The sequence below is a fragment of the Melospiza melodia genome, chromosome 1, assembly GCF_035770615.1.
Source record: "Melospiza melodia melodia isolate bMelMel2 chromosome 1, bMelMel2.pri, whole genome shotgun sequence".
NCBI lineage: Eukaryota > Metazoa > Chordata > Aves > Passeriformes > Passerellidae > Melospiza > Melospiza melodia.
In genome coordinates, this window is record NC_086194.1 from 122512324 (window position 1) to 122654482 (window position 142159).

Genomic DNA, 142159 nt, shown 5'->3' on the forward strand with positions numbered 1-142159 from the left:
GGATGAGGTCCCTTCTGGGAAGATAGTTACCTTTTTCACAATAGTTGACACAGCACAAATTGTTTTAGGATTGAAGGAGATAAGTTGAAACTACTGAGGGACTGGAGCATGACTGTAATTACACAAAGCAGAGAAATCCACATGTAAACAAACATTCAGGCTGTCAAGTCTCCCTTTCTAAAAATTTGGAATAAACTCATTTTGCATCTTGTATATGACTCAAATGTTTACAGAGCTCATGTTGTATACTAAGGATTTGAAGCAAAGCCTAAAGAAAACAGCTACACAATACACAATTCATTTTAAAGATGCATCTGGCACTTACTTTTATGAGAACATATGGTGAATATTTAGAGAACAAATCTATGCAATTCAATTTCACCTCCAATATGCATATTTTCAGTGAGTGGCTTAAGGCCAAACAGGATAATACCCCTTGTGGGATCCCCTGCACCACTCCCAGTTGATGCAAGACAATGATTTTAATGGGGGCTGCCAGTCATTTGTGGATTCTGTAATTTGAATGCTTTCCCAGACATTAACCCACATCGGTCTAAGCACTCTCCCATCTCTGGCACACAGGGAAAAGCTCCTATGATAGCTAGATGCATTATTTTTGATTTGATGGTAATTTATGGGTTTGATATTCTCAGCTCATGGAGCCTCTGTGGCATCTTAACATTAAAAAAATCCCTTATTTTATAGTGGGACACAGATAATGTATTGACTCTTAGCTAGTATTAACAAAAATTGAAGCATTTTTGGTTTTAACAGTAGTTCCCCTGTAATTCTGTGTAATTCTCTTGATTTGAAACCATACTGCTGTAACAGGATCAGGATGAGTGAGTGCCCATGAAAACTCTTAACTTGGAAAAGCTGGTTGCAAACCCAGGATTGCTATTTACCCCTATTTAAGAGGTTTAGAACCAATACTGCTCTTCAAAGCATTTTCTCAATTTTCCTTGATGGCAAGAATAGTTTGAATTATTTTGTTTTCCAGTGGAAGTTAAAATTCGTTACTCTGCTTAGTATAAAAGGGGGCAAATCATGTCCAAGAGAGAAAGCCTTCCATCCCCAAGGCAGCAAATATTTATTGTTCTAATGGCCCAACCATAGAAAAACTGTTGTTGTTTCAGTGTATTATCATGTATCCTTACCATTATCTTCATTTTTATTGCTATCTGTAGTCTAACATGACTGACATAGTGCTAGGCTGTTGCGCATTGAACAGTGTAGGGAACAGGAAGCCTTAAAAGTCAGAAAAGTTGATTCAGAAAAGTTGACTCTTAAACATATCTCAGCAAAATCCAAGATTTTAAGTATGGTGAAAATCAAGGGAAGAATTGTACTTAGGGGTACATTTTGAAATGGAGTGGAAGAAAAGAGACCCTTGGGCAATCTCTGCTTTCTATCTGTGAGGGGGCTCCTGCAGACATGGATGGCAGTGCTCTGGTCTCTGTGCCTTCATTTTCCTATTCAGAGGGAGCACAGAAATGGCATTATCAAATTATCTGGGCTGGACTTTCTGCCTGAGTCACTTTAGTGACTCTGAGTGCAACTAGCAGAGTAATTTCTGCAAAGAGTTTCATCCATGGGTTATTTTACACAGATGTGAATGTCTTCAGAAGTTGCCAGGAGGATCAAGCCTTGCCAATATATTTTCTGGCCAAAGTTTTAAAATCGGTAAAAATGTCTGGCAAGAGGCAGGGTCTTGGTCTCGGTCTGAAACATTTGTGCTTTGGTAAAGAATGAAATAAAGCAACAACTGAAACTTTGGCTGGAAATAAGAAACTGCTTAGAATGAGAGTCCTTGATCTTCTGTCAGAATGTGAGAGATGAACACACCTGTGGATGGACAGAGGCGGGTCCCTGGAAGGAAGAACAGGTGCTGATGAAGGTATTGCTAAGTTCTCACCTTCCTCAGCTGTCTGCACAGCCTGTGAAGTAGCAGAAGTACTTCTTCATCTCCGTAATCCTTGTGCTGTTCATCTTTATCAAGCAATGCCAGTTAAGCTACAGGCTTCAGGTGCAGCCACACATAGGATGGCTCAGTTTGGTTTTTATTACCTGGACACTTAGCACAGCTTAAGTAGTCTTTCTTCTTTTCAAATGTAATGTAAAATGGAGTATGACACCCCTGATGAGTAGTTTGGATGCCAGTCTCAAAGGCACCATGAAATGCCATCCTTCAGGCCCGAGTAGCTTTGTGTCCTGCCCTTGCACTGCTGCTCAGCAGGAGCAGGGAGTGGGTTCTGTTTCTGGGCTCTGGCACAGGGATTGATTTGCTGTGAGAGCCACACAGCTGTAAACGCTGCCAGCTGGGGGCCCAGTGGGAGCCAATTTCTTTATACTCTGCATGCTGCCAGGGCCTGATCCCATATCCTCTTCCTTGCTAAATCCCTTGTGTGCTTTGTGTACATGCAGAATGGAGAATCGGGGCCCAAGACCATGGAAGAAAGGGAAGCTGAGCTCTGTGAAGAAATTACAGATTTACCAATACTTCTAGAGCCTAAGCAGAGTAACTGGCCAGAGTTACTGAATCACACAAAGAGAGGAAGATGCAATCTATAATATTCCATATCTGCCTTCATTTCTATCTGTAATTTGAATGCTTAAGACTTAAATGAAGAATTATGAAGAAATATGAGGGTGACATTTGAGAGGAGTGGAGAAATTATTATTAATTTTACTCATTATTAATAAACAGAGCAAAATTATGTATAATGATGAAGAATGTTCTAAACCCATGATCTTTCTGCCCTCCTCAAATATTAAGGCAAAAAATAGGCTTCTCTTCTTGATACTAAAGGAGAATAAGGTTGGAATATCATAGGTGAACTGCTCAGCCATAAACATACCAGGATAATTTAGAACACTTTGTCTTTTAAAATTGTGCCCTGATCTTATTGAGAATGTATGGAGGAATTGTTTGATGCTTTGACACTGCTAACAGCAAACCTTTCTCATTTCCGAGAACAGCACTGGATTTCCAGGAACAGTTTTGCCACATTTCCCTCTAGAGGAAGCCAGTGCCCACAGAATCGATGCTGGAGTGCTTTCACTGTGCTCAGCAGACAACAGGCACTACATGAATCCTCCTTTTCCATGCCAGGCCCTGATGTGCTGAGTGAGGACAGAGCTGGGAAGGACAGCTCTGCAGGTACTGAGGACTCTTTCAGCAGCTCAGTCAAAGCCTGTCCCAGCTACTTTGCTATGCTGGTTCTCACCATAAAGAGTATAAGCGAAGCTTCTGGGCACAGACAAAAACCTGGTGCTATCCACAGAACTAAAAGGAACATTAAACAAAACTGACCTTTTTGTTTTGTTCCTTCTTTTTGCTTTAAACTCAGGTCCCACTCTCAGTGCAGGAAGCATAAAGAAATGGTTCAAGTTGATTCCAGATTTCACTTTCCCAACCTGCAGCACCCTACTTGCTGTACAAACAGCTCCACACAATGTCCTGCTCCTTGCCAAATTGGCCTTTAGATGTGCTGAGTGGTGGCAGGAGGCCAGCACCACCTTTGAGACTGATGTCACTGCCAGTCTGTGACATGCCTGCAAGCAACACATTTTGTAAGGATCCATGCTCCTCAGTCACCACTGATACCCGTTCTCATTTGGGTTTAAATCCCTCTGTATGGCAGAATGCCACCTGCAACTCCCAGGAAATCCTCAAAGATGTTGGCTGAACTGAAAGGTGTTTTCCATCATTGTAGTCAAGGCATGTGCATATTTCACACTCTGGGTGCTAGGAAAACAGTTAAAATGTGGGATTTATGGTGCTGCTGTTTTGTGCTGTCCTTTTTGGCAAAAATGGGAAACATCTCCCTTGTGTGCCAGGCATGCAGCACAGCTGCCTGGTGGGAGGCAGGTTCTCTCCTCTGCCTCTGGGGAGCTCAAGAGAGGCAGCAGTGAAAGCCCATGGCCAGGATCCTTGCAGCCAGGGCTGCTCTCCTCATGGAGAAAGCCCAGCAGCACCCAGAGCTGGTCTCTGGACAGTTTTGCCTTGAACAGGATGGTGCAGCCCAGGGGAATCCCAGTCCAGGTCAACAGCAGCTGGAGGTCATGTCTGTGGCTGTAACACTCTGTCTGCTCTCACTGGTGAAGCTTTAGACATTATAAGATGAGGCTCACTAACTTCCTTAAGGAATTTACCAACTAAATTATTTGGCAATGCTAAGACACCAGCTCCATAACACCAGAGGATGCTCTCCTCCTGCAGGCTCACCTTCTCTAGCCTGATGGCCCCTTCTTACTTCTTGGAAAAACTCACAGGATTTGGAAACCTTTATTAAACCTTGCCATTGATCCACTGGAAAGGCAGCCTGGTGTACTCAATGCCGCCTAGGAAGGAACAGGAACTGGGTGTTTTCCAAACCCTACTGCACCTCCTTAAATAAATAATTTAACATCTAAATGCCTCAGTTTCTCAGCTGGAAGAACAACAACCATCACAGGAGAGCAAACAAACTTCCATATGTTCCCAAGAAGCAAATGGCTGTGTAAGCAGTGCCTGAGCTCATATAGAATCTGAGCAGGGAAACCAGTATCAAAATTCAGGCAGGTACATGCAAAGCAGGCTGACAGTCAGACACAGTCCTGCTGAGTTCTTCACCTTGGCCCCTGGAATTTGGATGAACAGCTGTAGTTTCTTACATCTGCCGTCACTTATTTTCTCTGTGATGCTGCCTGACCCCTCCTGCTCAGACTTGCTGAGCTCTCTGGATTAGCACCATTTCCACTGCTGGATTTTCCATCCAAGTTAAAAAAATACAAATTCTTCTTCACAGAGAGCACACACATCTAGAAAAAATGGGCAAGAGCATTCCTGTCTTCAGTCATGGGACACAGACAGCTAAAGGGCACCCAGCCTGCATTATGACAATAACTAGAAGCTGATAATTTCTTGCACAGCATGGCTACTGCATTAATGTATTTCCTGAATGGCTATGGATATTCCCTATTCAAAGAGGCCAGGTTCCAAAAAGCTCCCTGTAAATATGTTTCTCTCACTGCCAAAAACAGAGAGACAAAGAAATTCCTTTCTCCTGCCTCTGCTTGCTTAAATTTAATTAGTATCAAAATTTCTTCCTGTACTAAGGAAATGGCTTCTTCTTCTCCAGGTCACTCCAGCACAACAGACACTGCTATAAAAACAAATTCCCAGCTAAATGCTGTAATATAGAGAAAACTCCTCAAAGCTGGTAACTGGTATATGATAATTGGCCAAACTCTTTGGGTCCACATTATCAGATACTGTATGTACCAGCTACAGCTAAAACTCATGTAATACTCCAGATTTTCTGCAACCACTCAGTCACACTGGTCACCAGGAGTGTCTGGTTGTTTTTGCTGCTAAAAACAATGAACACCTTCCTGACACAGCTGTGGTGTGTCCAGGAGAAAGGTGAGATGTGGCTGGGCAGCCCCTTCAGGGGACCCTCCTAAGCCTCAGCCTCCCCATTCTTGCAGAGCGAACCCCAGAACTCCCTGCCCAAGGTGTGAGCCACGTTTGCTTTCATCTTCCCCTCTCTGAGAAGCTCACAGGGACGTGTGTGTGCTTGTGTAATTGCCTATTTTTCGGTGTGCATGCATAAGGAAAGCAGTCTCCAGCGCACACGGGTCCCTCCGGAGGGAGATGACGAGCAAGCACGTTATGAGACAGATGTATGTCATGCTGCTTATTAAACCACAGCATGGTAGTGCTCAAATACTGAAGTGGTAAGAGTGGCAGGACTGAGTGGAAGAGGGAAAATTATTTTCAGGTGTCTGTTTCTAATAACAACATTTTCAGAGGGGGTGAGCACACAAAACCTCTTTGATTTTGTTTGGGACATAATGTTCCATTCCCATTGCTCATTTGGAAAACGCTGGGACAATTGAGGGCAGCTCTGCCTCAAGTGGTCCCTTCCCATGCAATGCAGTTCTTCCAATCAGGTGCCCCTTGAACTTTTCAAAACCTCCCAGTGAACACTAGTGCCTTCTTAACATTGTTTTCATCTTGCTGCGAAAGCTGGTTTGAGAAAACCAGCCAATAGTCTAAACTCCAGTGAACATGGTTTAATCTGAGATTTATGCCCTTTCCCTCTGCTTTCTAATCCATGAAGCATAGGAACATTTAATTGCTGTTACATATGGCTTTTGAATATACAGCTGAGGGCATAGGTGTTCCAGGGAAGGTTTTGCAAAACATCTGCTCTGTGAAAGCAGTGCCTGCCTGTTCTGAGGAGCCATTGTGCCATAGCCCTACAGAATTTGTCAGATGTTTTACATTTTTACAGTCTGATGGCACGCTATAAACCATGTATTTGGTGGGGGAGGATTTGCATGCTGTTTGATGTATGTGCCAGCTCGTGGCCTGCTGCTCCCTAAAGCAAAGGCTTGTTTGCATAAAACATGCATCTAAAGGAGGTTTGCTTACGTGGGAGCACAGTCAGATGCCTGCTGGAAAAAGGGAACTCACTGTGATGGAGGTTGAAAGCCTATGTATGTATGTTTTGATTGTGTCTGTATGCTCCATCTGATCAGACAGATACAGGAAAGAACCCAAAATTTATCAAAGTAAATGATTTAGAAAGAAAAGAGAAAACAACAATACCAGCCGTGGCTTATGTGCTATTTCCCAGACATTTCTTCAGTGACCATCTTGCCTAGTCCCTCATTAGCACAGAAAAAATTGCTAGACTTTAATCACAAAGACTTCCTAATTTTCACTGTCCATTTAACTTATCTTTAAAGCTCTGTATTGTATTTCTCTTCTTAATCTCAGCTGAGCTTTTGCCCACAAATGCTGTTTAAAAACAGGAGAGCAAATACTATGTGGTGACTGTTTCCAAAGACCAGGTTTGCAGCAGTCTGTGGTCAAAAGTTGTGTGATGCTGATATGGGATAAAAGACAATTCTAGGAGGGCTGGGAAAGTCCATTTGGTCTGAAGAACATCTCCTCCACTCTATTGTGGAAAAGGCCACTTCATAGACCTTGCAATTGCCTGTTATTAGGGCTCTGGTGTTACCCCTGTATATACACACCTGCATTGCTAGATTCCAAAAGATAAGAGACTTTCTGTTTTACAGATAGACAGAGAAATTGATGTTTCTTTTCCCATCTTCCTTTAGGAGACTGTTTTCAATATATATATTGTTTAATCCTCTGTGACTACATCACTATTGGTCTTTAGCTGATGTACTTTTATAAAGATTTAATGCCCAATGTGCTGCCTCATGTGTTTTACTTTTGCATAGTAGCTGTGGAGGTGCTGCCTCTAGGCAGCTGGCAATGAACCTTCTGCATGTAATACATAATTTTCTGTTTAAATGATTGTTTCTAGGCTGTAATTACTGTGTCTGTGCTGCAATATGCACCAAGCCTAATCAGTTCATCTGTCAGCATTGTCTGCTACCCTGACAAGAGACTAAAACCATTGCAGGCCTGACCTAATAGATGCCAAGCTTTAAACATGTCCTACTGCTTCTTCAGATTGACTGTTTCTGCTACAAGATCAATGGAGGCTTCGGAGAAAATGTGTGGATTTTTAAACTAGATTTTACTGAGTGACCCGACTCCCAGGGAAAGAAGCATTTCCACGTATCCAAAGCTTTCTAGAATGTAGGTCACAATCAATTTAGTTAACTTGCTAGGTGGCTCAAATGATAATTTAATTTCAGTGTAGGGTGGTGTGTTTTCTTTTTGCCATTCAGGTCAGAAGTGGCCTCAGGTAACAGTGGTCTAGTTCCTCACTCCATTCTCCATCCTGACTCCATTGCAGTTTCAGAGTTGCCTCTGCCTAACCTGAAGAACCAGCAGCAGAAGAATATTCTGTGCTTGTGCAGGGATGATTTCTGGGTAACTAACTCCTCTCAGGGAAACCAGAAACCCTGGTAGTGGGACAGCTAAATAAACCAGTTCTTGTTCTGGGAGCCGGCAGGGGCTATGTGAGACAGGGTCCATAGCAAGTGGAGGTTCTCCCAGTTCTTCATGGAGGATTGATGTTGATCAGAGGAGCTGCTGGTCACCTAAACCAGGCCTGCTCACCGAGAGCTCAGGCAGACTCTTCTGAGTGGGAAAATTCCAAGTGCTAAATTATTTAGCTCTGTGCTAGGAAGATGCACTAATTATTTGCTGAGTAAAAGTAACCCACATACCTGAGGAGGTGTTATCCCATAGTGCTGCAGTTTCTGAATAATTTTGCTTCTGTTCCTGATGTGAAAAATGTTGCATAATTCAGGGAACAGTGTCCCACCATGTCTCCTGCACTGAGTGTCACTGTGTTTGTTCCTCAGGACTCACAGTGTGGCAAGTCAGTCTGTCCTGCTGAAGATCCTGGGTCTTTTTGAGAAAAGCACAGCACAGTGCAGCTCATCAGCTGCAGTTTCCCTGTCACCCAAATGTGGACTGCTGCTGAGAGATGCTGTCAGTGTCATAGACAGGCAAGGTTTGTCCCTTTGTGTGTCCTCCCATGAAAGTGACACCACTCAAGGTTTGCTACAGCCAAGGCACAGGTCTGGGGCTGCTCTCCAGGAAATCAGAATGAGACTCACTGTTTATCAAACACAGTCCAGGGTGTTGGTTTCCAGGGGCTCTGTCTTTCCCAACTTCTTATTGTTGTTTCCTTCCAACTATTTAATGGTCCTATTACTCACAAAAAATTCTTTTGTTTGAGTACACATCAGAACCTACTTGTAATACGTCTAGTATGCCTGTGCAACATATTTAACTTACATTTTTATGTGTACATTATGAAGCAGAGGTGTTGTCAGAAGCATCACAGACTAAGAGGAACACAGATAATTTGTGAAGCCAGGGCTTTGTTTTTTGTTTGAAATGTGATTTCCATGACAAACCACAGTGACATTGTAGTAAGAAAACTCCCTCTCAAAAGTCTTTGGTTTTGTCATGGAAATAGCTGTGACAAAATCATGGCCTTTATTGTTCTTCCTCTCATTCATATATGCAAAGTGGATTTTTTTTCAGTCCTGACAATGCAGAGTGCAGAAAATGCAGTGAGGAACAACACAATACATGTCTTCTCCCAGACAACATCAGGAATTGAGGCTGTACTTTAAAGACAAACACGCTGAAGCTGTAGTCAAAGATTTGTGACAAAAGTTCTCCAAATGTCTTAAGTTGCTTAAGTCTCTTCCCTGAGCAGAAAATCAATGAGATTTATGTTCTAAATTGCTAAGCACTTAACATTGCAATTCTTAATAGCTAAAATGCATTGACTGCTCATCTCCTATTTCAAAGGGGTAATTTTTTTCAACCCCAGAATGATGCCCTATTCCATTATGGCAGGGCTTGATATTTCTGAGCCAGGTGGGTTCCAACCAGCTCAGTGAGAAAGAGGCACCTGCTGAGCACAACCTGTGGGATGAGCCTATCCATTTGCACTCAGCTCTCTCCTCTGCAGGCTAATCCAGATGGATCACAGTGGGAGAGAGGAGCAGCAGGAGGATTAGGAGAGTACCTGAGTCCATGACATTTTTGTGTGTAACAGTATTCTAAAGTCTTATTGTAGAAATTATAAAATATAATTATAGTATATAAAAAAACAACTCAAACCCCAAACAAACAACCTAGGGATTTTAAAGGACAAACCAAAAATTGCTATTTGCTATTGCTGAGGTTTAACAGGATTCACATTTCATGGCCTAACGGCACTCTTCCCTTTTAGTGCAGTATCTGCTTACATAGCTCAGCCAGGCTTGTTGCCATCTAGAGAATCATATAAAACTCAATATCCAAACCACCTTCTTTCTTCTCCTCATTGAGATATCCATCTGCTTGCAGCTGCCAAGTACACTGATTTTTTCTTTTTCTATGACCTTCTCTCCTCAGATCTCAGTCTACCACCCTGGGCTCCCCTGTCCTGTCCCCAGGAAGGGCACATTCTGCCACCCACCTCTTCACCACCTGCAGCTCCAACCTGCAAGTGATGATTGTCAAATTGGGGACTTGGCTGCCAAACCAGGGACTTCTGAGGAGCTGCTTTGGGCCTGTGCAGCCCCAGCCCCAGCTTTGCCTCCAAACACTTGCTCAGGATGGAGCATCACCTTTCCTTAGGCCAGCTTCAGGATGAGAGTTTGCACTGCCTTTGCTGAGCAGCCCATTGATCCCTCCCTCAACAGTGAAATCCTGCCCAAATCACCAAATGCTCTCAGGATTTCTCATGTATTTTTTCAGAGGATGACAACACTGGCGTCCAGAAAGTGTTGGTATGCCAAAAAAAGAAGACTGAATAATGAGAGAAGTCCTAAATCTGCTCTGATAGGGAATAAAAAGTGGTTTTCAGTGACAGGTTCTAGACTTCTATTCTAGAGACATCTATAGCAAGGCAGTAACCTCTCTCACCCAAACCTGAGGCACAATGTCTCATACTCCCACATGATGGATAAGGGGATGATAACAGGGAAGGGAAGCAGACTTTGCTCAAAGCTATTATACCTCTCTGTGAAGCAGACTGGGCTATGTGGAGTCTGAAGACATTAGCTGTCATTTTGTATGAAAATTATATGTATTCATCAGCTTAATAATACTCCAGCAGGTTACAATGATTTACATATAACGAAGTAAAAACTGGGGAACAGGGAGTGAGTGAGAAATGGGATACCTCCAAAGAGACCATGGAAGGGCTTGGTGGTTCAGATACTCAGGAAAGGAGTAGGAATAGCCACAGCCCTACCTGATACCGGAGAAATCAGACCTCAATTGAGAAAATACATCCCTTGGGGTACTGTATGGTCATGGAGATTGGCTCTGTGCAGAGGAGGATGTGAAGGGAAAAGGGTAATGGGGAAGGATGGTCCAAGCCTGGTCATTTTCCAGGCACCGAGGCACCACACAGGTGTGGTGTTGCCAGGTTGTACTGCTTTGGGTCAGCAAGTTAAGAGGCCATACACCATTGCCACTGGTATATATCCATGTGTCCCTGGGGTGCAAAGTGGAGCACAGCACGGGCAGGTGACTGTGGAGAGGCAGGAAGTAAAGTGGGAGAAGGGGGGACTTCTCCTCCTCATGGTACCCCCATGGACACATCAGTGTTGTGACATGAGGGATATGCCATCACCCTGGGGTGCCACAGCCACCTCAAAAGCTGTCTGGGCTGGGAGGGATGCCACAGGTCACAGTCCTGCTCCTGATGCCCTCTGTATTTCAGGAGCAGGCGATATCCCAAAGCCATTGTCTCTGGCACCACAAACCCCTGGGTGAAATCCAGCTATTTCAGCCTTACCAAACAAAGCTGTGACACATGTATTCACATCCCCTTACACTAACTTGTGTGCTAATCTGTGAGGCTTCTCCTGCCCTGATTATTCATGAGGCAATAATTCAGATACTCCATAGACACTGAGCTGCAGACTTTCTAAAAAGGCTTTTCATTTTCTCTCAGAAGATTGTAAAAGGACTTCAGATGGATTAGACACTTGTCATTTGATTTATGATTTATGTAAGTAATGATGGAGCATGATGGAATAATGTGAAGGTGGGTAGGAATGTCTCAAACCCCCCAGCAGCTATATTGGAAGAGAAAAACCCTGTTGTTTCCAGAGCCAGTAGAAACATGGGATATTTCTCGATGTCACTGTATTCACTAATTAGACTAGAAAGGAGATTATGTTTAATTAATGTCATTCTTTTTAAGATTACCCACAGAATCTCTATTTGTGCTTAACCTTCTCCTTCTTGCTATTGCTTGCTCTCTGGCTTTTGTTTCAGTGATTCCTGCTGTTTCAGAAGCACTTTACCTGTCAAGCCACAGGCAGCTGCTTATCCTCGCAGATCTTCAGGATGGCCAGCAGCTAATTCTGCAAACTGGGGTATCCTTGACTTGAAAGGCAAATACCATCTTCTGGCATCAAAGTAACAGATTAGTGCCCTGAATTTTCTGGTGCATCATTAACAAAAAAATTACAGCTGTCACAAGAAACAGAACACAATTTTTACTTGCCAGATGTCAACATTGCTCGTTCATTTGCAACTTCCAATTGCTTCATGAAGGAGAAATAGCTTTTAAGGAAGCAGCAACCTTCCCCTTATTCCTGCAAAGCTACTTTGAAAACAAACAAGGAGTTTTCAGTTGTGGCTTAGTCTTCTCCAAAATAACTGTGACTCTTGTGGTTCACCCTCAAAACACTTCTTGCCTGTGCTCCTCCTTCCCCTCCCAAACCCAAATTAGCGCAACAATTCAGCAATGTGTTGCAGGAGGAAGATTTTCAGCAAACATGGTGGCCACCACGGACAATTTTAGACATTCAGACTTGGTGATTGTACTAAACTCATGAAAAAGCCTAGCAGTGAGGTTTTTGAGACAGCTGGGAAGGCAGCTATCACTAAGATGACTTTTGCTGCTCTGCATTGGCCCTGGACACCCCTTGCTCTGACTGTGGCACCAGAGAGCCATCAGACAGCAGTACTGTCCATTTACTGCCCAGTTTTGTAATGATGACCCACAGCTGGACATTTTGACCTCGGGTCAATAGCCACAGCCCTACCTGATATGGGAGAAATCAGACCTAAAATGGCTGTGATCTGGGAGACAGGGAGTTTGTTCTTATCCAACAGTTGAATTAAACTTCCTAGAAAGCTGGCTGTGACACAGCAGGACAGGATGTGAAGGGCTTGTTTCTTGACAGAGCTAACCAGGAAGGCTTCTAGGGAGCCCAGATGGTGCTCTTCAGCAAATGAGCCTCAGAAAACCTCAGCTAAGGAAACAGAATGGGAACAAGCCAGTTCAGCAACGGGATAACTAGTCAGAGCAGTTCTGAGGCTCCAGAGAAAGCATGTGGCCAAACAGATGGTCTTAGGCAAAGTGGCTTGAGAGGTTTCCACCTCTCAGAAGTGTGAATTCTTGGCTGCATTTACTTCTCATTGTTAGCCTTCAGTTTTACAAAAGCCCTGTTTATTGGTCTCCGTGCGTAATGCAGATGGTACATAAGCTTAGATTAATACTGGACGTGTCATATTTCTGGTGTTCCATTTAGCTGGCTGGTTTTCACTCCCATGAGTGAGAAAACAACAAGCCACAGGGCCACAGAGAAACTGGGAAGATGGGTCCTACAATCCCTGTGAGTAGATGTCTTATGGAGTTCAGGGATGGAATTTAGAAACCTTCCCACGGTCTGATCCAGTGCTCACAGGAGTCCGTGGAGCACAGCATAGTATTTGGGTTTGCTGTGATTTATTTCATATTAGGAAGCTTTTTTCTCTCCTTATGAATAAAGGAGGAGCTCAGGGGCTTTTATGTCCCCCTGTTAAATGAACCTGGGAAGTACCATCATAAAAAAAACATTATGAAGCACTCGAGCAGCTTGTAAATATTGAGGGTTTTATTCCACTTCACATGGTCTCAAACAGACTCTTAAACAAGACCAGTTACAATTTAGTATGCCCAGAGATTTCCATGGTTTTTCCAAAATGAAGGAAGTTCTCAGTAAACGCTGTACATAGCCAGTTGAACTGCTAACAATAATTTAAAAACTCTTTTTTGTATAGTCAATGCAAGAATACCAACGATAAAAGTACAGTACAGGTAAATTCACAACAATATTACAGTGGAACAGATTGACTCACATTTATGTGATGGTACAGTAGCAGTATGTACATGCACTAAAGTGCGAGGACCCAGAGGCATGCAAGTCAAGTATTGTAGGTGTATTTTACAGCTAACTCTGTAAGACTTTCTGAGGCATTCTTTTCTCTTTTTTTTCACACATTTACTTGTGTTTACCTGTATTCCCCTCCATCTCAATTAATTACAAGTCTAGTGAACGAGCTTAATGGCTTTCTTCACTACTTAAAAGGTATCGCTTCAGACAGTTGAAGCATCTTTAAGAACCTTACCTTTAAAAACCGATAACACTGACATTAAAATAGAATAAAATTAACTTAAGACCCTAGTTTTACATGAAATTAAAAAAAAAACCAACCCAAAATACCCAAAACCAAAACTGAAAACGTAACAGTGCAAATATAACCAAAAGGCAGTCAGTATTTGGAGAGAGCGCGAGCACGTATTCAAATTCCCTTAAAACTTAATTTACATTTTATTTTAAATCTTACTTTATATCATTTTAACCCTTTTTTTTTGTTGTTTTTGTTAATATACTGTATGTAGAAAAGATGGAGACAAAAATAGTTTTCTCGGCTATGAAAAAAATTAAGTTATTACAGGCACATTAACTGTTTCATTCTAGAAACACCTCTGTTTTCCCCAGGTTGCACATTCAGCAGCTGTGTCTGAGAACATTCTTTGACCTCTCTCTCCAAGCAGACCTCCCTCCTGTCGTGGCAGGGATGGCTGGCGGGCGGCCTGGCGGAGGCGAGGGGTGTCTTGCCCTGCTCCCGTGTGTGGTCAGGCCGGCTCGCCTCCCTGGCCGGGGGTCTCTGCCAGCAGCTCCTCGCTTCCGCGCTCCTCTGAGGACGCCGGGTCTCCGGTGGACTGCGACTGTGAGGCAGTGGGGGAATGTGAGGCCCATCGTGACGGTGGGCGCCGCTTCGCTGGTCTCTCTGGCCGGGAGAAGCAGGGTTGGAGGGACGGGGCTAGTGCAGAACAAGGCAGTTCCTTGGCAGCCAAGAGAGCAAAACAGCGGTTAGTGACTCGCGTTAGAGACCGCCGGTGTGCGCGAAGAATTGCGAAACAAACCCGCCAAACTAAAGCTAAGCGTGTGCCGTGGCGCGGGACAAAAGCAAGCAGCGAACACCAGGCTGCGTGAGGGCTCCAGGTGTGTCCGTGATTTGTGGAACAGGTAAGGAGACAATGAAAGGAAGAGGGTGAGTTGGAGTAGCTGAAACACTTTCAATTGCTATTTGTCCTTGTGCTAGAAAGAGAAGAGCTGAAAAGTACATTTGCATAATAATTCAGGAAACTCTGCTGTTCAACACTTTAAGTGCTGACCTGGCATAAAAAGCCTAGGTCTGGCATTTGCAAGGCAGGTGAAAAATCAACCACTATCTCCTTTTTTTCGCCTTCAGAATTCAGACTTGACATGCAGGAGACTTCTTAGCACAGAATAATGACTACAGGGGTAGTTATGATCTCCAGCTGGGTTAAATATGAGGCTTACCTACAGATTTCATTTTCTGGAACACCACTGCTAACTGCCAGCTGCTGAAGCCTGAGTTACAGGATTCAGAGTTACTCTTTGTTAAAGGCAACATTCACAGAAACAGAAGAAACTGGAAATTTTATTCCTTCACTGAGTTTCTGCTGTTCTGGCTTGGTTAGCTTGCCTTTGCAATTAGAAACAATCTGCAGCTGTGATTTTTCACCCTGCCACTAAGATGGTAATGCTTTTAATATTCACTTTGCTCAAAGTACAGGTGCACTTCCTGCCTTGCTCTGAATGTTCCCTACATCAAGATAAGTGACTGTGGAAGCAAATCTGTCTCACAGGGCCAAAGCCAAACTTCTGAATTTCACTGCATACCTTGAAACTTAAAAAGCAAATCAGAGAAGTTTGCCAACATCTAGCAATGTGTACACCAAGCAGCAGTCACTGGAATGTACAGAGGAGTTCAGTAAAAAGCAAAGTCAGAATGTAAACTGATGATAAATGAAGAGAGAGACCAGAAATGATACAATGCAAAGGAAAAGCTGTGGCACAGTAAGATGCAGGGATACCAGGGCAGCAGGGAGGCCAGGATTCAGCACACTGTTTCGCATGGAGAAGGAGAATAGTCACTAAAGGTGGAGAATATTGGAGTAGGTAACATGATGTGATTGACAGTGAATAAACATGTGATACAACATTGAACTTCTCAATTGCAGTGGAAGACCAAACATGAATGTCATAGGACAGAAAGACCAGTTTTGAAGACATAGAGCTGAGGTATGAGAAATGGAGCTGGTGACACATGTTTTGGAGAGAGTGCGTTGTTGGACTTGGGAAAGCCTCAGTGAAGGGTCAACCCAGGTGTTTTGGGCAGCATGCAGCCAGTGGGGTGATCTACAGCCACACACCAGTGCTTGAGAAAGAGCTATGGCCAGCTGCCCTCAGCACTCACAGAGCACCTCAGCCTGCAGCCCCTCTTCTCTGCATCCTCATCCCCCATCCCATCTCTGTGCCATTAACTTCACAACCCTTGCTAAAACAGCAGTAAGGCTGAAACAGAAATGGGTGCTAACAAAAAGATTGACTGTGTGTCCTTACTTCACCTTATCCCATTGTGCCTGGGGCAGCATATGGTCTGTGAAAGCTGCCACTAGACTCAGATTTGTTAAGAGAAATCCATCTGTGCAAAAACAGTCATGGGCAGCACAACACAGTGAATTGAGGCTATGAGATTTGTGGGTTTTGTCTTAGCCTCTTTCAAAAAGCAGGCTTAAAATGATATCTTTATAGTGCTGCTTGCTCCTGGCTGCTTTATCCTAGTTTTGGAGCAGTAAATCAGAGTTAGCACAGTGATAACAAAATTTATTTCCACTCCTGCCTCCCTGTTCAAAAGCCTCTCTCCAGCACGCCCGCAGATGTTGGTCAGCTTTTACCAAACATCAAGGTTAAGCTCATCTTATCTGTGATGTACACATGCCCAGCAGCACACAAGGCTGTGCTGGTGATGGATGTTGCTCCAGGGCCAAAAGTGAGTGGCAGCATAATCTTATAAAGTGCTGGCTGCTGAGTCAGTCGTCCCCACCTGCAGTGTGGAAATGCAGCCATGACAAGGAAACTCTGCAGAATGGTTTGTGAAAACCCCTCCTCCCTTACTACATGTAGCTGTCATAGCTAAAGATGGTTTCAAAAAAATAAATAACCTGTGGGTAATTTAGTTTGGTAGTTGCTCAGGGGTGTAGGTGGATAGGCAGCATTTCTTAGCCTGAGAAAATGAAAAGATGAAAATGGGAAAGATGATTTCAGCTTCAGTTTCTAGCTATTTCCTAAAACAGGCTGTCAGCCAGCATGGCTATGTCTATATTAATAAATAAGGAAAACAGTTTTCTCTTCTGTCTGAGGCAGAGTGGATGGTCGCAGCTTATGTCTGCACAGAGTCTTCCCTCTACTGTGGCAATTGCAGACACTGGGCAGGACTTCTTAATGAGCCAAAGTGACTTTAGCCTTTAGCCCCAGGCTGGTGCCGAAGCCCCTTCCCAGCCCTCTCCACCTACTGCTGTAGCCAGAACTGGAGGGAAGGCATTCTGTGGCAGCCAGAAGCCCTGTGCAGTGCTGTGCATTTGTCAAGAAAAAAAAAAACAACTTTGAAGTTTGTCACAAATCTGAATCCCTCCCCAGCGCTTTTGCATACCTTTGTGTTGGTCTTAAATGTTGCCAATTTTTAAAAGCTTAGCAAAAAAACCCCAACAGCACAAATTTTAAGTGTGACATCTTCACAGCCTTTGCTGCTGCAGGACAGGACACAGCAGATATGCTCCTGTCCTGAACTCTTCCTGACTGTCCCATACAAAGAGCCCCACAGGGATGTCAGGTGTGTGCTGATACCCCTGGAGTTGTGCTGAACCCCACAGGTGTGTGCTGATACCTCTGGAGCTGTGGCCATTTATTTCCCTCTGTTGACCCCCGTGTTCAAGAATGACCGCTTTCGGAAAGCTCTGGAAACAAGGTAGAAAGGACTTACAGCAGTGAGGCAGGCAGGGTTAGAGTCCCCAGGGGGTAGTTAATAAGACAGTTTGGTTCTGGACAGAACAGACAGAAAAGAAAAAGAAAGCAAGTAGGTTGGAAAGAACTGTTTTAATTGATTATTTTTTTTAAAGTGAAGGTTTCATGTCAGCAAGGAAGAAGTCTCCCGATGTTACTACTCATTCAGATCATGTTACCAGTGTTATCACAGGGAAACTAATAATCAAAAATAAAAGCCAAGCCACTAGAAGAAAAAGACTTAGAAAGAAAGGAAGCAAACAAACCAACCTTTTATAATCCTAGCACAGTTTCAGAAGTGGACATATCAATAAACAAACCAAACATTTCTACTGAGCAAAGAAAGATATCTGTTTTTCTTTGCCAACCTTGATTTGGGCTAGGGAAAAACCATATTACTATGAGAGGAATAAAGCTGTATTTTTTTTCCCTTAATTTGATTTTAAGAGAGAGTTTCTGCTTAGGAAATCTTTAAGAAGCAAGAAAATGGCTGTTATTGTTTGTTGCTTACACTTCTATTTCTCAGGTTTCATGGCAGCTCTTTGCCTCACCTTTCTCCGTTGTTTCTCTTCAGCAGTGATGCTGGATGGGAAATCCAAGCTTAACCAAAAGCCCTTTAATTCTGCCAACACCTCCCCTGATTTTCAGCATTCTCCCTCCCATGCTGAGTGGTTCAGTGGCAAGCCTGTGGCAACTGCTTTGCTCTGGCAACCAGAGGATGCAGCACCTGCTCTCTCATCTCTGGGTCTGTGTGGAAGCTCCTTTCACAGTGTTCTCTCCAGAAGTGAGTCTGATTCCCAGTCCAGGACTGTTGTGTAACCTCCACAATCTATACCCTTGCTAGTTATAAAAGCAAAAATGTTCCTAAAGAGCTTATGTTGTTAGTTACGTAATGCTAATCTGCATTTTTAAGAGTAAAATGGATAAATCCTATGATACACATGTAAGTTAGGGGTTTATTCAATTAACAGAATAAGACACTAGTAGGCCACACTATGTGGATTATGAATTTGCCTGTAAGCAGCTCTGGGTAAGTCAGAAAACACAAAGTTATTGCTGCTCTGTATGCATATACACTCACATGCACATGCATTTGTATATAAATAGATAAATATATGAACTAGATTTCATATTTGCAGCAGGAATATAGAAGAATATAGAAGAAAATTATGTAACTAAATAACTCAGAAGCTCAAATTGAGAAAAAGTCACCAACAGGTGCTGCATGCAAGTTTAAAAATCATTTATATGCCATGGCTGCAGAATCTAGAAGGCGTGTGGTAGTAAGAAGGGCACTTGACTTGGCCAGAAGCCAACAGGTCAGAGGGAAGCAGAGCAGGGATCTACTGGAGGGTGGAAGCATTGTGTCAGTGCTGCCCCAAGCACAAACCTGCTCCTTCAAGATCATAACTCCCTGAACAGCTGTGTCTGGCTTTGTACAAAATGTGCTAAGAGAATTTGTACAAAGTGTAATTTGTGTGGTCAGGGTAATCCACAAATAACCCAAGGCACCTGCAGAGTCTAAACTTATTTGTGGGTGCTTCTTTTCAGCAGCAAACCCACGCTTCCCTTGAGTACATCTTCCAGAGCACCACCTCAGCTAGGAAAAGCTAAGCTCATTGTGTGAATGCCCACCAGTTTCCTTTTCAATCCACATTCCTGAGAAATGCCAGGACCAGCCAAAGAACAAAACCTGTGCCTCTAGACTAGAGTCATAACAGTCACATAGGAGTTGCAAGGAAAAACAAGTCTTAGCTCTAGGGCTCATAGCTCAAAAAATTAGGCAAAAGATACTGAGAATTCACAAAAAGGAGCAGTTTTCTGCCAGTTTGATAGTCAATGAGTTTTTGCTAAATAGCATTGACCCTAATCACTCTGTGCATCAAACTCAGGTACTATTGCTAGTTTGTGTTTTGCCAACAGCAATTTGTGATCATCTGGGATGACATCTATCTACCTATATTTGAAATCTACTGAGGCAGTTAAAAGATACAGGAGGAAATCAAGAGTTTCCAGGGTTACCTTGAAGGCAAAGCTGAATTGAACTTGTCAGAGTAAAAATATACTTCCTAATACAGACCAGTAGTGTATTCCCAGTATTTCAAACTAAGGACAAAATACAGAGTTAGCTGGAAAAAGTCAAATAAATGAGGCTGCTTCCCACCTTTATTCGCTCTGAGGTTTGTGCACAAAGACCACTTTCACTCACTAGTATTTATAATGTGCATGTGGTTTCTTTTCCTTTTTTAATTGAAAAAGTTCCCTGCTTTTATCTGTTTAAACTGCACATAGGGAATAAACCTAATCCAAACTTAGGTTTGGATTGTCTGTTAGGAAAAAAAGATTACATCCTCTGAGCAATACCTAAAAAAATAGGAACTGACTGTACATTGAGAACCACCCACTAGTGCAAGGAAAACTGCAGAGCAAAGGTTTCAGCACTCAGGCTCTCAGAAATCCTTCATACCAAATGTTGAGTTAGAAAGTGGGGTTTGAACCTTCGTTTTTAAGGTATCTGAGGCAGGGGGAGTAGGAGTCTGCCCAGAGAAGGCAAAGTGCATGTATGGGGCGTGCAGGGGTGTATGGGGTGTGCAGGGGTCAAGCAGCTGCTTCCCTGGAGCCAGGGGCTCACCACAAGACTAGGATGCTAAAGGGGCAGCACAGGGCAGAGAGGATGAGGAGCCTCTGCCCTGGGGACTGTCACCAGCCAGCAGCACACAGCCCTTTTCATGGCTGTACCAAGAAAGGCAATATATGCATGTAAGAGCTGGGCATAATTCAGCTTTTCTGGGCTTCTTAAGAGTAAGAGTCTCAAGTGCTCTCAGAGGTTCACCAGAAACAGGAGGTTTAAATACTGGTAACTGAAAGCTTTCATCCATCATGATACTTTCTTTTTTTGTTGATTGCTGTTGCACCTGAGACTGACCCCCAACATGTGGGCACACTTGCTGAGACAGATGATGACTTGACAAAATATCAGCAAGGAGTTCTTAAACACTAAATAGGTATGTGTCTAGATTAGTTGATTACATGTGTATTTTTTGCTTTTTGTTATTTTTGTGAGGCAGCAGCAGTCAGTACCAAACATCATGCCATTCAATCACATTCACAGACCTGAGCCAAACTTAATCAGATACATTCAGAAAAGATATGCTGAAGGCCCTGAAGTTTTGCTCCAGGGTACTGTAGAGACTATTTTTCACACAAACTTGTTAAGGCCCATTCTTGTGTAGGAGAAAGAATCTACCTTTCCATCCAGCATAAAAAATTTATTCAAACCTAGTGTTCCTAGAGTATCTGTATGTAACATGTGGTGTATTTTGTGACAGAAAACCCTTATCCCAGCCATTTATGGAAGAACAATTTTTTATCCCATAAAGGATAAAACTCTTCTGATGCTTTCAAGCCAAATAAGCTGCCAGGATAGAAATTCAATTCTTTCATGCATTCTTCAGTGACTAATCCAAAGTTTCATGACTGGAAATTGCTGGTGGTACCAAGACAGGACTAGGATATTCACTGTAAATGCTCAGTAGGACTGCAAGAGAACTCATAATACATTTGCTCAAAGAAGAGTGCACTTAGCTATAGGAGGAAAAACAAGCAAATTCATTACCTCTATGGACCCTGGATCTACTTTGACAATTTCTCCTGTGCTGTTGTCATTGCTAAGATTTGGTGGGCTGTGTGAACGTAGCCTTCTCTCTTCCTTTAAGGCATGCTCCAAAAGTTTCTTATTCAAGATCCTGGCAGCATTTTCTGCAAGTGTGTACCCTGGAGGAGCAGATAAGTCCTGCCTAATACTTGTCACCTCAGATCCTTCTTCCTTTTGTGTCTCTGTGCCCAGACGGAGAGGACTGGGTGATCTGCCACGGGCATTTGTACACGGCTCCTGCAACGTGCCCAGTTCTGGCCTGGGTTCGGCTGACCTGGACCGGCTGCCAGATCTGGGGCATTTTTGGAAGGTCTCATGAAAGATGGGGCTATGGTCGATGATGTTGAACAAACTGGACAGGCCATCGTTGATAGTGGTGTGCACAGGACTCTCCCGCGTGGTGGTCGATCGAGCCCAGGCGGACTCACTGAATCCTTTCTGAGGTGTGCCAGGCAAAGTCCGGTTATTTGGCTGGTCGGATTTGGGAAGGGCTTTCCTTTGCAGCTTCGGAGAGCCGTATTTGGGGGAGCAGCATGTGCGTTCAAACTTAGCCTGGACCTTCTCAATGACGGGGGTCACCTGCCTGTTCCTCAGGCTCCTGGATGGTGAGGAGACAGGCGTGGACCCCCCCTTTGGTGTCAGACACTTGTGTGGACTGCTGGTGATACTGCGCAGGGTTTCCGTCTGCAGGCCGACGCTGATGGTCTGGGTGGTCTGTGTCCCTGTGGTCCTCATGCCGTTGGTTTGGCACGCCGTGTCCTTGAACTGCGGCTCCGTGGAGTTGGAGCGTATCGCGTTCCGGACAGAGAAAGCGACCTCCTTCATGTCATCGCTCATGTTCTTGGACATCTCCAAGCTGTGCAGGGGTGAGGCAAAGCCCACAGTAGTGCAAATAGGACGTTCAATGGGATGAAGACCGTTCTCCAGAAAATCTTTGTGGTGTTTGGCCAGGTCACAAGACCACCTTCCAAACATGTCCGAGGAAGCACCTTTAGTCTCAGTGACGTTCCCCATAGCTTTGGTCACAGAAAAGAGGAAGTCTGGCTCAGCCTGGTTTTTCCCTTCACTGCCAGCTATCACTGAGTTATCGAACCTACGGACAACGGGCGGGCTGTGGAATACCCGCACTCCCATTTTGTCAGTAACACTGAGACTCCTTGCTGGCTGCTTCTGGCAGTGCTCTGGGCTGGTCATGGTGTTGGTGGTCATAGTGACACTGGTGGTGAGGTACCATGAGGATGCCTGGAATGGATCTGAAGCAGGATCCTTCCCGGCTTTTCCAATTTCTGTCCTTTCTGCCCAACCCTCTGCAGGCTTCTCAGTTGCCCCACCATGGCTCCTAGTGTCATTGTAATCCCAGTTTTTGTTGAACTCCTCAATGTATTTCAGATCATCAGGAGACAAGGGAGGTGTTATATCATCTTTGCTGCCAGATGAAGGCAAATTTTTTTCTGGTAGAAATGGAGAAATGTCCATCAGGCGCTGAAATTCGGACATGGAAGAAACGGACATTGCCCTAGAGAGAGGAACACAAAAGAGTCACTCATGCACCAGGAAATTGTTGCAAAGTAACTTCTTTTCAGCAGCAAACTCTGGAAATCCAACATTCACCATCTGCTTACATATAAAACCACTTCAATCATTGAATCATGGACTGTCCTGAGTTGAAGGGACCCACAAGGATCATCAAGTCTAACTTTTGGTCCTGCACAGGATACCCCAGAAATGACACCATGTGCCTGAGAGAATTATCCAAACACTTCCTGAACTCTGGCAGGCTTGATACCATGACCACTTCCCTGGGGAGCCTGTGCTCAAGTACCCTCTGCATGAAAAACCTTTTCCTAGTTTTCCTTCCTTTAGCTCCTTCTTTCATTTAAGTCGCCTTTTATTATCTCTGACATAGCTGTGAACACAAACATCTGTGATGTGCCATTAAAAGTACCAAATGGTTTAGTAGAGGTTCTTAATTTGCTGCTTTCTCATGGATTACTGCTAGGCAAATATCTGTAATGTGGAGCAGTAGGATGCATCTCAGAACTATACTGTTCACAGGAAATGAGTGTTTGTCACAATACAAGGCACCCTTTTCAAAGCCAGTGTAGAGTATTTCTGACCTGCTGGGAAATCATCAACTCTACCCCCACTCCTGAGACTGCCCAGGCTGCACAGTTGGTGTGCAGTGATGTGAGACATCCAGCAGAAATGCTGCTACATGCTGAAGTTTAACCAAGGGAATATCTCTAAGTGATAATGCTGAATTCTTGGCTCTCGCGCATTTCACTAATTTGTACAAATCACAGGCATTCAGATGAGTTATCCTACTGCTTTATTTTAAGAAAAAAAAAAATCAAATTTTTTGAATGGCACTAAATAAAAATGCAAATGAGTGTACTTATCAGAGTTGGTTCAATGAGGTAACTCAAACTGGATGAGAACTCAGCAAGCAGTGGTTTTCATGGATCAGTGATCCAAAGGATACAGCCAAGTCACACTGTGAGTCACACTCTGAATCAAGAGCTCCTGCTGCAGTTTGGGTGTGTCTCTGTTAGGGATTCAGGTAAGTATGGTTTCTGAATGGATCTCATGGACTGATGCTCTGGTTTGCATCAGGAGGGCAATCTCAGAGAGCACAGGCTTCATTCCTTTGGGATGAAAATGAGCTGGAAGATGCTCTCCAGAAGCACAAGCAATGCATTCTAGAGTTAGGCCGGTATTCAACCCATGGGATAAGACTAGAACCAGTCTAAAGCAAAATATTCCTGACATGCAGCAGCATATCGTGTCCTCAGCACCCAGTGTTTTCCTTTACTTTTTTTCCCTTACAGAAAAAGTTTTAGTTTCCTTTCCTTATGGATGTCTGTAGTGTGTACTGCACTGCTTGCTAAGGCAGGCATAGATTTCACTGTAAGCTGCAGCTTCACACACTTTCATAGAGTTTGGTCTTTGTGCATGACAGCTGAATGTGGCCCAAGTTAATCAGAGTAGAACTGAAGCATATTGAGACAAATTAATCCCTGGGTGAATCCATTAATCTGGCTTGCAGGCTGTTTAGGAGGTGGCATGGCTATGTCCTGGGCCTGTGGCTTGGGTGCAGAGAGTCCTAGCTCCAGCAGCTGAGTATTTGCTGGGCTTTCCACTGCAAGTTTTACTCACCTTTGAAGATTTCCTTTGTGTGTTTCTTCCTCCTGAACGAAAACAGAAACAAGCAGGAAAAGTTATTTCTAAAGGTGTTGGCGGCATTAGCTTATGGGTATTTCGTCATTCGCTTCCCATTAGTTGCACCAGGTATGTTTGTCTCTAAAAACTGTCTGATTTTCTCTCTGATATAGATTCTTAAAGTGCCAGTGGGAATATTCTTCACTTTGTACATAGGCAGGAGAGTGGGCAATGCCATCAGGACAACACACTGCACAGGTAAAGCCTGTATGCCAAATCTACAACAGCTTTTAACTTTTATATTTCCATGCATTCACAATTAGATGTGGGCCAAAAAAGGTGCTTTTTTCCACAATATATTGCTTCAGACTATATATTTTTGAGTGACTTTTTTCTGTAGAGGCAATCTACTTTATACTAGAGGCTAGCTGTGCTGAAATAAAAGATAAATGGAGTCATTATACATTTTCTAGGAACCAACAAGTGGCACCAGCTGAAATTCCTTAAGCTTGATATATTAAATGTGTGGGAAGACTTGCTTGTTTCCTAGATGGAATACCTACAGCTTGCTAATAGTATTAATATGTTTTTATGGCAGTTATTTCCCTGTGACAATTCCCATAATGAGTTAGGGTTTTAAATAGCTACTTCTGAAGCATTTGCTACAGTTATTCTGTTTACTTATATTTCTAGTAAACTACAGGGAATTCAAAATATGATCAGATGGGAAAAAAGCATTGGTACTGTACATATTTTATTTGACCTCATGAAATCAAGAACATTACCAAAAGTCCATTTCAAATTGGGACTGTTTAAAAACAGCACTGCTTAGCTCAGCAAATACCTTTCTGGTATTTATCCTGGGTCAGGGAAAAAAAAATAGTAGTGAACTGATCCTCCTTGCATTCTCTGTGGTATAATTCTGGAATAATGTCGGTGGCTTCAGTGGAGTTACTGCAGAGTAAATCTGACCTAACTGAATGCTTAATCAGGGTGAAGGCTGGATTGATTTCTACTGCAGTCAGTACCAAAAAGAAAATACAGTGGAAGGTAGAGTCAGCAAGCTGCAGTTGCCTCTGTGCATCCTCAGTTAAGCTACTCATTAAACTCCAATCAGTCTCGCTTCAGCAAACCCTCTGAGGGAAAATTACTTTGCCCAGGTTTCCCCAAATCAAGCTTTGAAAGAAAGCTATGCAAATATCACCAAGAACAAATTTTGCTGTCCACCCTTTTGTTAATGGTGGTAATATCTGAAAAACAGAAAAGGGAAGAGATATTTTCTCTGAATATCAGACTGAATTTGAAGGAATGGGAACAACAATCAAAATTAGGCACAAAACTTCGTTCCCTGATAGTGTTACCAACATTCTTCGCTGAGCACTTGGACATGTAGGGAAAAAAAGTCTAAGAAATAATAAATATGGGATCCCACACTGCCAGCAATACACTTATGGCACTGAGGGAAGAAAATTTAACTGGAACACAGCTACCTACAGCTATGTAACAAGGACAGTCACATTTCTTGCCTCTGTAAATCTTTTTTCTCTTATTCCTTTCAAAGAACTTGATTTCTCAATCTTTCAGTTTTGTACCAGCATTTGGGGACTGGGACGCTTGGTTTCACTCAGAAACAATAGAAACAAACTGTGAAGACCTGGAACTGATGAAAATAAGCCTGCCATGGTGGAGGACACAGACTTCATTTGCCATTTCCTGCTGTCATCTTTTAGCACTGTGTTTTATATCTTTATAGCTTTATGGTCTGACTTCAGGGTAGGTACTTTGCTGATAAATAACTTCATCTTTTTAACGTCTCACTTACTCATGCTGATCTGCTCAGAAGGCAAATATGGCAGAACAATCAGAAGTGCCTCTCTACAGCACTTACTGCTTTACTAACAAAGTAAAGCCCACGTTTCTTCATAAATATGTATCTACTTATAATTGGAAATGACTTAAGACCTTCTAAGCCAATATGTTGTGTCAAATATTGTTCTCATACATAACATAAATGGCCACAAGATGAATTAATCTTTGGGACCTCCAGGCTGGCTCCCAGTTGTCAGGTGACTGACACTGGTCTAATCAGCTTATAAGAAGGAATGAAAACCTGTCCACACCAAATTTACTACTGGGTAACTGTAAGCAGTGCCTGTGACACAATATCTCACTTCCAACAGCAGGGAAGCTGTACTGATTCTGACAGAAGAGATACCATGACAGCACGATAAAATGCAGAAGAGCTCATACTTCTGTTAGTCCAGTCAGGAATTTCTCCCTCTCCAGCTGCCGAGAGCGATGCTCCTCAGGCTCGTCGGGCGAGTCGAGGGACAGTGACTCCAGGAAGAGGTTTTCCGTGCCGCTGCACCGGTCGCTCTCCTTCAGCTTGGACAGCGAGCGCTCGTCGAACTGGATGGTGTCGGAGTCCGAGTAGGAGCGGGAGCCCATGGGACGGGGCACGCGGAGGTTCCCCTGCGGCGCAAACGGCCGCCGGCTGCTCTCGCTGGCGTCGCACGCCAAACCAGCTCCTCTCCGTGGGCTCGCTTCCTTCTGCAGCTGGGGACAAGGCACACCAAGAGGAGCAGCAGTTACTTCTGCAGTGCATGGCGTTTGGCAGGGCTCATCCTTCCCCGGGAGCAAGGCACCCATGCCCTGCGGATTACAGCCCTGCCCCAGGGGTGCGCCTCCAGGGGATGCTGGCCTTGCTCTGCTGGTCCTCCACAAAGGGAGACTTCTCCAGAACGTTGAGGCCATTACTCATGGGATTTTGGGTAACTAAATGTATATATCTACAGTTTTGCTTATTTACATGTATATGTATACATATATACACACTGAATTTATACATATATACAAAATAATGCATCTGTCTGTAATCTGGTTTTTAAAGAAACAAATCAACACAGACTGTTATTTAAAAGCAATTTTCATATCAGTACAAGTAGACGCTGATGGAAGGGTGAGCGAATTGCCTTCTCATCAAAACAAAGACATTTTTCTAAAACAAAGACATTTTTCTTCTGCTCAGCAACACAAAGATTGCTCTTTTATGTATACCACTTGTTTCCAGAGGTGGAAAATTACGCTTAAAAAAACGCAAAAGCTTTGTTTTATATATGGCCTAGCCTGAATGCATGGTTGAAAAGTTGAGTATTTGTACAGAACAACATTGTCAAAGGGATGAATTAAGCATGCAGAACATGTTCCAGGAAAATGTGTATTTATAGAAGGGGCATCAAAGCCACTAACTCTACACTTTTCAAAAAGTGAACCATTAGTGAAATTGCCAATATTAAAATTAGATTATGTGATCGACTTCTCTTTTAATTGTAAATACAACAGGATGGATGAAGTAAGTGATAATTTCAAACATGATAAATGACTGCAAGAATCTGATAAGAACTCTGATGTTTTGCTCGAGCAGCATGTTTGGATTAGTGACAATAAACTGAAAATGCAAGTCATTCACTAGGGCCCTGGAAACTGAGATCCTACAAAACATATTCATCTTAACTGCTCTAGTTTGGAAAAATAAACAGACATTATATTGCTCAATTTAGACCAAACCATTTTAGGTCTCAAATGATTAAATTTACACTTGAGCTGAAAACAGTGAGATTTTTTCTTGATTCAGGTCTACAAAAAGGGAAATGCATCTTCAGTGTTTTGCTCATGATATACAGAACCTGAAACCATTTTATTAAAAGGAGGTGTTCTATAAAGGCAGGGGTTGGAAGGCATATATCAAGAGATCCTGGGGGCCATTCCTGAGCATATGAGCAAGATTCAAAGGAAGGAGAAATGGTAATTACATGCTTTCTTTATAGATAGCTCCAATTACAAGCCCTTCAGAGTTTTAGGGATCCTATAAGGACAATGTTCTGGAAACCTTTATGAGAGAACAGTACTGATACTGCCTTACTCTGTGAACCTCAGAGAGCTGACAGGAGAATTAAAGTGACAAATATTGTCCTAACTTTTTTAATAACAGCTTATAATTTTGAGTCCCCATGTGTTTATACCTTTAAATATGCAACTTTTCATACAGGTGATCTTGTGGGTTGACATACTTGTCAATGTGCTCTGTGCACAATTAGTTCTAGGAGTACAGGGGAGGGAGAGTCTCTAAGGGAAAGTGAAGTGACAGAGTACTTAAAAAGAAAAAACAACAACTGTGAGCTCTGAAGAAAGTAGGTCATCACGTTTTTTCTATGTGAGCACAATTCCCATAACCATCCAGAGTAAAGTACTTTATATATTTTATACATTGGTGCGACTTCCCTCTTATCATACATGTATTATTCAGGAGCTGTGTGAAAGCAGACTGGCATAAAGCATTAGAATGAAATGTGGCACACACGCTTCTGCTATCTCTTAGACTTTGTTTCAAACATACACAGTGTGTAGTCTCCCCATCCTCAGTGTACTGCCATACATGGAATACACACACCAAAACCCTGGGGAGTAGGACTTCAGAGATACACTAATTGTTTCCATATAAAGCAGGGCACGACTGCAAGCTGAGAGGATATTCAACTAAAAGCCTGCAAATATTTGGAAGCTTCCTGTCACACAGGGAAATGTTTGATTATAAGCAAAGATGGAGTTATGAAGTTTTGTAGGCAGGTGGCCAAGACTTCAAATGCTATTTCTGGTCATTTAGTCCTCTGAAGTTAGCTTGATAAAATATTTTTTTTATTTCCCCTATTCATTGCCAATTCTGTGTACAACTCTGTTGGCACAGTAAATATAGAGTTAAAGCCCAGAGGTTTCAGAAACATAACAAAAGGAATCAGTTCCAGTACTAGCTAAGAGCTGTTTTGTAGCCTCTCCCAGAATGACACTGAGAGGTAATGTCAGGTTTTAAGAGAATTAAAAGCTAGGTAACATCAACAGGGATTTCTCTGTGGCTTTCTTCAGTGTGTCCCATTCCCAGGGAATGGAAAAAGCAGTCTTTAACCAAATTAAGTCCCTCAAGCTATTGAGGATATACTTAAAACCCCACTATTTATAAGGACAGGAAAAGAAACTTCCAGATAGGTACCAGTGATTCTTCAAAGAAAAGTTTCTGTCTATGTCCTTAGTATATTGGAAAATTTTCTGAGGGCTATTTAATTCCCATTGTGCATGAAGATTCTATAAGTGGTAGTTAGAAACCAGCCCAGTCAAGATATGGAGAACTAACTAAGCACCTTCTGCCACTGAACCTTGCAAGCCAGGAGCTTTGCATGTAGAGCTTTGCTATAAGGCTCACAGGCTTTGATGGTTTTATCTTAGGAGATGCGCTACTGTGTCGCATTATAATGGCTAGCTCAAAAAGCTGCATGAAGTATACACAAAACCCCTCAGATATATAGGAGATTAAAAAATTGAGAATATTGTTTGCTGATATTTTGAAATTTAGAAGCTAAAAAATCACCCTTCTTGGTCTATAAAACCTTCATGTTTGGCATTGCCCACGCAGACCTACACTTTTAGCATTGATTTTAGAAATATCCACATGAGCATGGGATTTTCCTAAGAGCTTCTCTGTGGGTTTAACAGCCAAAGCTCAAATTGAGGTTTAGTGTTGTACTCATATTGTTTCCAGCCTAGTCTCTTTTTTTTTTTAACTTCTTGTTGCAGCTCTGACATGGGAACATGAGACACAGACAATGAATCCTTTGCAAAAGCTGGTCATGAAGTTATACTGGGCTTTCACTGATTTAAACCTGTGAGGCCACTCTGTGCTTTTCTCAAGTATAATGCTCTCTAAAGGGCATGCACAGGGCTCGTGTGGTTCCATTTTTGCTGTCCTAAGGACAGAAAGCATTCAGTTAGTTGAGGACCCACAATTCACTTGTTTCTCTTGATTTTCCTGGAATGCATGACTCAGATCTGAACAATGTTCAGTCAGAAGCGGTATTTTAACTCCCCCACATAAAACTTCATTTTTTGTGTGGCTTTCAGGCTGATAATAAATTCATTAGGTATTATTTGTCTCTAATACTAAGCAGATGAAAATACAGATAGGCATGAAAACAAAGGGGTAGGTATGCATTCCCAGATTTGCAAGTGATAACAGAGGTTTGCACAAAATTCATATGACCAATATTCTTCTGAATATTTAGTACTGGTAACTGTGTTTGTTATCAGTCAGGGCTCTTCATGTTAACCCCTGTGTTCCTTTGCCACAGAAAAAGCATTCAGTTGAGACTGAATAGTTGCAGCAGCTGCATCTTTGGTGGCTAATCCATAGATGAACAGTCTTTTTCAGCAAGAAGCTGTGTACCAAACCCTGAGTAACTCTGTGGGTTGAGTGTTCCAGCACAGAGATGCACTAAAGCTTTCAAACAGAATGTGTCCATGCTTGTCCAGGGTAATTGAAATGGGGAAATGACCTCTAACCTAGAGCTGATTTCTCATAAGTGGTCTTTTACAGGGATTATGAGCATTTCCCTTTTACTCCCTTGTGTATATAAATTGTTTCATAACATGAGAAACATCGATGTAGCCAAGGAAGAAAAATCATTCCTGCGCTGCTTCTTAACGCTGTCCCTTGAGCTTGGCCTGAGTGTAGTAATGGTACAATGGCCTCATTCTTTCAGGCAGGCACTGCTGACCCGAGATGAGTCCTTACCTGGCGGCTCCTTACCTGCTCTATCCGCCTGAGCAGCTCCTTCTTCTGGCGGTCCCATTCCCGCCGGTCTCTGTCGAGCCTGTCCAGGAGCTCCACCTTTTCCCGGTTCCAGTTCTTCTCACTGTGCTGGATCTGCCAGCGGAGGTCCATCACCACATTGTGACTGTCAGCCAGCAGCTTCTTGTGCTCCTCTCTTTCCCTTTTAAAAGCTCCCTTTGCATCTGAACCTGTTTCTCCAGAGGTGTTCTCACTCTTCCCTTCCAGCTGGCAATAAAGTCAAATGTTACTAGGATGTTAAACTTTCTGCAATAAAAACCTGTGCCTGACAATAGATTAAAGACCTAACTTTACAAAGGTAATGGCAGAATAATAGCAATTATTACATCTTAGGACCTCAATAAATGATCAAATATGTTCAGAATGAAAAAAGTTCTAAAATCAAGACAGTGAAAACTACAGGGAATAACTTCTCAAGCTCTACCAGTTCATGCTCCTAAGGCACCAGTTATGATCTTTCTGATGGAAATATAGGTACCAGTAATGAAGGAAATATGGAGATAAACTCCAACCTCATCATTGTCTCTGAGGCAATTTCCAGGACAATGTCCCCAGCTAATGCTCTGCCTTTGTGCTCTTGCTCAGTGCACCTGAAACCAAAGGAGAGTGAATTCATCCGAGAGTGAATTCATCCCCTGAAGAGGTCTATCCCACAACAACCCTCAGCAGTGGTGCTCTTGTATGACTCTCCTGCCTTCCAGCAAGAGAAGGTGTTAGCAGCAGCAGCAGTAGGTGCACCAAGATCATGCCCCCATCTCTGAGCTTCTGGACCCTGAACTGATTTCAAGGGCAATTGTCTGATGCCACCTTCCCTCCCTTCTTCAATTTCATGATCGGGGTTAGTTTAAACAGATCAGAAGAGCTGGCCCAAGGTAACAGATTCATAGGAAAATATAAGCTTCATGAGGTGTCGGGAAGTCTCTAGTTGAACCCTCTCCTTGCAGCAAAGTACACTCTGAGGTCAGAATGGGTTGTACAGGACTTTGTTCAGATGGATCCTGAAAACCTCCAAGTGCAGAGATTGTACAACCTCTCTGGTCAAGCTGGGCCCATGCTGCACTGTTGTCAGAGGGAAAAAGTGCTCAATTGTTTTGCGTAAGTTCAAGTGAGTGAGGAATTTATCCTTGGAATCTGACCTGTTGATGGCTCAGTAGATGTGTGTGTGACTCAGAATGGGATACATCTCCATCCCCTAGCTCTGCAGGTGAAATGGAGTGAAAAGCAGCAAAAACTCATTTCCACCTCTGGAGTTAACATTGTCCTCGAAAATGAGAGGCAGCAAGTCTGCTGGGAAGCATATTACTCTAGCAGGAGAGAAGGACAACACCTTCACCTTGACCTACGTGGAAAACAAACCCAAACTTTCTGAGCAAAAAAATTTCAGACTGGATTCAGGAGTGATGCTTACTAGTTCCTGGAACAGGCTCCCCAAACAATTGACTGAGAGATTAGTGCTTGAGTTACTTAAATTGTACTGAGCTGCAGGGAACATCCTGTTACACCCACTTGCAGCAACAGGGAAATCTTAAAAACACTGGCATCTTCTACCACTAATTTCCAGGGTCCAGTTGTTTTCTTTCAAATGACTAAACAACCAAACAAAAAAAATCAATTTTGAAAGAGCAGCATCCTATTTTAACAAAGTTGACATGACATCATCTTTCTCACACTTTGTACCATATGATATGATATGATATGATATGATATGATATGATATGATATGATATGATATGATATGATAGATATTATATATTTCTATTCCCCTCAGGCATCCTGAAGCTGGACCCTTGGTCATAGTCCTAGTGAGGGACTCCCATATCCTTAATGGGTCCCCTGTCCTCGATGCAAATTCTCAAAGCATATTTAGGGTTTGGCCCCTAACACTAACTCTCTAACAAGTAACACCCATTGCCCAGTAATTAGCAAGTGTTGTATATTATTTCCAGCATAGCAGTGGAGGTAGCAAAGAGCCTGGTAAAAGCCCCAGAAGGAAAGGTGGAAACCCCTGAGTAGGAGTGACAGCCCCACCCTGGGGTCAAACACCAACCAAAGTGGCAGCCTGGAGGCTTATTGCCCATGCAAAGGCAAAGTAGGAAAACTTGGCAGTCCTGTGGTCAGAATTTCTCCAAGTTTCATTCTTTGTTGCCATCTCGAGCTTAAGGTAAATCTGTCACCAAGATATTTCAGAAGGAGCCAAAACAGGAACTGATTTTGTTTCATTTTTCAAGTGATATATTGTTCAGTTATGCTGGTGCACTGAGAAGCAGTTGAACTAGGAATTTGAATCTTCTGGGAGAAGATTCTGCTAAAAATGAAAGCTGCCTCCTTCATTCTGGGAAAGCAGCCCACAGTACCTGGGCAGGAAAAGCAGTGCTCACATCTCAGCTCTGTGTGTCACAGTGAGGCTCTAAAATTTAGTAAATCCTTCTAAATGTACCACCCTTCCAACAGTGAATATTTTTATTATATTTTACTTCTGCAGAGAAGCTCTACGATTTTTCTCAAGATCTCAATGTACTAATTCTCCCACCCCTTCCCTCTTCAATGTGTAAAATAAGAGCTTTTATGTCATCTGCTTTGGAAATAAATTCTTGTGGGTTTTTTGTTGATTTGTTTTTATGCTGCTTCAGAGTACATCTGTGTACTGTCATATACGACACAGAAGCACCTGGCACCATGTTTTATACAAATATTTCTAACATATCCCATGGCAGGTAATGAGAGCTTTCTCTTCCATCACTAACCAGTAGCTTTGAATGGCTGGTTTAATATCAATATATTGATCTATCACTTCAGTGTTGTTGAATCACTCTTTTCTCTGCTATAAATCAAATACTGCAGCTGTTAACACACCAAGGCACAGTGATGAACTAATTGTGAGCATGCCAAGCACAAGACATTTTTCTCTTCAATAAATACAGACACCCACATCTCTCATTGCCACAGCTGATACATCACCACCCAGCTCTGCTGAGAAAATACAGCAAGAGGTTTGGTTCCTTTGTTCTCACCCACATCACGCAGTGCCCACTGCATGGGCCCTTGTACTGGGACAACTGGAAATCCAAGAGGCAACTCAAGTGGCAAAGTTTTGATCAGCCTTCAGGTGAGGGCTGGGCACCAGGATAAAATGCATGACTAAAGTCTCTTTTCAGTCTGTCGTAAATTGTCGCCATGATATTTTCTGAAAAATCCCTTTGCCCAGATTTCTCTCCTGAGAAGCTGAGAAGCCTCAGAGGAAAAGAAAAACAATAATTATCTGCTGCTGTGGAATGCAACAGGTGCATCTTTGATTGGTCCATGTTGGTTGTTTTTAATTAATGGCCAGTCACAGTCCAGATGTCTCAGACTCTCTGGTCAGTCACAAGATTTTATTATCATTCTATTCCTTTCCTTGCTAGCCTTCGGATGACATCCTTTCTTCTATTCTTTTAGTATAGTTTTAATATATCATTTTCGTTTAATATAATATGTCACAGACATTTTTATGAAAAGTCCTTTCTTTAAGATTTTTCTTCTTGAGAAGCTGAGAGGCCTCAGGAACAAAATGTAAACATTGATTATCTGCTGCTGTGGAATGCAACAGGTGGACCTTTGATTGGCCCATGTTGGTTGTTTTCTAATTAATGGCCAATCACAGCCCAGCTAGCTTGGACAGAGAGTCCAAGACACAAACCTTTGTTATCATTCCTTTCTATTCTATTCTTAGTTAGCCTTCTGATGAAATCTTTTCTTCTATTCTTTTAGTATATTTTTAATATAATATATATCATAAAATAATAAATCAAGCCTTCTGAAACAGAGTCAAATCCTCGTCTCTTCCCTCAACCTAAGACCCCTGTGAACAAGGTCACAATAATATATATAATAAAATAATAAATCAGCCTTCTGAAACATGGATTCCAGATTCTCATCTCTTCCCTCCTCCTGGGACACCTGGGAACACCACCAGATTCAGTGAGGCCTGAGTGAGGAACATTGCCAGAGTAAATTTCCTGTTTCATTAAGCACCTCAGCTGTCCTTTCCAGGTGTTGGACTCAGGGCACGTTACCTGTTGGAGGCGGCACTTGAGCTCAGTGGTTTCCACCTCCCAGGCTGCCTTGTGCAGGGCGTACTGCTGCTGGAGCCCCTGGCGCTCCCGCTCCTCGTCCCGCAGCTCCGAGCGGAACTCATCCAGCAAACCCTTCAGAGCGTTCAGCAGCTTCCGGTTTTCACTCGCCTGCCACAACAAAGCAGACAAAATGCTGTCATTGCATGCTGGCTTTAATCCCCAGCTTCATTTTTTTTAGGATGAAAAATGACTGTGCGTCCACTGCATGGGAGAGAAAGTGCCTAACTTTTGCATGAGAAAACTAAGAATAGCAATGTCTTCTCTGTCAACAGAGAAGTTGCTCAGGAAGTGGTTGAGTCACCATCCCTGGAGGTATTTAAAAGATGTGTGGATGTGACATTTTGGGACGTGGTTTAGTGGTGGAATTGGCAGCATTATGTTTACAGTTGGACTTGGTGATCTTTTCCAACCTAAATGATTCTGTGATTCTCTTCTTGTTAGGCCTAGTGCTGATGCTTCCTGAAAGCCAAAGGTACTTAAGTTACTCTGAAAAAGGCACTAAGCATCTTTCTGGACTGAGGACACCATTAATAACTTTTTTTTTAATACTGTAAACCAAAGCTGGAGTATCATTCCTGAGGTTTGTTGGATAGTTACATGTCCGTCTCACACATACAGTTGTTGCTCTGTATCAAATGCCAAATATTTGTATACTGCATAAAAAGAAAGGGGATAACTTTTCAATGTTTTTGTATTATCAGATAAAGTTGATTAGAGAAATACAGTGAGGCTTTGAGCTGAGTATCTCAGCTAAGGTGTTTAGTAGTCTGTACTTTATATTCCTGCTCCACACCAGGCAGCTGCACCCAGGTCAGCTTTGCAGCAGCACCTTCTGGGTACCACAGGCTTGAAGGCCAGGGAGGCCACTTTCCCTCTTGCAGAGAGGATCAAAGAGCAAAGCCCCATTCATGTCCTGTTGAGAGTGTCATGGCCATGCTGAAAATATTGTCAGAGCTCTTGTGGTAGCCAGAAGCCAAGAGTGGAGCTAAGCTGAAAGTCTAGCCCAGAGCTGACATCACATATTCTTACTCAAATCTTATTTTTTTTCCTTAATTTTGGCATTTACCTTCTGCACATTCTCTGATCACTTGCAAAATCTGCCATTTTTATGTTAAATATCAAAACACATTTTCTAAATATTCATTCTGGATTAGTAAAAGAAAATGTTCCCCACAATTCTTTTTTTGCAGTCATTGAATCAGAAAACAGAAATATATGATTCATTTGTCCAAAATTTAAATCAAATATTCCCAATAAGTGTCTCAGACACCAGGGAGTAACCAGAGATTATATCTGACAAGTTATCCTGACTAGAAAATACTTTTATGAAAATTATACTTGACTAGCAGACACAGCAAGGGGCAGAAAAATGGGAAAGCTTACTCAAAAAATTCAGCATTTAATTACCTGGTTCTGAGGAATGTGTTAACTCCATTGGGAAGGCCTAACTCAAATTAGTTGTCTCCATCCTTGCATGATAGTCTAATCATTTTTTTTTTTAAATTTGTTTTTAAAGTGAAGGCTTCCTGCATTCCCTCTTATTTGGTATTTCATGAAGTAACTACATGGAGGCTTCTTTGAAGACAAGTCAAGTAAACAGAAGTATGCAAAAATCTAAATAATTGTCATGTGCTTTTTTCAATGGCAATACTTACCAAATTTTATGCATACAACTAAGCTGACTTCATATGCTCATCAGATTTTTAGCATCACTGAACCCACCTCATCCATTTTTGTATTCACTAATTATACATGCCAAGGTGCCTTTTTTCTTTAAAAAACAAACAAACGTGGTCTACTTTTTCCAAGCCATTTGATGCATCAGCAAAAGTATGCTAGATGTAGGGAAATGACTGCAGGTGCTCACTGACTGACCTATCTGGGCTAATGAAAAGTGATGCTGTACAAGATGGGGTTTTGCAAGAAACATACCCACAGAATCAGAATTAATTCCATTAACATTTAATGCCAATTAGCAGTTTCCTGCTATCCAGTAGCTGTCTCCATCATGCATATAAGATCACCTACTATTCAATATGCAATGAGATTTTATGTTTCCGCTATGCATTTTTATTCTACTACCTAATTAAGGCTAAATTCTCCAAACATTTCAAGCCCCTTGTGTAATAATCAGAATAAGAACTCCTTTGAAGTTTTGCCCTTAATGCCACAACAGGAGCTGCTGGGTATTGGAGGCATCAAAATCTGGTCTCATCCTCTTTGGAAACCCTGACTCCAAATGTCTGGGAAGTGCTTTCATTCAAGAGCCATGTTATGTGTTTTCTGGTGTGCTGTACAAACCTTTCTCTGGCAAAGCAGTCAAAAGGCTCCACAAGAGAAGTGAGGCAGAAGAAAAGCAAAACCAAATGACACCAAAGCAAGTTACAGCTCTCATTCCTGTGCATGCATCTGATAATTTTATATCCTATAAAATTTGGTTTGCAAAGAAAGAAGATATGGACTAGCTCATAAAGGAGACAAAAGAGCCTCATTGCAGGTTTGTAGCCTATTGTGTTGAGGGCATTTCTTACTTCTAGGGGCATTACATCAATGTCACTGTGATGAGATAAGTACCTCAGGTGCCCCCTGGCTTGCTGGGATTTTAATTACCTTGCCAATATAAATCCAGTTTTGGTTACATACTTTGTACTCCTGCAGAGAAGTCTCTTCTGCATGACTCTGTATTTATAGTCTGAAGCTGGAGAAGTCTGTGAAATTATTTTTTTCTCTTTTGCCAAACTGGAGTGATTTTGGAGAGCAGAGAAAGTATTTTTGAACAAAGTGCGCTCTGAAATACAATGTTTACATCTAGCCATGCTTTAGATTTTGTTGGCAAAACAGCTTATTCATAAGACTAAGTCCTGTAAACACTCAACAAGTATTATTATAGTCTTCCCCTTCCTTTCAGGCATGTTGCACAGCAGAAATCTGGCATGGCTGTGATTCTCTGAACAGTCTTCCATGCGAGGAGATGGCTCTTTAGCTCCTCAGCTGATTCTAAAATTTAAAGCTTAGAGGAATCTTACTGATTCACAGCTGATCTAAGACAAGATAATTACAAAGACTAAAACAAGATAATTAAAAAGGCTTTACAGAAGTTTAAAGACTTGTATCCATAGCTCTGGATTTATAGAAAAAACAGCTGACAACAAACAAAACTTTTATGCAGCAAACTCCAGTTAAATTCCAGAACACTGGAGCATTTACTAAGTTGAGTCAACCACAGAAACAGGAGCATCCAGCTCTAGAAAAGTTTTGGACAAGAGCAGTTTGGTTGTGCTTTCAATTACAATTCATTTTTCTCTGAGAATTTCCCTTGAGAATTTCACTGAAGACTTCAGCCACAGGCTGGTATTGTATTACAACCAGTTTAGTAGAGCAGTCAATTAAAAACACAAGGTCAGGAGCCTAAACAGCAAACCAGAACCGTGTATTTTTTCTGTCTAATCGCAGATCTAGGCAAAAGATAAGCTGACTCTTGGTGCAACCCATTTCAGTATATTCAGGGCTTAATGACTGTTCCTTTGGCTTTTCTCTCAGCTAAGCTTTGAAAACAAACATTGTATGAAAAAAAAGAGATTTCTTGGGGATTTTCTTGACACTTGTCCCAGCAACACTACTGTATTGTTTTTTAATGCTTTTTCCACTGGACCACAGATAAACTCTCTACTCCTTATTCCCTTATCTTACACCATCTAACAGGCATAGCAGCCTTCATACTCAACTGAAACAAAGCTCTTCCTTTATCCACAGGTTGTTCTCCTCTGCTGTCCAACTTGCTTGATTATCTCTTAAATACAAACAAACTTCCAGCCTAGCTCTTAACCTTGCCTGGCACTTCCTGCTGTGTCCCCCAGCTACCAGCCAAGGGACAATGTCATACAGGAAAAGATGAACTGACCCCTCTCAGATCTACTCTGCCTCTTAGCAGCTTACCTTTTTCCTTCCCTTTCCACTCCGCCTTGCCTATATCTCTCCACAGTGTCCAAATAAAAATCCCAGACAAGCCAGACTTTTTTCAACCAGCTGAGTATCTCAAATCATAGCAATATAAAATTAAAAGTTACATGTTGAGATTATGTCCTTTGGGTTTATATTTTTTCTCAAAACAATTCCACTTTCCAGACAGGGTAAAAAAGTCAGCAGCAAGAGTGCAGTCTGAAAACACAAGCCATTAAATATTAACATTAAATGTTAAAAATAAATATGGGTAACCTCAGGTTACTGTAAGCCCTTTCTTTTTTCTGACCTAGTTATCTCAGCCACTCCTAGACTAGCTAAAAGTTTCATTCCTGATGTGAAGTAAGTGCTGATGCATTTCATCTTGGAGCTTGTCAGGCAGATCCAGCAGCTTTGGGTTCTTCTGGAAAGGTGCAAACCTTGGAGACTTTCAGCTGCACCAATCATTCCAAATTCCCTGTATAAACAGTGTTTTTTCCGGTTATGGACTTAAGGAACCTGCAGAAAACCCCTCAAAACTCAGTGTGCTTTTCAGCACAGCCGTACTTGTGGGAAGATGCCGTAGTGTGTGCAAGCAGAGCAAATTATAGTGCTTAAAATGAGAAATATTTACAAACTTATTCATTCTTGCAGTGTTGAAATAACACTTTTTTCTGGATGGGAAGCAAGGAATCTCTTCTATTCTGACAAGTTCGTTTGGATATCAAGCCCTATTTATCATCATGGGGAGTACCAAGATGTGGTCAGTTCCTATAGATCTATTCTTCAAGCAAGATTAGCTGGAACTGCTGTGATGTATATAAAAATGAATTATAATCAATTTACTGCCCATTTCTGCCACCTTAACTGAGATTAATGTCTAAGCAATGATTATTTCAAAGAGTACATAATTCATTTGAATGTTCTTGGTTATTTTAAGAGTTCTATATGGAAAGTTAGTACATGATGGAGTTTGTAAAGAAACAACATTTTGGTATATATTTATTTTACTAATTCCAGAATAAAGCAGTCCAGCAGATGGAATGCAATCAGATGATGTGTTCCTGAGCATCTCTTGCATGGCCTTCTACAGTCTTTAACCAGCAAAGAGCTTGCTGAGAGGAAGACAGTGGTGGGTCTGGGTGACCAGCAAGGTAGAAAATGCCAAACCAATCAAATGAATACTAACTTGGTAGCACTCTTCACAGAAAAGAATAGTTAGAGAATATCCTTTTTACAGGATAGAGACTTTCTGTTGCCTGCTGTGACACATAGGCAGTTAGAAAACAGGTTGTCCATAGTCATGAGGGTCTGGGGAATTCAAGGTGAAGAGCTCAGAGGCAAAGAGACACAATCCCCAGGCCTGCAGTGGCTCCAGCTGAGTATTGTGATCATAGGGAGCACATGTTTGCCTCAGAGCTGTCACTGAGGAGCAGGCTCCCAAGTCAAAGGCTTGGATAAAGAAGGGATATCAGAAGACTGAAGATTCTTTTTTTACCCCCGAATTTGTTTTTCACATAGAATTCTTGCTCCATTCTATTTATGATTGCAAATAAATCCATGTAATGGGATGGTCTCATATGAATGGTTTTCATTTAAAAAATATAATCAATCTGTCTTCTTTTTCTATTTGTATTGGTACAAATAGATTAGAATAGTTAGTATATTAAATGTACAAAGGAAAAAGCTAGGATATATGGCAGTGCTCTGACACACAGTCAGGGTACAGGAGATGCCAGGGAAAAGTTAATATGATTTGATTTCAGGCTTTTAAAAACAAGCCCAGTGACAGGAAGGAACTCTTACACTGTTTTCCCATCATCTATAAGGGAAACATTAAATACATGTGCTAGTTTCTTAAATTATTTAAAGGAAACAAAATCACATGTTCTTGCTAAAAGCTTGACAGTAGAGTACAATAGATGTGCTCAGACAAGAGGAGCCTGTAAATTCTGCAAACCATCACATACTGATAGATGTTTCTGGGCAAGCAGCCACAAGAGGAAATAGGATTTTTCACTGATAGCATCTGTCAACAGAAGAACAGTAATCACGTGGCTCGTGATTAAATTTAAATATAAACATAATGGATGAAATCTACTGTAATTGCTGTGTAGCTAGAAGTATTTACACAAGTATGATTCTAGGTGATTTAATACAGCAGCACAGAGCTCTCTTGAAAAATCCACAGTTTCCATTCCCAGGGCAAGATATACAAATGGTGTAGTACCTGCTTCTGCTGCTGCAGTAACTCTGCAGTCTGCAGCTGTGGTCCATGATCAGTGCTCTCCATGGTGGGATGCTGGGAGAAATCTGCCAGAGCAAACACAACATCCTCTTCCTCCTCCTCTCGCTCTGCATCATTTGCCTTCTGCTCAGGCTGAATGCTGAAGTCTGGGAGGGGCTCAGGGTGCTCGATCTAGAATGCAAGAACACAGGAATGCAGGAACACAGGAATGCAGGAACGCAGGAACACGATTTTCCCATTTACCTCTGGGACCAGAAATCCACTGAAGGACTAAGGGAAGGGACTGCATCTCTGTGGTGGCATGTATTGACCTCAGCTCAGGCCACAGCGCCGATCTTTGGGTGATACATCACCTACTGAGTATGTGAACACACCACTATGCAGGCCTGCAACACCAGGGGTTGATGCAGCTGGGATGGGTCTAATGTCACATGATGGATATAATCCATCACACACTAATCAAGAACTATACAAGACACTGGTGCATTGTGTGATGAAGTAATGGAGATTAGGAAGTATCCAAATCTATCACTTCATTTTCTGTAAAGTGTGAGCAAAACACGACTCCAATAATGACTAAAGCTGGGCTGGTAATAAATTAACCAGTCAAAATATCCAAACAGTCAATAAATGAAAGCTTTTAGGTATTAGAAGATGAGCTAATTTACACAGAAGCAAATTAACACAGCTGAAGTAAAGTAGAAGCAAATTATTTTTAAATAGATACTCATCTCTTGTTTCTGACTCATATTACCACAGCAGATGAATCTAAAGATGTTCATCAACCATTTATCTAAGAATACAAAACATTGGAGTATTCAGCTTAGGCACACTCCAACCAGACCTGAAAGATTACTTGTACTGCCAAATGCAGCAAACCTTGAAAAACACTACATATAAAAGGACCAGAAATATTGAGAAAAATTACTTTGTTCCTTACCAAATGGCTTCAGAATTGCATGAACCTGCAAAACAAATCTATTGTTCTCAAGAATTTAGTGAAAAATGTCAGAATTGGAAAACATTTTATTTTTTTTCCTTTAGCTAAGAAGCAAATGGTAATCCTGGGTGTGCAACTCAACACTTCCTTCACAGTGCGTGTTGGCTGGCAACTACACCCCTGCTGAGATGTGTCAGCTTGGGGATTCCAGGTTGTTATGTACTTCTGAAATTCCTGATCTTGATTTAGCCTCTACTTAGAAATGCACCACGATGACGACCGATGTACTGCTGCTGACGGCGACAGACGTGTGTGTGGAGAAGGGGAACAAATAAGGATGATTCACTGTAAGTTCCCACATGAAGCTGTATAATTCTACTGCCAACACAGAAACAGAGCTTCCCTCCATCTGTGTTGCTGAAGGCTTTGTAAAGAACACACTGTGCACAGGATGAGAAAAACAACAGCACTCAATCCATCTAAACAGATTTGACTCCCTCACCTTGCTAATGTGCTTTTTTTCTTTCAAAAAATTACTCAGGAGTCATATCTTTGAGACCTAATTAATTTTTCATTTACTCTGTGAGAGTATTTTAGGACCAGCTGTTTGTACTAGTTAAGGGTTTTGCTTTAAAGATGGGTGATCTGTAACATATCATGCAGAGTATAGCTCAGCGCAAGCCAACACCAGCTTCATGTTTAATTTGAATCCCCTTCCAACATATGTGCAATTTGAAGCTGCTGGTGCCCCATCACATTTCAAGTCTACACTTGAAGAAGGGAGGTCCCAGTTCTCATCTGGATTATTAAGGTGGGACAGTTACCTCTAATGTGTCCTCCCCTTCCTCCTCCATTCGCTTGCCTTGCCGCCAGTGTTTCAGCAGCCACTTCAGTTTGACGTACAGGAGAAAGGTGTCCTGCTTGAAATGCCTGAGTTCCTGCTGCAGCAGATTCTTCTCCTGACTCCAGGTCTTCTCCTCCAGTTTGTTCTGCAAAGTCAAGCTCTGCACTTCTAAGTCTTTTCTCCGCAGGGTCTGCAGATGCTCCTCCTCCAGCTTTAATGGAATAACAGGCAACATGTCAACAGAGTGGTGTCCTGGGGCAGTCTCCAGGAGCTGTTCTTCACTGGGTGAAACAAACTGAAATCTCTAATTTTCACCAGTAGTGAGCAGCTATTGAGTTTGGCTCAATAAGTTCTTCAGCAGTTATGACTGCTGAGGAAATTAGAGGATAGCAGATGATAAGCTTTTCTTAGATAACCATATGAAAGTAACCTGCTGTGGAAGTGGATATTTACTTCAAAGATGCACAAGAGCTCTGAAGCTGGTTAAACATTTTACACCACTCACATTTTCCTCCCTCTCTTGATTGTATCTCTGCAGTAGGTTCCCAGCAGAGGCACCAGCCCACACTGCTGCACCTATCACACCTATTAAATGCATTTGCAGCCATTTGTACAAGGTGGGACCACAGCTGCCCTTCAGAAAACCCAGAATATTGGCCTTGCAACTTCCCCCCACAGGCACAGATTCAATCTGTCCACAGTTGCTAAGTCTCCCTCTGCCTCTGGAAGGGCAACACACTTCTGAAGAAAACAGCTCCAGTACCTCAGATACCACTACTGGTCCCTCACTTCTTGCAGTTCATACTTGAAGGCATCTGAATGATACCACAGTAAACAGTCTCTCATTCTGGCATGACTTTATCTGGGACACAAGCAGGAACTGAAGACACAGGAACAGACTGCAACCCAGCATTTGACATGTCTCAGCCTTAGTGTACTAAAATCACCGAGAAAAGCTCATTTTTTAGAGGACATGTATAACTACACCTGTTTCAATGCAAGGCCACCTGAAACATCATTCTTTAAATGTGACCTTCCCTCAATATATTAAAAAATCAAACCATGGCGTGACCTGCACCCAACAGAACTTGTACAAGTTAGTTGCACAATATCTCATATTGTGCATAGATGAGAAAGTGTTTCACTTCAACCAAGCTGTGGCTTCTTCATAGATGAAGAAAATGCAGATGCAAAATGAGTACAGAGTCACTGTTTACAGATGCCAGTTTCTGTTTTTCATTCTGCAGAACAACAGCCCCTCCTTTTCCCAACCAGCTCCATAGATAAAATCTATAAAAGCCACAGTACACTTATGACCACAACAATCCAAACCACTGGAACACGCCCTGCAACAAACAATGCTCACATAAGAATAAAGAATATTTCAGGGATTAGGACTCCCTAGCAATAAATATCGCTGAGAAATACATGTTTTATTTTCATGGCAACTTCGAGATGCTTCTGAAATAGGCTACCAGTCCATATGAGATAGTTTCCCAAGGACTTGCCTGCCTTCTGAATGATGTGCTCCAGCATAATGCAAATTTTTAGTGTCTATGCTACTATGCCTTAAAAAGTTCCTGATTAAATTGAAATTATTTACAGTAGTGGCTAGCTTAAATGTGTACCTTAAAATGAAGTTCAAAGGCAGTCTTTAACAAAATTAGCCATAATGGCCCAAAAAAACTTACACACTACTCCTAATAACACTCATGGAGATTATACACTGCTAGCACACATCAATTTGATGCCATTAAACATTCCTAAAAACGAAAAAGTAAAAGAAGAGCTGATTTTAAATTTATTTTTTTTTACAGAAAGAAAGATGTACATTTGGTGTTGATGACCATTCTTTCACCAAATAAAGTTATGGTTAAATAGAGCAAAAAAATCTGAGTAATTTCCACCAGAAATCCTGGAAAGTGATAAAAAAAGGAACATTATCAACAGAACAGGCATAATCTGGAAAAAAAAAAATGAAGAATCCAGAAGATGCTTTTATTCTTCTATTTCTGCTGGCCGTCAACATGAACAGCTAACTTTGATTTTGGTGCGTTTTTCATCATTTTGACAAGCTGTTATATTTCAAACCCCTGTGGTCATGAATTCTTGCAGAAGACCCTAGTGGAGGTAGATTCATAGAGTGCTATGCTTTTTCAATGGATAGCAATTGCAAAAGAAAAGAACTTTAAGAGACAGTCATAGCTTCCAAAAAGCTTTCACAGCTGAGGCAACTAGGAAGGAAATCAACTGACTGGTTGCCTTTAAAAACTCCAGTGGAAAGCTCCTGTGGAGATCAACTGGAAATTAAAGCTAGTTATGGAAAAAAGAGAGATACCACTTGGGCATAAAGAGATTAGTTGGCACACGGAAAAAATTCTTTACACTATGCAACAATTATGCTGAATTTAGTCCATGAAGTAAATTTAAGAAGAAAACTTGAGTTAAGAGCCAAACAGCCTGCAGAAATTAGCAGCAGATTTTTTTTGCCCTAGGAGCTAGAGATCAGAAAACGATTGACTAATCTGTTCCAGCCTTCAAAAGAGCAGGGAGAGCTCATGTAAAAAAATATGATTTATTCACCAGCTATTAATAAGAAGATTGGAAGCACTGAGTACTGAGAAATACAAGAATGAATGCCCTGATTTGTTTCTCAGCTATGTGCACATAGCATCTCCTCTGACTTCAGAAAAGTGCTGGATTTTACCTCAGCCAGGAGGAGTCAGGATAAGGTACGGAGCCAAACTGAGCTCCAGGGATCCAACACATGCTTGCCCAGCTCACAGAGAGCTGAAGGGTGACAGAACTCTCCATGCAGTATTCCACGTCTCTACCATGATTTCCTCTGCAGAGGGGAGGACAAAAATTCTCTCCACCAAGCAGAGAAGCCAGATTCACAGTGGCAAAATGGGCTTGAGTTTAGATTTCCCCAGATTCCAGATTCTTCATTTACTCAGAGGAGGTCACACAGGCACAGCCATGTTCCCACAGTCCTGACAAACAAGGCTCACGTCACACATCAGGGTCATGCGTCTCTCCCGGCAGGTGGGATGGTATTTACCTGGATGATCCTTTCTGAAAACTTTTCTTGCTCCTCTCGATGAAGTCTTGTCTCCTGCTCAAGCTGAGCCTGAAGCTCCTGTATCGATACATTCTGTACAGGTAAAACATGGGAATCCCTGAGCTGATCAGCAGGACAAAGGGAAAGGTTTAGCAGATAATGTGTCTCAGGGGTGTAAAATAAAAATGGAAAAGAAAAGAGCCATGGGACAGACATCTGCACAACTCAAGATTATCAATAGTTAAAACCAAAGCACAGTGTGCAAATAAATAACAATGTCCTAAATCTGTGTGGGAATTTCCTGTGTGGCTTCTTCTGGAAACTAAAGCTGGAATGCTGATGTTACATATTGGATATTCTCTTCAGGCCTCTGCTCTGGATTTGGACTTGATTGCTGAAACTCCTGTTTGCAGGATTATGTATTTGGTGGTGCATTTTTTCATCATAATCAAAGCTGTAAAATTGTAACACCTCTGCACAAGATTAATCTAATGCTTGCATGTTGAACCTAACTATTTATTCATTTGCAAAAGTTTTGATAGGGCAGTAAATGCGATAGCATTTATTAAACCAAGTATACATAAGATCCCTTTCTTCAGATACAAGACAGTTCTTTGCACAAGTCAAATTCACTCTGTGATTTCTACTCAAAATAATTACAACAAAAATGTCACAGTGATAAGCTGTGTGAGCTTGAGATCTGACCAAAATAATTAGGTATCCCTCCTTTCAGGTCCAATACTGTTTTAATCTTAATCTCTTCAATTTTATGTTCTCATTAAGTTTGGCATCCATCAGCTTTACTCATGAAAGTTACTTAACTCAAAAATAAAGACCCAAGAAGGCAGAGTCAGATCTCATTATTTATACTACAGTAATTAATCTTGTGGCACTTATATTTCTGATCAGAACTTTCTGTGCCCTTCACTTTGTGTCTCTCACATTGGTGCCAAAGCTGATTTATCTGTACAAAAGTGATGCTCGGATGGATGCCATCCTCTCCACGTGTGTGACCACAGAAAGCACCACAACACCAAACTCCCACTTCCCAGAGCAAAATTGTACTTCATGACAGGGTTGCTTCAGGCTTCAAAGTGCAATCCCAAGTTCACAGCTGACCCATGTCCTGCGTGCTCCAGCCTCAGCAGCTGCAAGGACACAACAAAGGTCGTGGGACTGCTCTCCTGGGCTGCACTGCCATTTCCCCAGCCCCTGCATCCATCTCCTCGCCACTCCTCCCACCTCCCACAGCAAAGCCAGCAGCTGCTGCTGTTCAGGCCACACTGCCCTTGTCGGAAGATTTTGGTTATTCAAAATGTAGTTCTCCTTGGAACAGACCCTCCTCACCCCTCAGCTAGGGAAAAATTAGATAAGGCAAATGGAAGTATCCCAAACACTACCTGCAGGACCACACTCTGCTGGAAACCAAAGCGGACCTACACAGACTTTCTGGGCCCTATCAGTTCCTTCTTTACTTGAGTCATTTATTGACTTGTGCATGTCTGTTTTGTACCTGAGGAAAAGACACTTCCATCCCTCTGAAAGGTACACATAAAGTGACTAAGAGAACATTATCTGCCTTATCAATTTCATCTGTCTCTGTAATGTATCTGCAGACATTTTGTAGTGCATAAGGTCAAAATCTGGATTTGAAAAGAACTGCTTGTGATGGGATTTGTCAGTTTTGCACAATCATTTGTAAATTCTTTATTTAATTTTCTCATGCAATAAAGGAAAAATTACTTTCATCAGGAATTTCTGCATTATTTTATTCTGATCAGGCTTCCTTAGGAATATGCCAAACAAAAACCAATGCATCAGTTCATTCATGTATAATTAAAAAAATAAATTTGTTCCTTCCCTTTATGAATTCAAAATTATCAACCCAAGCAATTTTTTTACAAAGATGTAGCCCATGAAAAGCCAAATTTCAGGAAACTTCAGTGCTAGGATTATGTGGGAACTGTTGGAATTACTGAAAAGAAGTGAAATATATCATGAAGGCAGATGCAGTATTAAATGCATGCTAAGGCAAAATCCCATCATGACTGCTTTGTCTCTTTAAGGACAACATATTTTTGTAAGTCCTAAAGTAAATTTGAGTTGGAAAGCAGCTAGTGCATGAATGAAGAGCTGCACACCTTTTCCCTTCCAATGCAACCTGAGAACTCTTCACAGTCTATAATAATTTATAATATAATTTCTACCAGAGGCATTGGGATAGCTTCACTGCTGAAATCATGGAAGGTAAGGCTGTTTAAGTGCCTAATAGATTGCTGCTAAAACAATCTATTAGGATCATGAAAGAATAATACTTATAAATGTAAAATGGAATATTTGTGCTTGCAGTTCAGGTACCTGATACTGCTCTGATGGATGTCTGGATGCTCATATGTGGAAATCAGTCCCCTACCATACAACCAGCAGGCTGTAGTCTGTGGCACAACTGTGGTTTTGTTTTGTTTTAAAGGAACATTACTACAAAATGGACACAGCAGTTGATAACCTGTTATTCCATTCTTTGCTTCCTTGGCTCTCATGAGGGAGTGTGCTACACGAGGAACAGGAGACACCCCGAACACGACGGCCACTGCACAGTGTGCTGACACCACAGAACAGACACGCACTCACTACAACAAGACATACAAACACAGTACCACGGGAACTACGAGCTAGTGCTACTCTTCCACAGCACCACGGAAACAGCTGCACTTCATCCATAGCCCAACACCAACTCACAGCTTCCCGTGTATCCCAGTTATTGCATTACCAGACACACCGCCACTCCTGTCCCCTCAGACAGCACTGCCAAATCCTTCTGCTCAGTCCTTTTATCTCACCTGTTATCACTCCAGAACAAGCTAATCCATGCTGATACCTTTACCTCAAGAGGATGCACAGAGAAAAGTCATCCTGGAGACTTCACCACTGCTTCCCCACTGCACAGACCCCTTTCCCCCCTCTCAGAGTGTTGACAGCTTTTTAGGTTACTTTGCAGCTCACACAATCCCACATATCTGCCATGACTTGCTTTTACAAGATTGCCATCCAAGACAAGGTATGGCTGGCTTTTATTTGTCTGCTTTCTCCATTTTACCATAGCTAATTGCAACCTCAATTCGCCTGCAAACTTAATCAATTTATATGCAACAACCGTGAACATGAAATTTCATGGAATCTTTCTCTTAAGCTTTTTTTTCCCCCCCCAGAAATGATCAAACAAAATAAGGCCTGAGGAGGCAGGGTAGAATGATGCTCTCCAGCATTTGCGCGCAATTTGAAGCAAGTTAGAAGATGAATATTTTATGCTGCTCCTCTAAAGCTACATTATAATGCTTTGATATTTGGACCTTATGTTTGAACACAGTTTAGAAATTGCTACTTTTTCACAGATTGAGAGCTGGCTATTGCATTTGTCAGAAAGGAATTTCCAGTGCCTTTTGTAATACTTTTTACATGCAATTCACATCTAACTGAATTGACAGAGGCTGCTTCTGAAAATGCACTGTTCTTCTCACCCCTTAAAAATAGACAACATATATTTCATTTGCTAGTGTAGAATAGGCAGCTGTGTGGTTGTTTGTCTGTGCTTACATGAAAAGCCTCTGAGTTTGGGAAAACACAGAACACTTCACTCCAAGTCTTTAAAAATCCATCTCATTGTATGGATAGTACACAAAGTCTCACCAAGTTCGGTTAGGACTCAAATATCCAGATTTACATCATAAAGGGTCTTTTAAGCCATTACACTGTCAACCTCTAAGAATCTTACATAGTAAGAAAGAATACAATACATCAAAGTAAATTATTCTTGCATCCCCTGATCTTGGTGGGAAGGAATAATCACAGCATCAGTTTATCTTTCTTCTTCCCACAGCTTTGCATGGGAGGAATAGTGAATATAAGACATGCAATTTTCTGTGTGGTTCTTGGTTCTGGTTGCTGGTTTGTTTTACCAGAAGAAAAAAAGTCACAATATGTAAACCGTTCACTGTTTCCTTTCTGCAAAAACAAAACCTTTAACCAGAGAAATGCAAGTGCAAATTTTCAGCACATGGCTGGGAGCTGCTGCAAAAACCATCCAGCTGAAAAACACTCACATGGAGTTATGAAAATTGCACAGAAACAGCACCAGTTAAAGAACTGTCAAAATATAGATCAAGATTCTCCTCATACGTCCAAAATGGATCCATACAGAAGTTTTAATTCAAAGCAGGTGGTAAATTGACTTACCTACGTTGCACATCACTGTATCTGGTTGGCCCACACTTAACCCAGTAATTAACTTAGACTTATACATTCCTTATTGGCATGAGAAATAAGGAGAATGGATAAACATATTAAAAGTGGCTTATATGCTATTCCTATTTTATTACTAGACCTTGTGGGAAACATGTTGTTTAAGACATGCTCTCACCTTCTCCAGCCTATCTGCGTTTATCTTAAATCTCTGGTGACAATTCACTCCTTTTAAATGAATTCCCTTCAGTGGTTCTTTTTCCATAACCTATGAGTGTCAGAGATTTTATGGCATTTTTCTACACAGAACTAAATGTGTAAGTCTTTAAAAGCCATGTATGAAAACAATCAAAATTTGAAATGCAAACTGCTTTTGCCTTTGATATACAATTGTTCAGGAAAAGGCAGGACTGAGATCCTCTGAAGGAAGAGAAATAGGAGATATAGCTCCAATTTAGAGCATCAGATATCAAATGTACCAAGCCATATCTGGTCATTTGAAAGAGTGAAATTTTTCTTCGTCTGAATGTCTTCTTGCTTCTGAATAAACAGGAAGCAATTGCTTGAGAAAACTGCCTTTCCTTTACAAATATTCCATTGGCAGAAATCACCAGGTGAAAAATTATTTACCATTTTTCCCATTGGTTTCCATTTGTTGCCATAAGATGTTTGCTCCATGTTACCTGTTTTAGTTTTCCTGTTTTAGTCAGGGCAATTCTTACTAGTTCACCTGCTTTTTCCTTGGATAGTAAAGAATGATTTCCCCATCCCACCACAACAGAGCTCTGCTAAAATCATGAATAATGGATTGAAAATCCACCCCAATGGGCTCCAGCCTCTCACAACAGCAGCTGAAAGGCTTGTTTCAGCAAGAAAACAAAGCCCTGCTCTTAAGGCAATTTCAAGATATAATTTCCCTTGGACTGGGACTCTAACCCACCTCTTTAACATGCAAATACATTCTAATAACCCTGTTGCACTAACAACTCAAGTGCAAAGCCCAAACAACGGCACATGTTTACAGTTAGGCCACAGGGTAGTTTCAAGCACAAGTCTGTCTGCATTTATTTTATTTAATAAAACAATTAAGCTCCCATGGTGCTCATTTTTAAAACTAGAAGGAATAGCTAAATGGAAGCTGTGTGGCATTGCTTGTAAAATTTTAATTTAAAATTCAGCTTGGAAAAAATAAATTTAGACAAATGAGCTTGCTTAAATAAAAAGAAAACATTTTCCTCAGTGAAATGAAAGGCCAGTGCATATATTTTCACTTCTTAAGTCGAAGCAGATAAAGACTCATGTATAGCCATACCCACTGTGGGCATTTGAGTCTCCGTTTGAAAATTCTGTGGTAATACAAAGACACCTTTGATATTTGAACAGTATTCTTTCCTGCTCATTCATCTGGAACAAAAAGTACAGTTTTTGATAGTGCAGTGTATGAAATTTTAAAAAACCAATTTAAAATTAATTAAAATATTTAAAGAGAATAATAAAATTAAATTGAATAATGAAATAATGAAATGATACCTTCCAAAATTATTTTGAGAAATCTTCTTCTTCACTTGACTACTAGAGATTTTAAGATTTCAAGATTTCAGTGGGTTGCCTTCCCACTGAAAAGTTTGAGCATAAAGCAGTGTAATATTCTTTTTGCTTAAGTGATCATGGCATGCGCTAAACTGGTTATTCTCTACCTTTAATTATAATTACTGGTTTGCTCCTTGCCAGGCTATGGTGTGAAAAATTTCCCTTCTCTGTTCAAGTACAGTTTTCTGTACATATTTTATACCTCATCCCATCCTGGGAGAGGGAAAAAAAAAGGTATTCTGCTAAAATTAGCCAAATCCCTAATCCTAGCAGAGGGCATACATATACAGGCCTTAATATAATAACAACACTGATCTAAGATAAGGGGCAACCAATAAATATGACAGAATTTAAACAGAAATATTATAATATTGAAATATTGCTGAAGTAATTTTCTAACCCTATCTACCATAACTGTTGAGCAATATCAATTTCTGATTGCGAAGGGATCCATGCTGAACAACAAGATTTCTCTACCTCATTGGCCCCTTTCACAGCTGAAGAAGAATTACTTTACCCTTCAGTGAGAGGCTTATGGTGTTCTATATTTATCAGATATCCTTCCTGTGGTCTACTATCACTGTTGCAGGTGAAAATTGGAAGCGACGCTGCTGAACAAATTTACTGTTCAAATCCTGCCAAAGATCTGTGCTGTCAGGATATTTTAAACCAAACCAAACAAAACCAGCAAAGAATTAACTGTGTTAAGATGAAGGGCCACTTTCCCTTTCATATTCACATCATCATGCTGCTTGGCTACCAGCTGCCCTGAAGTTTTTGTCTTCCTACCCCTGCCTTCTATGCCTTGAAATTGCTCACTCACTAACTCAGCTGTCCTAGCCAGCAGTTCCCTTTCTCCAGACTGAGTTAGGGTTTCAGATCTATTGACTCTTCTTCATGTGATTTTAGAATTAAAAGCATTTTAAAACTCATCCCTCACTAGAAGCTACTCTAACCATCACAGTTTAAGAACTGGCTTCCCAGTGGCCAGCAGAAAATTTTCTCCCTGCTCCAAGACCACCTTTATGGAGACAGATTCAGAGTTGTTTTCTTCATGACCAGTGGCATTGTCCAGACAATCTGTGTTCATGAGAAAGCAGCTAAGGAGATGTTTACTGAGGCAGATATGGCCTCTGCATGAATGAAAATTAAAATAAAAACTGATTGATGCTTTTGACAAATGGAAAAGTACTCAACAACCCAAAAAATGGAGACCTATGCTTTAAATAAGCTTTTTTTGGAAGCTGCATAGTATTGTATTCCTGCATGGTGTTGAGAATCACCATGCACAGCAGCATCTACTGACAGGCAAAATGCAAAGCATTCTCTATTTGTAGACTTTCCAGATTTAAAATATCCAACAAGGTAAAACCTAGAAGCATGATCAAATATCAGGGATTGCAACCTCTTCTGGAGACCTTTCATTTCTCTACTCACTTGTAAAGGGTCCCTGAGCTCTACTTTCTCCCTTGGCAAAGCTACTTGGAGCAGGGTGATGGCTTGAAAGTTGGGACAAATTTGCTTCTCTGAAACTGTGCAGGGCAAATGAGATAAATTACAAATTTCACAACAGGGCAACAGGGGTGCCGTGTTTGGTCTAATTTACTCCCCCAACCCCTGGCTTCTGTTACTCATCTCCTGGCTAAGGCAGCAGGAGGCAGTGAGTAATTTGGGCTGCTTTGCTGACCTCTAGACTGAAACAGCCCTTGTCTCCTGGCCTGTAGAGTTTAATGTCTCCATCAGCTCTGCGGTGTGGGTCGGTGGTGGCTCGCTGGTGGCGAATCTCTTGCTCCTCTCCACGATCTTGTTTGAGCTGCCACTCCATCTGATCCCTCAGTTTGGACTGTTAGATGCATGGGCGGTTTATAACAAAAAAACAAAAGGACAGGAGGGAATAAAGAAAACAAAAATGGGTAAGGTAGACGACTGAAAAACTACAAGACAAAGAAAAGCGTGAACAGAAAAAACAACTTAAATACAGTGGCATAAGAAAGTGAAGAGAACAAAACCAAAATGAGGATGAGCAAAATGATGGGCTGAAACATCTGAAAAGCAAAAAAGAGAAAGAGAGGAAAAAAGAATGCAAACACTGGTTATGAGGCGCATGCAATGAGGATGCATGAGTCAAACCAACAGCAAGCATACAAGTCATGAAGGATATGGGACACAAGGCTCTTCCTTCCTTACTTGTGCGGTGCAGAAAAGCCATATCCAGTGTGGCAGTTGTGGCAGTTTAGACATGCGCCCATGGGCAACGCTTTAGGCAAGGCAGTCCTTCGCTGGCTACAGAGCTTCTCACTCGCTGCTCGCTTAGGGGAGTGAGCTGTAAGCAGGCTTTTCAAAACACATCACTTAGAAAACTGCATTTGGTTGGGTTCTTTTGGCAAGGCTTTTGAGAACATGCCTGACCCTTTTACAAGAGAGCATAATAAAGACCTCCTCACATTTCTTAGCAAGGCTTCTAATTTACATTTACCAGATTTTTTTTTTTAAATTAATCTCCTTTTTTTCATGGGGAAACACTGATGTTACAGACAAAAACAAGACAGATCTCTTTAACACCAATGGATTAGCCTTTTTGCCACGAGGAACCGCCTCTGAATCAAAGGAGTTGTGCAAATAAATAAAAGAAAAAAAACTATAAAGTGTTTGTTTAACATTACACACTTAATACACTGCGGGTCTGAAATCATAACAAAGCAGCTGTGAGGAAAATTAGCTCTAGGGTAGCAATTGCCAGAAAGAAAGAGAAACGATAAAGAGAATGAAGGCAAGTAAGAGGCTGACCTACCTGGAAGTCAGTGATTAGTTCCTTCCCCAGGTTACCAATGGGAGAGTCTCGGGACATGGAGGTCATTGTGGATAGGAAACTGGAAGACTCTGTGAGGTGGGGAAGAGGGGATAGGTCCTCCATCTGCTCCTTAAGGCCCTCTCCAATGTGATCAACCTTTTCCAGGAAGGTCTGAAGCTCCTTCCGGAAAGCTTTCATCCTGGAGTTGACAGTGTCCAGAAGCTCTGGTTCATGCTTATCTTCTCCCCTTTCCTCACCACTTCTGAAATCCTGTTCTGTGGATGGGCTGCTGGTTACGTGCACCTTTGCATCATAAATCAAGCTGTCCGTATCGGTGATAAGGCGCTCCACAGTCCTCTCAAGTCTCTCGGCCTCACGTTTGATGTTAATTAATGACTCGGTGTCCTCTTTCACTCTCATGAGCTCGGTGGAGCACAGGTCACTGACTTCTGATGGCTTCCCACTCCCGAAACCCGACGTCTTCTCATACACTTCTTCGGAGTCACTCTCGCCCCCAATGGGCCCCTCTCTCTTTGGCTGTGGTGGACGACCATCTTCGCTGTCACTCTCTTTTTTCCCAGCATCGCTGTCGGCGTCGCTGTCCCTGGGGCTGGAAGTGCGCAGGCCCAGGTGAGAGGCCAGATCGTAACGCTGGACGTTGGACATCAGGACCCTGTTCTCATACTGGAGCTTCATCACTTTCCCGCTCAGCTCATTGATTTGTGACCTGGCCGACTTCAGCTCCTCTTGCAAGGTCCCACCACCCTTGGATGCTGCATCATCCAACCAGCCTGGCTCTTGGCCCGGCTCAAACTTGAATTTGTTCAGCTCATTCGTTAGCTGCTTGTTGTGATCCTCAATTTCAGAGATTGACCTCCTCAGCAGCTCTGCTTCCTCTTCCACAAACTGCAGGTGCCTGCGTAGCTCTGTGGCTGACTCCACAGAGTCTCCGTAGGGCGAGGTAGGAATGCTTGAAATGTGGTCCCTGCTGAGACACTCTTTTTCGTATTGGCACCTCATATCCTCCATCTCAGCTTTAATCCCCCTGTTCTCCACCTCCAGTTCCACTATTTTTCTGCCCAGTATGTTGGCTTCCTCCTCCACCAGCTTCAAACGAAGCTTCAGCTCAGCCTCCCTGGTGCTGGGTGGGCCCCCTGCTTCCCCAGTAGGCAGCGGACTGTCCACATCTCCATAGATGGACTTGTACTTCTGGAGCTCCTGCTCCAGTTCGTCCTTCTCCCTGCCCAGTTTGGCCATCTTCTTACGCATCAGCGCTGCCTCCTCTTTGGCAAACTGGAGCTGGCACTTCAAATCAGCACTGTCCTCCTGCCAAGAAAAAGCACCCCCCCAAAACCAAGATTATATTACAATAGAAGAACAACCAGCAGCTTATTTTCCAAAATCTCCACTTCTCCACCCTCTGAGCTGTATCTGTTAGGTATGCAAACAATTCACAGACACAGCTGCACAAACCACACAGTTGACACATTTCATGGCTTGGTCTTGGTTAAATTGGCGAAGCAGCTTGACCAGAGTTAAAGAGGGAAAAAAAAAGTGTGCCTGTGCAAGTGTTCAGTGATGCAAGAGTGCCAACACAATGTTTTTTCTCAAATGCTGAGTAAATTTTGTGGAAAATAATGACTCAAACGAAAAGGTTCCATGATTTCCTGGCACTTTTTGTTCCATTCACTTTTTGTTCCATTTACCTTTAATGACACGCTTGTTCCCCTTAACCACCATGAAACAAAGACTACTCAGATGAATTTGCTCCTCATAATCTCAAAATTTGTGCTCCTTCAGCTAGAAAGCACAACAAAGGTGTGCTAAACTGTATGGTTGCCTTGAAAAGTGAAGACTTTAGTTACTGTGATCTCATAATGCTGTGAAATAGACGAAGTTCCTAACTTGCTTTCCAAATAGGAAGCACACTGTTGTGTCTACTGCTGTTATTATTAGGACCGAGCAGATTGTGATCTCTGTTTCTGGGATGAACAACTGTTCACAAGGGAGATGGGTGAAAACATGTGAAAAAGGGAAGAAAAATTCATTAAATCGTGTTTACACCCAAATCCATCCCATGTGAAAACCTGCATTTTTCAGGAAGTACCAGGGTATTGAATGGCTGTTTGGGGTTTTTTGTGCATGTCGGGTACTGCATCTCATTTCAAATGAAAACTCCAGCGTGTATTGTGCTGAAATAAGAGACAAGGTTAAGTAAATTCTAAGCCAATGAACAATTTCTTTGCATGAATCACTCTTATGAATTGTCATGGAGATACAGGCACTTGGCCTCAAAAGAGACACATTTATCAGCATTAGCAGTATAATGGAAGGCAGGCTTTGAAAGATGATCTCCTGAGACAGCAGATTTTATCGTTGTTGGTAGGCCATGTGGACATATGTGCAATTATATATGGAAACTTCATTTCAGTCTCCGCAGCACTGTTATCTTTCGCAAGCACCATTTTGTTTTAATTCCTAATAATAGAAACCAAATTCAGAGGAAAACACGACTGACTTTAATTGTTCACCCAGATCAGGCTATGAAAAAAAAATTACAAAACTAATTACAGCTCAGTAATCTGAGGAAATTATTTAATTTCTATAGCACTGATCCTAGCACACTAGTCTTCTATGTTACCTAGATTAATTTTGCCACATTCTATATACACAAATAGAATTATGACTTAATTTCAGCTAATAACTAAACAGACACAAAAGTGTTTGGTTGTATACTTCTGAACCCAGTTAGCTTTCTGATTGATGCTGCCTGCTGCAGGTTGCCACTTTAAAATGCTAAAGAGAAAAAGATGTTAAATTACATGTTAAAAACATGATAGAGGTAAAAATTAGTCAAACTTTCTGTTAATATGTGTTTTTATTTGACAACCAAGAGCCAAACACAACTGCAATCAGCTCATGGGTTGATTAAAATTTTGGTCATCATGTCTCTGGCATCAGAAATATAAATTTTAAATTAATTCAAGCAAGGTACTTATGATTGATTAGAAGCAGAGCCTTTAGAAGATAGACTTTCTATCCTCTCTATTGTCACCTTGCATACACATTTCTCTTTTTCATACATATATTTATAAATTGCTTTTCTCTTTAAAACTCAAAAGTGCAAATTAAGAATCAAATTAAAACCTGGCAAAATCCTATGCAGCCTCTAGGCAGTCACTCTGAATTTTGGTTGCTTTGGCTGGATAAGATTGTATGATGAAATAATCAACTTTGTCCAGGGCTGTGCAACACATTACCTCTGTTTTTCCTATCACGATGAATCAGTTCATCCCCAGAGCTCAAGGTTTTGCTTTTAGAGAAATACAAAGATCACAAGGAAAGGTACAGCCAGACTAGTGCTGCACATCAGAACTCACAGGTGGGGTGATTGCTCCTGGTTATTTATTTATTTCTCTGTTAATAGCTGGTCTGACATGTTCTTTATTCTGTCTTTGTAATCCTGCATCCTTTACTCACTCCTTGTCTGCCTTTGGCTGCAGGAGCCCAGCTGTCTGTGGCAGTAGCTGGTGCCTTGCACCTCCCTGGCTGGAGCGATGCCTGGCTGAAGGGGCATTGCCTGCCCCGTTCTCTGCTCTGCCTGGAGCACCAGGGCCCTGCTGCCACCCTGGGCTCAGGGGGACCTCCAGCCAGACACCCACTGCCCTCCAGACAGTACAAATAACAGCACTTGGGACAACACACTCAGAGCTTTGAGGCTTTTGAAGAAAAGGGAAAGGCTGCGATGTGTTCAGGGTCAGGGCCCCAATGTTTTTGCTCAGCATCATTGCACGACTCAGTGCATCTGTGGAGTTAGTGCGTTATTATTGCAGGACAAAACCACTTTTAACTCCTTCAATGGCATCACTTTATTGCCAGGTTTTGTCTTAGCTATTTAATTTTTTTTAAAGGATCAAATTTTCAAGTTTTGTTTTTTCGCAAGAGCTGAAACAAGCAAGATTTTTTCATTAAACAAACACAAGCCTCATACAAAACAACAGAGCTGATGGATGGTAATCTTGCCTGCTAAATATGGATCCCATCTGGAAAGGTGAGAAAGCTCTAGATCTTCCTCACTTCCCTGCCAGGGAACATCCCATTCCCCTGACAGCATTTTTTCCAAAGGAAAAGAATGGTCAGGAGAGATTTATCAGCCAGATCTAAGCATGCCAGAAGGGTAGGACTCCAACCTTCATGCATCTGTCCCTCTGAAACTTTGTGTACAGAAATATCACTGATTTCTTGATCAGTTGAAACCAAGTAGAAACAGTGAGAGAGTGAGACACCCACACAGGCAAAGCAGAATTTTGACATATAAGGCAAACTAAAGAAAGGCCAAGTCACTGAAACTAAGAATAGCTCATTATTAGTTAAATTGTAAATGAAAAGACAGGAGAGTGGAAAAAAGAAAAAAGATAGAGAATAGCCTTTCCATGGCTTTGGAGGAACAAGAGGCTCAAATCCCAGGGGCTGAATATGGGCGATGGCCTCCTAACTGTATTAAACATCCAGTATGTGCATGCTTTCCTAAAATGTGTACAGAAGGCAAATCATAAAGAAAGAAAAGAAGGAGCAGCAGTGCAAAGATGTGACAGTCACGGTGCTCTGTCATGGACGTTGAGAGATCATTAAGGATAAATGGGAGTTAATGATTACCGATGGTGATAATTTGCATGCAATTGCACTGCAGCTCTGCATGGCACTTCAGAAGGATGTTAATGGGTAAAAAAAGGAGAAGAAAAAAGCCCAGATCCTTCCCCACAGAGTCTGCTGTCTAATTTAGACAAATGTAGAATGTGGAGATAAAGAAATGAAATGCATAAGAAATAAATTAACTTAATTATGCAATGTAAATGCATCATGTGTGAGAGATGTGATGAGAATGAAGAGCTGATCAAAAATTCCCCAATACAATATTTCTTTTCTGGCAAGAAGACACAAAGCTAGATAGAGGCCAACACCATCTCCTCTACCACCACCACCAGCGCAAGGGAACTGCCAGGCAGAAGACTGGTAAGCAATTTTGGGGTTGCAGGTCTGATGACAAGGCAGTACAACCAGCACCCAAGCATCCGGCTGAGTGCCAGCACTCCTACCTTGCGCTGGAGAACCACTTTTCTTTGTGGTTTGCCTGGTGCCTGGTATTTTCCAAGAAGCTCCGTTTTGCAATTCTGCTGAATAAAAACTTTTTTCTTCAATACTGCTAGAGGTGGGAGAGTGCTACTATAAATTCTGCTTTTACACAGCTTCAAGACAATCAACTCCATGGGTATTATTTACTTGGTGTGCTCTGTGGTGGGTGTGAAGTTCCAGCTAATTTTCATGACTTGCAGTAAGTAAAGCTTGCAGTAAGTAAAAACAACAGTCTTGCCACATGCTGTATGTATCTGTACACATGTGGATGCACAGAATCTAAGTTTGAGACCTTCTCAGTCACAAAATATATAATGGGTGTTCATTCTAGGTATTTAAGGTATCTGTCCCTGAAGAGCAGCATTTTGAACCTCCTGGGCTGTGTCTGTATCAACCCAGGACCTGGCACCTGCTTGACCAGGTCAGGCATGTGCTGTGATGTGCCTTGATCTCAACCAGCAAATACCTCTGAATGGATGCCTGGGTTTGGAGACATTGGAGATATTGGTAATATCCTAGAGTTGGGAGAAAGCCAGGACATGTACATATAGGCTGGGCTATGTTAGCATATAAGGTTATTTTCGGTCTTTTTTACCCTAACGAGTTGGTGAAGAAAACTGAATGGCCACCTTGCAGAGTGCTGATGCAAAGGTTTTCATTTCCAGCCCCAAGCCCTTTGCTTGCAGGAGTTATGGTGTGTGTGTAGAGGGTAAAAGTTTTTCTCCCCATGTGGCTTCTGGGATCACTTCTCTTTGTTGAGAGAGGTGCTGAGCTCACACTTAGTTACTCAGTTCATTTTGTGAAGTTAATTTTGTTAATTTTGTGAAATCTTTTTAAGGCTTTCCAAAGCAAACTGTAGCTGCTCTGGATTTGGGCAGAGGAAGCCAACATGAGAATCCATTCTCTTTGCACAGTTCTGTATTTCCAGGAATGAGGAAAGGAAGGACAGTGCTGCTCACAAACCCCTATGGACAAAATTGTGCCTTCCTGTGGCTTCATCTGTAATTTGCATCTGTGTGGGCATGTGCATATATTTCATCTCTGTATTTTACATACTTGCAGAAAAACAAACTCTGACCTGACTGACAACCTAAATAACTCTCCATAGCAAGAACCTCATTTTAAGGTATGATTAAGCCATGCTTGTGTCATCTTGGCCGGGACACCCAGTCTGCTGTGGCCTGGGAAAGCAGGCTGAAGTGCCCTGGCCACTGGCCAGTCCCCCAGTATGCCCACTCAGCTGCCTGCCCTACCCCCTCAAGTTCAACATCTTGTAGTGATTTATGATGGTTTCAATTACCAATCAATGGACTTTAGGACTAGACAGCCCCTAGGACTCGGCTGTGTATGCTGAGCCTGCCGAGGGGCAGCAGGGGAAGTGCATCCCTTCTCTAATGAAGGCACAATGTCTCTCCTGGCTCCTTTCCCAGCAAGGTGAAATACTATCCCCATCTCCCTGGCTATAAACAGTAACTGTGCTGGGAAAGGCTTTAACTCCTACAGTCAGCACAAAAAGCAGAGGAAACCAGGCAGACTGCTTTCCTGAGAAGGACTGACCAACGAGATTTAAAATAAAACCCATGTCCAAAGAGAGACTGAGTGGGAAATTGTGTTCTCTGAGGTACCTCAGCTTTGGGGAGCACAAGTTCCTGCAACATCAGGGAGATCAAAGGAGATTTGAGAGCTCGAGAGGTGTCACTGCAGTGTGTGAACTGCATTCCTGCCAAGACCCTCATTAGCACAAAACCTTTGGCACAGTGTATAAATTTAGTTAGTCCCTAAGCTGTGATCCAATTATTTTGTGAGGCAAGGTGATTTGCTCCTCTTGTAGCAAACCTGCAGCCTCAATCAATGGATACAAGCACAATGAGCCTGAGAAGCTGCACAGTTTAGAGACTGTACTTTTGTCCTAAATTGCTTCTACATTATCTCTGGGAGGTCTCAGTAGATTAAGGCCTAATTGCACTCAACTTAATATACCTGATGGCCCTGTCAAAACCCATAAAAATAAATCTTGAGTTGTATCATGTGATTTTTGCTCAAAGTTGCATGTTCATGGAAACCATACCTGGGTAAATGTCTTCTTTTCTTTGTGGATTTCTCTGCTGCCTCTCCTCTTCAGGGAACTCTGCAACAGAAACAACACTGTGTTATTGATAAGCTAAATGCAAAGCCTGCAAGTTTGGCAGGTTTCACCACTATACAATTAATTAAGGAGAGAGAAAGAATATTCTCCTGAACAGCTGGGGATTTAATTTTTCATAATAATCCTTAAAAAGAACAAGATGATCAGGTCCTTATTGGTGATTCTTTTAATGTCCAAAATTTCCCACCAAAATAAGGAATAAAATTAGTTAAAACTTCTATGGACCACCACAATTTTTGGCTAAACTTTCTTTTTGCATGGGGCAATGATTCATGTTTGATTAATCCAGGGCAGAAGTCCAAGAATCTTACTCACAGTCGATGTGAAACACGTGGTGGAAACCTCAGAGGAAAGCAACCCCCCCAAAAAATAGGCAAGAACATGCATGTTTAAGCTATGTGGCATAACATTATTTATTAATCCATGCTAGCAAGCATACTGAGGAGCCCAGATAAAGACCAGATAATTCTCCAGATATTTTTGAATTTACTTCATAAACCAGATTTCATTGGTTTTGCAAATCTTTATATCCCTCTATAAGAAAATATTTTTAAGACATGGAAATTATGTCAGCATTACTGCTTCACTGAGAAATCTCTAATTTCGCAAATGGAAAAGCACAGTGTTTGTGAGAAGTGAGAGGTAGAGCACCATCAGGATGTTACCAATGTTTATTTGTGTGTCAAGACTGGTTTCCAAACTAGTATGAGCTGGGCCTATTTAGAAAAGGCATACATTTGACACTTATCAGGTTGAGGGGATCAATAGTTATCAGAGAAAAGAAAGGCAGAAAGCTGGGAACTGCAGAGTTTGAATTCAAAGCAGGCCATGTTGCTTTGACTGTGCCCAGAGCCCGAAGGACGATACTCCCCAGATCCCCTCGATATTCTGGGGTTTTTTATTTATTACTTCTGTTTATATTTGCTCTGTGGAGGACAATTTCCAGCTGAGGTAAAGCCTAAGCTGTCATGGGTTGCCCACAGTTGGCAAGCAAGATGGGTTGCCCTGCTCCTCTGGTCCATGTGATGGAGCAGTGTCCCGGGACCAGAGCCCGTTCCCATCCCAGGTGAGTTAATCCCAGTCTCTGTAACCCACACTGAGCCAGCACTGCAAACCAGGAGCAAAGAGGAAGGGACAGGAGGGAGAGGCATCCTGTTAGTTAGCTAAGTCCAGCCCTGTGCCCAGCCACAAGCTGGCAGAAAACAGGATGTCAGCTCGGGGACCAGCACACACACCACACACAAATCTGAACCAAAAGCTTTCCCTGGCTTTGTGGTTTCTGCCTGCTCAGCTGTGCAGCTACTGCACGCTATAATTATTGCACACAAAGACAAATCTCTCCTTCTACTCTTTGTTTTACACAGATAAGTAGTTAAAACCCATTCATACACAGCACCATATGCCCAAGACATACTCAGTTTATTTTTGCTAATCTGCTCTCTACTTTAATCCAGTGATTTCCTATAACTAATGAAGCTGAGTAAGAGAAATGTCTTTTTCTGGATACTGAAACAGTTCAATAAAAAAAGACTTTAAACACTAAAATCATCATATGAAAACCTGTTACACAAGCTTAGGCAGGATAAACAGTTACTGTTTTCTCTCCCTTTTTTTCTTTTCTTTTTTTAATGTGGTGTTATTCTAGAAGCTGATATGCAACTGAAAGCAATCACCAGTCAGCAGCATCACTCCCAGGCACACAAGAGGGGTCATTCTGGTTGAATGGAGATGGGGCATAGCCCTGGTCCCCATATGTGACTTCTTTTCCGTGTGACTTCAAGCAAGAACAATTTGGCTGAGAGGAGGTTGTCTGGATACTGCATTTAATTTGTAAGCCCTTAGAGTCAGGGATGAGGCTATCAATTTCTGTAGAGGCCTCAATGCCCAGTTGTAGCAAGTAGCTACTCATCATGCTAAAAATGAAAAGCCTTGTGCCAAATGCTGAAAACCTCTTGCTCTTACCTATAGGTAAAAGGTTTCACTTGGACAAATCCAGCTTGAGAAGCTAAGGGATACAAACACACAGACTATGGTGTGCAAGATAAAGTGGTAAAGACTTTGCTGTGTAGTATGGGACAATACTTGGAAAACAAGGGGAAAGGAATTAAAATAATGGTAGATGACATTGATGACAGGCTGAGAAACAGGTAGGTAGCAATCCAGCTTTGGAAACTGTAAGCTCCACTCCTCACTGAAACAATTAATTTCACCGATCCAGACTAACAGGTTTGTAACATATTGCCTTAGATGAGGCCTCATTTTAAGCATTTTCACACTGTGCTGTTTGGATTTGCATAAGAACAACTTTGTAATCAGTGCTCAGGTGGGAGCTTTGTATATCCATAAGGCAGAGACTCAACCTTAGGCTGAGTCTGTGCTCGGTGTAAGAAAAAGATGGGAACATTTACCTTTGGGGACTGCCAGTGGATTACAGGGAGAAACTTCCCTCACATGTATCAGTGGAGGACTTGAATACAAGCATGGCAACAAGGAACTGCCTGCCCATAACCCCCTAAGCCCTACATGAAAACAAGGCAGTATCTCCATTTCAGCACTATGGGACCAGGTTACACATGTGTATGAAACACCAACCAACAACAATACAGCTGCTGTTTTAGCTGGGCTAAGGGCAGAGGCTGCTGCTGCTAAAAGCAGGGGAATGTGCTACAAGCTTAAATTATTTAAAATTAAAAATGGTCCAATAAATGAGCATTTCTCTTTGATTTTTTGATGTACAGGAGATTGGCATCAGAAGCTGATATGAATTAGTGCTAGAAGGAACATTTCTATACTACTATCTATACTCAAGAGACCAGCCAGGGTTGGCTGTCTACCAAGAAGTCTTTCAATGATGGTTAAACGAGATTTTATTAGTCCTTTGGTTAACAGAGTCTCTTAAGGAAGTGGTTACTTGTGCAGATATTTCCTACCTCTACAGTTTCACTGCAATTTATTGATGGACCTCTTGGCTACCAAAGAGAGCTCAAGTATGGAGGCCCAGTGTTTTAAAAGTTAAACTTCCCAAAAGATTATTGGGTGTAGGGATTACAGTTTTAACAGTGGAAAGAGACACAATGATTTTTGCTTTCCCTAGGAGCCTAGCAGGGATGGGAAGAGGGAATTTGCATTTTCTGGTGAATTCCATTTTTGACAGGTCAAAGAAGAGTCCTGCAAACTGAGCAGTGAAAGTGAGCAGTGAAACCCACATGGGGGACAGCAAGCAGGAGTCAATGCACAGGAACTGGTGGTTGAGCAAAATATGGAAATAAAATGTGAGTTAAGAGCAATTGTACATGTAAGCACATGATAGACTCCCAGTTTTCATACTGAAGCAAGTGCCGAGCAGGATGAGAATAGAGCTGCAAACAGGCGTTGGTAGAGAAGGATTTGGAAAATGAGAGAACCAAGAGTCCCTAAGAGCTGCCATCCTGTCACTTTATTCACTGCTGCTGAGAGGAGCAAGTAATTTGGGTGGCAGTCTGATATCTGCAGGCAAGCGTGGGCTTGCTATCATATGTGCATCAAACTGAACCTGCAAAATTCAGTAGCCAGTTACTGCAGTGACAATGTTTGCAACTCAAAAACAGAGAGGCTGGGTTGGAAAGTCCAGCCCTGAAAGCAGTTTCTATTACTGTGATGTGTGAGGAATTATATACCAGCATCACTGGCGCTTACGAGCTGTATAAATAATGTTCTGTGCCAGTGATGGTTTGCTACTGATTGCTTTGAAATGGATAATCACAATTTTCATTTGCATGCATTAGAAGATACTGCCTGTGAGGGACCTGACAGTATTTTAAAAAATTATGCACAATTGACAGAATCCTCTTGCTCCAAATCCAGCAGTAGGTGAAGCAGACCACTTGCAGATTACCAGGAACTTCAAGGCCAACAGCTTCAGAGCTGCACATTGGCATTTCATAACAAGAACTAAATTCTGGCTAGCTGTTGGGGCCTCTCATGTTCAAGAATGAACAAACCATCCAGAGGGACATAATCTCTGCCCCACAGAATGTGACTCATCAAGAGATCCTGCCAATGGACTGACTTTTTCATAGCACTTACTCTCCAAGAAACACCAGTGGTTTAAATGAAGGTAATTCTGCTTGGCATCTATGTGAATCAGAAGAAAACCAGATCCTCTTGTTAACAGATGGTCAGAGGGCGGATTTATCCCCAAGAGATGTAAACCAGTGTTCATTAACTGCACCGCTAATCAGGAACACTTCACTGCAAGCGTATTCCAGGCACTGTGCAGTACTGCATATGAAGATTCTGTCAGGAGATGAAAAAGGAAGGGGATCTCCATGTTCCTTCTCCAGCAAACCTCCTCCACACAAATGAAGCTCTGCTGGCCACTGCAGGTTGTTTCCCTCTTAACTTTTTGCAGCTTTGGACTTGCCAGACCCTGACACTGAGGACATGCACGATTCTCCTTCATCTCACTGTTTTAGAGCTCTCCCTGTTTGTAGAGTCTTGCCGATAAAGGAAAAAAAACTTTGTGCAAAGTTCTGACACTCTTAAATCAGTGATGAATAAACTCTTCTAAGAAGAAAAAAACATGTCCTGGACAATGACCAGAACCTGTTTCTTTAGAAGGGGCAGATTTCAGCTATCACACTGCGCTGTCCTTTATTGTTACTAGCCCATTTGGGAAAAGGAAGCATTTCCCTTTTCTGTAAAAATATCATCTATTTAAGGTAGGACAGGGTGACTTTCCATTCTTTCTTTAGCCCTGAAGTGTCTCTAAGTCCCAAGTATTTGAGTGAAGATCTGCTTTGCTGCCATCCCATTCTTCTGTATTTCAACAGCTGCGCAGTGAAAGTACAGCTTTTTCATTGCAAACTCTTGTACATATCTACAGGATGGTTAATGGAACTGGAAAGTACAATGAAATTCTAATTGCTTTTCAATTGCTGTAGGCCCTTGAAAAAGATATCTCACCAGCCCCTGATAAAGCTGGGCTTGACGCAAGTGATCTGTATCTCCATTCATTCCCGTGTGCGTTTCCTTTGCTAGAAACCTCTAAATACCGCGATACTCATCATTCACATGACCTAGCAAAGCAAACCATGTCTGAAATATCATAAGCATTACAATTCAGGATAAAAGACATCCCTTGAGTAAAAGAGCAGCAAAGCACACTAGCTTTCAGCACCAGCTTAAATTTCCCTAACGCTGCATTACTCTATTGTGCTCAGCTTATGAATAGGAGCCTCTTTCTTTTGCCTCTCACTGTGAACACACCACACTGTCTGTCTCATGTGGCTTCCTGGTGCCCTTCACATGCAGTCTGTGATATTAGCTGCCTTGGTGTTTACAAATAATGTGGTGTGACAGGTCTGGGAGCTTGCTGGGGAGGGAAGCAGCAGGGTTGCACCTGCTGTCTGAAGCCCTGGAAGGTTAGACAGCAGCTCTTGGGAGGATGGGAGACAGCTGGGCTGGCTATGTGTTCAGCTCACAACACTGAGCCATTTCACTTAATATTTGGTCAGGGCAGGCTGATGTGGGGACCAGAAACCAATATATTCATTCTTATTAATAAAATAATTACTAAATAATTATGGAAATAATTGGTAAAAGATATAGCAAAGATAATTGATATCAATAGAATAAAATAAATCCTGCAAGAGACAGCTGAGATCCTAACCACGTGTAGTGATCCTAACGTGATAGTGATCCTAACATGTATCTGCCCAAACATTTCCTAGTAACTTGTTAAATTCATTAAAATATATTTTAAAAGTCCCTGTCTATCCCATTTTGTTAAGATGTAATTTTATATACATTTTATTACAATTTTATTACTTTTGTCACAATACATAAAGAAAATTATAACACACTGAGATCAGACTTCTCTTTCTTAGGGAAGGGTCTTATTTCAGGTGAAGGAAACAGGAAAGAAGCCAGGTAGATGACTGCAGCTAGTGCTGCTTTTTCCCCTCCTGCTACCCTAGTGGAGTGACACTGATGTGCCAGGAGCAAACATCCCTCTGAATGGGATGAACCTCATCACCCTTCCACTTGTGCAGCTGTTAAATGTGAGTTCTGCACAGCACACTGTGCCCATTCCTTCACCCTGCACCACAGGCACGTGTGCTAACCCTCTGCCTGGGCATCTCCTGAGCCTGAGGAGGGAACCACTGCCACCACATCCCTCACAATCCTGCCAGGCAGGAGCAGCACCCACGCCAACCACAGCAGCAGGCTGCTGCCAGCCCTCTGCCGCTCCAGCTCCCACCACACTGTGCCTGTAATGCCCATGGTAACCTTTGCTAGAACCACCCACTCTCTCCTCCCCACTGGCACAGGAGGCAGAAGCAGCACCCCAAATTCCTCTGCATTAGCTGAGCTGCAGGGACTGAGCACCAGCCTGTAAAAGGGAGCCATGTCAAGCTGCACCTCTTTGGGAAAGAACTTGTGGAAGAGTCATGCTTAATCCGAGTGGCATGTGCTGCACTGACACTGCCTGAGCCCTCCAATTACCTCGTTAGTGTAACCCCTGAGCAGACAGCCTGTGAAAAATGTGCTGGGCACTGTGTACACACAGAAACAGACCTGTCCTGGAACAACTTGGCAACAGGAATGGTGCTCACAGTCAGCCACGAAACCCCACAGAGAGACACACGCCTGGTGCTCATAGCCCAGGCACACCTCAGCATGCCCAGAGGGAAACAGCATCTCTCACTGTGAGGGCAGGCACCCTGCCAGCCCCTTGGCCAGCAGCGGCAGTTTGGGCTCCCTTCTCCACCTCTCTGGACCAAACAGGCATTGTAAAACTCGCTGAGAAGATGAAACAACTTTAACAACCATTTTAAAGAATTCTTCTTCTCTCTTGTGATGATTCTTACTGCAGTAGCCTGAGCAAAATAGACAACTGTTGGAAAAAGCCTCTCCTGGCATACCTGCCCTGCCATCCACCATCCACCTGGCACTGCTTGGCATCACCTGCTCACCCAGTGCTAAATGTAAACTGCCCCAAAAACAGAGGTTGATTGTCCTTCCCTCCTGTTCTCCATGAAAAAATGCTTCCCCAGAATGCTTTACTGAATGGCACTGCAGGCCAAGTAGTGCTCAGAGATGGGATTGGGAGTTTGCATTCCCAAAGGAAGACAGTATGACAGCATCTGTTGCTGGTCACTGCACACCCTGTAGCACAGCTGACCCATTACAAGTATAAATGTTGTTTGTTTGTGCGTTTGTTTGTTTCCAGAAGAAGGGTAAGTAGGCAGTATATACCCAGGGAATAGACACCTGCTGTCCAGTTGCAGAGGTAGACTCTGCTAATTCTCTGCACCAACACCTTTTAGAAAGTAATACTATGTAAGCTGGCAGTCCCATTATCAGGACAGACTTCCTGAGGACTGGAGGAACAAACTGGAGAGTTTGACAGTGAGGGGACAAAGCAGAGTTAGACCTGATTTGGACAGCGCTGATAAATGGGAGGAGAGGAGCTGAGTAAAGCTCCAAACCTGTACTAGGTCAGGAGGTTACTGCAACCATTTACAAAACTGGGAGGGGGAGAAAACACACAGCTCTGCAATCTCTGTAGTGTTCAAGGTATGGGCCTAAAGAGCAAATGTCACATAACCTGGAAAAAAGAAGATTTTTGGAAATCTTTTTGCAGAGAAAGATATTCACACCTGCACGACATCTGTGCTGTCCACACTAATAGAACAACAGCCACAGGATTGTTCTTTACATTGGGGATGGAAAGGAAAATTTTCCTTGAGCAGACACCTGTGAGTACAAGCATCTTCGATCTCCCCTGGATTAGAGCAATTTGCTGTTTCTATGAAGTATTAAATGAAATTCTAAAGAAGCAGAGAGATTAAAGGCCAACTTCAGTGATCCCCAACAAATATATCCCAGACAGTCTTTGTAATCCTCGGCTGCCCTTCTATTATTTCACAATTTTAAGGACATTGCACTCTGAAAAAGGGGCTTATAAAAACAGAACAAAAAGACAGCAAATTCGCATTTGGATAGCTGCTGAGATTTTTGAACTTTGGATAGCTGCTACCCGTGGTGCACTTTCCTATAGATCATTCAGTGCATACACCAATTTACTGCCAGGTAATGGGTGGCCCCCAAGACATTCATATTCAGCAAGCCATAGGAGCCACAGTTCAAGCCCAAATAAAGATAGTTCTGCTACAATGAACAAGGCCATCAATTACAGGAATGAAATTCAAGCCAGAGTGTAGCACTTGTAACTAAGAAACAGTGAAAGCAGGGCAGGCACAAGAGACAAGAAGGGGACAGAGCTCCTCCAAGCATGTCAGTGCAATGTCCACCCACTCTCCCAGCATATTCTGTGAAGGAAGAGTTGCCCTCATGGGGGAAAAGTGCTAGGCTACCTATGTGCCAGACTGCAGCTGGAAATGGACAGGAGGGAAAGAAATTGTTAGGAGAGCATGTAATTGCAAAATCTGCAGTTCCTTAGTGAAACCAGTCCACAAAGATGTGTCAGCAGCAACCCTGTAAATATCAAATGAAAAACTCTACATGATTGATATAACTTCACAAAAATGTGCATAGAAAGGAGTATGACTAGCCCAAGTGGGAACATAGTGCTTCAAACACCAAAATTAAAAATGCACAGAAAAATTATTAATATTCCATAAATGCTAACAGCTAAACTGTTGTGAAGCATGATTCTGAGGAGACCTCAACCTGTGCGGGTATTTGAGTTACCCTTAACTATTTTGCCAGCTCCTGGGGCTGGATTGTGATTGCCTGGGAATCTCTTTGATTGCCTCTGGGGAGCTGGGGTGACTCTGCAAGTGTGCAGGGGCTGCTCTCTCTCATGCTACTGCTGCTTTGAAGCCTAAAATGAGCTGCCTCAAGCTCCTTGCTGAGATTCAGGGTCTCTGCCTCTGCATACAGAAGGCTGCTCTGATTCTGTGGACAAAAGCACAAAATTAAAGACAAATTGTGCATTACTGGGTGTTATGTGGGGAAGCCAGACCCAGGAGAGGGTCTCAAAGGTCTCAGACCTCTGAGAGATGGGTGAAAGCAGGGCTTGGGACAATGCTTCTTGGTTTGCTCTGCAGCTCCTGGGAAGGACAGACAGCTTTTCCATGCCTTGACAGGGGAGCTGGCTGCTCTGAGCCTCCCCATTGCACTGCCTCAGTGCTTCAAAGAGCTGGTTTCTGAGGAGGCAATGGTGCTCAGCACTTGCCCAAAGGAGGAATTCACAGCTTCAACTTTGTTGCATTCATCCCTGTCTAAATGCATCCTACTGGGGGCCTAAGTCCTATACTTTGTTTTGATACAAATTTCTTAAAAATGACAATGTTTTATCTCTATCTCTTCTCTTTTTCAGTGCAGAACAGAAGGAAAAAGAGGATGACCCATTTATAATCCCTCAAATGAGGAAAAGAATTCGTTTCCAGACTTATTTGAGAACTTATCCCACTGTTTTCCTCTCTGCCTTTCTTGCTAATATCAAAACAAGCACAAGAAGCCTAAAATAGTAACATGGGTGCACTTAAAAAAACACAAACCCGACCCACCTAACAAAACAATAATCATAGCACATTTGCATGCTCTTGTGTGGGGTGAGCTGCAGTCACACAGCCAGGGCTGGTTTCAGGAGCTGCTTCTGGATAAGAAGCCTTCTACCCTCCAGAAACTGCAGGATCCACCGGAGCAGTGCAAGGTCACCACAGCCATGGTCACCACAGTCCCAGGACAAGGCAGTGAGCAGGAAGGGACCATGTCTGCACTGTCAGGCAGCTTGGGAAACTTTAACCATCCCTCTTCTTTTGAGGGAATGAATTTGTAACCCCAGTCACACTGCATGTGGTATTTTTGTTATGAAATTATTATGATAACAAATGAAGACTGACAGCTATTGGGTCCAACCCCAAGTATAGAATAAAATATGAAAAAGGTGAGCAGCACTGTTGACTTCACCAGTCCCTGAAAAAGATGTCAGTCCATGTGTCCTTGGTTGTAACCACACACCAAAACAGGAGGGAAGAGCTTAGGGATCCCTTTGCAGAGCTTGCTGCTGTTGCTGCCTAGTGAAAGAGCTTTCTGAAGATGATTTGCAAACCAGCTTCTGAAAAGTCATTTTTAGACTGTAACTCCAAAGACCTTCTAATCTCTGTGCACTTCTCATGCTGAAGCACATCAGAGCAGGAACATCCTGATGTACTTTGTATTTGGTTTGCCTACTCCTAGGAACCGCTTCCTATGTGGAAAGCTTTGCAAAGCATTCAGGTAGAGCAAAGCAGCTCCTGCTGGGGACTGCAGGCTGGGAAGATAATCAGGGGAAATACCCTTTTATTATACCTCTTAACCAAAACATAAAGTAGCACTTTGATTTTCTTACTATGAATCATCATATGAAGTACAGGATTTTACCATATACAAATGGGTAAATACCTGATACCAGAGTGGAATTTAATTCTCTGCCAAAATCATACCCATCTCTACTTCTTTAATGCCTTTTAAAAAACCAAAAAGTCTCACATTTTCATTAACTTCAGTGAGGCTTGGACTAAGGCCTCAGGCAGCATAAGGCTCTCATTGTCTCCACTGAAACAGGAGTTTGTAGGAGACCAGGCATCATTCAGGGGTTGCTGCAGAGAGGTATCTAATTAGGAACAACTAATCCACGATTACTGTTGTTCTGCTGTGATTAAAAGTGAGGCAGCAGGGATGCCTGATGAAAGGAGGCGACCAGGTCACATCCTGAAGCCCTACCAAGGTCTGAAAGGCGAGGATACAAATCTAGGATTATTCTACAAAGCCTGAAGAAAAAGCAAGTGCAGATTTGGTAAGGGACTTGATAAATCTTCACCTTTTTTCTCTGACTAGCAAAGCAAAGCAAAAAAGGAAAAGAAGAAGGAAAACTTCAAACCATGAGCTAAATATTCTTTCTTTACCACTGGTCAATGCAAGAACTCACAAAAAGCTTTCACTCTCCCAGGAATAACAAAATGGAAATGCCTGGGCTAGATCAGTGGAAGAGCTTTTGAACTGAAACATGGCAGCTAATAGCAGAATAGGCTTTAGACCAGCCTGGCTGCAGGAGAATAATGACTATGAATAATATATATGCATTAGAGTGAATAATGCCAGCCCTGAAGAAGGACTGGCAGAGACCAACAATTTTTTTTAGATCATTATTTCTCAGATGACAGAAACTATTACCATGAGGAAATCATTGCACTTTTCATTTTTCTAATTAAAACACAAAAACTGCTTCTCTCTACCACTTAATTCACTGCTGGCTCTTTCTGCCTCTTTGGCCACCTGGAAAAAGCATCTCCTCATAGATAAACTTTCTTTCAGCTGAGGGCCCAAACTCAAAGGGTGCTGCTGTGTCAGTGCTTAAAGTGAGGGCAAAAATAGCTGTGTTAAGGATTTCCACAGCAAAACAACCACATAATTTGAATTCTTGGTGGTTCTAAAGCAGGCTTGTTAAGGTCACTACACCTGGGTACACGCTCTGCCTACTGACCAAGAAGTAAGGGGAATAAAACTGCTTGTGGGACTGATCTTCCCACATGCCTGCTCATGAACAGGGCCAATTTTACATGATTATAGGTTTTATGGAGGATTTTGATAAAATGTTCACTTCTAGTCTGTTCTTAGAAGTCTCAGTGTGGTAATTTTTTGCTTATTTGAGAAACCTGAAGTCCCTGGATCCTTTTGTAAGCTCTTTTCTAAGATCCTACCAGTCGTGACGCCTAAAATATTGGGAGGGACAGACAAAATAAAACCACAGGCAATTAGCAGCTGGTCTCAAGCAAGGCATCACTTCCACCACTTACCTCTCCTTCCCTGGCTGCCCTACCTTGCCAGGCTCCTGAAGGGAGCTCTGAGATATACAGAAATGGAAAAGCATCCATTTTTTCTCTCTGTAAATCACTAATTGGACTCTGCTTATTTGGATCAGCAAGTGAGGAGTGAAAGCCCTCAGAGATCCACAGCAGCTCTTCAAAAAAAAAAAGCCCAAAACCAGGAAAAAAAGAAAAAGAAAAAAAAAATAGAAGAAGGTAGGAAATAATTGAGGGAAAAGTTTGCAGCATACATAAAGCACCATGAAAAAATACTGACTATTCAACACTTGCACATCTTCAAATTCATTAAGGGACGTGAAGTTAAATAAAAAACCAAAGGGATCTCAGACAGGCACACAGCATTTTCCCCCTCCCATACACAAATACATCCCCATGCTACTTGGCTCACCTGTCAATGCAGGAAAAGCTCTTCCTGGCCACACCAAATGCCCTGAATGACACCCAATTTCCTAATCTGGCTTTGTTATTTTCTCCTTATTTTGCATATAACTAGAGTATGAATTTATAACATGTTTTCATTTACATAGGAAAACTGGAGAAAGCAGTTTGTGCCCCAGAAGGAGACAAAGAAACTTGAAGTAAATGTAGATCCAGAATTAGGCAAAATAAAACTCTCATTGGCATAATTATTGTTAATGACTTGGAACTGAAACTCATTTGGATGAATCCTCTTTAGATTTTGCCTAATAATTTCCCTAACTGTCAACCTAAATATGGCAGGTTTTAGCCAAATAGTCTAGCCTTATATGAAAATAGACTAGAAATAAAAGAAATAGAATGAAAGTTTGCTGCAGCCTAAATTCTAAGAGGAACAAATTATTACTTTTATTAGAAGGCATATACTTCACTGAAATCTCCTCCCCACTTTTCAGATAATAATAAAGCTACTTGCACTTTAGAAATAGCAAATGATTGATTCTGACTGGTGCTTAGAAAATAGTTAAGGTTTTTAACCTCACTTTTGCCACTGGGCTCTCTACAGCCCAGTGTACACTCTGTCACTCGTTGCTGTGATTGCAGCAGTGCCTTGCAGACACTGCAAGATGAAAAAAGGTGTCTCTACATTCCTTCCAAATGGTTTAGTAGGGATTCTACTTAAAAACAAAACTTCTTGAACACCATTCAGCAACACTGAGACACAAAAAGGGTTTTGGCCACAAATCAGGGAAAAATAATATCAAAATAAAACTAAAAAACCTGATCCACCCACAACCCAAATTCAATACCCCTTTCAATTTCTGCAGAGCAAAGTGAATCTCTAGCATTCACTGCAGCTATTCATGCTCCAAAGTGGTGCTGCCTGTATTGATGTGAGTGGTTCATTATTCACCCTGCAAGGCATCCCACTGACCTCACCTCTGTAGGAACTGCAGAATCACAGCCCTATTATGGGCAGCCCCAATATTTATGCACACTTGTCAGATTTCACACAGCTCCTCTGAATGACATGCTCTCCTCTGCTCCTGCCTTTCTTCTCTTTCTTCTGCCCTCTAACTTCTGTGTGCCTTTTCATAGTAAGTGTGAATTGAACCAGTGAGCCTCCCCACAAGCTCACACGTAGGACTGTTCAGCTCTCACAAGCAGCTCTGGACATGTTCATTATGACCCCAGGCTGAAATATTCAGTCACACAATAAACCTGTGAGGCCAGCCAATGCTATGGAGCTGAGCCCAGGGTAAGGGCTGAGCCCAGGGTAAGAGCTGAGGGAGTGGAAGATTTTTAAAACTTCGCAATTACTGTCTTCAAATAGTCTGCAGAAAATACTCCAGGCCTCCAACTGATTGTAGTTCCACTAAATATTTTAAAAAGCTGCTTTGACAAGATTTCCTCTGAACCCACTGCTCTTCTTCCTGTTTTTTCTTCTAGAAACAGTTTTCTCCACAGATGCAGGGAGCTCTGATTTCCCTAAGAATAACAAGGCTTTAATAGCAGAAGATTGGAGATTAGAAGCAATGCCAGGTGTCCCTGCACGCTGCATGCAGGGAGCAATGTCCCCAGTGCTGCTGTTGCATTAACACATTCCCAGCACAGAACAGCACTTCTGGACACATTTCACAGCAAGAAACTGCATGGGGCCTAATGTGGGTATAAGCTCCAAAAGCAGTATTTTCCTTTTGGCTGGATTTTAACAAAGAATGTGAATGCATATAGCTTTTATAATCTGAATGTTTCTATTCCAATCTTTTCATTCAAAGACCTATTTTTTCTCAAACACTGACCATGAAAGAAGAACCTAAAACCCAACCAGTCCTTTTCTGAATCAATATTCTGGGTACAACAGTGCAATAACATCACCTAAGGGGTTACAGTTTTTAAGAGCATCACTAGCTCTTACATTGTTACTTGGTTATTTCAGTCTTTTTGAAATGAAAACAAAATAACACAAAAAATGCAGTTTTGAGGTGTTTCTTAGGATACTGGCTTGGTACTATACAGTCAGATGGCTGCTCCCACATTAGAGGCAGGGTGGTATTTTCAGCTTTTCTGGCAATTTTTTACTGTTTTATTTCCTTATGCTCTTTCTGTCGATTTCCTATCTGTCAGTGTTTCACCTCATAGAGATTAACTGATATTTCAGACTCCATTGAAGCCTCTTTGTCCTCTCCCATGTGACACAGTAGCTGAATATTGACAAACAAAAAAGGGCAACTAGCAACAAAGTGGCCCACACTGCTGATGCAAATTTCTTCAAATTATGAGCTCTAAACCTCATTATGCTTGGATGTTTGTGCAAATGTGCCTGGTCTTTTTGCACAGTTGTAAAAAGCTGGTAAATGAAGAAAAGCGATATTGATTTTTCTCTCTTCCTACAATTGGATATTTATGATGCAAACAACCCCTAAAGTACATAGACTTTCTTGAAGAGCCTTGAAGAGGCTGCACTGTCAGCAGAATCCCAAAGTTCAACTGCAAAGGTCAGGCAGACACATAGAAAAAGGAAGAAAAATGTCCTGGGACTACACACACTTTGGATAAGAACAAGCAGTTTATTCTGCAAGAGAGGTCACAATTTAGATTTCTTTGTAGCCCCCCCAAATGTCCCCAAATTTGCAGCAAATGCAAACATGGATGTGGTAAACAAGAATACTGAGATTTTGTTTAACACCAATTTCTGTAGGGTCAAACTTCTAGAGTGCAGTTTGCTCATGTATGTACCTCACAGAATTTTTGCAAGGATTAAATCTTTGCAAGGATTAATCTTTAAATCTGTGTTTTGAAAAGATCTGCATATCATATTTAGAGTAACAGCTAGAGTTAAGGTCACTTGATAACTTGCCAGGCAATAGGAATTAAAAGATAAACTGTTGTGTAATTATCTTATGCTGCATTTAGAAAAATTCTCTCTTATTATCCTGGGATAAAACCTGCATATAATTTGTCATGAATTAAAAACCACGCAAGTATTGAAAATAAATATACCTTACACAGTTCCACAGTTAGACAAACAACAGTCACAACTTATTCTTTGATTCCATTTGATGTTGCACCACACTGCAAACACATGTGTAATTTCATGTTGTGACAGTGTGATGGGTATCCTGGGAATGAGCCAAATTCAGCATCAGTGTTAAGGTGCAGCCTGGCATGATCCAGGCATGATATGCACAGCTGCTGCCATAGGGATGGAGTTCATTGTATTAAACTGGGAATGTGCCAGGTTTGCACCTTCCTGGTCAGTGTGTGCAGTTCTGCTCCTCTATGTAATTGATTACTGCTGTCTTCTTGAATGTGAACCATTAAATCAAAGAGAAAGTTAAAAAGTGGCGGTATAGATAAGGAGTTTGCCACAAAACGCAGCTGTTTTACAGCTCTGAGGGGCTACTTCTCAGCTGTGGCTCTGAGGTCAGAACTGCTCAGGTCTCTCTGTTTTAAGCTCTGAAAAAAGACAAGGACCTTCAAAAAGAGTAGTATGTTGAGGCCATTAGAAGAGGCAGGAACTGGTATGAAGACTCAAGCAGAGAAAGAGGCATGCCACAGTGGAAAAGGAGCTTATTCTCACTGGGAACTCTCCTTGGTGACCTCCGCTTTTCAATGTGAGACCATAAAGGCTGCTTTGGGTGGAGAATTTTTTTTCCAAGTCCCTTCTTTTACTTATTACCAGTGGCTTCCCAACAGCTTGTAGGGTCCAACTCCTAGGGCTGGATGGCTGCAAAGGTTAGGACACCCACAAAAAACCAGCTCTTTATGCATGGCAAAGGTGTAGCCCAGGAAATAAAAGGTTTGCAATCTGGAAACCCCCATTAAGGAAAACCCCAATAAGAGATCAGCTGTAAGGCAAACCTAGTGACAAAAGCAAGAACAACCAGGGGTTTGTCTAAGTGGAAAGAATGGCATGACAGCAGTGGGGACTACTTGGCACTAAGAGAAAATAAACACTTAAACCACATTTATACTTGGAAGTAACACTACGACTGACCATGGAATCAAGCTGCATCAGAAGTTCAGATTGGACATTAGGAAAAGGTTCATCATGGAGACAGTGGCTGACCTCTGGAACAAACTCCCCAGGGAAGGGGTCATGGTACCAAGCCTGTCAGGGATCAAGGAGCATCTGGATGGTACTTTTAGTAATACAATTTAGATTTAGGTGGTCCTGTGAGGAACTGGGAGTAGGACCTGGTGATCCTTATGGATCCCTTACAACTCAAGATATTCTATGATTCTAACAATTAATGAGGCTAAAGCCTCCCAGCTGCTGTTGATCTAGCCCGTAACTAAATTCACTCTCCCATGTCCTACCAGTTCTTCCAAGCCACTTCTGGAAAAGCGAGAGAGTGTCTTAGTCAATCACATCATTTGGTAGGGAAATGCACAGTCCTGTCTGTCTGTAATCTCCACATCACAAGAATAGCAAAACACTCTCCCATCTTATCTGCAGACCAAAGTCTGACATTAGTCCCATGCTGGCCTGGGCCCTCAAAGCTCCTGCTGGATTCCCAGGGGTTTTCTGCCCGAGAGATGATTGATTAATCCCCATCCATCTAACAGAAGGTCACCAGCTCACTCCATGCTCTCCTGAATACTGTGCAATCACAGGATTCAATTTAAAGTTTCTAAGGACAAGCAATTGGCTCCTGAGACACTGATCTACTAAACAGTAGGGTGCTCAGCTACAGAATAAAGGAGAAGCAGGAGAGGGCATTTAAGGAGCCTATTGCTAATGAGTGAACCATCTGTCTGTCTTCTTTGTGAAAATTAGCTATTTATTCTGACATTTTCTTCTCCCCAAACAGTTTTTCTGCTGATGACCTTATTATTTTAAAGTAATGTAATCTAATTTTAATGCTAGTACTTGTCAGAATTATTTTAAAAAGCAATAATGATAACTGTAGCTATCTTAGCAAAGAGAAGAATAAAAATGTACGATGCCTCTGAGAGAAAAGGTGCAAGTCCCACCACAAACAAGCTTCACTGGTGATAATTATACTCATTATTCAGAAAGAAAACCATGGCCAGCTGTGAAATGAGTGACCAACACTGAATTTTTTGTATGGGATCATTCTTCCATCACAAATGAAAAAGAGATGCTGAATAAATAAATGAAAAAGACTCACTGTTGGCAAAAGCTTAATATAAATACATAAGCTAAGATGGACTCTCCCTGGTCTGCCTTACCCAATTTGTGTCTCTCATAGGAATGTGTCCATTTCAGGACTGCAGACTGTCTTTGAATGCCTCTAAATGTAAACACCATTTTAGCAGAAATGCAAGAAGGGGATACAGAGACTAATTGAGTTGTCCCTTCATCTTCCAGTATCACGTCTCTGCTGCAGACATCACCAGCTGCTTCACAGAAATGGGCAAAAAGCCTGATGGTAAGCTCACAGGGATAGTCTTCCAAGCCAGGAAGTCTCCTTCTTATTCTTACCAGCTATAGATTCATTTCAGAACTCAATTGTGAAATTTTGTGGTCCTTACAGGACTTTCCTTCACAGTTGTTTTTTGGGGCCTTTTGGGCTGTTTTCATAAAATGACATCTCACCTCATGTGAGTGGTTATTCTCCCTTTTATCTCCTGTCTCAAATCAGCAAGCATGGGCCAATTGAGACCTCAGAAATGAAGTCACAGGGAAGGCAGTTTCTTTGGATGGGCAGATAGTACTTGATAGTATCTCTCCAACCACTTTTGATATTAATTTTAATCTCAGCTGGCCCTGTATTTCTTTGTGCATGGTTTCATGCCAGGCGAAGAACACTGCATTTGGATTCATATTTTTTACTTTTGGTGAGGCAAGCATTTACCCCAAATGAACACTTTGCTAAGGAGCTTTGTCAGCAGCAGCCTTTTCTGATATTTAAACTGAAGTTTGCCAGACATAGAGAGTGAAAGGAGAGATTTATTGAGAAAGGCTGATACATCCTGCTGCCATGAAGGTCTTGCAAGTACACACAACTCATAATTACATGTGACCCCTCTTTCTTCAGCCTGATGCTGTTCCCATCAGCCTTTGAGATGCCTCTGACATACAACAAAAAGAGAGATAATGAGCCCTGAGCTAGTACTAACCCAACACCTTTGGGGTGCACACCAGCCACCAGAGATCAGCAGCAGAATAACAGAACAACTAAATAACAGCAGAATGTACAAATCAAAGTGGTACAAGAGCTGTATCTTTTTTAATAATTTCTCTTTAATGAGTGCCATCCTAAGATGAAGAAGCTGGTCATGTCTGGCTTGTACAATGGGTTAAAGCACTGCATAAAGTAAACAATAAGCAAAATCTTTCTCAAATCAATCAACAGAAGACATACAAAAAAGGAACTCTTGAAGGAAACCAAACTGGAATGAACTTCTCTTCTGATGGTAAAGATTGAGTGATTCCTGCTTATCTGGTGGTTTATCTAATGCACCTTGAGTGTGTCCAGTGGTCTCTAAAGGCACTGTGGACAAAGAAGCTCCAAGCAAGGCTGCTTCACTAAGAGGGGACTTTGAAAATCATGTTGTTAGCATTCATCTGTTCCTCATTACTCCAAGACAATATTAAATCTGAACAGATCTGGAAAATTGTACCTCCTACACAGACATTTTTTCCTCCTTATTGTCTTTCCAAGTCCTGAAAATGCAGCTGAAGGCGTGAACAGCTGCAATACTGGAAGCTACAAATATGCTGCTTATACAGTAGCCATGCTGGAATAACCAGAGCATGGTGCTACACCTTTTTCAAGAGGAAGAATTTCAAGAGGGAAGTGGTTAAGCAGATTTTCCTACTCTTCTAAGAAAAGTGACTGCTCCAGGGCCATGTGTTCATCAAACAACAGGACACATATTTCTGGTTTTACAATCTAGTAGGAGATGCTAAAGGCCTAAAACCTTCACAGCAACTCAGAGTATGTCTCAAAGACTCTGTTCTGAGTTTTCCCTTCTGGGAACATTAAAATCATGATAATTTGGTTTATTTTTATTTGTATTAAGTGATGAACCCAAGTGTAATTGATGGCATTGTGACATGGGGAGGAAGACTTAAGATAGCCTACTGACATCCACTACCAGATTGCTCATTTTATTTGGTCTGAGAGTGACTGACCTGGAAATATAAATACTATTGTAATAAAAAAGCTACAGCTCAAAAAATGAAAAAATTAAAGAACAAAAAATAAAGGTACAAGGTTGTCTGACTAAAGGCTTTATCACAATAAGCATAGACACCTGGAGAGGATCAGAGAAATGACAAGGGGTGGAGGAGCCCAAGTGACTGAATCAGTGAAATCAGAGCATGACAAAGGATATTATTGAACTGTTCTCCCTAGAATGTGACCCATGAAGAGCTGAGGGAAAGAAACTTTCTTCTTGGCCTTCCATGCAGAATATGAGGGTTACTGCCTAAGGGGACATAGGGCTAACTATGGAATGTAGGAGGAAGGAAATTTGTGACTGGTGTAAAACTTATCCAGTTGGCAGTCTGTCACTCTAGGAAATGCTCTATTTTGCAGATCTGGTTAAAGTGGGCAGAGAAATAAAATTAGGGAGAGAGATGGTGCAACTAGACAGTCCTAACACTTATTATCTTTTTCTAGTTGGATTGCTTATATATCTTCCTGCATGCGCCCACAAAGTCATTAAGTACATAATGGCTGTATGTCCTCTATACCATACACCTGCATATTTTATTTATAAGACTGAATAAAACAGCACAGATGCTTTTACTTATTGATTACAGTCTTTACTGGCTGTGTTCAATTTCACTTCAGCATCTCTTTTTGACATTAATGGGCTGTAGTCAGGCTCACCTGTTCCATGCTCACATTGAGCAAAAGACCTCACCATGTAAGTTTCCAGGAATAAGAATTTATTCAGAGAAAAAGGATGAATGGGAATCACATGCCTGTTTCCAAAACTGGAAATCCCATCCTGAAGCTTCTGACATTCTGGAGAGGAACCCAACAAAATCTAAGATTACTTCAAGCCATGAATGTCAGCTTACAGAGGGACTGTGAATCAAGAATTGTTCCAATGGGTTAAGAAAATACACAGCTTCAAAGGCCTAATTGAATCCCTCTTCATATAATTCACCAGTATAGTCAGACCATGAGAATCACAGGAATTTAACTCATTCTGGCTTGAAATTATGCTTTCAATGCAGAGCACCAGGTGCAAATGGAAAATGTCTGGAACAACCTCTACCAGAATGTAAAAAGCAACTGAGCAGAAGACAAAAACCAAGGTTTTTCCATTTTAGATCTCATTACATGAGGTCTCTCGTGCAGGAGGCCAGCATGAAACTTCTTGGTTTGCAGAGCTACATCATCATCACTAAATTAAGAGAGTCTTAATGCTGCAGCCATGTTAGAGGAGAAAACTGGAAGTGAAGAGACTGCAAACATTGCTTGTCTTTCCACAGGTGGCAATACCTTCTCCTGACTCATGCATATGTAGGAGACCTGCCCACAGACCAAGTCTAAGCAGGAGCTTCCCAGTAAGACCTTATTACAATCTCTTTCAGTGCATGCCCATAAACAAGTTTGTCTTCCTGGCATAAGTCTTTTACATTATATTTATGCTCCACTGCATGTCTCAGGAAAACACCAGAGGGTTTATCAGTGCTAAAATTCCAGATATACTACAGCCAATGATTCAGAAAATTACTCATTATCTTTTAAAACAGTTAAGGTAAGCTTCACTTTTAAACTGTACATTCTTTATAACAAAGAACTTGTCTTCTGCCTTTTCTGTGAAGTATTTGGCATATTTTTGGGCCTCATAAAATTATAATAACACCCTCACAATCAAGGTAATGAAACTTGGCATTTTATAATGGTGTCTCTTATTGAAAAAATGTTTCAGAAAATTTGGACATACCTGCCTCTACCTAGAAGTTTTAATTATAATAAAAAATGTTTCTACTTTGACACTTCTTGATTTCACCCCTTTCTACATTTAAACGGGTTTTCACTTTAAATCAGACTTTCAGAGGAAAAAATTGCTTCAAGTTTAAATCTTCTAAGTCTTTGCTTTCAACTCTCCCTTATGACAAAAATACCATGGAAATAATGCAAATGTCAGCCTCCTTGCCATAGGTCAGAACCAGAAAAATGTGAAAGTCTTCAGTTTTTATATAATACTCCTTCTGTCTGCTACATACATTAACATTTACAATGGAAAATGCTGAAGACCTCCCACCTCCAGTTGTTCAAGAATTTCTTGTTCAGTATCCACGGCAGACTGTAAGAGATTTGCTAGAATACGCATCTCTGCATCCTCAGATGAATGCTCCGTGTGTTTGCAAAGGTCTATGAGATGGGCATGCCAGAAAGACAAGCCTGTGAGCAGCTCCAGACAGTTCTCCCTGGAGTTTCTGTGTGCCTCTCATACACACTTCAGTATTCACCCTGAGAAGACCACATGTAACTTCTCTGCACACAGCCAGAATCTGTGCAGTGGATCAAAAGAGCCTTGTGGTTGACAGCAGTAACTTCCTGCTATTCCATATCCTTGAACATTGGCTCAGCCTCCAAGGAAGTTCAAACTTTAAATTTTTCTGCCTTTCTCAACATTTTGGTAAAGAATTCCCCTATCACCTTTTGCATCTAGCAGTTCAATTCCCACAGAGCACAATGAATGTGAGTCAGAAGTACACACACACACACAAAGCATACCAAATTCCTGAGGAACAACAAAGTTGCATCTCTCCACTAACCTGATGAATCTTTGCAAATCAGAGATTAAACCCCCTTTGTCTGAGCAGACTCAAATGGGAGGGGACACATTTTCTTCTCAGGTAGGTTTCAACTTCCAGATCATTCGTGGCATCACCTGTCCTATGACATGTGCAAGGGCTTCTAAATCAGTCCTACCCCCAAAGATGGCCACAAGGCTAATTTCAAGAATGCCATTGGTCCTAAGTCCCCATCTAGTACTAAGAGAAGTGGATCCTGTCTGTTTTTGGGGCTGTTTGGGTGCAAACAGCAATGCTGCTTCGAGCCTGGTGCTGCTAGCTAACAGAGCAATCTTTCAGGAAGGGCAGCATTAGAAGAAGGACACGATGGATGCTGCCTTTGCAGGGATGGGTGCATTGCTGCTTCCCAGGGGTGACACACAATTTGGGCTCAGGGGTGGCTTTGGGCCACAGGGTTCCCAAATCCCTGTTCCCCACCCACCAGGTGTGCAGTCCCACACAGGCACCATCCCAGTGAATATGGGTGAGGGCACTCTGGCTCCCAGCAGGAGCATGTGTACAGGCACTGGGAGGTCAGAAAGTAGGCCAGCAGAATCTCCTGAAAGCTATAAAATAAGTTTAAAAACATCTCCTGGGTTGAACTTTCCCAGCAGTGCTGAGGTGGCATGGGATTAGTTCTTTGTCCTCATCTCAGCTCCTCAGCAGTGGCACCAACCTGCACACACAGCACCTGGTCTGTCAAATTCCTTCCCTCCAACTCTACTTGATCTGTAGAATTCCTTCCTTCCTTCCAATTCCCACCTGTGTGAGAACAACTCCTATACCCTGATCATACTTACTGCCCCAGTTTTTTCTACATTGTATTGATAAATGTAAAAGGGCACCAATAGATTTTATATAACACCTGCCCAAAGGATGTGAAATCTTGGAGGACATTTTAAAATATGGTTCAGTGAACAAAGAAAAGGACTACACACATTCCTGCATGGAGCTTGACCCTTGCTAGATTCACCTTCTCCAATCCCAGCACAAAAAGCGATGCCAACGGGCTGTGCTGAGCTCTGCCCCACCGAGTCCCTCCCTCCGTGCCCTGGGGAAGGAGGCTGCCTGAGGCTGGCATGGAGTGGCAGCTCTTCCCCTGCACCAACCCAGAGCCCAAATCCCCCCACAATGCTGCAGCCCACAAGTGACTACAGATCTGTTATGCAGCTGTTCCTTCACATACTACCCACACAAATCCTGGTGCTCCAACTTTGCTCCACTAAATCCTATTTTATTACAGTCAGGATTAAGTTTACTCATCCATGATGGCACTGTAAACCTTGCTAAAAAGACTTCTTAAAACCATGCACCATCTAAAAACTGGACTCTCAGGTTTCTTAGAAAATCTGTAATATTTTCTTTCCCTCACTTGCCTTTGGGAGAAAATATCAAAAGTAAAGGCCTTTCAGTTGAATTACTGAGTAGATGTTGATCTGGCAATTTCCATTAAAAAAAAAATTCCATAAGTAAGCAGCAAGATGATATAGCCTACTGTAATTTATTTTGTCAGAGAAAAATTGCACAAGCAACTGCATTATTACGATGGACTATTTTTAATTAAAGTTCCTGAGGAGAAGATAGGCATCAACTAAGAAAAGCCACCCATGTCTGGAAGCTATATTGAAAATAAAAAAATGAAAAGCCAAAACACATAGAGAAATGGACATTTGACATTTGAATGAGGATTTCTAATAGCTCAGAGGAAGGAAGAATATGAAACTGGAGTTTCAATTCAGGGCCGATTCAAACATAATCCCTTCTGTTAGGGATTTGGGGCTGTGAAGCTTCTCAACTTCAATGAGTATGCTTTTGCAAGGTTATGTATATCAGACTGGCAGACACCTGCATGTTCCCTTTGGGAAGCAAGCTGGGGATGATCACTGACAGTGCCTGAAAGAAGAAAGTTCTGCAGAAAATCTCTTCAAGCTAATGGGACCCCAGGTAAATCTCAAATTAAATGCATTCTTAAATTCTAAATCAAGTGTTGCCTTCATTCCTAAAACTGGTGGTAATATTTGCACTTGTAAGACAGGTCTGGTTGCTCACTTTATACAGATGCCAGCCTACTCTCCTTTGAGTCTTCCTAAATCCTTGCCCTTCAGTGATAATCATGTAGCAGTGAGATTCACAGACTGGTGACTTGTTTACGCTGTCTACCCAACAAGTTATTCTGTAATAGCTTCTGCCTCCGGCAACTCTCTGTGCCAGTAGAAAAGTCACTTTGTCTTAGACTGGGGAAGCAAAGTCAGCAGCCAAAACACTTTTCCTACAGTAAACACCAAGGAGAAATGATGGGGGTTTAAAGATTGCTGTCAAGAGCTGTGATTTGGAGGGCAGCCAGTGAAAGGATACCCAACACAGACAGTAACTCTTTAAGCACACACATAATTACAATTCTAATCAGGAAACCAAAATAAAATACAAAGCTGCTTTCAAACATATCCATGAAGATTCTACTGTAATAGCAGTTAAAAAACGAGAATCCATTGCATGGTATTTAGGCCTTGAAGCCCAATGTCCATTCCTACAGGAATAAACAGACAAAAGGTAGTGTATGTTTTAAACAATCCTGTGCCTTGCTTTCTTCCATCATAGACCTGGAGTAAATCACACAGATAAAATAACTTCATGATGTAATTTCCTGAAATTACAGTGAGAGTCTCTGGCTAAAAACATTTAGATGGCCCCAAACACATTACTAAATGTCAGTAAACACTGAAAATCCTTCTTTTCATTTTTGTGATTATGAAAGAGCTACTAACTTGAAGCAGTTATACTGGCTAAAAATTTGTTTAAGATTACTCAAAATCCTTGTATATACAACAGCACTGTGCATTCATGATTTTTTTTTTTTCAAGGACTGTTTTCTTTCTTGTATCTGTAATAGTAACCAGTGATAATTTAAATAAATTTTTAGCATAGTTTTTCTTTATTTATCTTTTCTCACTACTGTTTAAATCCCCCTGGAACTCAGTGGAAACAGTCCTCAAGCTGGGTGGCATTAGCAGAGAATCTGGCTTGCCTGAAAGGAGTCTCAGGCTGACATCAGATGGGGCTCCCTGGATGTGGCTCACCAGCAGTTTGCATGTGGCTGCTCCCTGCCACACCCAAACATGAAAACAAGGCATCAGTCACTGTTTACAACACTGCAAGAAATGCTGTAAACATAATGAGATCATCACAGGAAATTCACATGGTAAAAAACCAGGGAATTAATAATACAAACAGAGGAATAGTTTCCAAGCAAATAGACTTCATGCGAAATAAAAAAAGAGGGACAGTGTTTTCCGACCTCTGCTGCACCAAAGAAGAAACCCCAATTGCAAACTAAAATCAGAGTGCTTGTATTTCATTCAGGTTAGAAAAAAAATTCTCTCTGCCCTCTGATAGCTGTTTGTGCCAGCCAAAAGTGAATTTATGGCATAATTGAAATGACATTCTTTTTCTGCTACTCACTTGCTTCTGATGAGCATCATTATGCTGAAGCAATTTATCATGCTTTATATCTGAAAGAGCTGTTCTCTTTCCACAATCCTAGCCTTTTTATCATCATTCTCTAAAAATCTGGGCATTATAATTTCCTTCCTCCTTCTGCTTCTCTTCCATGAAAACTCTGCTGACAATTGTGAGACAAAATGCAGAGCATGCACACAATCTCAGATAACTATTAAATCCTCTGAGAATTAAGACATACTTTCACTGCCACAGGTGAATTTTCACTTTGAGTCTTCAGGTCCAGTGTCCCTCATCCAGCAAATCTCCAAAGAAGAGCGGGAGAGAGACAGCCACCTGCAGCTGGTGTTTCTGTAAGTAGGCAAGCAGCTGCCCCAGGTGCACAGCAGATCAGGTGACTGCTCTGCAGGAGGAATATTTATACATGTAGCTTGGCAAAGAAAGGAAAGGATAAATTTTCTTTTCCACTCCTCCTGGAAGATGAATGAATTATCCCCTACCAAAGGCAGAAGCTGGTGGGTTGGCAGGTGCCCTCAGATGTGCATTTGCAAGAGTGCAGTGCTACCTCTGCTCATCATAGCAGAGAGCAGCCAACCCATGCCAAGGAATAGAGTCTGTCAGCAGAACATTTTTGTTACTGCTGTTTACAAACAAACCTCATTCCATGCTGAGATTTCAGCACTGGCAAAAAAAGGTAGATTAAACACCTTTACCTTGAAGGTTTGATTGACCAAACAGCAGACCCAGATGCTGAAAAAAACACCATCTGCAAGAACAGAAATACCTTTTAAACTTTTAACTGCTCAACCTCACCTAGTTGAGATTTTAGTTCATTACCTGTTGCCACAATGCTGAACTGACAGTCTGGAGCTGACAAAATGCCACCACATAAGGGGAAAAGGGACGGTGTGGTTGCTGGATCCCACACCCTGTGGGCAGGAGTAGACACTCCACCGTAAGGCTCTGTTCAAAGGATTTTTAGCTAACTTTTGACAATATCCACAGTTGCCAGATACTGAAGCCTCCAAATTTTATTTGGCTGCATCCAAAACACTTCATTAAACCTCCGGCACTTGTTTGCTGGAAGACATCAAACCAAAATATTTGGTGCTTTGATGTATATGTATTAGTCTAAAGGATTAATTAGGTCTGCAAGAATAATCAACAATTTGAGACAGAAAAAAATCTCTTTGCCTGGAAGTCTGCCTCTGGAGATAGCCACTGAAGGCTTGACTTGGCCTCACCACACACCCAGCTTCTCTTCCAAAACTACACACAGAAATCAGAGCTTTGACTCCTCTCAAGGTCCAATTCCCCTACCTCCAATCCCTTGTAAATATATAAGTATTGTCATCTGTTTCTCCCATCTTTAAAAATTCCTATGAACTGAATGCTAAACTCCTAGAAAGCTTAACATGGATATATTTTTTCCTACCTGGGCAGTAATGGGATATTTTACTTTTTGTTTCATCATCTCACTCCCCAAGGCTGTGTTTGTAACACACACTCAGCCATGAATAAAAAAAATAATTCTAATTAAAGAATGAAAACCAAGTAAAAAGCCAAAGTTATTACCCCATGAGTTAAAAAAAAAAAAAAAAAAAAGTAACACATGTAGCTACGATCATTATGACATTTTGATATCTGCTCAGTTCTGGTCAAATTCTCCATCTCCTATCACAGAGGAAAAGATAAATTGTCACTCCTATCCATGTCATACTGGGAGAGACTGACTATCTGGCTATAGTAGTTAGGAGTGCTGACAAAAAATCCCTAAATGCACAGTCACTAATGATTTCATTGTGGTACATCTTTCACTTGAAAATAATAGTCAGTACTTTAATGGAGAAAATAGAAGCTCAATAAATCCTTAATGATGCTGAGTCTCTTTTATGCTAGCAGTTTTACATGGCAAAAACAATTCTTGGAAATGTCAACCTGCCAATCTGGTTTAAGGTTTTAAACCTTTATTATGAATTTCAGAGGTAGACTAGAAATATTTCTGTTAATGGCTTTGTTTGAAATGTCTTGATTATGGATAATCAGGTATGAGCAGTAGATTTTTGCAATACAAGAAGCCCTGGAATAGAAAATTAAAGCTAAATCGACATTATCCCAAGGCTTTCTATTCCTCATTTCCCATCACAAGGTTCCAAGTGGTTTCTGCCACATCCTCCTCACCCAGCAGGTCTTCATATGAAACAGAGGTAAAATGACCCTTTGGTGGTGGGCGATTTATCCGAGCTATTTCCTCTCCTGAATGCCCAAGAGGAAATCTCATATTCTTCCCCTTCTCCTCTCTGAGCTGCCAAGAAAAACCCATCTCCAGCAGCTCAGAGCAAGAGTTAGAGAGTCCAAGTGAGAAACTAAATCAGTTGCAGGCCAGGAATGGGGAGAAAAGATGGCTTAGATTTTAAAGCCCAGATTATAACATAGAATAACCATGCTCTTGTTATTCTATAACATAGAATAATTAGTGCTCTTGTCGTCTTCAATTGTGTCTGCTGATGACCTAGAGTGAAGGTGCCAGGATCCAATCAACACCCCCATTTAAAACCAGTTAACAGACTGTCAGGTTTAGTTGTGAAAATGCCTTTATTAGTAACTGGTTTGGGCGAATCCTGGAAAGCAGTGTCACTCTTTATACACTGAGAATCACATGCTGGTTGGTTGAGGAAACTGAAGCCTTCAGGAGGGCTTTCTTTTTTCCCTCTCTCTTGATTTGTATTCATAGTGAAAAATCATGTAGTAGCATGACAAAATCTTTCTTTAAATACCAGACTCTTTGAAGAAGTGTGGTACTTCTTGTGGAGCATTACATTGTGGATACCTGTGGTTTATTGTGTCCAAAGCCTTCCTCTTCCTCTCACTTTTAAGGAAAGCATCCGTGAAGACACAAAGCATGTGTGAAATGTCCATACCCAAATTGCTCAACCCCAAAGGCTCCCTCTTCCTTCCCTTTGACTAAGAAAATTACTGTCAAATTTTCTCCTGATCATCTTCTAGCACAGAAACAACAATGCTGAAGTTGTCCACGGTGTTTATTCATACCAACTCAGAAGGACAGCAATTCATGCAATATTTCTGGTTTTTCCAACAGCCTGAGAGCACAAAACCGTGTTCAATGAAAGGCAGCTTGCAGGAGTGCCAATGGCTCATCTTCCTGTGCAGAACCACAAGAACTTTTTCTATTTTTACATTCTCCCCCCAAAAGAATACACAATTTCTTACATACGGTTATTTTTGTAAGAGTTGTGTCCAAGAGAAGCAAGAGACATCTCTGAATTTGTGTTATTTAAATTACAGTCTCCTCTATGGCTGTGTGAACTGGTGGACTATTCATTCAAACAAAACTGAACAGATGCAAAACTTCACCCTAGAGTGAAATCAACACTGTAGGATAAAAACCATTTTGTTTGGTTTTTTTGCACTTACTACAGTCAGGCCCAGAATGAAAGTGACAAGTTATCCCACTACAGGAATGTTCTCACAGTATTTTTGGGGAGATTGAGAGCAGGTGGAGCCACAAATAGCAGAAAAAGCTTCCTGTTTAAAGATTTTTTTTCCTTGCCTGAAGTCCTGACCTAGGGGAGCAGCTTTTGGCAGCAGCTGTAAAGTAACTTTTCAAATAGTGTAGCTCAGCCCCCAGCACCAGAGACTGCTGTCCCAAGGTGCGTCTGAAGTCCTGCACATCTCAGCTGTCCCTAACCTCAAGGGCTGGTTTGCATATACCAGAGAATTTTGTGTTCAGCTTAGCACCCACATTTGAAAAATGCTGAGGAAAAACCTAAGGTGGAGAAGAAAAGGAAGGAACAGAAGGTGAGAGAATCCCAGCAAGGAGGAACCTGTAGAAGGGGAGAGAGGAAAGCTGATCTGTTTGCCACTGGAAGAGATGGAGGACATCAAAAGAGATTTTTGTTTAAGGAAACCAACTCTAATTTCTTTTTCCTTTGTCTTGTGAAGGTAGTCCAGAAACTGAAGTCACATACCTTGACAGCTCACAAGAGTGGAGAACATAGTAGCTATCATTCTATAATTTTGATTCATGATGGTCAAGGTACAACAATTAGTGGTTTTAATACAGTGGTCAAGGAAGCTCCTTCCAACAAGTGATTCCCACTCTTTCACATCCTTATAAGTAATGTAGGACCTACATTTCAGTTCCCCCCCAAACTAATATGGGAACCTTCCCCTATAATTGCCCATAGCTTATGATACCTGTGGCAGTATGCACTACAACTTCTGGTTTGGGAATAATCAACTAATCAGTAAATTAATCACAAAAGACACATGAGTATGCAATGGAAAAGCAGAAGGATTCCTAAAGAAAGGAGGACTTTGGGAATAACCAAGCTGTCAGCCTCACCTGTGTGCCTGGGAAGTGCATGGAACAGATCCTCCCAGAAGCTATGCTGAGGCACATGCAGGACAGAGAAGTGATCTGAGACATCCAGCGCGGCTTCACCAAGAGCAAGTCCTGCCTGAGCATCCTGATGGTCTTCCACTGACACATAAGTGGGCAAGGGAAGGGTTAGCCCAGATTATAACATGGCAAGAATGATAACCTGTGCATTTTCTCCAAGGAAATCTTTCCCGAACTGGTGAGGGGGAGGGGCTGCTGGAATTTGCTTTCTAGAGGGACTCCATTCAGAGGTTTCCTCCCAAATTTGCCCTAAACCAGGTCACCCACAGAGGTGGTAGATGCCCCATTCCTAGAAATATTCAAGGTCAGACTGGGGCTCTGAACAACCTGATCTAGTTGAAGATGTCCCCATTCATTGACTGTGGGTTGGAGGAGATGACATTTAAAGATCCCTCTATTCTATGAAGGACCAGACTCTAGAAAACTGAAATAAGGGATGAACAAAAAAAATCCCCAATTATTTTTTACAGACAAATATATGAACAACATTAATGAGGAAAACAATTTAAGGGTTTGCAGATTTGCATCTGCTTTAGAACTGTTTTATCATATCATTTAATAACTTTATTCCCTCCTCCATCCCTTCAAAGTCTTTTGTTTTGACACCACTGAACTCAGGATGGGAATTTATCCCGAGCTCCGCACGCAGTGACAATGAGGTGAGCTGCCTTCACCAATCTCTGCACAGGACCCACTTTCTCTTGGCACAGCTCACTGAGGAAAGAGCACGCTGGAGAGATTGGGCTGTAACTATTTTGGAGTGATCCCTGAGAAAGAGCCTTAAATAGACCAATACGTCCATCTGTCAGTCTCAGATGGATCCTTGTGCTTCTTCTGCCCACGTAGGCATTATGCTGATGTCCCTAAATATCAGCATAGCTTACCCTCCCCAGCTCTGGCTACTATTGAGGGAGCAAGTCCTAAAATTTGGGTAGGAATATCTTGTAATTTTTGTATTCATTTTGGCTAGAGCTTCCATCTTGTGACAAAATATACAGTAAAGAGAAAAGGAAACAGAGAAATCACAAGCAGTGTACCCATTAAGGGCAGACTGTGTCATTTTCTAGAATGAATGAACCACCATGATGGGCACTTAAAGAAAATTCAGGCTTTCTCCTACCAAGGACATCAAACCCAAACCCAAATCAAGTGAAGGCTTTGCCCTGCCTCCTCCCACAGAACAGATACTGTCTCCCCACCAGGCATTTTTCAGCAGGCTGAGTGTAGGAACATCTTAACCTTGCAGAGAGTTCCCAGCTGATATAACTGCTGGCAAAACCAATGGGGGTGTGGGGATCACTCCTGTGGGGATGAGAAAGAGGCTGAAATACTGCACACACCATGGCTTTGGCATGGATTGGGTTTGCAAAAAGAGCAAGATAGGTGAAAATATTCTCATCTGCGGCCTGAAGAAACAGGTTATTTACCAAGAGCAGCAAAATGTGCTGATTACAAATTGCTTGAAGAGTCACAACTGCATAATTCCACCTCTTTACCACTTAAACCCTTTTCCTGACCTACTTGCACCAGCTGCCTCTATTTTTCCCTTTCAGAGGAACGGAGAACTTCTTGACAGATCCAGGCAAAGTGTGGCACTCTGCCGAGCTAGGCTGCCTTTCAGCCAGCCAGGCTTTGGGCAGTGGAGCCAGGCTTACCTGCACAGTGCCAGGCATGGAGAAGGAGGAAAGTCCAGTGCCATGGCATGTGGCAATGGAAAGCTTGCCAAGATGGTCAGGTCTCTGCCCCTCATTCATCCTCTGACAGCTTGAGTAGTGCAATGTCAATAATTCATAAGTTATCTCTGCAATAAGTTACGTTCTCCTTTTAAAAATAGAGCTAGAGAAGCAAGTCTAAATAATTAATTTCAGAAGAAAAACAATCAAGCAACCCTTTCAAAGAAGGACAAAAATCAATAGCGCTGACTTTTTTTCACCTTGCTAAGCATTTCCGGAAAATACCGTCCCCTGTGGATGACAGTGCCCTGGTGTGACACATATTCCTAAGTGCAGCATCATCACAACAAAAACCACAGGAAATCTGCAAAATTTGTTTAGAATCTATGTACCTCACAAAGCTCCTCTTCTCGCCCTGACAGACTGCCTCTCCCTCTTTTCCACCGTGCTACGCAACGCTCCAGATGCTGGGATGAAATTACCGGCGATGTGAGATGAAAACAGTTGGCGCCGGCTCACGGGGAGCCAGCCAAAGGGCAGGGAAGCTGTGCCTCCCAGGAGTGGTGCCACTGAGCTGCCCACTGATGCCAGCTCTGCACTGAGCACCAAACGCAGGGAGCCTCCTTACAGGTTTGCACACCGTTTCTCCTTCAGCTGGAGCTCCCTGACATGCACAAGGCTACATTCACCTGGGATCTGTGCTGGCTCCTCCGAGCCCTGTGAGGAAAGCAGGGAGGGCAGGGCATGAGATACCTCTGGAACTACAATGCCCTGGTATCCACCTCCACCCCAAACACTGCATGACACCTCCCACAGGAACAGTTGTCAGATGGTTGCTGATCTGAATTAGTTTCACTGGAGAGTGGAATAGCAATACCTAATCAACTTCAGCGTGAATTTAGCTGCGGATACTCCAGCTTTAAATCACAGCTTCTGTTCACAGAAACAGCAGCATGCTGTGACACTCTACTCCTCCTGAAACAAGTCTTGTCCCCACCTTGGCAAGGAAAACCAAGGGTACTGTCTTCACCTAGGACTTTTACCCCAGTTGAAACATGATTTAGAATATGGAGAGCATGCACTTATTTCCCCCCCGCCCCCAAAACAGCACTTGAAGGATTTGCTACTAATATTTTGCAAGGGTTTGCTGCATAAAACCTTTAATTATGTTAGGATATATTAAGGGAAGGAATAAAAAGAAAAGAAGGTATTTTTCAAATGAAAATGTCATAGAGACTACAGTTTGTTTGCACCGTCACTGCTGAAGCCCATGTGACAGACAGCAGGATTATTTTTGGTAACTGGGTGGAGGATGGGGAGACTGATACACTATTTGAACTTCTCCATGCCAGTCTCTGCTATTGAAAAGTAACCAAAAGGCTTCTGCTATGTAGTAAGAAAAATGAATTATCAATGGAGCACAGAGAAATTTAATTTATCATACAAAGAAGGTTTGCTTATAACTAACTGGTATCCAGGCAGTCATGGAGCTATAGTAGGTCACTTTTCCTGCTGTAAATGCCATCAACTAAACATAATTTCTCCATATGCAAAGGCCAGTTATGGTTCTTCAGAGTATTTGGGAGTAATGGAGGGGGTGAGTCAGCAGAAGTCCATGCCTGGATTGAGAAACTCAGGCTGAGTAACAGAAGAGATTTTGCAAGAGACAGATCTCTGGATCTGATCAACAGAATCACTGTTACTTTATCTCAAAATCACTCACTTCAAAATTATAATAGGATTTGGAAGCAGTGTCAGCTGAGTGCTGGCCAGTCTGGACAAATAACAAATACGTATTAAATAAAGACTAATCAGAGCTTGGTGGTATCTTATTTATTAAATAATAATTCTTAATTTCAGATGCAGATACTGCTCAGGGAGGGCATTTATAACATAAGAAAAATATTTGGAAAATGTGAGGGGTCCTTTGGTTAAAAGATATTTTTAAATTTCTAAAAAAAATATGGACAGTGCATTAGAAGATGTATAATACAATCACTTAAAAAAAAAAAAATCATGCTACTGACTTTGCTTCCTAGCTACTGAGTTTTTTAAGTCCAGAGAGATCCATTCCCATGCATGGCCTCCTACTAAGAAGGAGCAGACCATTTCAGTCTCTGAAATGCCATAACAAGTATAAATCATTCAAATCATTCACTGTGGGTAGGTACCAATTTATTATTTATCACAGTGGAAAAAAAAAGATATTGGAGACAAAATGGTGCTGCAGTAAAACTTTCATTCACTTAATGGGTTTAGTTATGATTATTGCCTAGGACTTCATTACTTAAAACTGTCACAAGCACTAAATTCTAAACAGGGTTATTGAGTCAACATATTGTTCTTGCTTAGTCCTTTTGGTGTTACTTGAATCCTGTCCTGTTTCTCATAAATTTCCCTTCGTGTAAACTCACTGATAGCTAAAAAAAGGCAATGTATTACAAAAATCAAGGAATTTTCACAGTATATCCCTATGTCAGTGAGTAAATTTTCTTTGAGAAATATCTGAAAAACACTATGTGCCACTTTAATAAATATGTATAAATTCCTAGCTTATGAAAACATAGGGTAATGTTTTATGCAAACAAGTGTGTTTTCACCAAAAATAATTTCTTTAGCACTTGTGTACCACTTCACACCAGATCTGTATTTATATCAGAGCAAAAAGTGGGAAATCTGATTTCAGCTTGGGATAGTCACACTTTACACACATGCAGCACGTGTTTTGTCCTACTTACAAGGTTCATGGCAATGAAAATCACTGTCACACTCAGCTCCAGATTCCACACACAGCAGCTTCCAGATTTCATTTTGCTATGTTATGCTTATAGAGCTGAATTCTTCTATGAGCAAAATGCACCCCACCCCTACTGATGGTAAACAGAGTACTGCACTTGCACTTTGGAGCAGAACTTGACTCAAAATAATATGCCTGAAAGACTTGTCAACTTATCTTGTGTATTTCTATCATTTTTATAAAGTTCTGAATGTAGGTTTTCACTCTGTTATACAAATATTTTAACAGAAAACTTTCTTTGACTGTTAAAAGCAGCAGTTCTTGAACAGTGCCTCAAAAATAAGGTGCTGCAGGGGAGGAGCAGAGAATGAGCTTAGGCATTACACCATCCAAAGCAGGAAAAGCTCTTGGATGAAAGAGCATTTATAGAAGTCACTGTCCTAAGAAGCCCACAGGTAACCTGGGAAAGCCCATTTACAGTAGGTGCTGGTTCTCATCTCGGTCTGTGTCCTGAAGAGGCACGTTGGAGGCATTACTATGGGCCAGAGGACTTCAGCAGAAGTCCTCTTCAGCAGAAATGAATGGAAACAGGATTTCTTGCCTTTTGCCTCTACCCTTACTTGTAAGAACACCACTGAACGTGAGCTGCAGCCATGGCCCCCTGTCAGCTGGAAGTGGTTTCCTGAGTGAAGATGCCCAGGGAACAGCGCCTGGGTCTCTGACAGTCCCAACAACCTGAAGGGCTTGAAGCACTTCAGCTGAAGTTAGGAGCTGGCCAACACAACTTCAGTGTCACAGGTGAGGCTGCTGCTACAGCAGAGGTCCTTGCAGACACAAAGGAACACCTCTGGTTGCTGCCCCTCTGGTCCTTCTGCTTTCAGTGGCCGTAAGAAAGATTGTCACCTGCTCAGTATGGCCAACACACAAGCAGTAAATTTCTTCCCAGTAAGCCCCTTTCTTCCCAGTTACACAATTCTCATTCATTTCTTGCTAGCCCATTTCACAGTACTCACACTAAATCTCCCAGCAGCTGCTGCCCCTGACCTTATTCCTCCCCTCCCTTTGTCTGCTCTGACAGGGCTGCCCATCCCCAGCAGTGTCACTGCTGCCACAGCTCTGCCTTGTTCTCCACCCTGGCTCACCCCACCAAACCCAGACAAAGGACATGGGAAAATACACATTTAGCAGCTGCAAACAAGCAACCAACTCATTGTCCTCAGGGGGAACAGGAGCTGGTCCCGTGCCATCTCAGTGCTTTTCTTCAATAAGTAGCAGAAATGGTTTGTTCTTCCCCAGGTAGGGAGCTCTCAGAGACAGGATTATTCTGAAAGGTACTGCTGGCAGGGGAATTAATGACTGCTGTACATAAAGGCACCCAACACTTGCCAAGCGTGATTTCCTAGTTATTTACACTTAGACTAAATATAGATCATCCTTTTGTGAAGTATCTTTCCTGAGAAAGTATAAGGAAGAATTCCCTTAAGGATGCCCTGGTGGCTCCAAAGAAATGAAGTTTGAGGTGAATTAGATGTTGAGTGGAGATGTTGAGTTCTCAAAGAAAATCCACTTGCTATTGTCAAGCCTTTGAGTAAAAGCTCTGATGTGTAGATGCTCAGAAGAGAATTGGTAAGGTCTTTGCACTGCTTCAAAGGAAAGGAAACTTTGAAAAAAAGTGTTCTGAACGCTTTCTGGTTGATTGATTGAGAAAAATTCTTAATACACATCGATATTTCTCATGAGGTGCATTAGGATATTAGGAAGGGAGAAATGACAGCTGCAGGGATGTTGCTGAGGTAATTTGTTAGTGATGGAGTAATTTTTTTTCTGTCCTGGCAGCCTGCTGACTCAAATGGCAATGTTAATAACCCAGACAACACGAGGAAAAAGCAAGCAAGCCTTGGCAGGGATATGTGTTCTTATCAAATCTGTGAGGGCACACTGCCTTTGCTTCCAGAGTTGTAAGGAGGAAGCGGCTTTGTTAAGTCACAGAAAATCCTAGCAAATTCCTAGAAGGGGCAGTTCTCACAAACATCCCAGGATATGCTACAGAAAGTGTTCACAGCAGTAGAAAAACACTGCAGCTCTGATGGAGAATGCCGCAGAAAAAGGTATCAGAGGGTGGTGCAAAACCAGTTGAAATGTTCATAGTAAAAAGGACAGAAAGGGAAAATTTGAAAAATGAAAACTGAGAAAGTAGGTGAGTGTAATCATGGAAAAAAATCAATGAACCACAGTGCTTCAGCAGATAGAGAAGACTGACACACAAAAAACCGTGCTACAGTCAGTGAAGTTAAAAAGCATTCAGTGAGAAAACATTATTAACCAGTGAAAGAAGTATCTTCAAAAGAATCAGTGACAGTACTTCAGGCAAGAGTAGCAGATGATGAACAGTGATAAATGAGTAAAATCTGAAAAATTTAGGAAGTATTATGGGAAAGGAAAGAACTATATTATCTTTTGGCTAAGAGAACTGAAAGCAAAAAAGGAAGTACAGTGGCATGAGTAAGCAAAGTGAATGCCAGGATACTGATGAAGACATTCAGAGAAGAATGATGTCTAACTGGAAGACATCAGAATTGGACAAAATTCACAAGCATCCATTAAATATCTTTATCAACTCATATCTTAGCTCAAAACACAGGAAATGCAGCAAAAGGCTGAAGGGATGGAGCACATTTATGAAAAAAAGAAAAAGACAAAGGGAAAGAAGGAGGTGGCATTCTAAAAACTTGCAAGTGACTCACCAGTTATCTGAGAGCTCCTTAATGAAACAATCAGTGAAAATCAGAATATTTTTTGTTGGGGAGCATTTGGCAGATACTAGAACAGACAAGGGCCAAGATGCTGTTTTGATAGATTATGCAAAAGCTTCTGAAAGTGTGTCATGGAATGGGAATCCAGAAGCACCTGGGAAAGGAAGTGCTTTAGCAGCAATTCGCAGGGAGAGAGGAGAGGAGAGGAGAGGAGAGGAGAGGAGAGGAGAGGAGAGGAGAGGAGAGGAGAGGAGAGGAGAGGAGAGGAGAGGAGAGGAGAGGAGAGGAGAGGAGAGGAGAGGAGAGGAGAGGAGAGGAGAGGAGAGGAGAGGAGAGGAGAGGAGAGGAGAGGAGAGGAGAGGAGAGGAGAGGAGAGGAGAGGAGAGGAGAGGACTGTGAAGGATTATTTTCACAGTAAGACACATTGAGAAATATTATTTAGTGACAAGGAAGGAAAGTCTCTCTTATATGTACTTAATAAAACAACTTGAAATTACATGGTCAGTAGGAGGCAAAAAAAATCCCAGTTAAAACTGTAAGAGTTCCTTCTTAAGGAATTAAATTTTTTATTTATGTAGAACAAGCCTATATACCCAATAAGTCCTGTTGAAAATATCACAGGAGATCAAAACAGGTAATGGTGAAAAAAAACCTGAAAAAACAGCACTAAACATGATAAATGTTAGAAATTCTTCAAAAGATTATGATAAACACCAAAGGTGGCTTTAAAGAAAGAGTGCTTTCAGACACATGTACAATTCCTAAAGGTATTTCAGCATGCAAAATACATTAAAGATAATCAACATATATGCCATCCACTGCAGTGAGAAATGGGAGCCGAGGGAATTGCACGGCACGCCAAAGCAGAAGCGAGCACTGAATTAAGCAATAAATATGAACATAGATGGGAGAAAGCCTTTCTGTCGATCCAATGATAGAGAATAGTCAAGGATATTGCAAGGAATGAGCATATGGTTGCAGGAAGCTGTATCAGAGGGTGAATACTGTCTAACTGGGTCTCAGGCAGCGCTCCAGGACCAGAGAGGAAAACGCTCCTTGTAACTGTCAGCCCTTGGATAGACGAGATACAGAGTCAGGGTGGACGGGGGAGAAGCTACATGGCTTTGGGGTCACTTTTGTCCTGATATATAAAGCACTAGCTTTCCGCTGGCGTGCCCATAATATATTCCTTGTACACATTAAATGTTCCTGAAGAGGCACCGCTTCTGGTAGTTATTTGAACGCATCTTGAGTGAAGAACTTATTTTTTTTAGCGATGTCAACAACACTGCAAACACACTTATCTGACACATGCGTAGCTGTGTTTCTGCAGCTTTTGGCTCATCTGTCCTTGTGTGACCTGCAAAGGACTCCAACCTCATCTTCTCACCTCCAGTGACCTTGTGAAATTGTGACTGCCAGAGAAACCACAACTCATGGCATGTGAAACCAGACTTTCTCTACTACTACTACTACATCTCATGATCCCTCTTATGCCCTGCTTTATCTCCACATCAGCATGAATACATCCCATTATTCTACCTGCTATCTCTCCCTTTCCCTACCTCTCCTCCAGCTTTTGCCTCTTACTGGCAAGCAATGCATACAAAGTAAGGGTGCATTCACCTCATCTTGCAATCCAGCAGAAAGACAGCTGACAGCTGCAGCAATCTAAGCAGGAAGGTAAATTCAGCCTGGTTAGAGCTAGCTTGAGCCTTCAGCACTGCTGGACCATTTTTTCCCTCACTTCTCACCCACAATTTAATTTCTGCTTGAACCCCAAGGCCATCAAGCAGTACCCAGTGGACCTGCATGTTAATCAACAACAAGCAATAAATTAGGTACTGTTGATGAGATGGCATTTTTTTTACAGAGCAGAGACTGCAGACCCTGTAACATGGTGTCATGTCCACTTAGCACAGCATTCACAAATAACATTGAGGAAGGAGAAGAACAGCTAAAACATAATGCAGACTTTATCTTTTGGGCCAGGTTCACAAGTAATCTAAGCAACACTGATATGTGTACCAGCTGATGATCTGCTCTGTTAGGTACAAAGGCTCCAAAACTCCTGCACTGGACTACTCATAACTCCAACGCACAGAGAAATTAAATTGGGACTGTCCTTATAAAACTGAGCCAGGCTTTGTGCCAGTTGACTCACAAGTAATGTTGGAAAGATTAAAATAACACATAATTGCACCAGCTCTCTAAATCTGACCAGGGCTCAGCGGATAAATGTCTTACCTCATTACTTTTAAATGCTCTATCTCAATCTGGTTTAAAACAGAGCAGGGGCTGTGAACTGCCAATCTGCTGTTCTGTTAAGAGAACAGAAATACCACTGCAGACTGGGATGTAGGCTCCAGCAAAGAGCTGTGGCTTAGAATCTGGCTTCCCTTTACGGTCCCCTGCTCCTCAGCTCACTTGCTTCCAAGGATCATCACTTCACCCAGTGTGACTGTGTGTCAGCACCAGTTGAAATGATCCCCTTTCTCAAGAGACAGCATTTCTGTGCCTGAAGTGCAATGTTATTTATACATTACAGACCACATTCTGGCTGCCCAGCTCATGCTGATAGCTCCACCACCACCATCACTGAGGAGTACCAGCCAGAACAGCGGCTTGCCTATCTGAGCCCTGCTCTCAGAGACAAGTCATGCACAATTCATTTGACTTTCAAGGAGGTGGAAGTCCCAGTCTGTGTAAAGAACAGCCAGAGCTAGCTGGAGTCAAATCAGATAGAGCAGGAAGAGAGTTCTTAAGGAGACAGTTTAAAATGGGACAGAAGCCCTGTGAGAAGCCCCAGACAAGAAGTGGAGCATCACTCATCTACATCTCTATTGATTCTAAATTACCAATGACGTATCTGGGACGTATAACAAAGGAGACCTTTGGGACAATTGTACAAGCAATATCAGCAAGCACTTCATGTAAGAATTAGTAGTCTAAGACATCTCTGTGCCAAATTTCCATTCTAACTCCATGCTCTGCATGGCTTTTCTGACAATTGCTTACCTCTTTTAACTTGTCCAGCTCATTTTGCAGCGTCTGCTTGGATACTTCCACCTCAATGATTTGCTGCCGAAGGACTTCATTTTCATCTTCTGCTTTGACTCGTTTCTCCTCCACACTCTCCAGCTCATGGTGCAGTCTGACAGAAACATCTTTGGCTACCTGGTCAGAAAAGCACAAATGCATGAGGATCATCCACGAGGAGCAACAGCTAGGGTATGTCTCCTACAGTAAGAAGCACATGACAGCCCTAGACAGCCAAGAGGTTTTTAATTCAATTATGACACTGTTGATGGAACACTCCAAGCCTTCCAAGTACCAAAATGAATATTCATTTCTAATAAAGGAATTCAGAATGAAAATATATTTGATTACCCATCTCCAGCTCCCTCTCCACATTATGCTAAGGCAATGTCATGAACAGCAGGAGGAAACAAGCAGGCACCAAAGCCGCCCATCAAAGTCCCAGCACATCACACAGATAAAGCCAAAGACAAGGAATTGTGCTGTAATGCTGACAGGCCATCCATCAAAGCAGTGTGAGCAGCAGTCACAGCCACACAAACTGGCTGCTCTAGCAGCAATCACAACTAGGCAAGAGTGATATGAAAGCACAAAAATATATGCTAGCTTAGGTTTTCTGAGTCCAGCCTAAAAAGAATAGATATTTACTCCAAAAACATCTATAAAGGTGATACATCATACAACACAAGGAATTATGGAATTACAAGAAGTCAGTAATAAAAACACTCAATATCTCTTTCATTGAAATCTAGGTACAAGATTTTTACTGAGTTATGTATCATTGCTATTGTTATAAGGTTATAATTTGGTTTCCATCATAAAAGAAAAAATGAGATCTGACATATTAAGAGGTTTGATGACTTGATATGCTACTCTCATTTCCTCTGCTGACAACAAATCATTCTGGTTTCAGAAGGTTTTATGTTTTGCACTTATAAGTACAATATTCTTAATAATTCTAGTTGCAAGCAGTCCTCTCTACAGAAGATATTTTAAAAACAGCTGCAAGATGGCAATATCAAGAAAGATGAGTAAAGCTAGATAAACATCATGTCTACACAAAGCTTTACTTGGTCTTGATGGAAGCATTTCTGAAAGATACAAAAACTGTTTCAGTATGAATATAATTTTGACAGGTATTTGTGTTTGTAGGGAATGAGCATTTTGATTCTCTATCTGCCCTGCAAAAATACTCTAACACTCTGTTCCTGTTACAAGTAACTCACTAGACACCAAGAAATGCACCTTAGACTATTTTTTCCCAGTTACTTTGCATAAGCAAGAAGTGAAAAGGAAGGAAACAGCATGAACTGGAAAAGGCATATCAGGTTTTGTTTACACAGTATTGCAAAGCTAAGGTTTTCAGTAAAACCAGTAAATCAAGACCCTTTAAATCTTTCAAATGCAGAAATGTAACTTGACTGTATTTCTTTCATTTTGAATCTGAACACATGTTTTTTTACTCACTGACACATCTTTTTATGGCGATGAGCTGAATATTTGCTCTCCACCACAGCAGAAGGAAATTGGTTGTGACGTTTGGAGAACTACTGCTTGTTTCATGTGTCACCCTCACTTCCATTGCAGAGAGCCACATCACAGTCTGCTCTCTTTTGCTGTGAGTATGAATCTCTCAACCCACCTTTAAATCTTGTTCCAGGCTCCTAATGAGCTCTCCATCCACATGGCCCGTTTGTGCAACTTTCAAGCTTTTCTGTTCTGCTTTCCTGAGACGATATTGCAGAATGCGGCAATTCTTGTTCGCCCGGTCCAGCTCTCGCCGGAGCTCCTGCAGCTGGTAAACATCTTCCTCTAAATAGCTGTCACGCATTTCTTCCATCTCAGCCCGAAGTTCATCCAGCTCATCCTGTGAGAAGGCAAAACAGCGCTCCATCATACCTCTAAATCTCACCCATGGGAGCAAAATAGGAAACACGCTCGCTAGGATACCACATTAATGAAATGATACAGATTGCAACGTGCAGCTCCAGAAGCCACAGGAACAGAAGTTTTAACCCAACACTGAGTAATTATGCTGAACCAAATTAATGGATACTTGTCATATTTCTTTCAACTGCTTGGATAATTAAAAACAAACCAGATGCTCATGTGTCCTGAAACTGGTAACCTTCACTTTACCATCTCAAGTTAAAATTAAAACTGCACAATACTTTACCACCATTTGAACTGATCTCTGGCTTTACTTAGACTACAGTAAACCTACTTAACCAAGCACTCCAACAGCTCTGTGTGGTGTGCCTTTTTAACAACCAACACCTCCTAAAAATGAAATTTTTAGGAAAAAAAGAGTCCCTGGCATGAAATACTGAGATGCTTCACATGGAAATGCTGTCCCATCTGAGCCTAACACTGTGCACTGGCTTAATGACACATGGATTGTGTGCAGGAGAAAGTGTGGTTTTGCTGTGTGCACACACATCTCAATAACAGGACCACAGGAACCAAACAATGTTTTCCCATGTGTTCCCATGTGCCCATGGGAATAACCTGCTGGTTCTTTTCTGGGCATCATGAACTGTCCCAGTTCCCCGTTGTACCATGTGTAGCACTTGCTCTCTAAAGTCAGATTAAAGATTTACAGCTGAACAGGATAAGCTCTACCACTGCCATTTGTTTAATGCCTGCGTGACTGAAGCTCCAAAGCTAGAACTGTTGTAAAGGTCCTCCAGGCAGAGGGGTACAAAGTATTAAACTACTGCATGAGAGAAAAAAAAATATGATTCTTCAAACTGAACAAAGTTGGTGGGGGGAGGAGGGAATCAAGAAAAAGAGCTAGGAGAAGAATATTTGAAATTGACTATTAATTTTTAAATTGGTTTCTTTAAAATTGCATTCGATATTATAAAGATCAAGTTTTCTGTGGAAAACTTCACTTAAATAAGATTCCAGGAGAACTGGTACTACGGGCTGGCTGCACTGTGACCCCACTTCAGATCTGTAAATCACTCTTGAAATACCAAGGACGGCTGGAGATTATTTCACACTTGAAATTCCAAAGGTGGCCAGAGAATATTTCACACTTGTCTCAGGTGGAGGGGGCACTGCTGTGAAGTCAGCACTCTTGACAAAACTCCCCTGCCCCTGGCTCAACCATCCCTGTCCAGTCCCTGCAAGAACACATCTGCCCATACTCTTCTGGCAGCCCTCTCAACCATTCCCATGCCCTTCCCATGGCATAACCAGATGACATATTAATCTTACTTTATAGGAGCTTAGATAACCAATGCAGGGCAGATCTTGTCCCTGAGCACAGTCCTGACCAAAGGAAGAAGGGTTGATGGGTTCTTTAGCCTTGTCAGTTATGTTAGAATTAAAGTGTTATTCTTACCAAAATCCCATCCATATATAAAAACTCCAGTATTTATACAGCCATGGTTTAATTTCAATTAGTTGAGCCAGCATAAATTTTGGGTACACACAAGGCCTGTTATTTCCAGAATTACAGCTCTGGGCTCACCAGTGAGGCTTTGCTCCACCAGCACAGCCCACTCAGGACCCTACACCGTTCTCCCTGGATGCTCTGGAAGGACAGAGGAGTTTTCTCACAGGCCCACTATGTCACTGTACATCCTCAATATATTCAGATTTCTGCTGCAGGAGCATCCAGTCCCACAGTCTCTCTGGGACAGGGGCAGGATCAGGATATTTGCGTGGATGGATAAACTCAGGGGTCACTCCCCAGTGAGCTGGATCGTGCTCACACCATACACTGTCTGGAAAGGAGTAGTGTAAGCACAGTCATTGAGGTTACCCTGCAGCAATAACATCCTCACAAGTTCCAAATACATTAATTAAGCACAAACAGCTGACTTCAACGAAGCAAATGAGCTCTGCAGACCAAACCCAGCAGGATTATTTCAAAACAATTTAGGGTGCAGGCTCTATCTACTGCTCCTCAGGACACAGCCAAATACTCTGGCCAGTTTACAACCAACACACTGGTGAAGTTTTGATAAATGATGTATATTTTTAAAAAGAAAAACATAGCAATGCATGCTTGATTGGACTGGAAATGAGCCCTGCTTTTCTTTTCTGTGTACACACCTGTCACTATGCTTCACATTCATAGACACTTTCAAGAGGTAAAGTAGAAGTTTACCCAGTGAAGATAGGAGATGCAGAAGAAAATGTCAAGGTTTCAGAAACTGATTAGAGAGTAGCAGTGGCTTTTGAACCTAAGGAGTACACTTGTGCATTATCAGCTTATTATTGAGGTATTTTGGCTAAGGTACTCATACCAAAAGTAGAGTCTTTACCAATCAGAGCTAACACAGCCCTGTGGAAGGAACAGGACCAGAGTTACTTCTTAAGGATTGTCTGCAGACTCAGGTGTTGAATTCACCTCAACTAGATTTAAGTTCAATTAACTTTTTAATGTCATCTTCAGAATGCAAATATTAGATTAGTAATTAGGTTTTAAATTAAAATTTTGAGACACAAATCCACAATAAAGAAAAACAACTGTCATCAACAAATTAATGGGATCTGGTTTATAATCTGCTGTTTACATTTAAGAACTAAGCAATGGCTTTCATGTATAAAGTAGCCTGCAATTATAATGTCATTGCTCATCTCTTAAACTTCCTTCTTATCTTTATCAAGTTTTGTTGGTAGTAAATTTCATTGGTTTCTAAAGACAAATAATAAACAATACTTGATTTCAAAGCATTTATTGCAACCAAATTTGGAAAGTGAACTTCACATAATTTTAAACAACCAAATCCCTGAAACACTCATCCCATTGAAACTGAATATTTCCAAATCCTATCTGGGCATGGGAGTTCTCCCAGCTGTAAAAGCCACTCTGTTGGGGACTTCAATCCAAAGTCTTTCCTCACAACAAAGAAGTTCCTCAAAGAGTTGCAAGCATTGGCATGAGTTATGTTTTAGGAGATAGGACTGTATTTAATCTCCTGGTAAAACAAAGTTTTCTCAATCTCTCTTATCAGCATAACCATGACTTTGCAAGTCAGTGTTGTGGGGTTTTATTCTGCTTGGTTGGTTGTTTGGTTGTATTTCTGGTTTGGTTTTTTTGGGGGGTTTTGGGGTTGTTTGTTTTGGGGGTTTTTTTTTTTTTTTTTTTTTGCGCTATGCTTGCCTCTGGTTTTGGTTATAAATACAAGGTTTGTTTTTCTCTAGTGCTCTAGTGTAATTTTACAGATAAAATAAAATTTAGAATACAATGAAGGAGGCTGTACTTTACAATCTCACACAGTTCTCCTCTCTGATATTTTTTGACTGACACAGTTTCTTTTCCACAATTAATTTCTTTTCTTCTTCCAAAATTTTCACATGGAAATCAAACTGTATTCTGACTTCGAGATACAGCACCCTTTGGATGAGCCTTAAAGCAAGGCAACATGAGGCCACAAACAGTTTTGACTGTATAAGGAGCAGAAACCTCACTGTACAGGCTGCATGCAGCATCAGCCCATATTCTGCTGTATTGCTGCAGAGCTTGGGGCTTGAACCTATAAATTCTGTCCAGCCCAGAGAGGAAAAGCACCAGATTAAATCAGACAGATTAAATCTTTTTGAATAGCAACATGAAGTTCTATTATTATATAATAAATATATAGAGAGGAACATGCCATCTCTGGAAAATCTGGCTCAGATTTTGTATGTCAGTCAGCACACAATTATAGATGTTGGGATAACCTTTAACTAAACCATAAAAATTTAACTTTAGTTACAATAAAGACACCATCTTGCTTTCAATACAGGCCACAAGGCCAGTGACAAGAGTGTAGATGCTTTCATTTATTAACAGTTTATTCTCCTTTTAATTCTGCTGTGGACACTGAAACTGTATGGTGAGAGATCCTAAGTCAGAACTGTTACAACGGCACCTGGAAAATCAGAACAGCTTTAACTCCTCCTCCAAAGTGATCCATGCACAGAAAATGAAGGAAGCTAAGTTAAAGACCCATGGAAGGGGAAATTACAACTGAAACTATGATGGTCCTGCTTACTAAACTGGCAAACTACTGCTTTGAAGGAAAACATGTCAATCATTTGTGAACTCAAAGGCAAATGCAGCAAAGCCAAACTTCTCAGCGTGGTGGTTTGCAAAAAAGGGATGCTCTGGCTGCAAGGCAGATGGAAAGAACAGATAAGCCAAACCCTTGACTTTATTAAAATCTATTGTTCTTACTACTCTTATTATTGTGAGTTAGAATTAAAGCTCTTTCTCTCAGGAAGTATTGAGCTTCATACCATAGACTTTAATATTGTAAAATTGAAGAAAGAGATCAGAATAGGCACTTAAAAGTAATTAAAACAAACAGGCAAGAAAGCAGCCATTCCTCTTTGTTCATCTACAAATGGAGAGTTGCTCCCTTCCCTAAACAGGGAGGACCTGCTCCAGCACTCCAAAGTGGCAATTGAAATTGGGAGGTTAAGTGCTTCAGAAGCTTCACTTTGCTCTGCATTCCTGAAGGGGATGAAAGCCTCCTCTCGATCCCTTTTAATTTAATGGTAATTATGCTATTATTTTCAGTAAGAACAGCACGAGGCAGAGAGTCCTGCAAGAAGGAATATTGTTTAGAAAAAGCTAAAATGCTTTTCTTTCCCTGTGTCACTCTGGTCATCAGAAAAAAAATTAATGGAAGTCTGTTTTCTAACTGGCAGCTCTTTCCAAATTTGCTGTAGAAATCCAAGTTGTACCAGCTCCTGAGCCTTTCAGCTCATGGTTTCCCTTGGCCCAAATGAGTTCCTAAAGGCCAGCTCTTTGGGGTCTCACAGGAACCACCCATCTGAGGGTCACAGGTGGCTGTATGGATTCAGGGCCACACACAAACAATGCAAACAGCCTCTCTGTTTGCAGGAGTCCCCAGGACTGCAGTGCAAAAACAACAGAACCAGGATTCCCCATTTGCCTGTCAGTGTGCCAAGCCAATGTGAACTGGCTGGGAAGGGGAAAGCCTTGTGTGCAACTTCCACACTGTGTAGCCCAAATACATACTGATGGGTCATTTTCTGTCTGTACTGTGCAAATTAAACACTTGCCTGTCAGAAGGGAAGCCATTATCTCATTAATACCTTTACTGATGTCATGCTTGTTTATTATTGATTTAATTACAATGAAGTATAATTAAGAACAAATTATAGGAATATGCCTTGTTTATGATTCTTTAAAAAAAAAAGAGAGAGAGAGAGAGAGAAAGAGAGAGCAAAGGTCAGGCCATGCAGCTATTACACTGAGTAACCCATACTCATCTGAGTCATTCCCACTGAAATGACCAGGAATACTTGCATAACTTATGGGCTCTGTCCACCCAGCCAGTCTAGTTATGATCTGTAATAAGGTTTGAAAATGAATTTTCCAATCATCTCCATCAACTGCACACTCATTCTGTCCCCAGAGCATGCAAGAAACGGATTCCTTCCAAAATCAAACAGAGAGCTACACTCTGTAGGTGCATCAAGATGCACTCCAAGCCTCAAATGCACTCCATTACTTGAGTCCTCTGGACAGCTCTAAAACATATGCATGACGGGGATGTTTTGTTCAAGGGACCAGACTAAATGCAGTCCAAAGCAAGACCATTAAACTGCACATAAATACAGAGGAAGGGTCATCTTCAGCACGTGCATTTAGGTCAGCCTGCTGATCTACCTTCACTGAGAGGAATTGCTGCCTAAAATAAAAAACGTCTTATCTCAGAGCCACTAAATAGTGGAACACAATTATGAGTCAAAGAAAATTTGGAAATTATTATTAGGGAGAAATTACATGCTAAAAACCAGCATAAAAGACACATGAATACTGAATTCATTACTCTGTGAATACAGTTATACACACTAGCAAAGTCCTTAGGTTCCAGTGAGTTAAAACACATCAGTATGCAGAAGTGTTATATTAAGTTGAAAATACCTGCAAACTATGAAGACAAAAACACACAAAATCACTGAATTGTATAGTATTGAAGAAAATGCAAATGAATCAGGACTATGTAAAAGATATCACAGAATCACAGAATCACAGAAATTCTAGGCTGGAAGAGACCTGTAAGATCATCAAGTCCAACCCATGTTCTAACAATTCAACTAGATCATGGCAGCAAGTGCCACATCCAGTCTTTTTTTGAACTCTTCGAGGGATGATGACTCCACCACCTCACTGGGTAGATGATTCCAGTATCTGACCACTCTTTCTGTAAAATACTTCCTTCTTAATTCTAACTTGCATCTCCCTTGACGCAGCTTGAGACTGTGTCCTCTTGGTCTATCTGTTGTCGCCCGGAGAAAGAGACCAACCCCCAGCTCACCACAGCCACCCTTCAGGAAGTTGTAGAGAGTGATTTACCCAAAAGTCATATTTATAGATTTTGTCAGTACCATTTTCTAAACAGAATGTTATTTAATATAAATTATATCAAATGAGGGGAGAGTGGGGAAGGGAGAAAGAGTGGCAATTACAGGGGGTAGCTGCTATTGCACCGGTGAATCCAGAGCTTCTAGAAAATCCTTGATAAATCTAAGATTCATGAACTGTGATTTTACATAATCTCTGTTTTCATGATTTAAATATCTCAAACCGTCTATATGTAGGAGATGCTGCTGCTGCTGCTGCTAAGGAATACACACATCCCCCACAGCACTTCACAGCAGAACTGCAGCAGGGATAAATATGCTCTGAAAGGCTTTGATTGGGAAGAAAGCAACAACCATTATTTTTGCCTCTTGCAAAATATGTTAATGAACCCGAAGTCCCAGGGCCCCTGATGTTATCATTTAGCTCTCAAATCAGACTAGTTTACAAGTCATGCACCAATCCAACATGGTCTGAAGCTTGTGCGCAAAACCGAGATGTGAACTGAAAAGTCATAGGACCGTGCACACCTGTTGACTCGAGGGCTGGTTTAACTTCGCAGGATCTGAGAGCAGCATCTGGCAGCTTTTCTGCCACATTCAAGCATTAGCTACAGTATTGTTCCGACACATATCCTTGACTGGGGCTGCTGAAGCTGTTGGAGCACTCATCAATGGCACCATCCATAGCATGTCTTGACGGCCACCGAGGCCAACGCGGCGCAGCACAGAGCTCACCCCCTCCAGGCAGGGTGGGGGCTGCCAGGGCCCAGCTGGAGCTAGCCAGGCACATGGCCTCGCTATTGTCCCCCCAAAGTGACATCCTGCTCGGCAGCTGACCCCCAGCCACTGGGGTCCGTGCCCCGGGCAGGGCTGTCACCTTCCATGCTCTCCAGGTGGGAAAAGCAGCACCGAGCAGGGATGCGCGATGAGCTCTATCCTGCTAACCCTGGCAACCCTCGCTAAACGGGAAAAAACTGGTGCCGTCACTGTGCATCACTTTTGCCCTGCAAAACCCTTTGACATCCACAAATCCCTGCAGGTTAATAAGAGAAGCGGTGGAATTACTGCCCCTGAGTTCAGCGCAAGGCTGCAACTCAAAGAGCTACAGTTTCAAGTGAGTAAAGAAACACAATGTAACTCATATGACACACATTGTGATTTCAAACAAAAATGAACATAGTTTAGATGCATCAGAGTGGAATACAGGCCCTGCAGTGGTCCCTTAGTCAACTCATACCCAGAATATGTCACAGTTACAAATGAATACAGAAAGAAAAAAAGACAAAGCAAGACAAAAAAGCCAGTTATCTAATAAATCCAAGATAGTATATTGTCTGTGCTAATCCACACTGCAGCAGCATTCCCAGCATATTGAACTTGTACAACACAGGCCCAAAGAGAAGGGCAGTAAAGAAAAGCACAGCAAGCACCAGGTTTATTTTAAGGGCTGTAGGAAGTGTCACGCCTCGTGTAGGAGGCGGCTTTCACAGTAGGGCCACGAAGGGTGCAAAGAGAAAAGGGGTGTGTGTTGTGACTAAAACATTGCTGCTGTTTCTGCCACCACATTTAGTTAATTAAAACAGTCTTAACTAAAGCTGGGCTAAGACAAATAAAAAACATCTCTAATTGCTAAAATTTAGGCCCCTTTCCTTAAGATTCCCCACCCTTCAGAGGGCTCTACACCACAAAGGGTTTCTTTCTGAGTTTCCCAAGGACTTGAATGCTGAATGACCCTTCTCTGTGTGCTGGACACTTTAAAGCAAACTTGAAAATTAACCACATGTGTGGGCAGTGGTTTTCTACTACTAGCAGGACTGATGAGCAATAACTAAAACTTTATTTACTACCAGCAGTTACCAAGGATCTCCTGGTCCTGCAGAGTCAGGCACATCATGACAAAATTTCTCTTTTTAGACATCAACAACTAAGTGATATATTTTAAAATGCTGCTGTAGTATTAGTCTTCCCCACAGGTAGCTGAAATAAGGTCATGCAAGGAATACATGAAACTGAAATCAGTGATGAAACTTCACAGAGGTAGTAGAAGAGAGGTTTCTCAATGTAAACACGTCTCCTCATGCACTTCACCTACAGGCTTAGCTTTGCAGCTAGTTAGCTATGGCTAGAGCCAAACTCTTATCTAGGGTAAAGCCCTGGAAATACATAAGGTGGAAACTTGATACAAGTTAAAATCTGGCTCATGGTATAAGAAGTCTGAGATGTTTGCAGAAGCAGCAGCTTGCTCTGCATTCTGGGAGACTTTCTAGTACTTAGTGTGTAGAAACAAAAACAAATGATTTGGTTTGTTTTGGATTTTTCCTTCTGGTAACGCTTTAATCTCTAGTAATCTTTAGCACCAAGTCTGTGTGTGTGTGTGTGTGTGTGTATCTTCTATAACCTGTGTTACAGACACATGAAAGATACATGAAAGACCTTCCTATGTGAAAGATAAAATTCCCTGAAAAAGACTTTATTATCTGCACTCAGGGCTGCACTCCAGCTGCAGGGAGGGATAAGGAGGAGTGAAACCCACAAAATTTGGCTTGTGGCCATGCTCAGGAAATTAACAGTTTCTTCTGGGATTTATCGAATCATTTGTCTATTTACAGTTGACAGCATCCCTGTTATCCCTTAGCCCCCTCTGGAGAAACACAGCTCACTCCAATGCCAACCAAGGGAACTGCATTGGAAAAAACACATGGAATAAACCCACAAGTAAACAACTCAGACAGTGATGTGGTTTTAATTTACAGACTTTTTTATAGGTTTTCCTAGGAAAAGCGAATGAGGTTTGGGAATTCTCCTGATAATTTTTGCATCAATGGGCTGTTTCCAGCCATTTTGAGAGAGGAGCAGAAATAAGACCTCGCACACCAAGGTGGCCAAGCAAAGCAGACAATGTATTCATTTCCCTCAGAAGAGGCAATAGTGTTAGCTCATGGCTTTCCAGGCACCAGGACATGCCCACCAAAGAAACCAGTCTGTATTATCCTACCAGACTCAGAAATACTTTTAACATGATGAAGTCACAATCTGAATCAAAAAAAAGGAGAAAAAGAGGAAATAACTGCTGCAGATGACGAAGACATCAAGGTGAAAGATCTGAAGACATTGTTGCACAGGGTGAAAAATTGGGAAAGAAGCAAAATAAAGTTCTTCACCTAAGACTTGCCCTTGTAAACTAGGTCCCATGATCACAGGGTTCCTCAGGTGGGACACAAAAACAAGGGTCTGTCCTAGACAATTCAAACACACTCTTTTTTTCTCCCAGTTTCCCATAGTTAAAAATCACTTTCACTACAAAGAAAGAGAGCTTGACACACACTTTGTATAAGTTTAAGTATATAACACTCATATACTTGTTCAAACCCTGTAATGCAAAGAGATGCTCTTGGACTTCATGACTTCCAATGGCAGTGCCAGTTACCCACTCCTTAAGTGATTCCCATTATCAATTCTGATTTCACTACATCTTCTTTTGCTTCCAGGCTGTCAAATAAAAGAGAAGCTTGTGATAAAGGTTCTCTATGCTGCTCATCTTTTTATAGACTATTACATTTCCCTACCACACTCGAGTTTTCCATCCAGTGAGTGCTATAAAAGCTTTGCTACAAGCCAATAATTTTTATTGGTCTGGTTTTGTACTATCCTTTTCTAGATGACCAGCAGTGCCCACAGTATTTCAGGTACACTCACTGACCTGTGTAACAGCTACAGTTCTATAAAATATTGCCAGACTTTCTTAGTTAGTCTCTCTTCAGTTCCCTCTGTAATCTAACAATTTTTGCAGATTTTAATTTCTCCTTCTCTCATTATGCTCCTGAGTTAACACAACACACTTAAACAGAAAAGTGCATACTTATTCCCTCCAAATACCTAAGATTTTGAATATTAAGATTTATTTGCCATCCTCTGCCTTCATTTTTCACACATTCCTCAGGGGTTAACTTTATGATTAAGTTCTGTCTGATCTTTGCTGGACTTGACTTAAGCTAGAAAAACTTAATGTCATCTGAAAATTTTGCTGTATCATTGCTTGTTCCTTTTTCCAGTTCACTAAGCAGCACCGGACCTGGCAAAGAACCTTGCAGCACCCCTGCTGTTACCCTTTTGCTATGCTGAATATTGTTTCATGTACCTTGGCCAAAACCCCTTAACGAGCCTAGCCTGTGTCTTTATCACTCTTGTTTCCCAAGGTTATACACAAACCTGCAGTTCTTATTTGAGTAAGAATCCTAGACTTACATGGATTTCCATGGTTATTTTGCTTGACAACAGGGAGTCCAAATATCAGGGAACAAAGATTGTTTTCACCAGAGGCAGAGTCAGTGGCTGTGGTTACAGGATTATCTCAGTTTATCTTATTTATAGATCTTTATGGATGCAGCTTCTTTGCTCTGCCAAAAGATCAGATTGTAAGCACAAGTCCAACTAAAGGTTCCCACAGGTCAACCCAGCTCTGAGCTCGCCTGAATTTAGCTTTCCTGTTTCTCTGAGGATTCCTACTGATATAGTTTTCTACCTGTACAAGGATGCAATGACACTTCTTTCTTGCTGCTCTTGTTGTTCTATTAGTACTTCACAGCGAGTGGCTTCACTTTCCAGTGATAAAGTAACACAATAATCAGAGCACATAATGCTGTCATCCTTTCCACATCAAATGAGGGAACCTGTTCCTTTGGCTTTTCCCGAAGGGTGATGCTGAGGAAAACAGTTCCTGGAAAGCAAAGTTCTGCTAACCAGTTTGTTATGTTTGCTGTGCTTTAGAAAGAGTCGGGGTTTGTTGAGCTACCACCACGTCAACCAAACGCAACATTGCCACGGTACATGTTGCATCGGACTGACGTTCACCCAGCGCCCACAGTTCGGGCTTTGCAGGGAGCCGCGATCATTCCCTGAAGTCCCTTAGCTGTCCTCAAGCTGCGCCGCGCTCCCGCTTCGTGGGGCGGGGGAGGAGGGGGCCGAGGCTCCCGGCTGGCTCTCCCTGCCCCTATTTCCCTCCTGCGGGTAAAATTCGGCATTTGGTCCAGCGAGGGCGGGGGTCCCATGGGAGGTGACTCCAGGCAGCGCGAATGTTCTTCCCCCCTTCCCAGCGCGGTCCCCGCATTCCCGGGCAGGAGGGGGCCGCGTTTCCACCGCTGCCGCCTCCTGCCCTTCCCATCCCCGCCGCGGGCGATGCTCACCTTGAGGTACTCGTTCTCCGAGCGCAGCTCCTCCACCTCCCGCTGCAGCTCCTCCGGGGCTGCCGGCGGCGGCTCCCCGCGGCTCGGGGCTCTCGCCGCGCCCGTGGCCGCAGGGAGCGCATCCCCGCGGGAGCCGAGGGCCGCCGGAGCTCCGCGCCCGGGGCCGGGGCCGGTGCGGGGCTGCTCGGCGGCGGGATGGGCGGCGGGATGAGCGACGGGATGGGCGGCGGGCTGCTCCCGCTCCCGGTCGCTGGAGCCGGTGCCGGACTCGGCGTCGCTGCTGGCGGCCGGGGCCAGGCGCTGCTCGTCCGAGAGCGGCTCGGAGGGGCAGTCGGAGAGGTCGGAGCTGCTGTCCGTGTGGCCGACGCGGGCCAGCGCCGCCGCCGCATGGCCGCTGCCCGCCGCCGCTCCCCGCTTCGCCTTCCTGCCCTTGCCGGGCGGCGGGGCCGCCTCCCCGCCGGGCTGCCGCCCCGCGCCCCGGCCGCCGGGCCCCGGCTCCGGACCGCGGGCCGCCCGCTTGGCGCAGGGGGCGGCCTTGGCGCCCGCCCTGCCGACGGCGGTGACGGGGACGGCGGCCGCCTTGCCCCCCGGGGCGGCGGGGCGGCGGGAGAGGCGGCCCGGCGCCGGCAGCAGCCCCGCCGAGGGCTGGTGCGCGCCCGGGTGCGGCGACGAGGGCGCCCGGGCGGGGAGGCCGGGGGACTTGGGGGGCGCGGGCGGCGGCTTGGCGGCGGCGCGGGCGTGCAGGTCCTTGAGGAAGGGTCTGGCGGGCGACGGGGCGCGGTGCGGCCGCTTCTTCTCGGCGTGCGGGTGGTGGTGGCCGGGCGAGGGCGGCGGCGGCCTCAGCGCGTCGCCGGGCCCCGGTGCGGGGCCGTTCAGCGCCTCCATGGCGCGGGCCGGGGGCGGCGGGGCGGCAGCGGCGGCCGCGGGGGCGCCCGGCGGCGGCAGGAGCGGCGGTGCCCGCGGGGCGCGGCGACAGGACGGGCAGCCTCCTCCAGCCTCCCTGCTCGCTCTCTCATCACTTCTGCTTCTCCCAGCCACAGCCCTCACACTTTTCTTTCTCGATCCCCCTCTTCCTGCCCCCCCACCCCCACCTTCTCCTCCTCCTCCTCCTCCTCCTCGCCGCTCTCTCCCGAGCACTGATTTGTTTCAATAAATCGAGCCCAAATCCCCCGGTGGCAGCCGTCGCCGTCTCCTCCTCCTCCTTCTTCTCCTCCTTCTTATTCCCCTCCCGCTCCCCTCTCCGCCTAGCTCAGCTTGATGCTGCTCAAGTTGTGATGCAGCCCAAAAAACCGATCCTTTCTCCCTCAATCCTAGGCAAAGGCTTGTTTCCCCGGCTGCCTTCGCCTCCTCTTGCAAGCCGCCCGCTCAGCCCACCGGCGCCGCGAACCCCATCACTGCCCCGGCTCCAGCCGCCGCCTCCGCCCGGCTCCTGAAATAGCCCCGCGGCTGCCGGGGCCGCTCCGGCTCGGCGCTGCCCGCCCGTGCGCAGGATCCGCCCCCTCTGACAGCCAGCCAGCAGCTCTCCTCCGCCCGGCAAACTACTTTCCTCGCACGCTTTATTATAGGGACGCCTCTGCCAGCCTCTTCCTATCAGAAAGCCTCGTTTGGGGAGAAATTTTGTTTTTCCAGTCATGAGCTATATAGTGTTTCCCGTTTTGGTTGTTTTGGTTTTTTTTCCCCCGAGCTAAGACTTCATGGAAACGGTCTCTCCAGGGACCGGCAGCAGCAAAACAGCAGCCGCCGCATTATCTCCCTGCTCAAGGCAGATACAGGTTCACCTAGAGGCAGAGCCGAGTATCCGAGGATATCGGCAGCTTCCTGGCTCGGGCTGAACTACAAAAGGCACGGACCCGTCCTTTTGGAGTGCGGGGCTGTGAAATTGCAGCCCTTACATTTGCAAAGCACCCGGAGAGTAAATGAAAGGGAAGAGAGGCTGGGGAGGGGGAAAGAGGCACAGCATTAATGGGGAGAGCAGAGCAGCCGCGGTCGGGATGTTTGCGACTCTTCCGCTGGGACACAGCGGACCTTGGAGGAGCCGCGGCGGCTGCCTTATCTGTCAGACGAAAGCAAATGCGTGCTTCGCTTCTGAAGTCCTTGGGAGGAGCCGATCTACCACGTCTGGATATCGGGGACTGCAGCGCGCTCGGGGGAGGACAGTGCCGGACGTTTTGGGGGGCATGGGAGACTGGGCAGCATCCTGCGGGGCTCCGGGTACCCCTCTCATCTCATGTGGGCTGAAGGCATTGCCCCTAAAAGGCAAAAGCCCGAAGGTCTGCTGGAGCCGGAGGGCAGCGGGCACCTCGGGGCGGGCGGCCAAGGTGAGACCGGGCAGTGCCAGGCCGGGGCCGGGGCCAGGCCACGTTGCCCGGAGGAAGAGACAGGACCGCTGGGGCATCCCCGGCTCCTTTCTCTCGGTAAACGAGGGGAGCACTGATTTATCCTGAGGAATAGCGCTGCCGCATGAGTATGCAACAGGTAGTTCCTACTTTGTAAAGGCTGCAGAGGTGAACAAAAAACCATTCAGAACAGAGCTGTATTTACAGGTCTCCAGGAATTGGGAGCAGCTCCACGACAGCGCCCCGGGCAGCGCCAGCCGGGAGAGCGGTGACGGGCGGGATGTCGGCGGGGCAGGGGGCGAGGGCGGCTCCAGCCCCGGGAGAAAGCCAGGTCCCTGCCCGTCCCCAGAGGACACATCTCCTCGACAGGGCGGTGTGGTCCTTCCGCGAGCGGGCAGGCGATGAAAGCTCTGCTCCGGGGCACCCAGCGGTGATGCCAAGCTGTGTTGGGTGGTTTATTTTTTTAATCTCTTGGAAATTCCACTTCTGTTAGTGCTCTTTATTTCCTCCCCCCCTTGGCCTCGCTGCCAGACGGCTGTGCTCCAGCATCCAAATGTGCCTTCAGGGTCACACGGCAAAGTACCCATTGCGGCAAAGATGGCACTGGCTGCTGCCGGTATGTCCATCTACTACAGCCACCGGCAGCACTTCGTGGGCCCAAGTCCTTTAAAAAATACAGAAAACACTTTGGGGAGAGTCAAACTTAACAAACCCACTCGCAGGTGTAAGTCCCCTTATTCTCCTTCGGTGTAAAACTGTAGTAATTTACTTGTTTGGGTGAGACAATCAGTGTATAGAAGCAATATGAAGTGGCTCAGCGGATCTAGAAAAATGGCTTATAAAATACACACTACTGTTACATTTTAATGACATTGCATTCCTATCAGGCCATCACATATTATCAGTGTTCCCTATGGAGCTGTTATGCTCATAGTTGTTGTTGTTGTTTTTTAAATTATTTTAATTTTTTTTTTTTGTCAGTACACTGCTGAGCAGTTCAAGGAATTCTCCTTTATGGAAATGTGAAAGAGAGTGAAAGAAAGTGAAAGAGATGGCAAGTGCTCTATTTTATAATGAGAAATAGTAATTATTATGGAAGCACAAAATATTATAGATGTTGCTCTACATGGGAGATATCAAAATGGTTGTTTTGCACTATTATGTCACTCCTCTTACTTGGTTTTGGCTATAAATTCCAAGAATAGATGGGAAATCCAGCTTCACCTACTAGATTTGCAAAGTGTTTATGCCTGTGATGAAAGAGGAACTGCTCTGTGATAATTTATGAGCAGCCTGTTTTGACTTTGCCCCATGAACAGAATGGTTCAATTCAAAAGGAAAATGAAAGGAAAAGTATGGCTCAAGATAAGCCACTTTTCTACAAACAATAGCTGAGGGACACTGCCAGGCTTCTTTGCACTGGAGGGGAAAAGAATTAGGGATGTGAAAAAAGGAGCACATTCACAAAAGGCTGGGAATTGTCTGGGAGAATTAATCTGAGACACTTAAGTGCCTGACAGAGCCCACCTTCCTGTGGTTACCTTGTAAATTTTACATTGCAAATACATTAATAAATGTATATTTTTTCTATCTTACTTATCTTTTTCTCCCCCACTAAACACTTTGTTTCAACTGCTAAATGTTTTACGTTTGAGATGTCTTTTGTATCACTGTGCATCACCGACCACAAGCTCCTGCAGGCAAAGAGAACTAAAACTCATCCTGGCTTCTGAGGAGGTGCCCTTGACAAACAGAGACTGAGAGTAATGAAAAGCCCATGACAAGGCAGGGTGACCTCAGATCAGAAAGGAGACTGGAGAGCAAATACCTCTGAAAACGCTGTGTGTCTTTGTGCACAGGTGTTCTGTGCACCTTCTCATTGCAGCATACAGTGATGTTCTCTGTCCTGGACAGCACCAGTTCAACCAGGCACCTTAATAAAGTGATTTATTCGCATTAATGCTTAAACAAAGTGGGGCTGCAGCTGAACACATTAGAGGGAGAGGAATGCTCAGTCACATCAAGATCCCTTTATACTGTGCTGGCAGTATAAGACATTTAATAACAAAGAAATGCAGCCCCTGTAGCCCTCCCTGGGCATGTGGCTGGCTGGGTGCAGATGGCAGATCTGTGTGGTATGAGGCCAGCTGTAGGATTTTGGCTGTGTTCCTCTGTCTCTGCTGCCGTGCAATGCCTATTGGAGACCCCTACGAGGATGGTGTAAACAGGCATGGAGTGGATGAGGATAAGGCCCTAATATGAAAGCTAAGTACATACCACAGAAATCTCCACTGGGCTAGGCAAATGCCTGGTAAGAATTACTGGTATTATATTACTTATTTATTTATATCAAAACATTTGTTTTCCTTTACTTAAAACTCATTATAGGAAAATACAGTCACAGACTACCATGAGCCCCTATTTCTCCTCTCTCTTTCTTTTTATTTGCTTGTAATGTCCAATTGTTTTCTCTTATCGTAAATTAGTCATGCACTCCCTCCTGGTGGAATGGTTGCTTATATGCTTGTGTAGCTCTTAACATAATAGGACATCTGGGTGTTGGTTGAATAATACAAATAATCAGACACAACACTTTTACAACATGTTTATTTTGGCAATGCTGATATCCTTTGTCTGATTAATGCTGACATTTGATAACTGAGCTGTATTTGCACAAATAATTATGAAAAGTGGATGCTAAGCCTGACTACTTAGATTAGCTATCACACATCTTACAAAGCCTAAGACAGTTTTTGGCAGTGCAGGACTGCCTAAATTCTTTTCTTGGGCTGAGGCACAAGAGAGTTTACAATTACTTAGAGAAGATGTGAAGAGGCTCAATCTAAATGTAAATTTGCCCCTTAGCCAGCCCAGTTTACAGTAGCCTAAGTCTAAGCTGTTATTTTCTCCTATTTCAAATCCCTATTTGAGATCTTCTTCAATGACACAAGAACAGCCAACTTTTAATGGCCAGGCTCAGAGTTATAAGGGAGCACTGGTGTTTACAGGGCTAAATCAAAATAGTAAATGAAGACACAAAAGCATCCATACAGGCCATATGTATGGATAACCCAGCATAATCTGGTTGAGTCTATTATTATTGCCCCTTTATATGTTGCAGATCATGAGCTGTAATTTCTTTGTGGCCACATTGTGCTCTGTGATTATACCATCCCAGAGGAATCCTAATCAGGGCCAGCAGGTGTTACAGTGACATGTTAACAACAGCAATGAGGCATAGCTTCAACAGAAAATTGTGTGAAATTTCCAAGTTCACAAATTCACAATTTTTTTTTTTTTGCTCTCTCTCAACTGCTCTCTCTCCCTGAGGGACTGATTCAAACCCCAAAGATCTTTTTTTAAAAGATTTATTCCTGCTCCCAGGAGTTATATCTAGATTGTCACTTCTTGCTCTTTATTTGAACAAAACCTGATTATTAGAGGTCTCAGTTCTTTACTAGAGCTTCTGTCCTACAGTAATGATATTACTAATTGCCATAACTCAATCAGGGAATGGAAATAATTGCATGACCAGCTCCTGCAAGGGACTTTAGCAGTAGAACAAGAGCATGAGGAGATGTTAGGCACATTTATCCAAAACTGTGATCCCCAAAACCCATTCAGCCAATCTCACAGTCTCCTAATTCCATTGCTAGACTTCATTTTGGCCATAAAACTCTGTGGATTACCAGAGCTTTTTCCTTGTCCATGCCTACTCATTCAGAGGCAGCAATGGAGCCCCTGTGCATTGTGCAGTTATCACCAATGCTTTCTAAGGGGATTTTTGGGGTCCACACAAAACACAGAGGCAATCAGCTTGGATGAGAGAACAGCAGCACCTCACCTCTTGCAGAGGTGGCCATGTGCCAGGGCAGCAAGGGAGAAGTCTGACTTGGAAGCTTCCTCAGACTGCAGGGATTAAAGACCAAAGCCTTAAACACCAAGGGGCTGACGGGGCTCACTGGCTGCTGTCAGTAATTCCTGCTGGTGCTGAGCCTTTGTGTGAAACATCCTGGGATCAGGCTGGGAAGCAAACATGGCTCTTGCACCCTTGCTGGAGAGGAGCTTGTGCCTCCCTCTGCAAGCAGCAAGTGTTTCCCATGTGAAGTACTCTTCCCAAACAAAGATCTACCTCCCCTCCCAGTCCCTCCGGCTCTGGGTTAGTCGCTGCTGCCCAGGCTGAAATCTACAACTCTGTTACAGGTGGGTGTTCCCAAGTGTGCACTGTTCCTCTCTCAATATCCCAGGAAATGTCAAAGAGCCAGAATGTAAAGTCCTTTATGTTCAGCACCACAAAGGCAGAGATTTTCCAGTCTGGTGCCTGCTTGAGAGTCACAAAGTTCATGCTGAGGACTGACTTGGTCTGTCACCCACTGTCCCATCTCTGCCGAGTACAGCCAGTGTCATTTCCAGTGGGAAAGTAACCTCCAAATTTATATATCATGCTATTGTACCAAGGAGCATTCACTCTGCTGCTACAGTTATTGCCTTTTTCAGAACTAAACAAAGAAAGAGTGGTTTCCAGTATTAATAAATTTGTACTTTTTCTCCTTACAAACCACCTCTGCTATCAATAAACACCCACATGAAAAGTTTATCATCTGCTTCCCATTGTGGGCACATGTACTTGGGATCTGCTATTGTCTGTAGCACACCACCATGTGCCACTCATTTTGCAGCTCCCTAACTTCCAAAGGATCACTTATGTTTGATGAGATGCAACAGGGAGAGACCAAATAAGTCAAGAATCATTGAGAATCAAAGGCTGTCTCTAATCATAGGCACCAGAAGAGGAACAGCTCATTTTGGTCTTCCTCCATAGACAGTGTAGAGCTGGCACAAAAGGTAGCATTAATTTATCAGTGTTCAATGAGAAAAAAGAAAGATGGGTCATATCCTTGGTACTTCCTGAAGATGGATGCTTTTCACAGTTTCTGGTTATTGAAATTGATATACATTACTGGATACACTGTTTGTGAGATACAGTCTGATAGAACCTCAGCACCAGAGACCTTTCAAAGAATTATGAGGCATTTTAAAAGCTGAGGAGCCAGACTAATAAGATGCCTTTTGGTTGGCAGTATGATTAGCTTGGATATCCTGCAAGGAAAGTGTCGCCTTACACTGAGTAAAACATAGAATATTACAAATTATCCATTTCTAATGGTAGAGTTGGCCAAAGAAAGCTACAGAAAATATAATTCTGCACACACACATACCTCTAATTAGTAACCAATATCCCAATATAGCAAACATTCAGTAGGATCAACTCTCTTGATATATCTGTGCCAAATTTAGCAATTAGAGTCAGTATTTTTCCACAGTGCTTCATTCCCACTGTATTATTCCCTACCCTTAGCACCTCTTCAACAATTTTTTTCTGACCATGACTAAGGAGGCTGCTCCCAGAAGAAAACAACCCCCAAATTTTCATTCATTCACACTTCAATTCCTCTTAAGATCCATGGACAGACATACTGTATTTTTTGTTTTACCTCTTTTCAGTAATTTCTATAAATCTACCTCCATTTTATCCCAAACATTCAGGACCTCTGGCTTTAGTGCCAGCTCCCTTCAAGGCTGTAGCCATTTTGATTTAAGACTGTTGTTTTTTGATACAGCTGCTCCTTAGTTTTTTTCCCTGTCTCTGAAAATCCCAAACAATTGCTTCTTACAAGTACTCTGACTGTGATGGTTTAGGAGTTCCTTTGTCCTCAGTGAATCTGCTGTTCTCTTAGGTTTCAGAAAAGCTGATTGCCAAAGTCTGCTTCACAATTCCTGTGTTTCCACATGGAATTTCCTCTCCAATGCTCCCATCCAAATCTGGGGCATGTCATTGCTTTCCCACATGACACAGAAGCTCTCAGCTTTGCAGCACCTTGGAGGCAAGCACACAAGTTATCTCCTGCAGTTTACACTCAGCTGAGAAGGCTCCACAATCAGTTGAGGAATCAGGGATTTTTAAGGAACATGCACACAGCGTTTAAGGATGAAAATTAAAGGCTCAGAAGAAGCAGAGCCAATGAGCAGGAATGCATTATTCTGACATAAAGAGAAGTATTAGCAAGTAAGACCGATTTCCATTCACTGAAGGAATGTTTGGAAGATGAACCATTGATTGTGGGAAACATGGAAGAATACAATACCTACAACCTCAACACATTATAACTTACCAAGAATGGTATTAGGGATATGTTTGGGATTCCATGTTCTTTTAGTGTGTAAGTCATTGACTACAATTTTTGAATTCAAATAAATATGCTAGCACTTCCTGTTCAGAAGACAAAGAAGCAGCTTTGCTTACTTTCATGTCTTGTAGGGTATTACAGTTTGTTTCTTATCAGTAGCAGAATGGAGACTGGTGTTTCCCTTCACCTGTAACAGAAGGTTCAACAATAAAGGTGTTCACTAAATCAGGGAGTTAATATTCACAGAAAAATATTTTTAGATCAGCAGACACTTGTAGCACATCGAAGAGGTGTCCTTAGCACTGAATTATTAAAATTTCAAAAGAGGCTAAAAACTTTGACATGTATCTTTAAAACAATTCAGGGGTTTTGTTTTTTGAAGCTAGATGAAAGCAGTTCTTTATATAATTTAGTATCAGAAATTATGATATTTTATAAAGAATAAAATACAACCTGATAACTAATTGAATTACTGCAATCCAGGTTGTAGAGTCAAGCCCTGAATGGAGTTGAAGTTTCTTGACATGGCAGGAAAAACAAGGAAAAAGAAAAGTTTTCTGGTTATCTTATCTTGTATAAAAGCTTAGAGTCTGTACTACAGTTTCTGAGGGAAGAAATATCTCTTTGTCAGCTTCTTACCTGGCAATGGAATTAGAGCTCTGCTAATCTTTATTTAAAATTGTGAGGTGACAGCATGGTGCTAGCACTGTCCAGCCTTGTGATGTTAAATGGATTTAAATGCCTCAGCTGTGCAATAATTAGTCCAATAGTCATATGAAGATCTTTTTACATTAAAGAAAAGATAACCCAAAACCTCTGTTTATTGGATATGTGTCTTGGTCTGGGAGTGATTACAAGTTCACAGTGCTGTCCTTACACTGATGCTGCAGCTTCCTAAATTAATTTGATCCTGACCCTTGCTCAGAGCAGGCACTTGTTGGAGGGATGCCACAGCAGCGGGTGTCCCAGGAGTGTTTCTTATATCTGACCCAGCCCCTCAGCGCTGTGCTGAGAGGAGACAGGCCCTGGGTTTGGTTTCCCAGCCTTTCTCCCATCTGTGCAGCTGTGGGCTTGGCTGTCTGTCCCAAGGGCTCGTGTTCTCCATCCCCAGGGAGGGGCTGGGAGCTGCTGGTTTGGAGCGTGGGCTGGAGCCCCGCACGTGCTGCCTCTGCTGCTCGTTTCCCTGGAGAAAGCTACATCCACCGACTATGGCAGCACAGCTTGTGACTGCTTGGGTAAGACTAGATTAAGCCCAGAGGAAAAAAAAGAGTAGGAAGATATGCCTTCCAAAAGGGGATGTCAGCACAGAAGTGAAATCACAAACCAACTGCCGCTCTGTGTGAGTGCGGAAGATGATTCAGCATTGGATGCAGCATAGATATTAATTAAAAGTAATAAAATGAAGCCATTCCATAGTAAATCTAAGAGTCTTCTAAACACCAAGAGCTTATGAAGTGCACAATAAACCATTTAGTTGAAAATTTTCTGAAGAGTTTTGATAAAATCTGACTTTGGAGGTACTTGACGGTTCGTCTTGTAATGAGCTAACAATTTGCTGCAATGTGGAAAATATGTAGGGATGGCTGGAATAAAATGAAAAACTGTTAATCATTAAACTTGACAGGGAATATCACAATAGAATAGGCATTTTCAACCTGTTTATTAGCAGTTTAGAAAAGAAAGGGAACATCTTCATTCACCGAATTTGCTCATAGCAAAACACTATTCTGGTGGCTCAAGACTGTGACAGACTCTAGGAAAACCGTAATTAAATTACATAATAGAAAATTTTATGGTACACTAAATTTAGACCCATGCAAGACTGGGGACTTGAGATGAGCAAATAATTCTTTCTAAAACGTATTCAGCATCTATAGCTTTTGTATGTGTTTGAGAAATGCTGAAGACATTTATGTGAACATGATAAAGAGAGGTTTCCAAAATTTTAGAATTCACTGAATTGAGTGACGTGAAAAAGAAATTACATTAGAGTTGAAAATGTGACAGTTGAACACAGAATGGGGGATGAGCTTTTCTTCACCAGTTTTGTATAAGAGGGAACTCTACAGGATTTTTAAAATATAAGCAAAAACACATACTCTGCATCATATCTTATCAGCAATAAGAAAAACTAAGCTAACAAATATAAAATTAAGTTTAGGATAACAACAGGAGTAAATACAGAATGGGGGAGAAAAATCCTATATTGAAGGAAAATGATAGAAGGTCAGTAGAGAAGCTCAGAGAGTTTGTAGACCCTGATCAGTTGATTATCACAGGAACATCTTTAATTTTTCTATTTATTAGGACAGTCAAGAAATATTTCCGTAGTTAAAAACATAACTTTAGTTTGCTTTGAAAGTATTTACTCTGTGGGTTAAAAGTAAGAAATGTGTTGGTCAACATTATCTGAAACCCCAGCCAGTGGGCATTGTAGCTGTGTGTGCTGAGAAAAATGCAGAGATGAGAAACGGATTCACCTTTTATTATTTTTATGAAGATCTGTGCTGAGCCTGTTTTGGCACACCTTACAGATAACTAGCATCAGATTGTAAGTTACATTGCACACCCAGAATTCTGCAAATTTATCATCATCACACAGCAAAGTGGAAAATTTGGGAGGAAGGAGACATAACATGGATGAGGAGAAAAAGAAAAGCTAGGTTACAATAAAATCACCTTCCAACAATTACCTTCCTACCATAATAAAATGTCCTAGGTTTAGGACATACTTCCTGTTACAGTATATTTGGAAAACTACCCCAGTGCAGCCTGACAATGACTTGTACCTCCCTCTCTTCCATGTGTCACACACCCTTTCCAAGTGGATGAAGAGTATGGAGGGTAGGGAGGAGGAAGGGACAGGTGGAGGCTGCATGAGACACTGGGGCTGTGTACAGCACCTGCTGGCTGTGCCTCCCTCCAACAAACCCACCCCACACACCACCACAAACCTTCCTTGCAGGAGGATGTCCCGCTGTTTCTGGATTCAATCATGCAGAAGCCTTTCACCCCTCCGAGGGGGAGCAGCTTTGCTCTGAGGAGTCTCAGCATAACGTGGCAATTCATGAGGAACACAGCAGTGCAATTCCATTTCAACAACAACGAGTTTATGTTTGCGCCACCTCTCATTTTTAATTCATGAATACATTAATTTTGTATCATTTGCATCATAACTAGAGCCTTTCCTGCAAAGGAACACTAAAGATTCATTATTTTTATCTTTTTTCCCCGATATTCTGCTTTGCTCTTAGGCACCTGCTCTACATGAATCAATATTACTTTTCCCAAAAAACAGGCATGTGGGATTTATTCAGGCAAAGTGCTGGTATTAAAACTGGGACAATTCCCTTTAGCAATAAACAGTGAAGAATAATGTAAAACATTATGGTATGACAGCCATCACCTGAGCGAAGAATACACACCTGACTCATCCTTTTTGCTGTCTGTCAACAGCAATTCATTTGGATGTGGCAGTACCTCTGTAAGGCACACAACAGGATGCCTTCTCATTTCTTTTGGACTTTTGTACTAAAAATCTGTTTTTTCCACATTCCAGAGATGTTTATCTGTTTTTATAAAACTCCTGTTCTTCACTGAAGGCCAAGAAGGATTTGTAATACCTTTTAAACTGGAAATTGTTGCTGATTATTTTTAAGTTTATTACATTTTTTAACTTTAAAGCTCCCTTAGTTGCTTTAATTTTTGGGTCAGTACACCATCTTTTTTCCATTCAAGACAGGAGTTCACTATCTCAGGAGGCAAAGCCATGCACTATTTTAACAGACTCCTGAAGAGATGAAAAAGTTATCAATGGATCCTGTGCTCCAGATGAATACCTATTGTGCTGATGTGACTGTATGAAACACAAAAAGAGGATAAAAAGTGAGGATCACTTTTGGCATTTAGATGCTTTTCCTTTACTACACTTTCCCTGAAGCATGTCCCTGCCTTTGTTTATCTCCATCTCCTGCTTTCTCTTCTCTTCCAACCCCTGCCCATTCAGAGTATCAAAATCTCCTTTGTCCTTTTGGCCACATTACTCCTCTCATCAAATCCTTGTTGCCTGCAGCATAATTTTTAAGGTCTTATCCTCCCATCTTCATGGGGCTGCTTGTGCTTCATGCTTTTTTCCAAGCATAAAATATAATCAGGGTAAGAAAGATGCCAGAGGCTTGCAGAGTTTGAAACCATTGTGTTTAAGTCTGGCAGTAGGTCAAGGCAGAGATGCAGCTGCAGAGCTGCATTTTGGTGGTTTTTTTAATGTCTCATCTGTAGCAGAGGTGAGCTGTGCAAACCACCTGTTGAAACCTTTGTGTGATGGAAAATCAGAGTGCCAGTAAATGCACCATCAAAAAGAGAGCAGGGAAGGAGAGGGAGAAAGATAAAAGCTGCTCAGTGAACTCATTACCTTACTATGGGATGAAAGGTGACCAGGAAAACCGAGTCATGGGTCCTTGGCAGTGCTTTCCTGCCTCACCTCCTCAAGAGCAAGTAACACCATCCACTACAGGAACAGCAGTCACAGTCTTCTATGATGGATATAAAATATGGCTTCAATTTATCTGTTTTTTCCTCCCCAAAATGATATATTTATGGTGTTTATCCCTGAAGAACTTTCAAGAATATATACCAATTAATATGCATATTTGAAATTTTACATTGTATTAAAAGAAGAATATAAGCCAAGCAAAACTATCAAATATAAGGTTAAGAATTGAAATCTATATTGTTAACTCAAGGCTACCACACAGTAAAGAGCAAAGCCTTTTAAAGAATACCATACAATGCATTACAGATCTAAGCTTTTCAAAGCAGGATATGCAGGATTAGGGCTACATTTAAATCCAAACACGATAAAAGGGAAAAACCAAATAGGCAAAACAGGACTACTTTACAGTGTTACATAAGAACTCACATAGGAAAATAATTCAACCTCTGATTCTGTTTTGTAATGGTACCAGGAGGAAAAACAATATTTAAAAACATGATTTTTTTTTAATTTGTCCTTATCTGATCTGATACCATAAATATCAAAATACTTTAATCCAAACTGTATGGCTATTGCCATCACAGTGCAGAGCTCATTTTGTTTGTGAGACTCAGTCCTGTATTTTCTGTTTCAGCACATATCAGTGTCTCTTCAGTACCAGCTCAGCTCTGACATTTTGGGAGTTTGTGGCCACTGAAATACTCAGCTTCGTGACGCTTTTCAAATAACCACAGCATTATCTACGCTATGTTCTATTTTCAAGCTTGTGACAGATATTCTCAGCACTGACTCAGTCTTGAAGTCCCTCGCATTTTCAGGAAAAAATGCTAAGATTACACTATCCTTTGGGACTGTGTATACTGCCTACATAATATACATCTATTTTTTAAGCAGCTTAGGGTAGGAACCATGTATTATATAAAGTTGAGTGCATAACCAATGCCCTTATTTAGTAATAACCCATGCTTCCACTCCTTCTGACTGCAGTGGCTGGTGGCAGACTGGGATTTGTTTGTGAGGAGATGAGTGGTAGCACAATAACATCCACTAAAATGCACTTGTTATTCCTGCCTTTCTCATTCAAAGACGAAGACGGCAGGCAGCCAGCGGCGTAACCTCCTCGGTAATTGATATGCGTAAGAGGCTCCTACATCCTACCCATGCCATCCCAGCTTCTTCCTCCCCAGCAGCATCATCCTCAGGAGGGTACCACTGCTCCCTTGCTTCCCTGTCTCCCTCGCACTCTCCGCTGGGCTCTCAGGGAAATATGTTGCTTTTGAAACCCATGTGCCAGGATATTATTCAAAGATTTATGGTTCCTGATTCTTGCTACAGTCCGCTTTTGCCGCTTTGTTTACTTGGCAGGGTGAGGGAGGGAGGAGGGAACTGGATTAGCCTCAAAACCCCACAACAAAAGGCAGAAAAGCGCTGCTTTAGGAATTTAATAATCTGCATTTCTAGAGAATTACTGAATATGCCGGAATTATCTCTTGAAAATCTAGTGTATTTTAAAAGAGTTATTCGTAGCACTTAAGAAACACTTCACATCAAAATAGATTTGAAATCAACAGGAGTTTTGTTCTGATCTGGTAACTACTGTCACATACCATAAGAAAAAAGCAAAACAAAATGTTCTGGTTTTACTTACTTTACCTTTAGAAGCATAAACATTACACTGATAAAAATAATCAGAACCACTGGGATCTGAGCACTGGGAAAAACAAAGGCAAGCAATTCTGGTTTTAGGTCAAGTGAAAAATTTTCTTCCCATTTGTAAAGACCTTTACAGCTGAGAAGGGGCTGCAGTATTTCCCTGAACATCCTGTGGGGAGAGGACTGGAGTATTGGTTTTGTTGACTTTTATTTCAGGAGGGGAAGAAAGCTACCTAGTCTTTGCTCATGGTATTGGACAGATACCATGCAGTGGCTCAAAACACTAATTTGCTTAATTGCATTAGTCCACTCCCCTCCTGTTATGGGAATTCAAGCTTCAATGGCAAATTCAACCTCCTAATGAGATTATGGTGCTGTTCCCAATATGATGCTGTGGGGTAGCAGAGGAGTCACGTGTTTCTGCGGTGACTGGCTGAGTGGTTAACCCTGGTAAGATGGGGTGGAGGGCAGAATCAGCCTGAGTGACAGCACTTCATCCTTTAAACTTCAGTTCATGGCTGAGCAAAGCAGAAATTGTGCCAAGCAAAGACCATGGGGAAATTACCCTTGTTTTAATCTCTGTCTCCTCCAGCTGATGTCAGTAGAAGGGGACAAGACAAAGGACCTCAAGCTCTGGTAAAGATCATTAAAACAGAAGAACATAAAGCCATGGTCATGCCTGTACCATCTATTAAATATTAATATCAGTTGAATGCAGATATTTTTCTTTGTTATGCTGTTTGATACTATCATTATTATTATACCTTTAATCCATTTAATGTAGTTTTACTCCTTTTTTAAGCTCCTTTGTAACGAAGGTGCCTTTTAGTCAGCTCCACCAGCTAATCAGATTGCTTTCCCTTCATTACTCACATTGAGCTTTTAAAGCCTGAAGCCCAAGCTAACTGGAATATATGGTCACGATTTAAGTAATGTGGAAAAGCTGAAGCTGTGCCAGAAACACATCACACAGCTACGTTTTTATTGCCTTCATATTAAGAGCAGGTGAGACGCTCTTGAATCAGGGACTGTTCAATCAAAAACATGCCCAATTACTGTATAGGAGTATAACAGTGTGAGAAATGGATTTGTAAAGAATTCTCATATCTGTAAAGAATAAAAGATGTGTTTATCACTCACATATTTCAGTGGAAACAGCTAATAGCCTTTTTTGCCATAAATCCAATAAATTTTGTGAAGACAAATGCAGTGCAATGTTAAAGAGATCAAGTCTGTGAATGGAGAACAACAATAATTTTTTGGGAGTATATTATTTTTTTCCCAAGGCAAAGATATTTCTGAGTCAGAGGACAATGCTGCCCACATGCAATTAAGGAGTCTATAACCCACACACATGGATCCCCAGAGCCCAGTTTAGTTCACAGCAGTGCAAATCTAGAGAATTTCCATAGTGGTCAGTAAAGTTAAGCTGTTGTCAAAAACATCCACAAAGGCAAAATTGTTACCTCTTTCCCCAAGCCTGTGAGAGAAGATTGGAAGCGTGGGCAAGGCTGAATGAAGGAATTCAAGGGCTAGATTAAGTCAAAAGTGATAAAAAACTTACTCTGACCACCAAGCACCACTGGAGTGTGATTTGCCTCTCTGGTATGTGGCTGCTGCCCGGGAGCATGGTGTTGGGGAACAGCAACCTGGTGCAAGGGCAAGAAGAAAAGGAGATACCATTACTACACGACACCACCAGCAGCAACTCCTAACTCCTCTGTGCTCTAATTTAGTACAACTGAGAGTGTCATCAATTGCTGAAATCTTTTCACTATTTTTAAACCTCAGGGACCAAATGGAAATCACATTTTAAAGATGGAAACTTAATTAGGGTTTTTGAGTAGTCATTTACCAAAGGAGAAGCGACAAGGGCAGCTCTACATTCCTTACCTCTCCTCTGGGAAAGTTTCTGATGTCTGCTGCCGATCCACGCCGTGTTCCTTTTATTGTGGATTTGTCAGTGATGGCTCCCGGCAGATCAGTTTGATGTAGCTGGTCATCAGGGTTAAAATGGAAGAATCAATACGTTTCTCAGTTTGCGTTTTTTGTTTTCCTCAGCACTTTTAGGAAAGCCTGTAATTCTCATAATCACATCCTGACCTTGATTCCGAAGATCATCTATTTTTGAAGATACCTACACTGTAATCAAAGCTGCCATTACGGCATTGCTAGTTACACTTGTAACTGCTTTCATCTAGCTAGGCTCAGATTAAAGCTTCCTGCAACATTTAGGCTGCTGAAGCCAATGGCAGGAAGGCTGTTGCAGCAGTGGAGCCCTTACAGCCCCACAGGGGATGCTGGGCATCTACTTGTGAGGACCAAGGGCTTGGTGGCCCTTCCCATGACAGCTCCTGCCTCTATGGCTCTGCTGGAGTCACACTTTTGCCCCCTAGAAAACCTCATCAGCCCCATCTCAATCAATTGTCTGCAGTTAGGTCTTTAAAACATGACCTTCTTCAGCCCTTCAACCCAAGTATTTATTAAGTGCGTGGACAATTTTGCTCCAATTAAGTTCTCACAGCCCATGTGGGGTGAGAGCTGCAGCTACTGTTGTGGCTGTGACACACATTTCCAGCTCCTCCTCTTCATCTCTGGAATTTTTTTCTGAACATTTTTTTGTCTTGGCTTTCTTCAAATTTCTTTGTTGCTTCCTGTTGAGCTCTAGAGCTCAGGAGAAATGCTTCTGGTGTATTTCTGAAAGTTCAGCAGGATCCGTAAGTTAGGAGTTTAAGAGGCTGAGAGGCTGGGAAGAAGGCAAGATAATCAGAGCATCTTTATAAGATATTCAACACATAATAAAATACAATCAAATATTTTGCTAAATAAATTAGAGCCTAATCTCTCTTGGCTTTCCTAACAGTGACAGAGATGACTTGTTCTGATTCCACTTGGTGGAGGAACCTAATTTAGGCATCCAGATTTAGATGAGTTAGTATATGATGTGATGACTCCTTCCCACTCCTGTTCATTTTTCCACTGCTCACATGGGTAGGAAATTCAGATGTATGCTACTTTTTTTTTTTTCCAGCCACGTGATGTGACCCTTTATTGTTAATGAGAAGAGATTAACCTTTTGAAATGTGAGGATGAAATTACATTCTTTTTCAGGACTAGAGTCACAAGCTAACATAATAATGTAGAGCCTAGGAAAGAGCTACGGAGACACCCAGATCTCAGATCTGAAATTTGTTCCTATAATGAGAAAAACAGAACACATTAAATGGGTATTTAAAGAGGATCAGGATCACAATCCCAACCAATTCTGCTTTGGCCAGGAATAAAGAATAGTTAAGAGAGTAAGGATGCAAACCCAGATCTCCACCCACAGTTTCAGTGAGAGAAAAAATCATCTTTCAGATGGGTTTTGCCATTGACTAATCCTGCAACAGCAAGAATTTTTATTAGCATTAAGAGGCCTAGGAACTAAAATGATCTCTTAAAATGCAGCCTCAACACTGTCTGGAACTGAATTCTGGGTGTGTAATGTGCACTCACAACAGACTTTGGCTGCACTATGTTTTGAACACAGCTGCAAGCACTCATGTAGTTATTCCCTTAGAAACATCCATCTTGGTTATGGAAATATTAGGAAATATGGTTCTGGAAGTTCCTAGAAAATAACTACTAGTCCTTATGAGAGATCACTCTCATCTGACCAGAAGAAGTGTGGAATATAGGTAATATTATGTGGAAATTAGCAAAAAATGGGTATGGAGGCAAAGAAATGCCAGGATATACCTTTGTTAGGCTGCATTACCATAAAATATAAACAAATGGGAGAAAATGCTCTCATTATTCCAGTTCATAATTTGAGAGACTTCTAAGTTACAGCTCTGCCAGAGGCAAGGGGTCAGGGACACTGCCCTTCTCAATGCCAGCAACATTTTCAGACTACCTGACATATGCTTAGGTGCTTGTGTATCCACAGGGGAGGAAGAAAAGGGTATAATGCAATGGGCATTAAGTAGGTTCATCCAATTGTTGTGGTTTACCTCCAGCTGGCAGCTAAGCACCACACAGCCCTCAGCCACTGCCCCCTGCCAGTGGGATGGGGGAGAGAGAGGAGGAAGACTCAGACTCATGGGTTGTGATAAAGACAGTTTCGCAGGGCAGAAAATGAATAATAATTATAATATAAAATAATTTGAATATACAAATCAAGTGTTGCACAATGTGCTAGCTCACCACCAAGTGGTACCAGTCAGTTCTCCCCCAGTTCATATACAGAGCATGATGCCATATGGTATGGGATATTCCTTGGGTCAGCTGGGGTCAGCTGTCCAAGCTTTGTCCCCTCCCAGCTTGTGCCTCTCCAGCCTTCTCACTGCCAGGGCACGAGAAGCTAAAAAGTGCTGTAAATTGCTCAGCAACAATGGGAAACAGCAGTGTGTTTTCAATGTTACTGTCATACTAAATCCAAAACAGAGCACCGTACCAATTACTAGGAAGAAAATTAACTTTGTCCCAGCTGAAACCAGGACAAAAAATGCAGAAAATACTTACCTACATTAATGCATCTCCCCTTTGGTTCTACTGTCTTGCACATCACTTGGATTGTCATGTCAAATATTGCAACGCTAGAAAAAGAGGTTTTGCAGCTGTAGTTGACATAGTTTCAACAAAAGCTGAGGGCTGAAGTTTTCTGTCCACCAAAAAAGTAGCCTGACATGTTATATATTTCAGAAACAAAGTACATACAGACCATTTCTAGTTGAAAGATGCTTCCACTCATATGCTAATGATTTTGTTGGCAAGATCTAGACTATGCTTTTAATATTATCAGTTTCTTCCATTTCAGCCTGTCTGCTTCTTTCTTCCTTCCTTCTTTCCATTCCTTCTAATTCTTCTGCTCCCACTTCAGTAGTGCTCTGGAGGCTCCTGGCAGTGCTCTCTTGTAGGTCCCTGTGTGCATGGGACTTTCATGGGACAGCTCCTTGGATCCTGATCCAAGGGTCTGAGCCCTGCTTGCTGGTGTGCCACTTGCACAGGGCTCAGCCAGCTCCCTTCTGACTGGCAAGAGGCTGCTTTGATGGCTCATCTGGGCACAGCAGGAGCCCAGCTAGCACCGACAAGGCAGGCACTTCCCCCACTAAATCTGACAGCCTGACAATACAGGTTTAATACTCAGGAGGACAATTTCCTCATCAATATTTGCTTGACTAGTAACATGTCTTCTTCCTTTTCTCTTCCACTTCCACTCTCCCATGCAAATCCAATCTACTTGTGACATACTCCCACCCATTTTCCATTTTCTCTCTATTTTCTCCTCAAACACTCCTGCAATTCTCTTCCCTAAAGTTGCAAGTGGCCGGGCACATGGAGTGGTAGAAGCCCTGAGTGGTTACTGAGCTCCTGAGCCCTCACTAACACAGCTTTGTATAGGGTAAAATGAGATGGAAGGGCACACGATGGGTCATGCACTGAGGAGAGTCAAGGTGCTAGCCATGGCTGAGACATTTTCTAATGAGGAGCTTTCAAGGGGATCGGAGATGAGGCTGTCCAGATGTGCTATTGCAGTGTGCCAGAGGAGGAAGGACACAGGCTCATCTTTGCTGAAGCTCCTCACAGGAGAGTGAGGGGATCTAAGGAAGGAAGGATAGCATAAAGCACTGAGTGGCCCAAGCAAGGCAGGACAGATCTGACTCCCAGCTGAGTTAGTGCCTGGTGTGCAGCACTTGAGACATGAGGTTTGGCTGTCCCACACACCTACCCACATTTGCTTCTATCTCTTATTTCTCTTAATTAGTCTTCTGTTTTGCTACAGGAGGGAGATGTGGACCTTAAAAGGCACACTGCTCTGAGAAAGCCATCGCTGCAGCCTAACCTCCTCCTCTTCTCATGGAAGAGATCAAACAAGTTAGACTTTTTCTGAAACATACAAAAGAGCTCCATATTAATTCAATAGGAATTCAGTTTGTAGATGGCAGCTGATTAGAACTGGATGACTGATTCAATTAAAGAGCCCTGATGCCTGTTGATCAAACTGATAACTGGTGTTCTGTAGGGATTGCTTTTTGACCTATCCAGAGATGGGCAGGCACCTGGAAGCAAATGCCTAATTTTAATTTAGACCCCTTCATCAGACAAACCCCTCTTTTTGTTGTTTTTGTCTCTCAAACACTGATATTTACTTATGATGCCTACTTAGAGCTGTGCAGTGCCTAGCAAAAGTTGGTCTTACTGCAGAAAAACTGAAGTTCAGTTTTTATCACTGGCCAAATTGCGTGCTGTGTCCATTTACAGGAAAAAGAGAAGTTGAACTGTACAGAATAGCTCTCTTCCATCCTCCTTTGAGTTTCATTATCAATTACATTTTCTATTTCAGCAGACACCTAAACTTTCCTTATGAGCTTTCAGCACAGTCTGGCACAACCACCACTATTAAAATCTCTCCTACACAAATACATTTTATCCATAATTTTTATCTTATGACCCAGGAAGACATAAAACTCAATTTACTCATTAACCTCAGCTTTGTGAAACTGCAATTACTGCCCTGTGCACAGTCAGTAATTGAATTGAAAAGAGGTAGCATGCAAATGCCAGCCAGTGCTAGCTACTGCTAAATAGATAATCCTGCACGCTCACTAAAATTGCATGTGGCACACAGACAGCAGGTAGAAAAGCAGAGCATTAGAAAGGAAAATGCATGAAGTAGCATGTGAAGGGATTAAGAAGATGTAAAAGACCAGGCTCACAGGAAACCACTCAGTGGGAATAAAAACAACATTATATTAGCTTAGGTTTACGATTACAGCTAATAGCATGCAGTTATTACTTTTGCAGTGAAAAGCATTTTCTGAGTGGATGGTTTCACCACAGAATCAGATCTTTTCTCCCTGCCTTTTGTAATTCAAGATGCTGGTTAGCATTTTATATAGCCTAGTGTCTCCTGCCCCAGCTGTCATGAAAGAGATCAAGACATTACAAGTATGGACTGGCCTAACAGAATGAGATTCAACTTGATGTGTGCTTGTCTTTCAACATTGTTACTTTCCATTTTTTTCCTCCCACTGAAGCATGAGTTTATCCAGGCTTGCAGACAGCACTTCTCCATTTTTCAGCTTGATCTATGTGTAGATGATCCTGGTCTCTTGCAGCTACATTTCATATCTTGTCATGGCCCTTGCAGAGGTATCTCACTGGTTGCCTGAGTGCATTTATCATGAAACCTCATATCCCTCTCACATTTCACATGCTTTGCTTAGCTTCCTGGTTCCAGTCCTAATTTCTTAATTTCTTCCTTCACTGCTGGGAAATGCTCCAGTAAGTAAAAAATGTCACTTAAAAGTTTGATTTACCATGGTTCTGAACCCATACAAGGCATACCTACATGGGTGTTTTCATTCAGATCAGGACCATTCCCTCTTGCTGCACTCTGGTTCATGTCACAAAACTGTGCTGGAGAGCATGAAGAGGATATCTACCCAAGGAGCCTAAAGCAGAAGCTGCTCTTTAGGAGCACAGATAGCAAATCCCAACTGCTATGGGATTAGGATCCCAGCTGCTGCCCAAGGCCAGACTACAGCAAGCCCTGAGCAACCCCTTCCCTGGCAAGGTCCAGCACCAACTCATTGCAGCAGAACTGCTCATTTTGGATCACATCACTTGTTAAGATTGGCACAGCATCCATAACATAAGCATATACAACCTTCTCCTGTTTTAATTTGGATCTACAGCTATGTATAGAAAACAGCAAGTTTTTTTGCTAATCTTTTGTTGTAAATGATGCCTCTTTAATCTGATGTTTATTACAGTAGTTTTCTGGTTCTCCTCTTTGGCTGAACTTGTCTCAGCCTGACTGGTAACCTTGGTCTAGCTTGCTTAGCTGCAACAACTTTTTTTTTTCCTAGTGATCTGACAGCTACTCCCCATTCTATGTACTTTTGCTTATTTTAATCACTTTTGCTTATTTTAATCACATGATGTAATAGTTTTTGTAGAGACAGCAGTGGCAGCTGGTTATTCCACACAGAAAGATGCATTTGGGACTCACACATACAGCAGCCAGTGCAATTATACAGGAATAAAAGTAAGGCGTTCAAAGGGTGAATACTGGATGTGGTCTAGACAAATACAGGCCGGGGTTGACAAGAGGGGGCTTGGAATCACACTTAGAATGCAAATACTCATCAATGGTAAGTTAAACAAAAATACTCACAACTTGTAGTTGGGCAAAACTAGTGTTAGGAGCACAAGAGAGCAGACGGCATTATCCAACACATGTAAAATGCACTGTATATTGCAAATGCAGATGAGATGCACTTGCAGAGCAGTGAAAAAAAGCAAGGTCCATTCAAGTATCAGCAAACATATGCTAATGAAAATAGCCCCACGTGGAACCTAGAGTGAGGAAGAAGTTGCCAACATCACATTCATCTTGGCAAGGAAGAGGGGAAAACCCAGTCATAAACACCGCACCCCACTCAGTGTGTGTGCATGTGCTTGTGTGCCTTTCTCTGCAACACTTTAAATTGATTATTTTTCATACAGTGAGAAGTATTAATTTAGTTGGATAATAGGGACTGTGAAACTTCGTAACTGGAGTAAAATCTTTGTAACCATTTATTGCATTTTATTTAAGTCTACTGAAATTTCAGTTACATGAACATTAAATTCTTGGCTTCTCAAATAAGGCATGTCCCCATTTTTGCTTATAACACAACTTTGAGAATAACAAACTGATTTTAATTAAGATGTGTTTTTTGCCAGTTTAAGTAATCCTTGTCTGGATGCATAGAGTTCACAAAAGCCTGCAAAAGGGGAGTTATTTTGATATAGATTTGTATCCAGCCTCAGTGGTGCTGGATGTTAAATGTAGCGAAGCTTAAACTTTTAAATGTGTCAATGTGGAGGTTTTCAAAGCTTTTGAACTGCTTTTAATCTGCACATAAGGTGACAGAAATAGTGTAACTTGCCTGTGCTTTCTTTTGAGAGGTGACTATACATGTCTTGTACAAAAACCAGCCATTTTTTCTTCCCTCTCACACACATTCCACTGAGGAGAATTCTCTAAGGGACACTGGAGAGACATCAATTTGGGATTATAGTATCAATTAGATACTATAATCAAAGAGCATTAGTCATGTAGAAAAATAATATTGGGGATCTAAGAATATCTGTTATATCTAGCCATCACAGACTGATTAAATCAGCTTGACTTTATTTACCTGGATTTATAAAAGCCATTCTACACATCTCTTGCTGAAGGCTCCTAGAGATACAAAGATGCCATGGAACAAAACTCCTCTTCTGGATAAATTGCTGATTAAATGATAAGAAGGTATTGTGTAAACTGATGCTGAAACCACATTTTTGAACGTAGTTCTGGCCCTCTTGAAAAGGGATTATAAAAAAAAAAATACGTACAAAGGAGGGCAAAGGATGTTTAAAGGTATGAAATGCCTTCAATAACAGGAACAACTGAAGATAACAGAACTTGCCAAGGCTGCAAAGGATATGACTGATGGAAACACTTGATACAAGATCTTAAAATTATGGGAAGTTATTTTACCACAGAAATGGTAGAAAGGAAACAATTGTTCAACTGTTTCTTCCTGTAAGAGAATGCTGGGGGAATGACACAAATTAGAGAATGATAAATTCAAAATTAAAAGAGCTCTTTTTCCCATAGTCTATTTTTATGATGTAGCACTTACCACCACAGCATATTGAAGATATCAATAATCCACATGGGTCTAAAAAAATGCAAGCAATTGGACAAATTCCTGAGAAAAAAATTTGCTATTATGATTCATCAGCTCAGGGACAGAGAAGTTTACCATCAAGACTTCCTGCCCAGCAGGGGAAAAACTTTATTTTCTGTAAATCCTTATCTATTTTAGGATTGCAGTGGGGAAAAAGCCTCCATTTTATGTTTGTTGATAACACAGGGGACTAAGTTAATGAGGCCTGAGCAGCCCCTTCCATTTCTCTGTTCTTAAAAATCAAATCTGTACTGGAGCAAACAAAGCAATGCCCTTATCCAGAGGTCATCTCTGGCTGCAAATGCATGTTCTGGTCTCTTCTTCTTTCCAGTGGTTGTTGGAGCTCTTTGGATTTTGTCCTTCCCCCCTGACAGGCCACTAAAACCCCATTAGGGGCAGCTGCAGTACCCTGCAAGAAGGACTAGCAAGTCAGAAGCCTGGAGCATAAAATGATTTTATAATTTGGCAGCTAAAACATTTTGGCTTCCTCCTCTCTACTGCCTTCCACTGCTGCCTTCCTTCTTTCCAGGCAAGCTTGGACAATTCCATAGAGCCTGTGTTTACATGGCTACTGTGCATCTGCATCCTGAAGAAAAAACCTGACTTCTTTCTTCAGGAGTCTGTGGGACTGTGTGTACTAACATACTGAGATACACATGGTAGATTTTATAATCCTTAAATACAACATAAGGCAGCTTTAGAGAACATGATAAGGAACTCTGGGTTAGAAGAAAGCATAACAGCTTTAATCGAAACAAGCAACTTAATTCCCTCATCACAACCAAAATCAGCCAACACCAACCAGGATTTCTCTTTTCTAAGAGGCAAAATCATCTTCAGGAAAGGAAATAAAAATTAAAACTTTTAAACAAAAAAAACCCAAAAATTTTCAGAACTATCTGTTAGGATCTACAGGAAGCTGGATTCTTATGGAAGGACTGGCACATGGCCAGACTAAAATAAAATGTTTTTTTAAAATAGTGACTCTGTAATTCTCTGTGACACAACAGTATCCCTGAGGAACAATTAATTGAAGCAGGACTCTATAGTACCCAGCATTAAAATAAAAAGTTTACCTTTACAATTTTAAGGAAAACACCCTTGACAAGAGACAGTTTACCTATATTTTGGCCAGAGCTGGAAGGAAAAAGTTTCACTCCAGGCCATTTAATCAAGTACAGAAAACAGATTCCACAGGAAATTCTAAGAATAAAAAAAATTGTTATGAGTCCTGAGCAAAAGCAAGGTAATAAATCACACTGACGGTGGTGGTTTTTAATTTTTGTTTTGTTTTTGTTTATTTTTTAACATTTTGATTAATTTATTAGGAAATTAATTAAGAAGGCCCATCTGGATACTTACTGACTGTTGAATAAGTCACTGAAGGGGATCATCAAGAAGCACAACTAAACAGATTGCATCTATCATGCAGCTAGCTAACTGGAAGTTAGCTAAGAACAGCTTTTCTGCCAGAAAAGATACTCAAGAAAGCACAGTTTTGCATACAGAAAATAAAGTGTCTTTCCAATACTTCAGTACTTCCTTCCTTGTACCAAAACAACACCCTCGTGCATTTCTTTGGCCATATTTTCAGTGCCCACAGCTAGGCACCACTTTACGCTGCTGCTTTGGAAAAAGCAGGAGTTCAGACGGAAGAGGCGTTTGCCCGGCAGGGAGCGGTGGGAAGGAATTGCTCATCCAACAGGGCAGGGAACAGATTCCTCCACTGGCAGAGCTCCACTGACCCCTAATGGACAATCCCCAACAGTGCCTGCCCTGGCAGCAATTTCCAGCCGTGCCACAAAACCTCACATTGATCGGCACCCCTCCTTTCAGTCTCATAAGGACTCTGACACCTCAGCTTTTCACTATTTAATGTAAACTTCTTTATTCCACCTTTGTATCTGACCCTCTGAAGAGTTCTAAGAAGCCAGAAGGAAGAGGAAGGTGAACAGTGTTTAATGCAGCCATTCTGACACATTCTAGGACAGAACAAACTCAACTTCAATTCAACAGCAAATTCAACTTCAATTTTAAATTGCTTTAAAAACTAAAGCAAACCGGTTTTACATTTTTCAACAAGAAATA

The 142159-nt window shown here is 42.2% G+C and overlaps 1 protein-coding gene and 1 long non-coding RNA gene across 14 annotated transcripts; both read right to left on the bottom strand.

Annotated features, from left to right (window-relative positions):
* Nucleotides 1-13305: 13305 nt before the first annotated feature.
* MTCL1 (microtubule crosslinking factor 1) lies at nt 13306-115807 on the bottom strand. Of its 13 annotated transcripts, none has more exons than XM_063166300.1 (17): nt 115693-115783; nt 103815-104039; nt 102152-102310; nt 62042-62101; nt 59937-60014; nt 54841-56166; nt 53737-53892; nt 46221-46313; nt 43140-43370; nt 41358-41546; nt 35129-35296; nt 31035-31283; nt 26651-26956; nt 24398-24429; nt 21203-22757; nt 17567-17624; nt 13306-14441 (listed from the first exon to the last, which is right to left on the bottom strand). In XM_063166300.1, exons 2-16 carry the CDS (start codon nt 104010-104012, stop codon nt 17586-17588), a joined length of 4839 nt encoding a protein of 1612 aa, XP_063022370.1. In that variant the 5' UTR covers nt 104013-104039; nt 115693-115783; the 3' UTR covers nt 13306-14441; nt 17567-17585. The 13 variants fall into 13 exon arrangements, with proteins under 13 accessions (XP_063022370.1, XP_063022387.1, XP_063022319.1 ...); XM_063166292.1 differs by having other exon boundaries at nt 14419-14558; XM_063166317.1 differs by lacking the exon at nt 17567-17624 and having other exon boundaries at nt 13306-14558; nt 115693-115807.
* Nucleotides 115808-126521: 10714 nt separating this feature from the next.
* Nucleotides 126522-133320, bottom strand: LOC134423364 (uncharacterized). The gene is made up of 3 exons (XR_010029070.1): nt 132255-133320; nt 131926-132010; nt 126522-128748 (listed from the first exon to the last, which is right to left on the bottom strand). It is a non-coding gene; the product is annotated as an uncharacterized LOC134423364 (long non-coding RNA).
* Nucleotides 133321-142159: the final 8839 nt, after the last annotated feature.

Excerpts from the sequence above, each read along its gene's own strand:
- MTCL1 (XM_063166317.1), bottom strand. The coding sequence starts at position 104,012 with ATGGAAGAAATGCGTGACAGCTATTTAGAGGAAGATGTTTACCAGCTG. Across the intron at positions 24,430-26,650 it reads TCCTGACTGGACTAACAGAA|GAGGAAGAAACACACAAAGG; the intron begins GTATGAGCTCTT and ends GTTTTCGTTCAG. Across the intron at positions 14,559-21,202 it reads TAGATCCAGGGTCCATAGAG|GAACTGCCTTGTTCTGCACT; the intron begins GTAATGAATTTG and ends TTGGCTGCCAAG.